Genomic DNA, 125,000 nt, shown 5'->3' with positions numbered 1-125,000 from the left:
ATCAAACCAGGACACTATGCTGGCCACAAGCTGGGTTGGCTTCTAGCAGGATTTTCCTTAAAGCAGGTGTTTGGACACCATTGGAGTATATTTTCCTGTCTTCATGCACTTGAGTGTTTGTGTTTTGTAGCCCTTAAGCCTTAAGTTCTTGCCTATATGTGAAGCTGAACTTTTTGAACAAAGACAAGAGGGAACACATTAAGGCAGTGCCTTGGGCCGGGATGGAAACCAGCTTAAACTGGGGTCTGCACCCCTTACCGCTTGGTTCGGTCCACAACATCATGGTGTTGGTTAGTTGCTACACAAGACCGAGGGAATAGGATAGATTATTTGAAGAAGCTGCTGGAGGTTCGATGTGTAGAGTTGTAAAGAGAGAAAAAACAAAAAAAATCGAAGAGGGCAAGATGTTGAAGCTGAACGACCCAAAAAGTCAGCACCCTACTTCCGTTAGTGCATCTGAGAAGGGTTAATTTCACGTGGTTGAGAGGCAAGTTGGATTCCCCACACCAATCAGTGAAGAGATGGCCTGATTGGTCAGAAATGCGCTAGGAACGTTCTTGAGTCTAAATAGTCTCATGAGAGGCAGGCTCAGTCAACTCGAAACAGATATTCTCGCAGAACATTTCACTCACTAAGAGCTGATGGAAGGCTTTGCCATTTCTAACAAATTGCACCCAAGTTTTAGCTCTTCAATCTTACAGCACCTTCAATGACTGTTTGGGCATGACTTGAATGTATATCAATTGAAATGGCAAGTTGACAAACTAACAGGAGGACTGAAAGCATGGCACGGGTTACAGTGGTTAAAGGTGCATTGGTTTCGATTTGATGGTATTGATCTTGTTTGATCAACAGAGGAAGCTGATCGATTGCAATGGACAACATTCTGTGAATAAACAACGCGAGAAGGAGGACATCTTGAAAAGATTAGGCCCAGATTTCTCCTGGACAACAGAACATCTCAGACCTTTTACTCTTTGGAAAGCAAAGCGGAATAATGCAGTTAGAGGACGTGTGTGTGTGTGTGTGTGTGTGTGTGGGTGTGGGTGTGGGTGTGGGTGTGTGCGTGTGCGTGTGCGTGTGTGTGTGTGTGTGTGTGTGTGTGTGTGTGTGTGTGTGTGTGTTTGTGTGTGTGTGTGTGCTGGCTTGTGGTTGTTTAAGTGTGAGTGTGTACTACGACATTGACTTCCGATCGAAACCATGGCTTCCTTCCTTCTCTAATCCCTGAATGTGTTTGTGTGTGTGTGTGTGTGTTTGTTCATGTGTGTGTTTGTTCACGAGTGTCAATGTGTGTATGTGTGTGTGCGTATGTGTGTGTTTCTGACTGTATGTGTTTGTTTCTACCTGTATGTGTGTGTTTCTGCCAAACATAGACGTGGCCGATACGTAATTTTTATTTATTTATTTATTTATTTTTTTCATGGGCCCCCCCTCTGCCTTGGGCCCCCCCACAACTGTCCCCGCAGTCCCCGCAGTCCGTCGGCCCTGCCGCCGACAGTACCCTTATGCGGTAGCCCTTGTTTATTATTATCCCCCTGTCGCACGGAAGTGCGATTCTGTTGACCTATCAACGGACGGCGTGTGTAGCTCGAACTAGCCGGCACCCTTTCAGGCGTCTCAGTACCCCAACGGAGGAGTACAGCGAGACGAGTACGGCTCAATACGGCTCAGTCTGGGTCACGCCCACTTTTGGCGGTGGAAACGCCATCCGTGTCGCACCTCAGCGAACTGAACCGACCCGCACCCTCCGGTGGAAACGCGCAATAAGACTCGGGACTCGAAATTTCGCCTTAAAAAAATACATAAAAAAAAAAAAAAAAAAGGTCAAAAAGAAAATGTTGAAATCTAAAATAATGCACATATATGTATCCAGCTGTTCTGCACATTCTTTGAAACATTTAATGAAAATGAAGATAAAAATCGATAAATCGAAAACTCGATTATATTTGTTTTGTTATCGTTTGACGCTAAGATCGAAATCACAATCAAAATTCGATTAATCGCCCAGCCCTACCGGGACTGACCCAGAGGAGGAGGCCAGAGAAGGCCTGATCCTCGGCCTCTCAGCCTCACACCAGCCTCCACCGGGCCCACAGCACACTACCAGTAGCTGCTGGCTTGTGTTATTATGCAGGGCTTCCCACAGCACTCTACAGCTTAGGTGGCCACCTAGGCAACACACGCCTACCGCCTTAACTAAGTCATCATTAAAATGTTTTTTTGAATATTTGAAAAGTTAAAATGGAACAAATTATTTAACTGTTCTTGTTTCAGTTGTAATTTTGACAATGTTGTTTTGCACTTTTCTTTTAAATATTTGTAAAGGTCAAATTGCACAAAGTCTTTGACTGTGACTTTGACTGCGACTGACTTGATTAAGTTGTTATTTTGACAATGTTGTTAAGCAGCTGTTATTATTCCTCTTATGGCGATGATGAAGATGTTGCTGGAGATAATGATGTTACTGATTAAAGCAAAGTTGCTTTTGAAGTTTCTGATGATGAAGATGAGGATGATGATGATGATGATGATGATGATGAAGTTGCTGATGCTAATTGTGTTGCTTTTGATATTTCTGATGATGATGGTTATGGTGATTAGCAGCAGCGCTGTTAAAGGCATATTGTACGGGATCCAGTAATATGCACTTTTTAATATGTTGTTGAAATTGTTTTTTACATCCTGACAGCAATAAATAACTTATGGGCAATGAAAAAGAAGCGAAACAAAAAACGAATTCTGTATCTGCTATAAACCTGTTAAAATGCTTACCAATCGGAGACACTGTACCCGAATCTAAAGAACCAATCACAAGCCTGCGCGTTCTCTCCCCTCTGTGTACGAGCCTGAGCCGGCCTGAGCGCGTTCAAGGAGGGCAAAGAAAGCGTTGTTGTCATAGTAGTTCATGACAGTGGACTAGTGAGCCTACAACGTTTACACAATGGAAGAGAAACAACTGAAGTTACCACTGCCACCGTTACTTGCCCCGGTTCATCCTTTTAAAAAGGCAAGAAAAAGAAAAACAGAAACTGAAAGGCAGCAACAAAAAAGAAGTTGGAGACTGCTCGAGGAAAAACGAGAATAAATATTGGATTAGCTTTTCAGCGATGGCGACAGCTGAGGGAGTTGAGTGGCATGAAAAGTGACGCAATGGTTGCCGTTGAAGTAACCCGTAAGCAGCAGCAGCGCTCGTGCACGGCTCTGTGTCGAGGGGTGGGGGCAGGGAGTCCTGAAGGGTGGGGGAGGAGTTAAATGGAACTCCGAAGAGAAGCTAATTTCAAATCATGCTAGCTCTCTCACATCGTACAGTATAGCTTTAATGTTTAGCGCTGTTTAACGAACACTAAGATATTTGTAAATATTAAATTCAAGCTTTTATGTTTATGTTGATGAAAAAGAACTGTAATTATGCAGGGGTCCAAGAAGTGTGCTTTTCGCCGGCACAACGCGCAAGAAATGTGCATTTCGTCGGCACAACGCGAAGCAAGTATTCAAAACGTTACCGTGAACAACATGTGGATATAAAGGTTTTGACTGTGGGAGCTTCGGTGTGGGAGTTATAGCCTAAAACGCGTTTTCAGAATATTCCATTGGCCAAATAGGAGATAGACAATGTCGTCGTTTTTTGGCGCCGCCCTGTTGGCGAAATTTTCCCAAGACAATTTTCCTTTGCCAAAAACTCCCGCCCACATTAATAATTCTTGGCCATATTTTCTATATAGAATCGGGTTTGCCCCTTGATGGTTTCCCTTGAGTTTGAAGAACATTCCTTTGGCCAATTAGAAGATATACAATTTCCTCGTTTATTGCGCCCCCTAATGGCGAAATATTCTGAATTCTTTATTGAACGCCATTAAGGGTAGCACCGACATGTGTCTAAAATTTGGACTTGATCCGATGTCTAATTTTGGTATTTTTTGAATTTTTGCGTATCGACGTAAAACGTCGCTAATAAAGCAATATTCAAAACGCTACCGTTTCGTAGTCGAAGGTCGGATCAAAAAAGTATATAGTTTTTCTTTCCGTGTGCGTCTGACGATGTCGTGTGCAAAGTTTGGTGTCGATTGGTCAAGAAATGTGGGCGGAGTAGGGAAAAAACAGTTTTGCGGTTTTCGCGATTTTGCGAAAAAAAATTCTAGACGCAAATGGGCGTGGCCTATGCCAAAAGATGCATCAGACTCCAGTGAATCTGTGTGTTCAAGGTTTTGAATGTGGGAGGTTCGGTGTGGGAGTTATAGCCCCAAACGCGATTTTCTTGTTATAGCGCCACCTAGTGGCCGGCAGGTCTGGATTTTGTCGTCTGCTTAGTCCGAACAGATCTGGACCTAGTCATGCAATTTGCGTGTCGGCACCATTTACGGTTTGGGGTGTGGGCCCACTTTTAGGGGGGTAAGAATAATAACTAGAACTGCAAGCAGTTATGCAGGGGTCCAAGAAGTGTGCATTTCGCCGGCACAACGCGACAAGAAATGTGCGTTTCGCCGGCACGATGCGAAGCATGTGTTCAAAACGCTACCCTGAACCTGTGGATACAAAGGATTTGACTGTGGTAGGAGTAGCGAGAAGTCAGTGTAGCGTTTTCGCGGCGAAATTTTGTAGAAGATATACAATTTCCTCGTTTATTGCGCCCCCTAATGGCGAAATATTCCGAAATTTTTATCGAACGTCAATAAGGTTAGCTCCAACATGTGTGTAGAATTTGGACTCGATCCGATGTCTAATTTTGGATTTTTTTGGATTTTTAATTTTCCACGTCTAATTTAGCTAATAAACCAATATTCAAAACGCTACCGTTTCGACGTCAAAGGTCGCATCAAAAAAGTGTTTCGTGCATTCCTTGCGTGTGCGTCTGAAGATGTCGTGTGCAAAATTTGGTGTTGATCGGGCGAGAAATGTGGAAGGAGTAGGGAAAAAACAGTTTTGCGGTTTTCGCGATTTTGCGAAAAAAAATTATAGACGGAAATGGGCGTGGCCTATGCCAAAAGATCCAGCAGACTCCAGTGAATATGTGCGTACAAGTTTTTGACTGTGGGAGGTTCGGTGTGGGAGTTATAGACCCAAACGCGTCTTTCCTTGGTATAGCGCCACCTAGTGGCCGGCGTGTCTGGATTTGGTTATCTGAGTAGCGGTGCCGGACCTGGTTCTAGTCATGTAATTGGCGCGTGTGCACCATTTACGGTTTGGGCTGTAGTCCCACAAGTACGGGGGGAAGTATAACTAGAACTGCAAGCAGTTATGCAGGGGTCCAAGAAGTGTGCATTTCGCCGGCACAACGCGACAAGAAATGTGCGTTTCGCCGGCACAACGCGAAGCATGTGTTCAAAACGCTACCCTGAACCTGTGGATACAAAAGGTTTGACTGTGGTACGAGTAGCGAGAAGTTAGTGTAGCGTTTTCGCGGTGAAATTTTGTAGACGATATACAATTTCCTCGTTTATTGCGCCCCCTAATGGTGAAATTTTCCGAAATTTTTATCGAACGACGTTAAGGTTAACACCAACATGTGTGTAAAATTTGGACTCGATCCGATGTCTAATTTTGGATTTCTTTGGATTTTTGATATTCCACGTCTAATTTAGCTAATAAACCAATATTCAAAACGCTACCGTTTCGTTGTCAAAGGTCGCATCAAAAAAGTGTTCAAGTTTTATTCTTTGTGTGCGTCTGACGATGTCGTGTGCAAAGTTTGGTGTTGATCGGGCGAGAAATGTGGGAGGAGTAGCGAAAAAACAGTTTTGCGGTTTTCGCGATTTTGCGAAAAAAAATTCTAGACGCAAATGGGCGTGGCCTATGCCAAAAGATGCAGCAGACTCCAGTGCATCTGTGTGTACAAGTTTTTGGACTGTGGGAGGTTCGGTGTGGGAGCTATAGCCCCAAACGCGTTTCCCCTTGGTATAGCGCCACCTAGGGACCGGCATGTCCTGATTTGGTTATCTGAGTAGCGGTGCCGGACCTGGATCTAGTCATGTAATTGGTGCGTGTGCACCATTTACGGTTTGGGCTGTGGACACACTTTCAAGGCGGGAAGAATAACTAGAACTGCAAGCAGTTATGCAGGGGTCCAAGAAGTGTGCATTTCGCCGGCACAACGCGACAAGAAATGTGCGTTTCGCCGGCAGAACGCGAAGCAAGTGTTCAAATCGCTACCCTGAACCTGTGGATATAAAGGTTTTGACTGTGGGAGCTTCGGTGTGGGAGTTATAGCCTAAAACTCGTTTTCAGAACATTCCATTGGCCAAATAGGAGATAGACAATGTCGTCGTTTTTTGGCGCCGCCCTGTGGCGACATTTTCCAAAGACAATTTTCCTTTGCCAAATAACTCCCGCCCACATTAATAATTCTTGGCCATATTTTCTATATAGACTCGGGTTTGCCCCTTGATGGTTCCCTTATAGTTTGAAGAACATTCCTCTGGCCAATTAGAAGATATACAATTTCCTCGTTTATTGCGCCCCCTAATGGCGAAATTTTCCGAAATTTTTATCGAACGACATTAAGGTTAGCACCGACATGTGTGTAAAATTTGGACTCGTTCCGATGTCTAATTTTGGATTTCTTTGGATTTTTGATTTTCCACGTCTAATTTAGCTCATAAACCAATATTCAAAATGCTACAGTTTCGTCGTCAAAGGTCGGATCAAAAAAGTGTTTCATGCATTCTTTGCGTGTGTGTCTGAAGATGTCGTGTGCAAAGTTTGGTGTCGACTGGTCAAGAAATGTGGGAGCAGTAGGGAAAAAACTGTTTTGCGGTTTTCGCGATTTTGCGCAAAAAAATTCTAGACGCAAATGGGCGTGGCCTATGCCAAAAGATGCAGCAGACTCCAGTGAATATGTGCGTACAAGTTTTTGACTGTGGGAGGTTCGGTCTGGGAGTTATAGCCCCAAACGCGTCTTTCCTTGGTATAGCGCCACCTAGTGGCCGGCGTGTCTGGATTTTGTCGTCTGAATAGTCTTCACGGACCTGGATCTAGTCATGCAATTGGCATGTCGGCAACATTTACGGTCTGGGCTGTGGTACCACTTTCTTGGTAGGAAGTATAAGAACTAGAACTGCAAGCAGTTATGCAGGGGTCCAAGAAGTGTGCATTTCGCCGGCACAACGCGACAAGAAATGTGCGTTTCGCCGGCACAACGCGAAGCATGTGTTCAAAACGCTACCCTGAACCTGTGGATACAAAGGATTTGACTGTGGTAGGAGTAGCGAGAAGTCAGTGTAGCGTATTCGCGGCGAAATTTTGTAGAAGATATACAATTTCCTCTTTTATTGCGCCCCCTAATGGCGAAATTTTCCGATTTTTTTATCGAACGACATAAATGTTAGCACCAACATGTGTGTAAAATTTGGACTCGATCCGATGTCTAATTTTGGATTTCTTTGGATTTTTGATATTCCACGTCTAATTTAGCTAATAAACCAATATTCAAAACGCTACCGTTTCGTCGTCAAAGGTCGCATCAAAAAAGTGTTTCGTGCATTCTTTGCGTGTGCGTCTGAAGATGTCGTGTGCAAAGTTTGGTGTCGATTGGTCAAGAAATGTGGGAGGAGTAGCGAAAAAACAGTTTTGCGGTTTTCGCGATTTAGCGAAAAATATTCCTAGACGCAAATGGGCGTGGCCTAGGCCAAAAGATGCAGCAGACTCCAGTGCATCTGTGTGTACAAGTTTTTGGACTCTGGGAGGTTCGGTGTGGGAGTTATAGCCGCAAACGCGTATTCCTTGGTATAGCGCCACCTAGTGGCCGGCGTGTCTGGATTTTGTTATCTGAGTAGCGGTGCCGATTCTGGATCTAGTCATGCAATTGGCGCGTGTGCACCATTTACGGTTTGGGCTGTGGTTCCACTTTCACCGCGGGAAGTATAATAAAAATCCTTACAAAAACAATAGGGATCCAACCTGTTGGCTTGGACCCCTAACTAGAACTGCAAGCAGTTATGCAGGGGTCCAAGAAGTGTGCATTTCGCCGGCACAACGCGACAAGAAATGTGCGTTTCGCCGGCACAACGCGAAGCATGTGTTCAAAACGCTACCCTGAACCTGTGGATACAAAGGATTTGACTTTGGTAGGAGTAGCGAGAAGTCAGTCTAGCGTTTTCGCGGCGAAATTTTGTAGAAGATATACAATTTCCTCGTTTATTGCGCCCCCTAATGGCGAAATTTTCCGAAATTTTTATCGAACGACATTAAGGTTAGCACCAACATGTTTGTAAAATGTGGACTCGATCCGATGTCTAATTTTGGATTTCTTTGGATTTTTGATATTCCACGTCTAATTTAGCTCATAAACCAATATTCAAAACGCTACCGTTTCGTTATCGAAGGACGGATCAAAAAAGTGTTTCATGCATTCTTTGCGTGTGCGTCTGAAGATGTCGTGTGCAAAGTTTGGTGTCGATTGGTCAAGAAATGTGGGAGGAGTAGGGAAAAAACAGTTTTGCGGTTTTCGCGATTTTGCGAAAAAAAATTCTAGACGCAAATGGGCGTGGCCTATGCCAAAAGATGCAGCAGACTCCAGTGAACATGTGTGTACAAGGTTTTGAATGTGGGAGGTTCGGTGTGGGAGTTATAGCCCCAAACGCGTCTTTCCTTGGTATAGCGCCACCTAGTGGCCGGCGTGTCTGGATTTAATTATCTGAGTAGCGGTGCCGGACCTGGATCTAGTCATGCAATTGGCGTGTCGGCACCATTTACGGTTTGGGCTGTGGGCCCACTTTTAGCGCGGGAAGTATAATAACTAGAACTGCAAGCAGTTATGCAGGGGTCCAAGAAGTGTGCATTTCGCCGGCACAACGCGACAAGAAATGTGCGTTTTGCCGGCACAACGTGAAGCATGTGTTCGAAACGCTACCCTGAACCTGTGGATACAAAGGATTTGACTGTGGTAGGAGTAGCAAGAAGTCAGGGTAGCGTTTTCGCGGCGAAATTTTGTAGAAGATATACAATTTCCTCGTTTATTGCGCCCCCTAATGGCGAATTTTTCCGAAATTTTTATCGAACGACATTAAGATTAACACCAACATGTGTGTAAAATTTGGACTCGATCCGATGTCTAATTTTGGATTTCTTTGGATTTTTGATATTCCACGTCTAATTCAGCTAATAAACCAATATTCAAAACGCTACCGTTTCGTCGTCGAAGGACGGATCAAAAAAGTGTTTCATGCATTCTTTGCGTGTGCGTCTGACGATGTTGTGTGCAAAGTTTGGTGTTGATCGGGCGAGAAATGTGGGAGGAGTAGGGAAAAAACAGTTTTACGGTTTTCGCGATTTTGCGAAAAAAAATTCTAGACGCAAATGGGCGTGGCCTAGGCCAAAAGATGCAGCAGACTCCAGTGCATCTGTGTGTACAAGTTTTTGAATGTGGGAGTTTCGGTGTGGGAGTTATAGCCCCAAACGCGTATTCCTTGGTATAGCGCCACCTAGTGGCCGGCGTGTCTGGTTTTTGTCGTCTGCCGTCACCTCACGGACCTGGATCTAGTCATGTAATTGGCGTGTGTGCACCATTTACGGTTTGGGCTGTAGTACCACTTTTAGCTGCTGGAATAATAAGAAAAATCCTTACAAAAACAATAGGGATCCAACCTGTTGGCTTGGACCCCTAACTAGAACTGCAAGCAGTTATGCAGGGGTCCAAGAAGTGTGCATTTCGCCGGCACAACGCGACAAGAAATGTGCGTTTTGCCGGCACGACGCGAAGCATGTGTTCAAAACGCTGCCCTGAACCTGTGGATACAAAGGATTTGACTGTGGTAGAAGTAGCAAGAAGTCAGTGTAGCGTTTTGGCGGCGTAATTTTGTAGACGATATACAATTTCCTCGTTTATTGCGCCCCCTAATAGCGAATTTTTCCGATTTTTTTATCGAACGACGTAAAGGTTAACACCAACATGTGTGTAAAATTTGGACTCGATCCGATGTGTAATTTTGGATTTCTTTGGATTTTTGATATTCCACGTCTAATTTAGCTAATAAACCAATATTCAAAACGCTACCGTTTCGTCGTCAAAGGTCGCATCAAAAAAGTGTCTCATGCATTCTTTGCGTGTGCCTCTGATGATGTCGTGTGCAAAGTTTGGTGTTGATTGGTCAAGAAATGTGGGAGGAGTAGGGAAAAAACTGTTTTGCGGTTTTCGCGATTTTGCGAAAAAAAATTATAGACGCAAATGGGCGTGGCCTATGCCAAAAGATGCAGCAGACTCCAGTGAATATGTGGGTACAAGTTTTTGACTGTGGGAGGTTCGGTGTGGGAGTTATAGCCCCAAACGCATCTTTCCTTGGTATAGCGCCACCTAGTGGCCGGCGTGTCTGGATTTGGTCGTCTGCTTAGAACTCAGGGCCCTGGATCTAGTCATGCAATTGGCGTGTCGGCACCATTTACAGTTTGGGCTGTGGGCACACTTTTAGGATTAGCATGTCGGAATAATAACTAGAACTGCAAGCAGTTATGCAGGGGTCCAAGAAGTGTGCATTTCGCCGGCACAACGCGACAAGAAATGTGCATTTCGCCGGCACAACGCGAAGCAAGTATTCAAAACGCTACCGTGAACAACATGTGGATACAAAGGTTTTGACTGTGGGAGCTTCGGTGTGGGAGTTATAGCCCAAAACGCGTTTTCAGAACATTCCATTGGCCAAATAGGAGATAGACAATGTCGTTGTTTTTTGGCGCCGCCCTGTGGCGAAATTTTTAATTTTCCAAAGACAATTTTCTTTTGCCAAATAACTCCCGCCCACATTAATAATTCTTGGCCATATTTTCTATATAGACTTGGGTTTGCCCCTTGATGGTTTCCCTTGAGTTCGAAGAACATTCCTTTGGCCAATTAGAAGATATACAATTTCCTCGTTTATTGCGCCCCCTAATGGCGAATTTTTCCGAATTTTTTATCGAACGACATTAAGGTTAGCACCAACATATTTGTAAAATGTGGACTCGATCCGATGTCTAATTTTGGATTTCTTTGGATTTTTGATATTCCACGTCTAATTTAGCTAATAAACCAATATTCAAAACGCTACCGTTTCGTCGTCAAAGGTCGCATCAAAAAAGTGTTTCGTGCATTCTTTGCGTGTGCGTCTGAAGATATCGTGTGCAAAGTTTGGTGTCGATTGGTCAAGAAATGTGGGAAGAGTAGGGAAAAAACTGTTTTGCGTTTTTTGCGATTTTGCGAAAAAAAATTATAGACGCAAATGGGCGTGGCCTATGCCAAAAGATGCAGCAGACTCCAGTGAATCTGTGTGTACAAGGTTTTGAATGTGGGAGGTTCGGTGTGGGAGTTATAGCCTCAAACGCGTATTCCCTGGTATAGCGCCACCTAGTGGCCGGCGTGTCTGGATTTTGTCGTCTGCGTAGTCCGAAGGGATCTGGATCTAGTCATGCAATTGGCGTGTCGGCACCATTTACGGTCTGGGCTGTGGTACCACTTCTAGTTGGGAATAATAATAATAACAAGAAGTGTGCATTTCGCCGGCACAACGCGACAAGAAATGTGCGTTTCGCCGGCACAACGCGAAGCATGTGTTCAAAACGCTACCCTGAACCTGTGGATACAAAGGATTTGACTGTGGTAGGAGTAGCAGGAGTCAGTGTCGCGTTTTCGCGGCGAAATTTTGTAGAAGATATACAATTTCCTCGTTTATTGCGCCCCCTAATGGCGAAATTTTCCGAAATTTTTATCGAACGACATTAACGTTAGCACCAACATGTGTGTAAAATGTGGACTCGATCCGATGTCTAATTTTGAATTTCTTTGGATTTTTGATATTCCACGTCTAATTTAGCTAATAAACCAATATTCAAAACGCTACCGTTTCGTTGTCGAAGGACGGATCAAAAAAGTGTTTCATGCATTCTTTGCGTGTGCGTCTGAAGATGTCGTTTGCAAAGTTTGGTGTCGATTGGTCAAGAAATGTGGGAGGAGTAGGGAAAAAAACAGTTTTGCGGTTTTCGCGATTTTGCGAAAAATATTCCTAGACGCAAATGGGCGTGGCCTAGGCCAAAAGATGCAGCAGACTCCAGTGAATATGTGTGTACAAGGTTTTGAATGTGGGAGGTTCGGTGTGGGAGTTATAGCCCCAAACGCGTCTTTCCTTGGTATAGCGCCACCTAGTGGCCGGCGTGTCTGGATTTTGTTATCTGAGTAGCGGTGCCGGACCTGGATCAAGTCATGCAATTGGCGTGTCGGCACCATTTACGGTTTGGGCTGTGGTACCACATTTAGCGCAGGAATAATAACTAGAACTGCAAGCAGTTATGCAGGGGTCCAAGAAGTGTGCATTTCGCCGGCACAACGCGACAAGAAATGTGCATTTCGCCGGCACAACGAGAAGCAAGTATTCAAAACGCTACCGTGAACAACATGTGGATATAAAGGTTTTGACTATGGGAGCTTCGGTGTGGGAGTTATAGCCTAAAACGCGTTTTCAGAACATTGGCCAAATAGGAGATAGACAATGTCGTCGTTCTTTTTGGCGCCGCCCTGTGGCGAAATTTTCCAAAGACAATTTTCCTTTGCCAAATAACTCCCGCCCACATTAATAATTCTTGGCCATATTTTCTACATAGACTCGGGTTTGCCCCTTGATGGTTTCCCTTGAGTTTGAAGAACATTCCTTTGGCCAATTAGAAGATATACAATTTCCTCGTTTATTGCGCCCCCTAATGGCGAAATTTTCCGAAATTTTTATCGAACGACAGTAAGGTTAGCACCAACATGTGTGTAAAATGTGGACTCGATCCGATGTCTAATTTTGGATTTCTTTGGATTTTTGATATTCCACGTCTAATTTAGCTCATAAACCAATATTCAAAACGCTACCGTTTCGTTATCGAAGGACGGATCAAAAAAGTGTTTCCTGCATTCTTTGCGCGTGCGTCTGAAGATGTCGTGTGCAAAGTTTGGTGTCCATTGGTCAAGAAATGTGGGAGGAGTAGGGAAAAAGCATTTTTGCGGTTTTCGCGATTTTGCTAAAAAAAATTCCAGACGCAAATGGGCGTGGCCTATGCCAAAAGATGCAGCAGACTCCAGTGAATATGTGTGTACAAGGTTTTGAATGTTGGAGGTTCAGTGTGGGAGTTATAGCCCCAAACGCGTCTTTCCTTGGTATAGCGCCACCTAGTGGCCGGCGTGTCTGGATTTTGTTATCTGAGTAGCGGTGCCGGACCTGGATCTAGTCATGCAATTGGCGTGTCGGCACCATTTACGGTTTGGGCTGTGGGCCCACTTTTAGCGCGGGAAGTATAATAATAATAAAAATCCTTACAAAAACAATAGGGATCCAACCTGTTGGCTTGGACCCCTAATAAGAAAAATCCTTACAAAAACAATAGGGATCCAACCTGTTGGCTTGGACCCCTAATAATCCTTACAAAAACAATAGGGATCCAACCTGTTGGCTTGGACCCCTAATAAAAATCCTTACAAAAACAATAGGGATCCAACCTGTTGGCTTGGACCCCTAACTAGAACTGCAAGCAGTTATGCAGGGGTCCAAGAAGTGTGCATTTCGCCGGCACAACGCGACAAGAAATGTGCGTTTCGCCGGCACAACGCGAAGCATGTGTTCAAAACGCTACCCTGAACCTGTGGATACAAAGGATTTGACTGTGGTAGGAGTAGCGAGAAGTCAGTGTAGCGTTTTCGCGGCGAAATTTTGTAGAAGATATACAATTTCCTCGTTTATTGCGCCCCCTAATGGCGAAATTTTCCGAAATTTTTATCGTACGACATTAAGGTTAGCACCAACATGTGTGCACAATTTGGACTCGTTCCGATGTCTAATTTTGGATTTCTTTGGATTTTTGATTTTCCACGTCTAATTTAGCTCATAAACCAATATTCAAAACGCTACAGTTTCGTCGTCAAAGGTCGCATCAAAAAAGTGTTTCATGCATTCTTTGCGTGTGCGTCTGAAGATGTCGTGTGCAAAGTTTGGCGTCGATTGGTTAAGAAATGTGGGAGGAGTAGGGAAAAAACAGTTTTGCGGTTTTCGCGATTTTGCGAAAAAAAATTCTAGACGCAAAGGGGCGTGGCCTATGCCAAAAGATGCAGCAGACTCCAGTGAATATGTGTGTACAAGGTTTTGAATGTGGGAGGTTCGGTGTGGGAGTTATAGCCCCAAACGCGTCTTTCCTTGGTATAGCGCCACCTAGTGGCCGGCGTGTCTGGATTTTGTTATCTGAGTAGCGGTGCCGGACCTGGATCTAGTCATGCAATTGGCGTGTCGGCACCATTTACGGTTTGGGCTGTGGGCCAACTTTTAGCGCGGGAAGTATAATAACTAGAACTGCAAGCAGTTATGCAGGGGTCCAAGAAGTGTGCATTTCGCCGGCACAACGCGACAAGAAATGTGCGTTTCGCCGGCACAACGCGAAGCATGTGTTCAAAACGCTACCCTGAACCTGTGGATACAAAGGATTTGACTGTGGTAGGAGTAGCGAGAAGTCAGTGTAGCGTTTTCGCGGCGAAATTTTGCAGACGATATACAATTTTCTCGTTTATTGCGCCCCCTAATGGCGAATTTTTCCGAATTTTTTATCGAACGACGTTAAGGTTAACACCAACATGTGTGTAAAATTTGGACTCGACCCGATGTCTAATTTTGGATTTCTTTGGATTTTTGATATTCCACGTCTAATTTAGCTAATAAACCAATATTCAAAACGCTACCGTTTCGTCGTCAAAGGTCGCATCAAAAAAGTGTTTCGTGCATTCTTTGCGTGTGCGTCTGAAGATGCCGTGTGCAAAGTTTGGTGTTGATTGGTCGAGAAATGTGGAAGGAGTAGCGAAAAAACAGTTTTGCGGTTTTCGCGATTTTGCGAAAAATATTTCTAGACGCAAATGGGCGTGGCCTAGGCCAAAAGATGCAGCAGACTCCAGTGAATATGTGTGTACAAGGTTTTGAATGTGGGAGGTTCGGTGTGGGAGTTATAGCCCCTAACGCGTCTGTCCTTGGTATAGCGCCACCTAGTGGCCGGCGTGTCTGGATTTTGTTATCTGAGTAGCGGTGCCGGACCTGGATCAAGTCATGCAATTGGCGTGTCGGCACCATTTACGGTTTGGGCTGTGGTACCACATTTAGCGCAGGAATAATAATAAGAAAAATCCTTACAAAAACAATAGGGATCCAACCTGTTGGCTTGGACCCCTAAAAATAATAAAAATCCTTACAAAAACAATAGGGATCCAACCTGTTGGCTTGGACCCCTAACTAGAACTGCAAGCAGTTATGCAGGGGTCCAAGAAGTGTGCATTTCGCCGGCACAACGCGACAAGAAATGTGCGTTTCGCCGGCACAACGCGAAGCAAGTATTCAAAACGCTACCGTGAACAACATGTGGATATAAAGGTTTTGACTGTGGGAGCTTCGGTGTGGGAGTTATAGCCTAAAACGCGTTTTCAGAATATTGGCCAAATAGGAGATAGACAATGTCGTAGTTTTCTGGCGCCGCCCTGTGGCGAAATCTTCCAAAGACAATTTTCCTTTGCCAAATAACTCCCGCCCACATTAATAATTCTTGGCCATATTTTCTATATAGACTCGGGTTTGCCCCTTGATGGTTTCCCTTGAGTTTGAAGAACATTCCTTCAGCCAATTAGAAGATATACAATTTCCTCGTTTATTGCGCCCCCTAATGGCGAAATTTTCCGAAATTTTTATCGAACGACATTAAGGTTAGCACCAACATGTGTGTAAAATTTGGACTCGATCCGATGTCTAATTTTGGATTTCTTTGGATTTTTGATATTCCACGTCTAATTTAGCTAATATACCAATATTCAAAACGCTACCGTTTCGTCGTCAAAGGTCGCATCAAAAGAGTGTTTCGTGCATTCTTTGCGTGTGCGTCTGAAGATGTCGTGTGCAAAGTTTGGTGTTGATTGGTCGAGAAATGTGGGAGGAGTAGCGAAAAAACAGTTTTGCGGTTTTCGCGATTTTGCGAAAAAAAATTCTAGACGCAAATGGGCGTGGCCTATGCCAAAAGATGCAGCAGACTCCAGTGAATATGTGTGTACAAGGTTTTGAATGTGGGAGGTTCGGTGTGGGAGTTATAGCCCCAAACGCGTCTTTCCTTGGTATAGCGCCACCTAGTGGCCGGCGTGTCTGGATTTTGTTATCTGAGTAGCGGTGCCGGACCTGGATCTAGTCATGCAATTGGCGTGTCGGCACCATTTACGGTTTGGGCTGTGGGCCCACTTTTAGCGCGGGAAGTATAATAATAATAAAAATCCTTACAAAAACAATAGGGATCCAACCTGTTGGCTTGGACCCCTAACAACCTGTTGGCTTGGACCCCTAACAAGAAGTGTGCATTTCGCCGGCACAACGCGACAAGAAATGTGCGTTTCGCCGGCACAAAGCGAAGCATGTGTTCAAAACGCTACCCTGAACCTGTGGATACAAAGGATTTGACTGTGGTAGGAGTAGCGAGAAGTTAGTGTAGCGTTTTCGCGGCGAAATTTTGTAGAAGATATACAATTTCCTCGTTTATTGCGCCCCCTAATGGCGAAATTTTCCGAAATTTTTATCGAACGACATAAAGGTTAGCACCAACATGTGTGTAAAACTTGGAGTCGATCCGATGTGTAATTTTGAATTTTTCGGGATTTTGGATATTCCACGTCTAATTTAGCTAATAAACCAATATTCAAAACGCTACCGTTTCGTCGTCAAAGGTCGCATCAAAAAAGTGTTTCCTGCATTCTTTGCGCGTGCGTCTGAAAATGTCGTGTGCAAAGTTTGGTGTCGATTGGTCAAGAAATGTGGGAGGAGTAGGCAAAAAGCATTTTTGCGGTTTTCGCGATTTTGCGAAAAAAAATTATAGACGCAAATGGGCGTGGCCTATGCCAAAAGATGCAGCAGACTCCAGTGAATCTGTGCGTACAAGTTTTTGAATGTGGGAGATTCGGTGTGGGAGTTATAGCCCCAAACGCGTCTGTCCTTGGTATAGCGCCACCTAGTGGCCGGCGCGTCTGGATTTGGTTATCTGAGTAGCGGTGCCGGACCTGGATCTAGTCATGCAATTGGCGCGTGTGCACCATTTACGGTTTGGGCTGTAGTCCCACAAGTACGGGGGGAAGAATAATAACTAGAACTGCAAGCAGTTATGCAGGGGTCCAAGAAGTGTGCATTTCGCCGGCACAACGCGACAAGAAATGTGCATTTCGCCGGCACAACGCGAAGCAAGTATTCAAAACGCTACCGTGAACAACATGTGGATACAAAGGTTTTGACTGTGGGAGCTTCGGTGTGGGAGTTATAGCCCAAAACGCGTTTTCAGAACATTCCATTGGCCAAATAGGAGATAGACAATGTCGTTGTTTTTTGGCGCCGCCCTGTGGCGAAATTTTTAATTTTCCAAAGACAATTTTCTTTTGCCAAATAACTCCCGCCCACATTAATAATTCTTGGCCATATTTTCTATATAGACTTGGGTTTGCCCCTTGATGGTTTCCCTTGAGTTCGAAGAACATTCCTTTGGCCAATTAGAAGATATACAATTTCCTCGTTTATTGCGCCCCCTAATGGCGAATTTTTCCGAATTTTTTATCGAACGACATTAAGGTTAGCACCAACATATTTGTAAAATGTGGACTCGATCCGATGTCTAATTTTGGATTTCTTTGGATTTTTGATATTCCACGTCTAATTTAGCTAATAAACCAATATTCAAAACGCTACCGTTTCGTCGTCAAAGGTCGCATCAAAAAAGTGTTTCGTGCATTCTTTGCGTGTGCGTCTGAAGATATCGTGTGCAAAGTTTGGTGTCGATTGGTCAAGAAATGTGGGAAGAGTAGGGAAAAAACTGTTTTGCGTTTTTTGCGATTTTGCGAAAAAAAATTATAGACGCAAATGGGCGTGGCCTATGCCAAAAGATGCAGCAGACTCCAGTGAATCTGTGTGTACAAGGTTTTGAATGTGGGAGGTTCGGTGTGGGAGTTATAGCCTCAAACGCGTATTCCCTGGTATAGCGCCACCTAGTGGCCGGCGTGTCTGGATTTTGTCGTCTGCGTAGTCCGAAGGGATCTGGATCTAGTCATGCAATTGGCGTGTCGGCACCATTTACGGTCTGGGCTGTGGTACCACTTCTAGTTGGGAATAATAATAATAACAAGAAGTGTGCATTTCGCCGGCACAACGCGACAAGAAATGTGCGTTTCGCCGGCACAACGCGAAGCATGTGTTCAAAACGCTACCCTGAACCTGTGGATACAAAGGATTTGACTGTGGTAGGAGTAGCAGGAGTCAGTGTCGCGTTTTCGCGGCGAAATTTTGTAGAAGATATACAATTTCCTCGTTTATTGCGCCCCCTAATGGCGAAATTTTCCGAAATTTTTATCGAACGACATTAACGTTAGCACCAACATGTGTGTAAAATGTGGACTCGATCCGATGTCTAATTTTGAATTTCTTTGGATTTTTGATATTCCACGTCTAATTTAGCTAATAAACCAATATTCAAAACGCTACCGTTTCGTTGTCGAAGGACGGATCAAAAAAGTGTTTCATGCATTCTTTGCGTGTGCGTCTGAAGATGTCGTTTGCAAAGTTTGGTGTCGATTGGTCAAGAAATGTGGGAGGAGTAGGGAAAAAACAGTTTTGCGGTTTTCGCGATTTTGCGAAAAATATTCCTAGACGCAAATGGGCGTGGCCTAGGCCAAAAGATGCAGCAGACTCCAGTGAATATGTGTGTACAAGGTTTTGAATGTGGGAGGTTCGGTGTGGGAGTTATAGCCCCAAACGCGTCTTTCCTTGGTATAGCGCCACCTAGTGGCCGGCGTGTCTGGATTTTGTTATCTGAGTAGCGGTGCCGGACCTGGATCAAGTCATGCAATTGGCGTGTCGGCACCATTTACGGTTTGGGCTGTGGTACCACATTTAGCGCAGGAATAATAATAAGAAAAATCCTTACAAAAACAATAGGGATCCAACCTGTTGGCTTGGACCCCTAATAATAGGAACTAGAACTGCAAGCAGTTATGCAGGGGTCCAAGAAGTGTGCATTTCGCCGGCACAACGCGACAAGAAATGTGCGTTTCGCCGGCACAACGCGAAGCATGTGTTCAAAACGCTACCCTGAACCTGTGGATACAAAGGATTTGACCGTGGTAGGAGTAGCGAGAAGTCAGTGTAACGTTTTCGCGGCGAAATTTTGTAGAAGATACACAATTTCCTCGTTTATTGCGCCCCCTAATGGCGAAATGTTCCGAATTTTTTATCGAACGACATTAAGGTTGGCAGCGACATGTGTGTAAAATTTGGACTTGATCCGATGTCTAATTTTGTAATTTTTCTGGATTTTGATTTTCGACGTAAAACGTAGCTAATAAACAAATATTCAAAATGCTACCGTTTCGTAATCGAAGGTCGGATCAAAAAAGTGTTTGAGTTTTTCTTTTCGTGTGCGTCTGAAGATGTCGTGTGCAAAGTTTGGTGTTGATTGGTCAAGGAATGTGGGAGGAGTAGCGAAAAAACAGTTTAGCGGTTTTCGCGATTTTGCGAAAAAAAATTCCAGACGCAAATGGGCGTGGCCTATGCCAAAAGATGCAGCAGACTCCAGTGAATATGTGGGTACAAGTTTTTGACTGTGGGAGGTTCGGTGTGGGAGCTATAGCCCCAAACGTGTTTCTCCTTGGTATAGCGCCACCTAGTGGCCGGCATGTCTGGATTTAGTCGTCTGCCGTCACCTCACGGACCTGGATCTAGTCATGTAATTGGCGTGTCGGCACCATTTACGGTTTGGGCTGTGGTACCACTTCTAGCTGGGAATAATAATAATAGGAAGAAAAATCCTTACAAAAACAATAGGGATCCAACCTGTTGGCTTGGACCCCTAAAAATCCTTACAAAAACAATAGGGATCCAACCTGTTGGCTTGGACCCCTAATAATAGGAATAATCCTTACAAAAACAATAGGGATCCAACCTGTTGGCTTGGACCCCTAATAACATCAAAAGCAGGGAGAAGGGTCCAGCTGCAGGCTTGGGCGTTTCCGTCATGACACAAGAACGCCCTTTAGGCGTTCCTGGTAGCGTTTCATCGACCAATCACGAGGTGTTTCGAAAGGCATACTGGGTTTCGCAAGGCATACTGCGAAGCACAGTCGCAAGGCATACTATGCTTTCCTTCCTTAATGGCAATTTTACCTCTCTCATTAGATTTAGCAATCATGGTGCCCCCACTTGGCTAACGTTAGTTCTATGCTACCCGTACTTGAAACTGCTGTTTGAGAAAATCTAACCAGCGTATGTTTCGGATGTTGACAGCCGGGCGAAGAAGAAGGGGTTCGGTGTTGACGGTGAAAGTTTGGCCGGTTATAGCAGAGTTCCAGTTTTCGGTTATTACCGGTCAATGACCGGTACCCTATAGGTTTCATTTGATAAAAAACAACAGTGTTACCCCTTATATTTTATTTGACAAGGACGCATTTATTTATTTTTTCAAATATGTTTTTTTTCATGACGACCAATAAAATACAACAGTGTTACCCCTTATGTTTTATTTGACAAAGACAACAGTGTTACCCCTTGTGTTTTTTTCATGACGACCAATAACAAACAACAGTGATGCATGCCCTTATGTTTTTTTTCATGACGACCAATAAAAAACAACAGTGTCACCCATGTTTCATTTGATAAAAACGACAGTGTTACCCCCTATGTTTTATTCGATACGTTTCGACAGGGTTACCCCTTATGGGTTTTTCATGACGACAAATAAAGAACGACAGTGTTACCCTTTACGTATCTTTTGATAAAAATGACAGTGTTACCCCTTATGTTATTTTCCGATGATGACTGATGAAAAACAACAGTGTTACCCCTTATATTTTTTTCATGACGACCAATAAAAAACGACAGTGTTACCCCTTATGTTTTTTTCATGACAACCAATAAAAAACAGCAGTGTTACCCCTTGTGTTTTTTTTCATGACGACCAATAAAAAACAAGTGTTACCCCTTATGTTTTTTTTCTTGACGACCAATAAAAAACTACAGTGTTACCCCTTATGGTTTTTTTCATGACGACCAATAAAAAACGACAGTGTTACCCCTCATGTTTTTTTTCATGACGACCTAAGAAAGACGACAGTGTCGCCCCTAATGTTTCATTTGGTAAAAACGACAGTGTTACCCCCTATGCTTTATTCGATACATTTCGACAGTGTTACCCCTTCTGGATTTTCATGACGACAGATAAAGAACGACAGTGTTACCCTTTACGTATCTTTTGATAAAAACAACAGTGTTACCCCTTATATATTTTTTGACCAGGACAATTTTTTTTTTTTTCAAATATGTTTTTTTTCAAGATGACCAATAAAATACGACAGTGTTTCCCCTTATATTTTATTTGACAAAGACAACAGTCTTACCCCTTATGTTTTTTTTCATGACGACCAATAAAAAACAACAGTGTTACCCCTTATGTTTTCTTTCATGACGACCAATAAAAAACAACAGTTTACCCCTTATGTTTTTATTCATGACGACCAATAAAAAAACAACAGTGTTACCCCTTATGTTTCCTTTCATGACGACCAATAAAAAACAACAGTGTTACCCCTTATGTTTTTATTTATGACGACCAATAATAAAACCACAGTGTTACCCCTTATGTTTTCTTTCATGACGACCAAAAAAACCCCAGTGTCACCCCTCATGTTTCATTTCATAAAAACGACAGTGTTACCCCCTATGTACTAATTGATAAATATCGACAGTGTTACCCCTTATGTTTTTTTTCATGACGACCAATAAAAAATGACAGTGTTACCCCTTATGGTTTTTTTCATGACGACCAATAAAAAACGACAGTGTTACCCCTTATGTTTTTTTTCATGACGACCTAAGAAAGACGACAGTGTCGCCCCTCATGTTTCATTTGGTAAAAACGACAGTGTTACCCCTTATGTTTTTTTCATGACGACCAATAAAAAACAACAGTGTTACCCCTTGTGTTTTTTTTCATGACGACCAATAAAAAACAACAGTGTTACCCCTTATGTTTTTTTTCATTTAGACCAATAAAAACCAACAGTGTCACCCCTCATGTTTCATTTGATAAAAACAACAGTGTTACCCCCTGTTTTATTCTATACATTTAGACAGTGTTACCCCTTATGGGTTTTTCATGACGACCAAAGAAAAACGACAGTGTCACCCCTCATGTTTCATTTGATAAAAACGACAATGTTACCCCCTATGTTTTAATGGATAATTATCGACAGTGTTACCCCTTATGTTTTTTTCATGACGACCGATAAAAAAGGACAGTGTTACCCCCTATTTTTTATTTGATAAATATCGACAGTGTAACCCCTTATGTTCATTTCATGACGGCCAATAAAAACGACGGTGGTACCCCTGTCGACATTTTTGCGGGGATCCGAAGTAATAAGGGACTTCCACCAGGGGACATTAACCGGACTTGAACCCCAGTCTCCAGGGGGTTAGCTCACAGCTCTCTCCACTTCCCAATGGGATTGTTAATTTTAATGTGTCTGAGATTATATATGGCAGTGCAATAGACATGATAGCATTACGTTTAAAATTAAAGATATTGTGTTTTCCTCAGAAATTGAGCCACGGTCTCCAGTGGGTTAGGCAGAGTGCACACCACTGCACCACTGAGGCGATGTAAGTAAACAATAATCAATCATCAATAAAGAGGATAAACATGACTTTAAAATGTATGTGTGTATTTCTATTATTTCCCTTTTTTTTTTTTTCATGACGACCAAAGAAAAACGACACTGTCCCCCCTCATGTTTCATTTGGTAAAAACGACAGTGTTACACCCTATGTTTTATTCGATACATTTCGACAGTGTTACCCCTTCTGGGTTTTTCATGACGACAGATAAAAAACAACAGTGTTACCCTTTACGTTTCATTTGATAAAAACAACAGTGATACCCCTTATGTTATTTTCCCATGATGACTGATGAAAAACAACAGTGTTACCCCTTATATTTTATTTGACAAGGACAAGTCTTTTTTCAAGACGACCAATAAAAAAACAACAGTGGTACCCCTGTCGACGTTTTTGCGGGGATCCGAACCTGAGCTGTTTAGAGTGTTAACCTCCGAACTTATCAATGCACCAACAAGCCACCGAATAAAATCATCACAATGGTTATACTTGACTGTAGAATTTGCATGAAATAGAAATAAGAGTCTTCCAACAGAAGACATCAACTGGACTTGAACCCCGGTCTCCAGGGGGTTAGCTCACAGCTCTCTCCACATCCCACTGAGATTTGTATTTTGATAAGGTTTGAGGTTATATATGACATGTGCAATAGACATGATAGCATTACGTTTAAAATAAAGATATTGTGTTTTCCACAGAAATTGTCTCCAGTGGGTTAGGCAGAGTGCACTCCACTGCACCACTGAGGCGATGACATAATACAATAATCAATCATCAATAAAGAGGATATACATGACATTAAAATGTATTTGTGTATTTCTATTATTTCCCTTATGTTTTTTTCATGAGGACCAATAAAAAACGACAGTGTTACCCCTTATGTTTTTTTAATGACGACTGATAAAAAACGACAGTGTTACCCCTTATATTTTATTTGACAAAGACAACAGTGTTACCCCTTATGTTTTTCTTCATGACGACCAATAAAAAACAACAGTGTTGCCCCTTATGGTTTTTTTCATGACAACCAAAGAAAAATGACAGTGTCACCCCTCATGTTTCATTTGATAAAAACGACAGTGTTACCCCTTATGTTTTTTTCATGACGACCAAAGAAAAACGACAGTGTTACCCCTTATGTTTCATTTGATTAAAACGACAGTGTTACCCCTTGTGTTTTTTTTCATGACGACCAAAGAAAAACAACAGTGTTACCCCCTATCTTTTATTTGATAAATATCAACAGTGTTACCCCTTTTGTTTTTTTCATGACGACCAATAAAAAAAAACAGTGTCATAGATCGCTAACTAGCAGAGAGTTGTAAGCACTTTCCACCCTTTTCAGTGGAGGAATTGGACTCCCCAAGCAATGTTATACTTAAAAGGAGCAAGTAAGTTACATATTAATTTAGTCTTTCGGCCTGTAGCATCTGAACAAAATGAAGCAACTGTCCCATATTTCTAACTGCATTTGAAGTAGACATTGAGACTCACAAAAACTGGACGCTATAGGACAGTGATCATGATTTGTCTCAATATCAGAATAACAACAATGGGTCAAATAGCAATAGCTGGTGGAATGGCCATGAAGTAGGTCTGTATATGCAGTGTAAGCTTGTCCAGGCCCTGCAAGTCAGGATGTAGGCTATGAATCTGAATGAAAAGCAGGTAAATAGGTAGTGGCCATCCCCAAAATGCACCAGAATACAGGAAATCAAATGTATTAAATTCCAGAACCTCAGACCCCCTGTCTATTACTGTGCCCCACCAACATGTTTGATCGCCAGCCGCCACTGAGAATGACCAATGGAAATAATTCTCTGCACAATTTGAATTGTGTTTAAATATGCTACAGTGGTCATTTGTTTAGCCAATTCATGTTGAACAATGAGGGTTTTGATTGTCGGGTCGGGCCTTTGATCGAGCGTTTTTGTTTTTTTAGTTTTTGTTATCATTGCCTTATTGGCCTAATTTGAGGAGAAATCTATGCCATAAACAGACATTATATAGGCCTTTATTACACGGGTCTTCTCAATGCCGTGGAGCACTCCGTTCACTTGCATGGGTAGTCCGGTAACTTGTTAACCCCAGCGTCTTTGGTTGCTAAGCGACGACAACGTCTTATTGCAGACTATTTCACTGCTGATCAACGCTACGAATGCTGGTAACGAATAAATTGTAAAAAGACGCACCATGTGAAGTTATTTTCCAAATAAGATTTGAAAAGCTTTGGAAGTTTATTTAAGACACTATTGAGATGGTTTCGGAGTAGTACACTTTGACATTTTAATACAGTTCAGCGAGAAAGGCGACGAATAATAAGAAGGGGGCGTTCCAGTCTGCGTAAACGGGAACCCCCACCACACGAGAACGCCCATTTGCGTCTGCAGTGGGATGATATTGAAAGCAGGGGGAAATTGAAATTTGAAACATGTTCAGTGATATTGATATTCAGTAAACTACATTGAACCACATGCTATAGTCATCTCTTGTACTGATGTATTTAGAGTGCATTTTCAAACACCAACATTATAATAAAGCATCCTCATAAACCATGAATAGCATGTGCGTGTGTTTTGTTTTCTAATATGAAAATGTCTTTTGGGTGTGGTTTCCGTATAAGTAAGTAATGTGTGCGCTACATTTTGAAAGCAGACACACTTCTGCCCCTATCTCAGTTATTAAGCTGAGAATGACATTAGGGACCGAGGACATTTTCAAGGTTCCATAACAGTGATGGACTTAATGCCTGCTAATCTGGTGCTCACAGTCAGATGCCCAGGGGTGGCAGTAGGGTTGGGTTCACTTGGCTCAGTCCAAGAGACCCTGGGACACAGCGATGCAGATGAGCTAAGAGTTAAATCTCCTGGATTCTGCATTCCTTGGTGGACCACCCAAAAGCCCCCTCTACGCCCCCGCCCCGCCTTGTCCATGATCTCTCCTACACACACACACGACCACGCACACGCAAACGAACACACAAGTAGACAACCACACACAGACGCGCACACATGCACACACACGCGCACACACAAATAGACAAACACACACACACACAACTAGACAACCACACACACAAACACACACACACACGCACACACACACACACACACACACACACACACACACACACACACACACACACACACACACACACACACACACACACACACACACACACACACACACATACATACAACTAGACACACACATACACATACATACACACACACTAAAAAACCCCACACACCCACACTTAAAATACACACAGACACACTCGAGAACAAATATATACAAACATGCACACACTCACACACATTAAAAATAACACACACACACACACTCTCAAAAGGAAGCACACACACAAACACTGGCCTCAAAAAGAAAATGCGTCCCTAAATACGAAGGAGGGGGTGAACTTCAAACGAGGGGGTCTAATCTGAGGTAGCCTGAGGATCTAATGTGTGCATCTGTTCTACAGCCTCGGACCTCCAGTCAGCCCCCTCCTGGACATCTGGTGCCGGTCCACCGCTCTAGCCTGAGTACCGAGAACGTGTCACCGTGCTTCCATTTTGAGTCGGACTCTCTCCTTCTCCATTGTGGAGAGGACACTCCAAAGAATCACATGGTAAGACGAACATGTGATGTAGAGGGGGATGCTCTGGTGGATCTCCTTATCCCCCCCCCCCAGGTGCCATTAAAGTATTATTTGATATCGTGGGAAATATTGAGATGTTTTCTATTGAAACTGGACAAAGTTAAGGCTTCTATTATTTTGTTTCATTATCATCTGTATTTGGTTCCTTCTTCAAATTCCACAGAATGGTTTTCCTGAAAGGGATCTTGGTTTACATTCTTCTACAAACTTTGTGATAAGCCACAGAGACAATGTTTAATGGCTACATTGGCAAACCCAGACACACTCCCGCGCACTCACGCACACATGCATCCACGCACACTCTGACTTTCACCAAGCGACGAAGGGAGATGTCTTTGATGTCTTTAACATTTCTATTGACTTTTTTATTGAAGCAACCACTTTAATAGAAATCTTTCCATAAACCAAATCTTAGCCCACTCCACGCCTGACACCTTATGTAAACATTAAAACCAGTTTTAAACCAAAACAGTATTTATATTATGGGAAGCATTGCTCGTTTTTTGCAAAATAAAATGTCCTTTGTGTTGATGTGAGACTGGATAAGATAGTTGGAGAGGAGAGTTGCAACATCTAACCTTTTTTGGGATTGTGCATGAAAAGGGCCGTTATATGATACCAGAACTTCATTAGTTAATATTTAGTTGGTAAAAACAAATTCTTAATTTTTTTCACAAACAGCCAAACGGTCACATATTGTTGACCGTTGAATTCTGAACCATCGGTTCAGAATTCGATTTTAAATAACCAAGAAAATATTTCAATTTCCAGAACTATAAACCTACTATTACATTTTAAAACCCCTGCAATACACATCACCCATGCATGTGAGTGGACCTGGTGCTATTGGAGGGAAGATCCACCACTCTTTCTCCACACAAAAACAAGCCCACACCACCAGCTTCTCCATCCACTTGTGACCCTCAACCTTTGTTTGAAAGCACAACCCATACTTACCACTCTCTGAGTTATTGAAGGCATCCCCCCACCCCCTTACCCAATTGATACCCTCCTCTTGTCTGAGGGTCACAAAACCAGGCGCTTTCCCTCCCAGACAGGTTGCAGCCATGACAGCCACGACCCCACTACCCCCAACACCTCTCTCTATTAGCCTCCACGTGTCTGACACGGAGTCCCCTTCTCTCCCAGGTCATGATCAGCTCTTTCCACCGGCTTTGAGGTCGTCAACAGCCCTTAACCTGTGTCATTTGACACCCGTCAGGTCCCTGTCTTCATTATCCTGTGCTGCAGGATAATGAGTGAGTTTGCTTTATATGGTATATATAATGTAGGGTATATTTTAAGAAGGTATCCTATTCCTTGAAATCAGTACTCTGTTCTCAATGTGTGATAAAATAACTGTGTGTGTATTGTTGTCTAGTTCTGGTGTTTGTGTGTGTGTGTGTGTGTGTGTGTTTGTGTGTATGTATGTGTTCTTGAGTGTGTGCGTGTGTGTGTGTGTGTTTTTTTAAGTGTGTGTGAGTGTGTCTATGCGTATGTATGAATGTGCCTAGTTGTGTGTTTGTCTGTGTGTGTGTGTTACTACCACTATAACTTAACTGTAACATCACAATGCTATACTATTAGAATATCATAAATTGGTGAATCAATAGCAATTTATTTGTAATAACCCGATAAAGTAATTTTGGATTAATAAAGTCATATCAGAGGTTTTGAATCCCCCTAATTTTGCAGGATGGACTAACTATTCAACAATATAATACAATATTATATAATAATATTCCAAGTGGCCATCTCATAGATCTCCGTTTCGTTGTCTTTGGCGACATCTTTGGCAGTATGTGGTAATTGTTCCCATAGGACAATTGTAAATCTTTCCGATTGCCACTTGAAGGTTCACAGATGTTTTTTCACACATTTTCAATATGTCAGTGAATAATGACGTTTAATAGGAGGAAGACCAAGCTTATTATTAAGTTATGAGCTAAAAGGCGCCCAAAGTATAAACTATATAAACTTTATTCAAGACAAGATAAGTCAATAAGTCAATAAGTCTCATTAAAAAACTTTCTAAGCCGAGGTTAGAAATAAATACTGGGGTATATATTTTGTCAACTTTCTATGAGAGCTTTGAGTCCAAGATAAACAAAGCGAAAAGCTTGATTCCAGCCTTGTAAATAAAAAGTATTTGATTATAAAAACACACACACGCACACACACACACACACACACACACACACACACACACACACACACACACACACACACACACACACACACACACACACACACACACACACACACACACACACACACACACATACACACACACACACACAGACACACACACATATATCTGTGTGTACGTGCATGTGTTTGCTGCCCCATTGTACTGGCAGTGTATAACACACAGGATGTAGACATCGCCATAGCGATGGTCAAGACAGCATAACCCCCCCCCCTCCCCCCCTCTGACCCGACGCTCTGCATTCCGCGGTGGGGGGGGGGGCAGCAGGGAGGAGAGCAGGGGGGGGGGCTCAGGTTTCAGTCGCTGCAGCACCTTGCCGGGCGGATGGTCATCCAGCAACATGTGGCCTGCCCTTGAAGGCTACCCAAAACCACATGTGTGGAACCCCCCCCCCCCCGCCCCCCTTCTCAATATCTCTCTCTCAACCGCCCACACAGACACACACAGGCCCATGGACCGAGCACACACATACACACACACACACACATGCAGAACACATCTATGTACACGCAACCACAGAAACCCACACACAGTTTGATGGAGCGAGCGCGTACGCACACATATGCACACACATGCGGCACACATCTTTATACACGCCCACACACACAGTCTGGGTGGACCAAGCGTACACACACACATATACACACACACACACACACACGCACACACGCACGCACGCACGCACGCACACACACACACACACGCACACAAACACACGCACACACGCACACACACACACACACACACACACACACACACACACACACACACACACACACACACACACACACAAACACACACACACACACACACACACACACACACACACACACACACACACACACACACACACACACACACACACACAGGATAAATCAAGCCCTCTGTTAATGACTGAGGTAGACCGCCTCAGAACACAAGGCTTGCTATCAAGTGTGTGTTTACATAAAGTCCCCCAAGTTAAGGCTCTTTGCACAGCAAATATGTCAATGTTAAACTTGTGTATGTGTGTGTGTGTGTGTGTGTGTGTGTGTGTGTGTGTGTGTGTGTGTACGAGCATGTGGGATAAATGAGACTCCTAGTGTGTCTGGACCTACCAGGCCAACACCAGTGTTTCATGTTGAGGCCAAATGCAGTAGTGCCTCGAGTTGTAGTACCGCTAGTGGTCATTAGTAGGCCATTGCTGAGACCATAGACGGCATAAAATAAGTGAAACATGAAGATTTTTCTCATATCATAACATCTTATAGCAAGCAATATATAGGCTCTTTTTTTTATGCTTGTACTTTATATTTTTAAAACTGGGTATTAAAGCTAATCCAATATCAGAATTGGCCTACAAACAGAAGTTAGGCCCACATTTATTTTTATAGTTGAAATGTTGAACGTTCTTCCTGAGCAATGGAGAGCCCTTTATCATTTAACTGTAGCTACTCTAGCTACTTTCGGCTACTTAATGTGTTTCCTTCTGTTGGAATCAAACATTGCTGTTTTGGATTCTATGGGTGTTCCCTTTAAAGGCTTCTAGAAGTTGAGCCTATACTTCAGATGTGTTTGCTCTGATTGACACTCCAGGAAACACACCTGTGGGTGATTTTACCTCTTTATGTATGAGGGTGTGACTTTGTTTACGCATGCGTCAAGGCATGCAAACACAACTCTTTGTGTATGTGGGAAACGGGTGTGCAAAAAAGGGCACCTGCGTCACAATTAGCCAGTAGGCAAGCAGGTGTGTGTGTGTGTGTGTGTGTGTGCGTGTGTGTGTCTGTGGTGGAGAATGTGCTCAAGGTTTACCTAGGGTGTCTTTAAACCGAGGTTTGCTAGCTTTTCCCTTCACCCCATTCACTTATCAAGCAGGTGAATGATTCACTCATGAAGCGACTCATCACTCATTCTCCTTTCAACTCACCTCGCCATCACCAACGCGTAGTTCCCATCGGCGGACCGTCCCGTCTAAGGACTCGCTAAGCCGAGGTTAGAGGTAAATACTGTGGTGTTTATATTGTTAATGTTTTCTGTAGCTTTGGGACCAATAAACAAAATGGAAAGTTTTATTATCTCCTTGGAATACAACTTTTTGGATTGCACGCACGTACTAACACACACTCTCAAAAGTGTATACACACACCTACACAGCCAGTGTCCTTTGAGGGAAAGGCCCAGGCTTAATGAGTGTGTGTGTATAGATATCAGGGTCAGCTCCGCATCCTGTTTACACTGGCTCCCCTCCCATGAGCTGGGAGTTGTTTGGGGCTCCGCTACAAGCATTACAGTCCCGCTAACGGCCCCACCTCCTGCTGCTGCTGACATACGCCATCACACCGGGGGGGCCCAAAGACGGAGAGATGGATGGATGGATGGATGGATGGATGGATGGATGGATGGATGGATGGATGGATGGATGGATGGAGAGAGGGATGGATACATAGAGGACTATAGATGTATCCATCCGAATAGACAGAAAGACAGACTGCCAGAGATACAGACGATAGATAGATAGATAGACAGACGGACGGACAGACAGACAGATATATAGATCGATTGATATACAGATCGACAGATTGATAGACAGACAGACAGAAAGACAGACGGATAGATGTATTGTTATAAAGATAGATAGATATATTGATAGATATATTTTTATATAGATAGTTAGATAGACGGATAGATAGATATCGATATTGATGGATCGAGACGGATTAAATCAAACTCCCCCCCCCGCCACGTCTTACTGGTATCTTCCTCATATTTCCAGTGAGAACACCTGTTCTCCCAGTACCCCCTAACCCCCTTCTCCATTTTGTGGTGAACCAGCAACTGTTAGATGAGAGGGGGGACCCCCACGCGGCCGGGAGGTGTTTATGAGCGCAGGTCGTGGCAGGAGCCCCTCAGCTATGTGACCCCGGCACCACCCCCGATCTGGAAACTGAAAAACAAGTCTCCACACACACTCACACAGCACTCAGCAAAACTAAATAAAAAGTACATTCAAAGTACCTCTTTGAATTTGACGCTTGGGAAATTGATTTTTAGAGGATAAATTAATGAAAAACAGTCTCAAAATGGCATAAGATCTGAGAGAGGCCAACAGCGAGCTCTACTAACCCATCAAGGGAGACATTTTACTGCATTAAAACTAAATTAACAAGACTGTTGTGAAAACTTTAGGAACGGAAAGTATAGATATTTGTGGTGAAATGTAGGGAGTAAAAGTAAAAACGATCGGAATGGCAGCGTTTTTTGAGCGATCGGATTGGCTGGGGGTTTCAAGCGATCCGATCGAATTGCACGAAAAGAAGAAGGAAAACAACGAGAAGAACAAGGACGAGAAACACAAGAAGACGAAGAAGACACATGGAAAGCTGCCAGAGGGGACCCGACCAGGGAACCACAACATTCATGGTGATGTGAACACCTGCTGAGGGAGAGACAAAAATAGGATGACTCTGTGCTCAGCTCCCAAGCCAAAACGGTTTTCCCAATTTACAGTCGGCAGCTCAACCCCTAGGCCCGTACCGGTACGCACAGCTCCATGTCAGCCGCCGGATCCACAACCGTTGGAGGATGAATTGAATCATTTAGAACCCCGTTCCTATCCCCCACGCCACCCGTCATTACGTTTAGAGGCCTGGTTCACCGCCGCCCACTCTCCACACATACCTCTCCGCGATAAGATGAGGTTGTCTGGGTGATAGGGCTTGATGGGCCCCTGGGAGCCCCCTACATTTCAATCCCAACCCGAGGGGAAGGGGTTTCCACATAGAGAGGCCCCCTTTGAGCTCATAACATTAATAATGATCATAATATTAAAGTGGCTTATAACTGCCTGCAGCAGGGAGAGAGCTCAGACATGAAGCTGCACTTCTAATCTCTGCGTCAGGATTGATGGAAGGAGAGAGGGCATGATTTGATTTGATGTGTGTGTGTGTGTGTGTGTGTGTGTGTGTGTGTGTGTTTGTGTGTCTGAGTGGGTGTGTGCGAGTGTGTGGATGTGCGTGCTTGTGTGCATGCATCAGTACGTGTGTGCGGCATGCGTGTATGTGTGTGTGTGTGTGTGTGTGCATGTAACCCAGGGATTCGTATGGAAATGATTACTGAGACGATTTTGAAAGGAGAAGGAGAAATGCCTCTGACAGTTCCTGGAAGCCGCCTAGCCAAATGCAATTGGATTCACTTTGTGTGTCATGCTAGTAAATCATGATTGTCTTGACAAAAGGACAAACCTTCACAATACTCCTCACAGCATGGGGTGACCAGGGGGTGATGGAATCCTATTATAGGTCACGACAGTAGTGTTTCCCTGGGTAGAGTAGCATTTGAAACAGACGAGCCATTACTGGCAGATTGGGGAGTTTCAAAGAGGATCCACACATCTTAACTTTCTAAACCCTCTGCCTTGATAATAATTTAAGCATGTTCAATTACAATTACAATTTCCAAATGGATTTAAGGAGGTGAAAAAATATTTCTTCGAGCAATCTGATTGGCTCCATTTTTGTTATATATATTTTTTCGAGTGATCGGATTTACTTATTTTCATATTCTTATTGTTCTGGGATCTGGGGAATTTTCTTTCAATTGTTTGGATTGGCTGTGGTTATCGAGCGTTCTGAATGGCTATTTGATTAATTTTTTGGGATTGATCTGATTGGCTTTTTTTTCCGAGGGATCTGATGGCTGCGGTTTTCAAGGGATATGATTGGCTCACTTTTAAAAATAAGTTCAAGGGATCTGATTGGCGGGAGAGACTCTTTGTGTCTGGCCCTCTAAGATATACACTTACATACCTGACCATTTGTCTCTCCTGGGCATTCTGAGTACTGGGGAAGGAATTGATCTCATGCTCTTTCTAGACATTGGTTTCTTGGTTATCTCTTCATACAGTGCTGAAATCTCTTCCAGCTTTGACCCATACAGGTGAAAGCGTGTTGCTCCACTGTTCAATCACAAACGCAGACTCTTGAATCAGTTTTTGATGAGCAAGCTCCCTCATGATTTGCTCAAAGTTATCTGCTGTTGGAAGCCTCTGACAGTTGTGAATATCCATGCTTTCCAAAAATTCTTCTTGATCAACATCTTTAAAACCTAACGATAAGATTCAAAGATCACTTGCTCAGACTCTGAAACATGTGCTTGAAAAAGCTGTCCACAAGCTCACCCTCCATATAGCCCAAAGCAGCCTGCTCCAGAAGTACAGGTGCAAGTTTTACAGGAAGGTACTTCTCTTTTCCGCCAGCCAAACGTCATTATTCTGCCTACACTTTCCCATTCTTTTTTGCCAAAGTCATGATGGCACTTTGAGCCATTTCCCATAGGGCACCGCTCAAGTCCTTCCAAAATTCTGACAATACTGCCCTCAAAACACCTTCATCATCCACAGCTTTTTCAAGCTTTCCATCTGGAAGAAGATCTGGTCTGTCATGTGTATTTCCACCTTCTTGTGCAGTTGCATCACTATTCTCCGGATTTATGTCATTGGCAATGTCTCACTGCTGGGTTGTACATAGAAACCTTTTCTTGCATACAGCTCCCCGACGTATGCTATCCTCTACTGAATGCAGCTGAAAGTTAGTTGAAACAAGGTCAAAAATCAGTGACTAGAATGCATCTATATCCCATATTGAGTCTTCTCTTATTCTTCGGAGGGGGTTGATGACTCTTTCTCAGACACATGATCACCGTTACTTCTTGAGACCTTTCCGATGGCTGGGTTGTTTTTCTTTCTGTCTGCAGTTTCTAAAAACAGCCAGTCGATCCCCACACAATGGTCGACCCTCTCAGCTGCTCTTCTGTCACGTGGTGTATGACACTGGAATCAATCTAAAATGAAGAAATAGATTTTTTGTCGGGTCAAGTGCATTATACCTGCTGCATATACCGCGCCAGATATTATTGACAAAGCACTTCCAAGCGTTTGTGTTTTTTAATGTTTATGTGTGATTGGTCAAACTTTAGCATTTCCTATATTAACTACCCTCTCCTGTTCGATTCATGGCAAATGCCTTGAAAGAATAACTATTCGTAGGGGCTTGTTCCGGGCCTACTGGGAATAATCGGTATTGCATTGGCATGTTCCCCAGAATAGCTAGCTTAACAGGAAAGTGACAAAGGATAACTCCACATCATAGCGTCGATCTTGTCGCTGCCTTTGAGTAACATAAAGTAACTCACCGAGGCAGTGGCCCCCTGACACTGTCTTCATTCACCCTCTAGTGGCGCGACCACCACAGTCAAGCTATGGCTCATTGAACAATGTTGTAACTTGTTTAGCGGACTGATTCAAATACCTTACAATTATATCTAACATCTACAAAGGTCACCTGTGATCGTTACCTTATTCAAGATTGCATATCGGTTGCATCTTTAGGCCAGCCAGCGAGGTGATGAACGGACTTCTGAATACTTTTTATCGTTTTATCTCATAGTCTCATAATTCTGGATATTTTTATTATCAAGACTACGTTTTCATCTTCTTTTTATTTTTACTGGCGGAAATGGGCTTGCGTATGTATATGAGGTGATAAGGATGAGAACATAATTCAATGTACATTTATAGCATTCGACCCAGTACAGTTGAGGTTGGGACAGACGTTTTTTGATAGCAGCAACACAAAGCAGAGCAAAGGATAGGTAGAGGATAGTGGTAGAGAGAGGTAGAGAGTGAGAGAGAGGATGGGGTGGTGGTGGTGGTGGTGGTGGTGGGGGGGTGGGAAGCTAGGAAGGGGAGCAGGATCACAGTCTGTGCTTTGTTTGTTAAAGGACACACACCCACACCCACATACACACACCCCAACCCCCCCAACTACACACACACACACACACACACACACACACACACACACCCCAACCCCCCCATACACACACACACACTCACACACACAAAGAGACACACACACACACACATGCACATGCAGACACACACACACACACACACACACACACACACACACACACACACACACTGGTTATCTCTGGCTGGTGGGAGATGAGAGGCGACGGGAGGATAAGATGAGGGGAGAGTTCTGAACCTACTCATATTTACTCTGCACACCGTCGAAACATGTCGCTGGTTTTCTAATCGCAAGGTCCATTGCGATTAACCCTCTCCCTTCTGCTTTAAAATATCTAACATGCCTAGAGTCGCAGGTGGGTGCGTATAAATAAATATAAAACCTCCTGGAATGAGGTGTGATTGCCAATGACATTTCAATGAATAATTAGTATAATAAAGATATATGAATTTGACTTATTTCATACATTTGGCTAAATCAATACATGAGGGTGCTCTGGGAAAACCAGAACATAAAGCACCGTTTGTGGATTTAAAAACTCATGAATCAGATACACATAATCATTATAGGCTGTCTACATCGCACAAATCTGGAATTCGGTCTATATCTATTACAAGTAATCAAACCAAAGTCCCAGGATGACCCAATCACTGCAAACCCACCTGCTTGACACGGACCAGTCGGTTTCTATGACCACGACACACAAACACACTGTTCCCTTGTCTTTTAATCATTTTCTCCACTATCTGCCAGCTGCATCCTGAGAGATTTCATCTGAATGCTTCTGTTCATATGTAAGCCCACCGATGGGGTTGACCCAGCCTGCACCTTGGCCTCCACTGCGGGGGAAACATCCCCACTCCATCCATGGCACCTTACCACCGCTGGAACCAACCTGCCTCCGTTTAACCCCAGGAGATGAGCACAAGATGAGCTGCAGAAAAACAGCAGAGGGATGCCCAGGTGGCTCCCCGGGTAGAACGCGCACCAAATAGGCCCAGTCCTGAACACAGCGACCCGGGTTCGAATCCTGTCCGTGGTCCTTTGCTGCATGTCCTCCCCTCTGTCTCCCATAACTTTCCTCTCTGTCTCATTCTATAATAAAACATAAAAATGCAAAAATAAATCGTAAAAAAAAAAGAAGACATAGAGCAGAGCCTGAAGGTTCCCCTTTGACCTCTCCAGCATCCCACAGAGAGGTCGTCATGTGAGCCGACCACACACGACAACATGGATCTTATCTGACTGTCCACCCACCCTCATCCACATTCCCAGTGCACGTGGTTCCCTGCTTGTGGCCCCGTGGTGACTTTCCGCAGCTGTGGTGAAGGTGCACATCATGTCATACTCGTAATAACCCAGAAAGGAATGGAGCGACGGGCAAGACTCCAGGTCTCAGAGTGGAGGTAAGAAGAGGAGCCCTGGCACGATGTGGATCTCTGGGGCTGCCACATCTGGCCAGGTGGTGAACAATGAACTCTAACAGACACAGACACGGCGGAGGGGCTGCCTTGCCCTGATTGGTCGCCGAGGCTGGGCTCCGTGCGGCGCTGATGGGGGCCCTGATAACCTCCGGGGCCGGCCGAGGCAGCAGGGAAGTCTTTTAACCCGAGGTGGCCCCGTCAAGGTGAGGCCGCCCGCGGCAACAACAAGGCCTGCCTTTGTCAGGGCGGCGCGGACGCGCAGGGTCAACGTTAATAAACGCGGCCCCCCCGTAGGAGGTTCGATGTGAAACAGGGAGGGGGGGGGGAGTGGGGTGGGGGTGTACACACAGCAGTCCCTCTGTCAGAGGTGATGATTGACCCCTGACTAGACCCCCCCCCCCCACCCCCTCCATGACCCAACCCCAAACAGAAATACCAGGGCTCACCCTCAACTTGGAACATGGTGCACATGAACCCCATGAAATGCAGATGAACTGTTAACGAACCGCTTTGGTTAACATGACCACATAGCCGCCCCCCCCCCCCCCCCCCCCCCCACACACACACACACACAGACACACACACACACACTCCCTGCTTTGAGGCCCATGCCCTCCGACCTCAAAGAATCTAATCGACTCCCAGCTCCGGGGCGAGCCGTTTAAACATTACCTGGAGACAGACAGCTGTGATGGATTGTATTTATCACAGAGAGAGCGAGAGAGAGAGCGAGAGATGAGAGAGAGAGAGAGAGAGAGAGAGAGAGAGAGAGAGAGAGAGAGAGAGAGAGAGAGAGAGAGAGAGAGGAGAGAGAGAGAGAGAGAGAGAGAGACAGAGACAGAGAGAGACAGAGAGAGAGAGAGAGAGAGAGAGCGAGAGAGAGAGAGAGAGAGAGAGAGAGAGAGAGAGAGAGAGAGGGAGAGAGAGAGAGAGAGAGAGAGAGAGAGAGAGAGAGAGAGAGAGAGAGAGAGAGAGAGAGAGAGAGAGAGAGAGAGAGAGAATCAGCAGCATAAAATGTTGAGCGTGAAGGAGGGCGGGGAATAGCAGGCGACTGTCAGCCAGAAGTGCTTATAGGGCTGAAGTGTACTATTCCAGATGGGGCTCGTACCGGACCCTAAAGCAGCTTATGAATTTCAGCAACGCTGATTAAAAGGCAGTGAGGAGAACCTCGAAGAACCTCCCAAATCTCCTCCCAGGCTTGTGTAGGACACGGAATCGCTTGTATACAGACGTTTTGTTCTACCAGTCTGTGTGTGTGTGTATGTGTGCGTGATTCTCAATGTGTGTGCACGTAGGGGGATTTTGCATGCTTATGTACACATAAAACGACAGGCATGTGTATGCATGCGCATGTACACATGTGTTTGTGCGATTTTGTTTGTTTGTGCGCGTGCGTGAGAGTGTGCTTGTTCATGCGCGCGTGTGTTTGTGCATGTGTGCCAGTTTACGTGTGTGTGTGTGTGTGTGTGTGTGTGTGTGTGTGTGTGTGTGAGCCGAGAGGAGATGAATGTAATTAAAGTGTTTTAATTAGATGCTGCTCTTTTCTGGGAAGCCTGTGGCAACGCTGGGTGGAGCCAGAGGGAGACAGGAGAACTGTGGTCTCAACGGGGGAACAACCGACCACCAGAGTAATGGAAACCGGCTGTTTAGCGCACACACGCATGGGCGCACGAATGCAGACACACATGGCGCAATCACACGTACGCACGCACACACACGCGTGCATGTATGCGTGCACGCATACACACACACAAATACGATACTTTTCAGAAACACATCAATACACACAAACGCATACACACTCACACAGACATATGCTAGAGACGAAGGACTCACAAGCAGGCATGCACAAGCACGGACAAACACACACACACACACACACTGTCTTCAAAATCACACTGGCTATAGACGCATACAGACTGCTGACACAAAAGGACCCAGAGCACTGGATCTATATTCATGCACAGACACACATGCAACGGGCACACCAATGTGTTTGTATACACATGCAAATGCATGTGACACGGTCACACACACACGCACGCACGCACGCACGCACGCACACGCACACGCACACGCACACACACACACACACACACACACACACACACACACACACACACACACACACAGGCTTAGATTACATTTTGTACCATACTTAGTTGATTTTCTTTACACCTTTTGCATATTGTAGCAGAATTAATTGTATGCAGCTTTGAGATATGCCATTTGGTGCTATTTGTTTTAGGGTTTGCCGATTCCCACCAATATTTTCATTCATTCACACACAAAAGGATGTGTGCTCACTATAAGGGAAGATCTCTAAAAGTTTAAAACATATCGAATGTATCCGCATACAGGTAGATACATTTTTAACATTTTGGAAAAATGGGTTCGAATGAATGGAACTCATTCACTGAGATCATAAATTAATTTGTTGTATCAGAAACACAACAAAATAATAATGTGTTCATGACAAATTACCTTTTGAAGGAACCTCTTTGCAGTTTGAAAAGGTACAATGCTACAAATAAAGGCCAGGACTTGCTAGGGCTTTTCTAAAACAAACAAAGCACGAAACCCACAGTTCAGGTGCTACGATCCATCTGCTTGAGGGTCACAAACACACACTTATTTGTGAAGTTGATTACATCAAACATACATTCAATGGAGAGTTGGGCCAGTGAAACAAACTGAACAGGCACACTGACAGACACAAATATAGGAAACTCTCTTTCACACACACAAGCACACAAAATTCTGAAAAGGTAAGATACAAATATAGAGCCATGCAGTATAAAAACAGACACCCCCTACAGTACATATAGGCTCCAAACCATTTATGGTAAAAAGAAAAGAACACTCTGTTGCTACCTGCGGTATAGAGAATTATCTGTCCCACTTGCACATAAATTCTCTTAAATAGTGATGATGTGCACATTTGCTTGCATGCACATGCATGCAAGCTCATGCATACATATACACAAATAAGCACTGATGCAAATGAAGGCAGGCTGGAGATCACTTGCACAATCGCGCACAGCCCCCCCCATCACTGATGCACAGTCCACACGCACAGGCACGGATGAGTACACGCATATAGATGGATGCCTGAATGCACAAGCTCCCTCGCCCACACACACAGACTCAGACCTCATTATGGATGCATATAGCACAAACATATAAGCACTCACACACACACACACACACGCACTCATGAATGCACACACACAAACACACACACACTGACACATGAATGCACACACACACACACACACACGCACACAATTACACACATTGACACATGAATGCACACACACACACACAAACACACACAGACACATGAATGCACACACACACACACACACACACACACACACACACACACACACACACACACACACACACACATAAATGCACACGCACTCATGCACACACTTGCATGCACCACCACACTCTCTCCTCCCCTGAATTCATTACACATGCATGCACATGCACACATGCGTGCACACACATAACATAAAAGTGCTTAGGGACTCAGTTGAGCACGCACACACACACAACACACACACACACACACACACACACACACACACACACACACACACACACACACACACACACACACACACACACACACACACACACACACACACACAGACATGCACTAAGCCCTCATACATACATTTCACAAATCACTTATTTTGCACACACACACACACACACACACACACACACACACACACACACACACACACACACACACACACACACAAACACACAAATATAATTCATGCAAGCACTCTTAGCCCAACACCCCTCCTCTGCAAACAACACGCACACAGCCAGTCACGACATGCATGCAGGCACACAATAGAATCAACCCAGTGCAGACAGGGAAATGGGCCATACAGTTTCATGCAAACCCAGCACAAAGCCTGCACACTTTACTGAGTCAATGCATGTACACACACACACACACACACACACACACACACACACACACACACACACACACACACACACACACACACACACACACACACACACACACACACACACACACACACACACACACACACACACACACACACACACACACACACACCCAGGAAATGCAGAAAGCAGACACTGACACCAGCGAGGGCCAGGGGCCGTCTCGCTTTCCAATAGACGTCGACGTAATTTTCCTTACAGCAATTTTCCCCCCTGAAAATTACAGGCAATCAAACCCTTCCTCGGTTACCATTTATGAACAGATCAGTCCTTACTGTCGCACACAGCGCACCGGCCACAGAATGAGCCATTGTGAGGACGAAACTGTCAAAAACAAATACATACGCGAAGAAATACCCAGCCGGCGTCAGCGAAATAAACAGTTTGTATGTGGAGGGGGAGGCGGGGTTGACGTCGGCAGTGGGCTAGCGGTGTCAGATGTATGTAAATATATGTAAACCAGCGAGGTGTGATGGCGCATACACTCAGCACTGCACAGGCAGAATGTGGTCCAAGCTTGAAGTAAGCTACTATTCAATGTAATCTTGTGGTATCTATAATGCATTCGCACGATCATTGTTAAAAGTTTTTTTTTGGGGGGTTGTGTGAGCATCCGAGATGCCCAGCCCGGGTTCACGTTGACCAGCAACAGGTCAGAAACTTTGAACAGGGCACCATCTAGTGTTGAGAATCAAGAAGATTCCGTTCTCCCCCACTCCCAACACTCAAAAACGAGGCGACCTACTTTCTATTAAACAGCTATGGTAAAAACAACTTTGTTAATTTAGGATGAACATTTAAACCACAGCTAACGAACAGAAATCGGAACGGAGCGAATACTATGGGGCAAACCTGCAGAAGGAGTTTGGACGTGGAGAGAAGGAAGGAGGGAGGGGGGGCTGGGTGGGTATGGGTTGCCAGATGTGTTTGTTTGCGTAAGCGCGATGTGATGAACAAACCCCCATGCAACTCTTAACCCCTCACTGTAAAAGGGAACAGTCTGAGCCGCTATACACGCAGTGCATCAAATATTTATAAGTTGTACGAGTCCTTGACTTGCCACGCGGTTGTGATGCTGTCGGATGTGTTTTATCATGTCACGTGAGCAACAGGTTTAAACAGATTCACCACCGCGTTCTCAGAGATCTCTCATCGAGCTGCCTGCCTCGTGACGTGAGCATCACTTGACCTGATTTTGGATTTTTAAGTTAACAAAAATATGAACACGTCATCCTACATCTCTGGGAGGCAAAGAAAATCCAGTTTTAACTCGAAGTAAAAGATAAATCCCAGTGTTTTTTTCAAACTCGAAAACAATGCATCTTGGACATAAGAAATTGTTTTTGCGCACATGACGTCAACTCTATGGTTTATTACGCCTCACCCAGTTGAGAAAATCCCCCCCCCACACCCACCACCCCTAGTCGCTCATGGGTAAAACATCTTGCAGATGACAAAGCCTGTACACATATTCACAATGGGATAATTTGCAAATGTACATTACTCCACTAGCTTGCCATCTCAAATGGTTCAATTATATTAACTCCAGGACAATCAACGAGGCTTCCAAACCACATTCTCAGTGCAAGTCAAGAGGCCAGGAATTGGATCGCTATCCGAAACGCCCCCTCAAACACCAAATGTAGAACCAGTTAAATCCATCAAACAACACATAAACGTGACCCAAAACTAATCAGCATAAGCTAGCTCTTAAACAACAAAAAAAGTATTGGGTCGGAAAAAAACTAAACAAAACCAAACAATACAACGCAGCAAATGGTGTTTATTGTCAAAGTGTAGATAGGAGGGGGGGGGGGGGGGGTAGAACAATGTTAATATGTGCATATTCCATTACGGTGTACTCTTATAGTTGTGCAACAAACTAAGCTACAGTATATACAGACACCTATCATTAGACGGTTGATCGCAGGATGACAGTGGTTGTACTGTATAACAGTAAATCTAGTGGGCCGGGCGATGCTTGGGACTGGACAGCCTTGTGAGGTCCTCCTCTGCAAGGAGGGGGGGATAGGGGGGATAGGGGGGGGGCCCAAGACTTTGGTATCGTCTGTTTGTTTGTTTCTTTTTTTCTTTCCGAAAAATGCAAAAAAAGTCAACGCTTTACTCTTACAGTGTCAATATCAATCAACCAACACAACTAAACACATCCATTAAAACATCCACGGGAATATACGCAACGCAACAAATGTTATGCAGAAAGAAAATCCTCTTTTATTTTTTTGTCGCCCGTCTCATCTGACTGCCTCTATAGCCTTTGTCGATAATCCAGTAAAAGGTTAAACGAAACACTTAAAAATGTTATACATATCCCATAAAAAGCAAAAAAAATAAAATAAACAAAAAATAAAAAGAATAATGTTATGAGAACTCCCCAGTCTCTAGAATAGCAACAATGCTTTGTGAAAAATATACGTATAAGTAGAGTGAACTAAACATTTACATGATTTTACAGGCGGAAAAGAACATCTTTTTTTTTTTGTCGTTGACATATTTCTTTAGGATAATACAGCCCCCACAGCCTCGTGGACCGGCCTTAGCGCCGTTCCTCCCATCGTAGTCCGTGGTACACGTGGCTCCTCGGCCAATCACAGGGCTGCATGTGTATTTGCATTGTGTACACATGTATACAAATACTCAAGTTTACATTTGAGCACCTGGCGTATATGGCGTACGTGTCTACGTCTGTCTCTACATGTGTGTGTGCGCGCGTTTGTGTGTGTGTGTATGTGTGGGTGTACATCAGTGTCTAAATTTTGTGTGTGTTTGTGTTTCCCGATTGGGGGCCCCCGAAAAAGGAAAAATCGCTCATGTCCCTGGCCGTGGCTGGGGCTTTAAATTTTCTCTCTCTCTCTCTCGCTCGCTCGCTCTCAACAGTCCCCCGAGTTATGCGAGTGGGGCCCCGTCTCCATTTTCCAGTCTCTCTGGTCGCCGGTGGCGTCGGGCTGGCCCGCCTGCTGGGAGGTGGCGGGGGACAGGGACATCTGCCGGCGGGGGTTCCCGCTGTGCATGGTGTTCCAGTGGCGCTTCAGATCCGACGCCTTGATGAAGGCCTTGTCGCACGAGCCGCAGTTGAAGGGCCGCTCGCCGCGATGCTGCCGCTCGTGGTCCTTCAGGTGCGACTTGTGCTTGAAGGCCTTCTCGCAGATCTGGCAGCCGAAGGGCCTCTCGTTGCTGTGGACGCGCTCGTGCCGCTTCAGGTCGGGCCCCCGGATGAAGGCCTTGCCGCACACCACGCAGCGGTGCGGCTTGAAGCCCGAGTGGATCTTCAGGTGCTCCTTGAGGTGCGCCGCCGTGGTGAAGGCCTTGGGGCAGTGCTCGCAGCCGTACGGCCGGTTGGCGGTGAGCAGGCGCTCCTTCTTGGCGTTGTGGTCCAGCGGCTTGGCCCCCGTCGCCTGGCAGGAGCCGTGGTCGCGGTGGCCGTACAGGAGGTACTCCAGCTTCATGTCGCTGGAGGAGGACGAGCCCCAGCCGTGGCCGTGCTGGTCCTTGCCCATGCTGGTGCTGTAGTTGTGGGGCTGGGAGACGTGGGAGCCCCCGGCGCCCATGCCGTCCATTCCCTGGTCGTAGAAGCTGTTCTTGCGCACTTCCTCCATGGCTAGCTCCTTCAGGATGGCGTCCTGGGCGCGCATGCCGTGGTCGCCCGGCGCCTGGTTCTCCCGTGTCTTCATGTTGGTCAGCTCGCGCTTCTGGGTGCACAGGTTGTCCAGGAAGTTGATGCCCAGGATCTGCCCGGACGACATCATCATGTTGATGTCCTTCTTGCGCACGGCCAACCGCGCCGTGTACATGTAGTTGAGCACCTCCTCGAAGATGTCCGAGCGGATGAAGTCCAGCTCCACGATGGAGTTATCCTCGTCGCTCTGCTTCTTGAAGAGTTTCTTGAAATAATTGCTGCAGGCCGCCAGAACGCAGCGGTGGGCCCTGAACTCAATGTTCTCCACCACCACCACTACATCACAATGCTCACCTTCCATCCTCTGTTGGTTGAGCATCTTCAAGAAGGTGGCTTTATGGTCATAGTCGATATATCTTAATAAGTCAGACATGTTGCAGCTGTAATAGGGCGAACCTGTAAAATATGTATAAAAAAATGCAACATATAAACAACGTGTGCTTTCATTTCAGATTAATGAGAGGACATAGAGCACAGATATGAATCCTGCAAAAGTACGGGGTGGAGCATTAGCAAAATTTGCATGCCAATTATGATAATTTATACAGCCGAAGTACGCAACTGTCATTTAGTTTCAGCAAAAATGCAAACAAATATTAATAACGTCATGTTTAAGACGGTCCGCACAACTAAGGGCGGAGAACAGATAAAGTAAACAAAGGTAGGCAAGTCAATCATGCAGAAATCCTTCGGCTAAAAGGCCCGACAGCGTTAAAAAAGCGCGACTGTTTTTCCGGCAATAAAAAAAAACAGCAATATTGAGAAATTATTGAAACAGCCGAAATGCAAGCGAATAACTTTATCGCACTATTTTCACGCCGGCGTTGTTGCGTGCGAATAGGATAACCTTAGCAAGAATATTTCACATTTCACTGCGCCCAGCCATTTTGGTCAGCAAGCCTCCATTGGCATGTATCGGTGTCTTCTAACACTTTACAAATACCCCGGAACAACGGTACACCGGCGATCACAAACGCGCACCAAACAATCTCGCTTCCCGGAACCCATTCGGCACAATTAACGGTGAATTAAAATGTAATACCCGAAGCCTGAACGCGATCCTTATGTTGTCACGCAAGGCAGTCGACGACGATCCAAAGCTGTCGTTTTTCCTCTTCCTCCTCTTGTTGTGACTATCAGGCTCCGGAGGAAATGCTGCATTTTATTGCTGCCACCTACAGCCCCGGAGCACGCACGGCTCCATGGGTGGGGCGTCGGAGGAGGATGACTCCTAAACCTTGGGGAAAAACCTCGAACCGTAATTATTACCGCACCCATAAATGTGCACTTTGCATAGCTCAAGGGTGCGCTTATTATGAAATAAATGATGTTATTCTAGGTGGTGATTGACTTCTGGAACAAGGCGCTTTTAATCGCCTCCCTCGTAGTGAAATGGCTAGCAATAGGATGTGTACTTTAAATGTAGACTTATGCCAATGAGGAGCCAGCGGTAGTTTATGGTAATATTTCCACCAAATGCAAAAGCGTTTAAAAACTAATAAAATAAACTAGGTTTAAATAACTTTTCGCATTTTATTAAGAGAAGGAACGTTGAAATACGTCAAGTATGCTACCAGAGAAACAAATGAAAATAGTATAATATATTTTTTCCATCATAGATACCGAAATCGACTTGCGTAGGAGACATTGATTGAAATATAGTTCAGAATTTCAAAATGTTCATGACATTTTAAACAAAGCTCCACCGACCACAAAATTCAATAATGTAGTAAATATTTTATTTCAAAAGAAAATGACAAATTATAATGAACACACCTTTATTTCACCATTGAGAAGGCATGGCTGTACATGAACGACACGTGTTATTTTAAATAGATGGAATAGTTGAGAGGCATATAGCTTACACATTCAGGGGGGGGTAGACAGAATACGCTTGCTTCAGCATCAAATGTCGGCGGCGATCAAAGACGTGAACATGTTCAGCCATATAAAAAATAAAGAAGAAAAATCAAATCCTAAAAAACATTCAAGGCTTGTACTGGCACAAAAATCAAAAACAATCCAGCGCAGACGGGGGATTTCTTTGGAGTTTGACGAAGAAATTAGCCTCTGCTTAAGCTCCATGAGAGATGTTTGTGTGAAATAAATCAAAAATACTGAGATGATCAACAATAAAAACAGAATTCAAGTGCACATGACAAACATCATTGGCGGAAGATATATGCTTTGTTGTTTGGTGTGTGTTTTTTTAATAAGAAAGCTTCTTGAGGCCTATGTACAGTATAAGTACAGGGTGGTCATACAGGACTGCAGTGGTATACCTTGGTGTGGAGTTGAGTGGTGAGATGCTTGCTGAAGATGAGGTTGGCACGTCTACCTACCGCTAGGCTACATAGGGGTGTCCTCTACATACACAGCCCATACAAAGCACTGGGAAGCTTTCCGGAGTGGATTTTGGCTTCATTTCATAAATAAAACTGCTGCAATTATTATTCTTCATCTTAATCATAAAAAATGCATCAATTTCATAAAGGCAGTAAAGAGAGAGGGGGGGGGGAGGGGTCACCTTTTGGCTTCCCTGCACAAGAATAAGTATTCTGCGAGTCAACAAGAGATTTGTTATATAGTGTCGTTGTATCGTCTTGCTGTTTATTTTTGATACTGCAACGTTGCACCCTTCTCATGCACAAATGCACCATTTTGAGATGGACAGAAATGGAGGCAAGCCGCAGTCGCTGGAGAGCAGGAGCCATCAGTTCCTTTAGTGTTCCCTCCTTACATATACGGAACCCATGGTGGCTGATGGGGGATGGAGTCCTCGTGGGAAAACATCCTTATTCCTACGAGAGGGAACACACACACACACACACACACACACACACACACACACACACACACACACACACACACACACACACACACACACACACACACACACACACACACACACACACACACACACACACACACACACACACACACGATATTAGGCGCTATGTTGCAAGAGTTGCCGTTATCATGGTCACACTTTGCGTCATTGAGCAAAAAGTAATTCCTGTGTCCGAGGGCGATCATGAATGAGTGAGAAGAATGCTGCACTTATGCTCTGCCAATGTGATTTCATAGCAATGGTTTGGACCAAGAATAATCCACCACTGTAGATTATTCTTATTTAATTTTTTAAGCATGAGCGGTGATACACTGAAATTCTTTTAGCTCAATAGAAGAAGTGTACAACCGCCATACTTGCGACTGTAATTTCTAGAGTGTCTTGAAAACACGACAGCAAGCGACAAGACGGACACTAAGGGGAGAGAGTTTCCCTCCCATGGAGACATCATAGGGCTAGGAGGCAAGGAGATAACGAAAAGAGAAGGGAAGCTACACAAGGGCAGTTTGACAGACGAGCTGGCAGCATCTGGTAGCATCTTTGTTCCTGATCTCAGCCTGCATTCCTGCTCATTCAAAGCCTTTCTCCTCCGCTGACAGCTGTGACAACCAAATATTTAATTGGCCGCCTAGCCAGCATCACGACGAGGCATGTTTAAAATAGTCGTTAATGAGTACTCTACATTTGCAATTGGCAGGAATATGGCAATGGCATTTTTTTTCAGTTAATTCATTCGTGCCTTCGTCGTTGTACATTTTTTGAAATGTACAGACTGTTTTTATTACTGATTTATTTAGCTTTTTATTTTATATTTAAGTTCAGACAGGATGCTGCGGCCCCTCTAACCCCTCCTGAAGGGAAAGAAGACACACACACACACACACACACACACACACACACACACACACACACACACACAGAGGAGTGCGAGTAAGGTGCATATATTAGATGGCACGCACGTCAGAGGGAGCAGGAGAGGTGGGAGGGGCGGGCCGGGTGTGTGTGTGTGTGTTAGTCCGTGGAAACAAAGCCGACCATTCCCATCTGGTGAGTCACGCGAGTGCGCACAGGCACGTAAACACACATGCAGGCACGTACACTCATGCACACGCATTATGCACACACGCTCACACCGCCACCTGTTCCTTCACTACAACCCTGAACCATGGGCCTACTTCCCATCAGACGTGAAATCACAGGAGTCACAGGGGTACGAGTTAACGCAGATTGCGATCGAGGGGAGACACAAACGCACGCAAGCGCCCCGTGTCGGAATTCCGCAGAGAAGAAAGTTGAAAATGAGAAGGAAAAAAGAAGGATTAGAAGGTTAGAATGTAAACAAAAGGAGGGAGCGGGAGATTGCATTGCGCGGCTCTGTGCCAGACCTGAATCCGACAATACAGACAAACAGGCAAGTTGAAACACAAGCCCCGACGTGCACAAAGCTGCCGCAAATGCTGGAAGAAAACAACAATCCGATCTGTTTTATGGACCTAAGGTGGTTTGTTCACCAAACGGAGGGTTGAAATGTATCTGCACATAACAGCCTTTAAAAAATAGTTAGATATACACATCTTTTTGTAGCATTGTTCCCAGCCAAGCTTTTAGTTAAAGCGAAGCAATAAAGGATGGGATGTTTTCCAGCAGCGGTGCAGAGGTGTGTGCACGGCGCTGAGGTGCGTGTGCACGACGCAGATGCGAGCGTGCACGGAGCTGATGCATGAGGGGGCGAGGAGGTTTTTGTGGGACCACGAGAACTGTACGAGGTGCATTCCACTGGAAATGGTCTGAGCCAATGGTATTTTGATATGATATAACAAGAAATGTCATGTGAGCACACTATAGCCTCAAGCCATATTATAATGCCATTAATATTGGCGCAAGCAGTCTGCAATTTCTAGCCTTTCCATCGTCTAGGTCAGAGGTATTCAACGTTTTCCAGGCCAAGGACCCCCAAACTGATGGAGAGATGGAGCGGGGACCCCCTACTTATATATTGTACCAAATTGTGTTTTAGATTAAACTGGGCCTATAGTGCCATGTATCTTAGTACCTTGTTATTTTGCATTCAATACTAAGATATTCAAATAATTCACAGGTTCATATATTCATGTTTTCATTTTAAACATGTGCAAGGTACAGTGAGTAGGGTGGCCATGCCACTGCCATTCATAAACATAACATAACAAACTGATACCTTCCAAGATCAACAATGTCTGTCAATTGCATGTAATCATGCATAAAAGCAATTCAAATGGACATTTCTAGTTTCTTTCTTACCACTGCGAGAGTAGTCCGGTAACTTATCACCCCCAGCGTGTCCGGTTGCTAAGCGACGTCAACGTCTTTGGCGGACTATTTCTGCTGATCGCTTATTTTCCCGATAAATGACATTTCAATTTGTGGAAAAAATTGCTGGGGGAATATATAAAAAAAAAATGTCTAATCAACCAAAACTTTTGCGACCCCCCCCCCCCCCCTGCAGTACCTCTGCGGACCCCCTAGGGGTATCGAACTCCCTGTTCAAGACCTCTGATCTAGGTTCAATAATACTGTTGCTTCTGTTCCACCGCATCAAATATGCAGGCTACCATCTATGATTAAGTCTCTTTTTTTTTTCTCTTTATGCTACCTACCTTTAGTCTAACATTTTATGGGCTAATGCCGCCTACAGTATAATTATGGGCTTTTAATCTTCAATAGCAGAACACTCAGGGTATTTCACTCAGGGTATTTTCCACAATATTTCTACAATGAAAATAATGACAATTTAACCCTTGAGGGGAATGGAGAATTATATGTAATAAAAAAATAATGCATTTAGGGTGCCAAACATAATTCTGAATAAATAATAAATGGTCTAATAAATGACTGCAGTGGCGCTGGTATTCCAGTGGTGGCGCTGCACCACTGCTGGATGCATGGAGGAGGAACACTGGTTATATGTTGAATCACCTTGCCGATAGCTTCTCTAAAGACACGTGTTTGCACTCAGGGCAGAGCCTTGACTGACGGCAAACCCCTCCACCATATGCCTCCAATGATTAATGCCTTTATGGTAAAGTCTGGAGTTGAAAACACACTTTTACACAGTCTGAGGCATATTTCGGTCTTGTCAACGCAGTTATCGGATCAGATTACACGAGATACAGATGACAGTGCAGATCGTCAGCCTGGAGGTGCATTAAGGAGCAGAGCAGGTTGGGTCTCTCTCTCTCGGCCTCCCTCCCTCCCTCCCTCCCTTTCTTTCCCTCCCCCCCCCTCCCATCATGGATGGCTGGCGACGTGTTTAAAGGGGTTAGGCTCGGCAGTGTTGACAGAAGCTCGCATTGTCATTTGTTTGCTAAACACCACCAATGAAATGGGAGCTGCAGCTAAACGGGTTGGTGTTAACTTGATCTTTGGGTTGACGAAACATGGGAGGTGAGTGAATCCCCTCCAGACACTAAAGCAGCGTTTGAGTCAAACTACACTGAACACAAGGACCTCCAATCTACAATGTAATCTATATACCCTGCATTCTGCCATCAAAAACATCAAACGAGGCGGCATTGCATTCCCATTGGAATTAAGTCAAGAGACCTCCGTCACTTGGCTTTGGCCTAGTTTGACTCTCCTCAATAACGTCATTTAGACAGTTTGGGTTCTGGTCACGCAGGAGCGTCAGCAGGGCAGGTCTGGCTCTCCGGGTCAGGGGCGTCACTCTCAGAGACGAAGCACACTGTGCCGGGTTCCCAGCAGAGGGGGGTGTTGCCCCCTGGTTACTGGGGTTTGCATTAGAGTGCCAGCAGCAGCAGTAGCAGCATTAGCACGACCAGAATAGCCCAGTTTAACGCTTGGTCCTGGGGGGGGGCCAGCCTGTAATTGACAGTGCGTTAGGAACGTTGGCCTTTGGCCCGGCACTGTACTGCGCCAGGGGAGCTCGGAAAGAGGAGTGAGGCATCGGGTGTTAGTGCTGCACAAGAAACATTGGTGTCTGTACTGGTTAGGAGCTAGGTCTTTCAGAGCAACGTGCAGGTTGGCATTCCTGGGTCGATTGCAAATCGGTTAAAAAAGGTTAAGTCATATTTAATTGCATTACGACTGGAATCATTTTTGTAATGCAATGTGCACGCACAGACCACAGAACTCGAACATGATGCAACCAAAGGTAAGAGAAATGCTAGAGTGCAAATGCTAATGTCAACCTGCACATTGCTCTTAACCGTACCAGTAAAGTGCTAGGACTTTAACCGTACCAGTAAAGTGCTAGGTCTTTAACCGTTCCAGTAAAGTGCTAGGTCTTTAACCGTACCAGTAAAGTGCCAAACCTTTAACTGTACCAGTAAAGCACCGGTTCTTTCACTGTACCAGAAAAGTGCCGTGCCTTTAAACGTACGAGTAAAGTGACGGGCCTTTAACCGTACCAGTAAAGTGCCGGGCCTTTAACCGTACCAGTAAAGTGCCAGACCTTCAACCGTACCTTTGAAGATCTATACCTTTAACTGTACCGGCAAAGAATTACGCTATAAGCTGTATCAGGAAAGAGCCGGTTCTTTCAATGTACCATTAAAGATCTTTTTCTTTAACTGTAGAAGTAAAGACCCATGTCTTTAACCGTACCAGTAAAGAGTCACGTCTTTGACTGTACCAGTAAAGAGTCATGTCTTTAAATGTACCAGTAAAGAGTCATGTCTTTAAATGTACCAGTAAAGAGTCATGTCTTTAAATGTACCAGTAAAGAGTAATTTCTTTAACCGTACCAGTAAAGAGTCATGCCTTTAATCGTACCGGTAAAGGAGGAAAAATAGGAATTATTGGAAGACGGTGTCGGTTGGGGGGGGGGGGGAAGCGGCATGCTGAGAATGGAGGCCACACTTTGCAAGCTCAGTGCAAGCAGAACCAGAACCAGATGAGACCGGGACCTCGTCCTCTTACCTGGGTCAGTCCTCGCCCTCGTCTGGGGTGATCTCGGTCTCTTTATGGACCACTACTTTGGTCACTGACATGTCGGGGTGCTGCTCTTTAGCCTCCTTAATGGCCTGAGCCAGAGCCTACGCACGACGCGGAGCGGGGAAGTGCAGGGCGAGTAGATGGCCACCGGGGGGAGACAGAGAACAGGAACAGGGCGGGGGAGGGGGAGGTGTTGGTATTTTTAGGTCAATCATGGTTGCCAATGTTAGGTCACACACATGTAGGAGAAAAATGACACCAGCGACGGCTGCAATACGTCGTTATCTGCCCCCCGAAATTAAGGAGATGTTAATGTTATTAAGTCAATGTGTGAAACGGGGAGAAAGGCCGCGTAGCGGAGCTCACCACGGGTCAACAGAGAACAGTTAAGGTCTGGGGGGGACAAGGTCTCTATGGAGTTAGATTTTTTTCTTCACGGTCAACTGTACAAATCCAATCAATGACAGTACAGAGCGATGACAAATCAAGGAGGGAAAAATATAAATCAATCGATAAAAAAAGCAAGCGAGTGTGAGAGAGAGACACGACCGGGCGAATGAGTAAGGCTAAGAGGAGACCTCGTCGTGGTCGATGTCCGTGTCCCCCGTGATGACGATCCGCTTCTCGATCCTCGTCTCCGAGATGCCGCCCTTCACCATCTGGGGAGCGTGGGGGGGGGGGGGGCGACAGGGAAAGACCCCCGGGAAAACCTTAGCATGCCACTCAATGCTACCCAGGGCCCCGTGACTTAAAGGTTGCATCAGCGATGTTGGGTGACGTCACTTCTGTTGGTAGTTAAAGCGTGATCCCAGACAAACGGAGCCAGCTCGCCCCTCCCTTCCGTGTTTCGTGCATTCTGTTAAAACGATCACGAACGCAGCGCAAAAGCCCACAACAACCACCCCCTTGTCGTTGATTGGTTGGAATACTATTTTATTTTGGTTTTGATTGGTTGATTTGTTTTTGTGTGCGATCTCGGCACATAGGCTGCCTACAGAGACGCGTTTTTTTGACGGCCTGCTTATGGGGCGGCCAGCTGAAAGATCAGATGTGTCGGCCTACAAACGCTGGAACAACCTTTACACCTACAGTGGATTGACTGAAATAAACGACGGCTGAAAAGGTATAAAGTCTTCACCATTCAAAGCGTGAAAATACATTCATATGGGAAAATATGAGCATTAATAGTAAATTCAATGCAGTATGGCAGTTCAATTCATTTAATTTGCCATTATATTTTACCATGATAAAATTATCGTTAACAACTCAGGTCGGTATTTTTAGCCCCACACATAGTGACTCGGACCCCCTGGGGTTCTGATGATTAATGCTCACACACAGCTGTGCTTTTTATAGGACACATGGAAAGGAAACACATCCCCCCCCCCCCCCCCCCCCCACAGTGTCTCCCCCGACAACCTTAGTGATGTGTGTGGTTGTGGTGGTGCTGCTGGTCTCTGAGGTGATGGTCTGGGCGCTCAGCAACACTCCAGGGTCCACGTCACCGTTGGTGTCTCCCTATTAATTAACACACAGTAGGAGAGAGGCGGGGGGGGACGGGGGGGGGGGACACACACACACTGAAATTACTGGCAACACTTATGACAAACAATTACCAACAGATTTCCTAATGGGATAAACACGATCAATACTCGCTGCTCAACACACAGGTGGTCAGGTGGAGTCAAGCTAATTGTATTTGTATAGCCCTGAACCGCAGTTACAGTCTCCAAGGGCTTTACAGGCCATATATTTATGACCGACCCTGACCTTAGTGCAAGAAGACACTCCCTCGTTCCCGTGATGGTTAGAAGTGTTTAACAGGCTGGGTTTCAATACCAATCGGTTATCAGTGTTGGCTCAGTGTGTATCTTCACCATGTGTCAAACTTTGACAGGATGTGGTGTAGGGAAGCCACAGGGAGGGGTGACAAGACATTAAAAAGGTGACATACAATACCACCAGGTGTGAGTGTGATTGGCCCTTACGAGCCGTTTTGAAAACCTGCCTCTTTTGACATCACAAGGGGGCGTGTCCACCTAGATGTGTGCTGGGTAGATCAGTCTACCAGTCTACCCAGTGGACTGTTGAAAACGTTGCAAATTCCGTCACACATCTAGGTAGACACACCCACTTGTGATGTCAGAAGAGGCAGATTTTCAACACGGCTTGTGACGGCTAATCACACTCACACCTGGTGGTATAATACGTCACCTTTGAGTGTAGTGATGTACAGCCATGTAGGTGACAAGTACCTCGGCGGACTCGTAGGTGGTGGTCTTGGTTTCCGTGTGGACCACCGGGGAGTCCTTGGGGGCCGGCTCCTCCTGTAGCGTGGCCGACTCCGAACTCTGCTCAGGCAACGGCCACAGAGAGCGAGAACCACAGAACGAGGTCAGACAAACCAGGCGAGTTGAACAGGCTTTTGAAACATGTTTGCACAGTGCAACTCCTTGCACTTGGTATATATTTTCAAAAACCCCAACGAAGAACCACTGACTAGACTGCCCCACCGCACTGCCACCTGGCACCCAACTTTAGCCATATATCGCTCCGCTTCTCCCCTATTACAAAAAAAACAACATTCGTTCCATCGATCTAATAAAGCCGACGTGCTGCCCTAGCCAACCACATCTGGAGAGACCTGGACCAGGCTTACGGTCGCGGGCGTCGACCCAGCTATCCTCATCCTGCTCTCCACGGTGGTGGGGACCGGTGTTGGCAAAAACAACCGGGAGAGAAAAAAAAACGAAATTTGTTCGCCGCTGCCCCCGTGCCCTCGAGTCCTGACTGCCGGCGAGAAAGGATGAATAATAGCGGTCTGAGTGGCTTGCCCCACATTGCGTCAGGGCGGCCCCGATACGCCTACTCATGTGGCCTGGGGGGGAGGGATCACAGAGGGGCGGGGTTTACACGTTTCCGAAGGACGGATTGAGGCTGTGGGTGTGCTGGTTTTCCCTGCCACACTCTACCGCCCCCTAGTGCGCGGACAGACAGACGCATGGGCCTTCTTTCTACGGCGGCCTGGCATGTGGACCGCCCATTGTTTGGTCGAACAACGCCGGAGTCAGCTGCTCTGCCAACCGAAAACAAGCGTCTCTTTGAGCCGCCGGGGACACTTGGGATAGGCCCGGCCCTGGCCCGGCTCCGCGGAGCCCGACGTCATCCCCGCTCTCGCTCCGTCTGAGACCGCCGAGATATTTACCGTCGAATCAGCCGGCGTGGCGTCCGTCGCCGTGGCGGCGTCACCGTTCTCCTCCGGCTTGGGCTCTTCGGACACCTGGGTGCGACAAAAAGCAAGGCCCCCTATGGTAAGAGACGCCGTTACCACGGAAACGGTGTGATCAGCATGAACGCGGCGAGAGGTACTGCCCGGTACACCTGTTATACAACATAACACCCCCCCCCCCCCCTCCCCGCGTCCAGCTGGCATGGCAGCTCAGAGGAGGAACCCTGACTGGGTTCAGACCCCCTGTACGGTTGGGAGGGCCTGAGTAAGGAAAATAGGAGGTCACCTTGAGGAGGACGGGGCTCGGGGAGGAGGAAGTCCATCCCAGGGTGGACTGGATGGAAAGGAGGGATAGGTCGAAAGACGGGAAGGAAGAAAGAGGACAGTCAAATACACAAACACAGTCAACACATCGACAGCTACAACACAGGAGGAAAGAGGAAGGATGACAGGGGAATGGTGAACGAGGAACGCTGGAATCGAAAGAGCAGAAATGCGTTTGTATGGGTTGTGGATTGCGTGCAGCACCCTATCAAGGTTCATACCTTTATACCGGGTAAAAAAATTATTGTAAATATAAAGATCTAAATTTGTTTCTCCGTCACAGCTACGGGCGTTTCTAGTCATCTGTATTCAGAAATCCCTCGCTTTGAAAAAAAAAAAGAAGCTGATCTTTGTGGAACTAAATCAGCTTACAACACAACCCATACAATATTTCTGGTTAGCCGTCGTGCTGGGGGGGGGGGGGGGGGGGGAGGGAGTGAGGGGGAGGTAGGGTGAGGAGGGAGATACGGCAGCGTTGGCGTTGGGCCAGAGCTATGAAGTCACCGCTTCATAAAGGACTAGAGCTGAGAGGAAGAATGCGTCTGCTGTGGAAAACACTACGAAAACACAACAACAACTAACCCTCGGCCACAAACACACAGCTAGGAGCTGGGCCATAACTCAGCCGTCTGCTGTTGGGCAGACCGCATACGAACCGCCCGTTGACCAGATTCATAAACAAGTCAAGACGGTCAGTCGAGTTTCAATCGAGAACTTACGGCCAAATTGATTGCAATACGAGCGTCTGTAACGACCCGACTCTGAACCGTGTAAAGTTCTACATCGCCATGGAAACTCTCCGAGACTGCTCTCTCCGGGTTCATCAAGTGCGGCGATGTTTATGAATAATCCACAGCCTTCAAAACAAAAAGAAACCAGTGCCACATTCTCTGTTCTCCCCACATAATCGACCCGCTCAACGCAGCCGTTCATGTAAAGTAAGCAGTTATAGAATTCAACAACACCAACCGCTCTGAAAAAAATGATGAATAAAAGCGTAACAAGGCAGAGGAGGAGCAACTGAAAGATGTTGGTTTCTGCTTTGGGAGGATGAGCGAATGGCGCTTGGATTAGGGGATTGTTAGCCATGCAGAGCGGTCGGGTTAAGGTTCTCGTCGTCCTGGTTTGTTGTTTTTTCCGTTGTTAGAACCAGAGTCGGCTTGTAGGGTGGGGGGGGGGGGGGGGGGAGGATGTGCTGGAAAATGACCATTTAAGTCATTTTCTGGTTCTCTCTGGGAAAGCATACGGTACCACGTCTAGGCCGGTGGCCGACAGCTCGGTGGTGACCGTGGTCAGCTCGGTGACTTCGGATCGCTTGGTGACCTCGGCCATCTCGGTGACCTTTGACAGCTCCATGACCTTTGACAGCTCAGTGACCTCGGTCATCTCGGTGACCTTTGACAGCTCGGTGACTGCGGTCATCTCGGTGACCTTTGACAGCTCGGTGACTGGGGTCATCTCGGTGACCTTTGACAGCTCGGGGGCCTTTGACGGCTCTGTGACGGTGGAGAGAGCGGCGGTGACAGCGGACAGCTCGTTGACTGCGGACAGTGCGGTGGCGAAGCCGCCTCCGGGCTTGACCTCCTGGGCGCTCTGGAACACGAAGACGTCCTTTGGTGCGCCAGCCTTGAACTCCGCCCACTGCTCGCCTTCCTTCGCCGACATGCTGGTGAACTCTGACCTCTCCACCGTCTTCACCACCTCGGACACCCAGGAGGCCTTGGCCCGGGTGGGCGAGGGCACCCCCTTGAGCTGCGTCACCTCGATGCGCCGGCTCTCAATCTTCAGGGTTGGGGCGTCGCCCGGGCCCAGGATCACGCCCCGGCCGGCGTACGCCTCCTCCTTCTCCGTGGCGGGAACGCCGCCGTCTTCCTCGTCGGAGGCCGAGGGGACCTCGTTTTCGGCGACGTCTTCCGTTTCCCCGGCCGGAGGCTCGGCCGCCTTGGTGATGTCGCCGGCGGCCATCTTCTCGGCGGCGGCCATCTTCTCAGCGGCGGCCATCTTGTCGTCCTCGGCCTCCCTGAGGATGATGAGGGTGCCCTTCTTGTCGATGATGGCCTGGGACACCTCCTGCCTCACGGTGCCGGGGCTGACCTTCACCACCGACCGCTCCGACGCCTCGCCCTGGGAGTCGGGCGTGGTCTTGTGTGCGCCCTCCTCCTCCTCCTCCTCCTCCTCCTCCTCCTCCCGCAGGGTGGTGGCGTCGGTGAACACGTCGTCGTCCATGGTGGTGGACAGGCTCATGCCGTGGGGCCCCGAGGACGTGGCCCCGTCCGTGCCGTAGCCGTCCGCCACCAGTTTGACCAAGTAGCGCACCGCCTATGGAGACACGGGGGGCTTATGGGACGCCGCGCCATGTTAGTGGCTAGAGAAGAGCGCGCGGTGCGCGCGGCCGTCCAAACGCGCGGCTGAAGCGCGGCAACCTTCAGGACTCAAAGACACTCCATACATTAAGACACTCCATACGTTAAGCACACTCCATACGTTAAAGAGGACTCAAAGACACTCCATACATTAAGACACTCCATACGTTAAACAGGACTCAAAGACACTCCATACATTAAATATGACTCAAAGACACTCCATACGTTCAAGACACACCCAAGAGGGGGCGCAGAGGGGATTTAGTATCGGGACACGTTCTCTGCCTTCACCTGGATAGATAGCCTCGTGCTAATGCTGCCACAGACACGGTGCAAGAATAAGAAATATCTTTACCACGCACACGCATCTAGTCGACAGAGATCCCTGCATCGATGATTTTCAAAAGGCATGAAAACAACATTACTAAAGTTTGCGATTTACCTCATCTTTGGCCTCTGGCTCCATCTTGGTCTGGTCTGCAGCCGGCTCCTCTCCATTGGTCTGGGGGGGAGAGGAGAAAGGGTGTCACGACGGCAGGACCTTGACGCAGAGGTGTTCAGCGTAGGTCTGGACAGCAAGGATGCCCAGAGAAGGGCTTCTACCACAGTTGAAATAAGTCTGTGAAGAGGCAAATTGCCGCCTCTTCAAAGGTTTTCCATAAGTAGGACTCAATCAAGGCACACCCGGTCGCACAACAAAGCAGACACGACTCATCTGCACCTTCGGAAAAAAAAAAATAGGAAAATAATACAAAGGCAACGAATCATACGGCGGCTGATCTGGGATATTGACTAAACGCGTGCACCATCCAGTAATTGGATTTACTAAAAATGCTTAAAGCGCTTTCACATCATAGACCCACAAATAGCCCTGTGAAATAAGAAAAACCCAATATTATTCATCCTTCGGTTGAATACATTTGCGTTGGTTAACCTTTCACTGCAGGGTACCTATACCCTCATGCAATATTCAGAGCACTACTCATCACACGATGAGACTAAAACATACAGCCCACAGCTACTTCTTAAAGTTAGATTTTTACTATTGCTCCGTCCCGGTGACCGCAGCCAGAGGACACGATAATGATGTCATGCCTTGACGATTGACATCGGGGCACCATCTCCACTAATCAGACAGGGCAGCACCCGCGTCACCTTGCGTTACAGGTGCACACCCACGGTGATGAGACATGGGGGCACAGGGGTTCAACTCTAACCCACCCTCCCTGAGGTCACTGAGGTCCAATGACCAATTACCACTCCATCCCCCCGTCAAGACTTAAGAGCAGGGCAGATCTGGCTCTTTTAGTCGTTGGCCCCAGACTGTGTAACGAACTCCATCTTCATGTTAGGCTAGCCCCTTCGGTGCCCAGTTTCAAATCCCTCCTAAAAACTCTTCTCATGCATTTAACTCCATATAAGTTGTATTATTGACTGTGTCCTTATTCGTGCTTTAAATAGTTTTGTTATTTGTGTGTTTATAACTAGATAGTGGATTTGTACAGCACTTTGGTCAACTGTTGTATTAAAAGTAAACTTGACTAGACTTCAAAGCCCCATGACTGCTTGCAACCCTTCGTTAGCCAATCACACACGAGCCTCGACGTGTGGTGGTGGTGGTGGGGGGGGGGGGGGGGGGGGGTCGGCTTACGTCCTGGGGGAGGAGGAGGGGCTCGATCATGGGCGGCTCGTCCGCCCGGAGCGAGCGGGCGGGGGACGAGGAGAGCCGCTTCTCCCACTCGGTGGCTCCGCCGCCCGCCATACCGGCGTCGCCCGTCTCCAGGAAGGAGCGCTTCAGCTCGCTGATGTTGGTCTGATGCTTGCCGAGGTCGGCCGACGCGTCTGTGTCCTGGACCGCCGAATCACCACACAGGGGGGGGGGGGGGCAACGGCGGTGAGAATCACAAGGACAGGCCATGCATCCAGTCCGGGGTACTTGGGGGGGGGGGGGGGGGGGGGTCGTGGGAGGCAGTTGACGCCGGTATTTGTTGAGGAACTGCTACCGGGTCAACTGCTCCTATGACCCGTCACCTCCCCGTCACACTCTGGAAGAGAGGCCGTCTGCACCAATCGCTCGCCGTTTGGGGCAACATGAGAGGCGAATGCAATGCATGATGCGTGCCAACGACGCTGCGGAAGCGTCCGGAGACTCGCTTGGTCCAATGAAAAACCAACGTAAATGGGAAGGCTTCATGCATGGCTTTATGAGTCCGGGTCAAGTGCAACACTCCCAATCCTCGTTAGTTTCACCACTCTGCAAACCCTGCGTTAGTCTATTCCGTTAACATTCACTCAGTCAAATGTCTGCATCCGCAAGGATGTCACTGTTAGGGATATCGTAACGTTCTGCAGCCCAAAACGCCTGACGTGCTGGTCAGTTACACGGCTAGAGTCTTTACGTTTTTACAATGGAGGGGTTAGGGTTCTTCAAACGTTGCGTGCGGTCGTCATGCGCCGCTGCCTTACCCACCTCTAGCATCAGATTACTGTGTTTGATAAAAACGTTTTCCCCCTTCACGCGCCTTATGAAGCTATACTGTGAAGACACAAGGAGGGAGGAAGCAACGTCAGGTGAGGGGTGGGGCTTTAAATACACTGCTTCCTTCACAGAGAGAGAGATGGGGAGTTTTGACGTCAAATCGATACGCCCGTTACATACAGTATCCACACCGGTTACTGCTCTGTACAGGGAACTCAAGGGAAAACTTGAAATGATACCTTCCGGGCCATGCCCGAAAATAACAAAAAAACTAAAAAGAGGTCAAACCAAAATGTGCTGCAGTGATCCAAAAAAGAAGATGAATTTCTCCAAGATGTACAAACAAAAGCACAAAAGAAATTAGATGGAAAAATGAATCCATTTTGCCAAGAAAAATCCTGGGCAAAAGGTCGTATTTAATTATGGGGATAATCTGTATGGTTATTGTGTCTTCATAGTGTTGATGGTGGCTGTAGGCGGCAACATGTCACAAAGAAAAGGGATGCTTTATGTTTCGGTAGTGGTGGTGGTTTCGATGGTGGTGATGGACGGTTGAGCGGAGAAGCTCAGTGCATCCGATTGGCTGAGCGATGCAGAGAGCTGGGCCACGAGGCCAACTCAGCAGCGTACCTGGGTCCGCATCTCATAGTCATCCTCTGCCTCCGACTGGCAGCCGGTAGAGAGACAGAGACAGAGACAGAGACAGAGACAGAGACAGACAGGGAAAGAGAGAGAGAGCGAGAGACAGAGAGAGAGAGAGCGAGAGACAGAGACAGAGACAGAGACAGAGAGAGAGACAGTGGAAGACAGCAAGAGAAAGAGTGAGACAGGCGAAAAGAGGTGAGACAGGCATTGTAAGAGTCACATGACGAGGAGAGAGAATACACCCACACAAGAGGGAGAGAGCAGTTAGAGCAGTGAAATAAAGGAAAGGAAAGTCAATCAAGGGATTAACGTGGCCTCTGAATTCCTTTCTACAGGAGTACCCTAAACGTCATGCACTGGTACACATGCATTACTGAGAGGGCGCCACTCCTTCTGTATCCCCCTTGTCCGGTTTTCCGAGAACAGTTCTCTCATGCATTAAAGACTACAAACAAAGAACCCCCCCCCCTTGACAACGGCACCATCTCTCCTCAAACATTTACTGTGTGGATTGGCTAGGATGTGTCGTGGTCAGGTCTCTCGTTTTAAAAGATATTGTGACAGACCTCGCCAGGGGATCATGGTGTTGTCATGGTTTTGACCATACTGTTTGATTACTCTATGTATAACCATTTGTTCGTTTGTGTACAAACCTCCGTGGCAGTCGTCTCCCCGTCAAACGCAAAGTCGGTTTGCTCGCTGTCGGTCTGTTTTGTGTCAAACAAACCGAACCAATTCCCATCGAGAGCAGGAAACAAAAACGAGAGAACCCAACTTTTGAGTTTTTTGAATACATTTTAGACATTGTCAATGAAAGGCACAAATGAAAACAATGAGAGGTCTCACTTTTTGTCCCATTGTTGTAAATGCCACATTGCAAAATTAAAAAAACAACACTACAAAAAAAAAAAAAAAAGGGTTTTGTCAAAATAAAAAGCAAAGTAAAAATTAGCAAGCAACACAGGGCACAGACAGACTCAGAGGAAGTAGAAACCTTATGTCAGTCACTTTGACACCTAATGTATCATCTTAACCCTGGTGCACAGGTGGAATTTGCCGAAGAAAAGGTTCCGGTTGTAAGAAAAATCGACGGGATTTCCGAAACCGACGGGATGAGTTAATTAAGCGCTCTCCTTATGTCAAAAAACAACCCATAAAAAACAATTGAGCCGAACCAGTAATCTGACTTTCAGGTCCCCTCCTCTACAGACGTGTAGGGTGACGGTGGGGGGGGTTGCGATGGAATGGGATGGGCGTACAGGCGCTGCTGCCGGCCGTGAGGAACGATGAGTCAGTGGGTCTGAGGAGAGCATGACTAATGGGTCTTGCCCTCGTTGCCCAGAGTCGGCAGCTCCCACAGAGCAGTGTGCTTAATGCATTACTTGGCCCGTTGCTGCAGGCCCATTCTGAATGCAGGAGAACCCACTGACCCGCATCACACTTGAGCTAGTGGTGGACAAGTGTTTCCATGCAGCGCGGATCGAGCGGCATGTCAGGGTGGTGACTAGAAAGATCTAGACTAGGAAAGTATGCAGAGAGGGTGGAGGGGAAAAGACTTGAGATGGGTTAGCCACAGAGGCGTGCAGGAGCGTTCTCTGGGAAGGATCCGGATGAGTTGGGTTTGGTGTGAGGTCGGCGAGTATGGGCGTGTGCATCACATGCTATTTTTGTCGGTAGCGATAGTGACGGGGCTCGCATGCAGAGGAGGTATGGAGAAGATGTCTTTAAGGGATTGCACTGCCCAAAAATGTGGACGCATGAACCACTAGCCCCTCAATGCCTTACTTTACAATGTTAGTGATGTTAGTTACATTATTGTGACTATGACAGTCATGGCATGCTTTTTATGTTGAAAAGTGTGGTGATAAATTGATTATAACACGTCCCTTGTGTATACAAGAGACCTCAAGCCCTGCATCAATGAGTCACACCGACTGTGTTGGCGTGGTTTCAAGATCCTAGCTTCCTTGAGCTAAAAACCCCCCTAGCCTCCCACCGCTGTCTACTGTCTAACCCCCTGCTGGAGACGGAAAGGGAGCGGGCAGAGAGCCATCCAGCGATGAGACGGCCCGACGTGCAGGGTTACCACGACAACGAAGATGGAGGAGGGATGAGGTCATGTATGGGCGGGGGCGTTGAGGGGGGGGGGGGGGGGACGCGACGATGAGCGAGGCGGGAGATCGGGTTCTGAAAGTACGGGTAACTTCACACCGAGGGGGTGGTGGTGGGGGGGGGGCACATAAAAAAAGCCCCCCCCCTTCCCGACCTCAAGGAACAAGAACCCGGGGGGGGGGGGGGGGGGGGGGGGGGACATGGTAGATGTTGCCCTCGCAATAAAAAAGAAGGAAGCGCTCCGATACCGAACCGCACACTGACACACAGACGCACACACCCACACACACACGGGGCGTACGTGCACACACCTCATCCTCCTCCTCTTCCTCTGAGCTGTCATTGAATCCCTGCGCTATGGAGGCCGTCAGCGAGGCCGCCTTGGGCTCCAGGTAGCAGAGGCACAGGGCCAGCGGGAAGGAGAGCGTGAGGGCGTACGGCACCGAGAAGGACGTGGACAGCAGGAAGAAGAAGATGAAGAGGAAGCAGGGGATGAGCGAGGGCGACTTGATGGGCAGGAAGTGGTGCGCGCACTCGGGCAGGAAGCGCAGCTCCGCCAGGTCGGGGAAGCTGATGTAGCCGTCCTCGTCCAGGAAGGACATGACGTCGGGCAGGTGCAGCGAGAAGGAGAAGAGCGTGCCGCCGCCGCCGCGCCGCCCCGCCCCCTTGCCCAGCTCGCCCAGGCGCTGCTTGCGGGCCGACAGCAGCAGCACCTGCTCCTCCAGCAGGGCCGCCGCCCGGTCGGCGCGGGCCTGCCGCCGCCGCCGCCCGGCGCCGCCCGCCGGGCTGACGGACGAGGCGCGCTGCCGGGTCAGCGTCTCCCGCCGCCGCCGCCGCCGCACTTTGGCGGAGGACACGGGCGAGGAGGGCAGCGAGAGCTCCGAGCGCAGGGGGTCGGAGGAGTACGCACAGCGCTGGGGGGTGGGCGGGCGATGGGGGGAGGGGAGGGTGTGATGATTGGGGTGTAAGGTTAAAAATGGAGAGGCGCGCAGTAGGGGTGGGGGGGGGTGGGTGGAGCCGATGGGGGTGAATACGCATGAGCACACGCGCACACACACACAAACACGCACACACGAGTATAGAGTGGGGTCAGAGAAAGGACAAGAAGAAGAAGAAGAAGCTAATTAGTAAAGCGTACAGAGAGGGAAAAGACAGAAAGCCCTGAGGTCTACACACTAGGGGGCGAGCTCAGAGCACCTGGGCTCCGACTCTTCACAGCCAAAAGACACAAAGGAAAGGGAAAAGGAGAAAAAAAAAAAGGAATAAAGAAAATAATCTTAAAAAGCTTGCAAAGACAAAAATCACACAACCGATACTTGGAAGGAGAGCGCCGTGTCCCCTGCAGTGTCCCCTGTGTCCGCAGACAACAAGGGGCCTTGTCCGTCACTATAAAAGGCGTCGTTTGTAAAGGAGGGTTACGGCGTTCCGGGGCGTGGAGCAGCGCATCGGTTTACCTTTGTGTCGTGTCTCAGCGGAGTGGTGGGCGTGGCCTCCGCCGTCGCCGTGGCGTCGGCCTGGCCGTCCTCTCGCTCTTCCCGCTCCTCCTCTGCCTTCTTCTCCGGCGTTACCGTGGTGATGATGTCTGCCTTGGCCACGCGGTCGGCGGTGTGGTCCTTCATCAGGGTCTCGTGGTTCTCCATGATGGGAGCTGAGCGGGGGGGGGGGGGGGGGGAGATGTCAAACGCGCCCCCCTCACAGCTCACAGTAGGACATCATGGCGTCATGGTTTCCAATGCCCGATCAATAATAATGTCAACATGTTTTATTGACCCGAACAACGAGCTCCATTTTCTTTTTCTAGCAGCAATACTGTGGTGCCCTTATAGCAAAGGACAGGGAAGAGAGAGCCAGGGGAAGTGGGTCGGGGAAGAAAGGGAATGACATAGCATAGGACCACAGGTGGGAATCGAACAGGGGTCGCTACAGGGCGTGCTGAACTCATGTTCGGCGCACTAAGGGGTTGAGCCACCCGGAGCGCTGCTGTCAAACGGCTGCTCTCTGTGCCAGAGCTAGATGGAACGTTGGCTTTGGTTGAGAGGATATTCAGAGGATCGATAGCCTTTTGAATTCCGACAGCATTGTCGGTTCATTTATCAGTTCTCTCAATGCCACCGCCATTAATTCTAATTAGTTTTCCTTAAGAAGGAGAAATGAATTAGTACAATGAGTACTTTCCATAGCTGCGTCTGTGGCAGTCTGATCGCCTGCTTACTTTTCCTCAGACATAATAGTTCAATTAGATTACTATAATGCAGACTTGAAGACTTACTCACTTAATAATAGGAAACAATTGAGCAAGGCGTATCGTAAAAAATATAAGGTAGAAAATGTTAATGTTGCACCTTATGTATGCAAGGTATGCATTGCAATGTATGCAACACTTAAAACTTGTATTCCTAACATTCAACTACCCAATATGCAATGTCATAAATATATGGTTTTTTTTGGAGGTACAATGAATGAATGAATGTCATCCAAATCACATTCAGGCATTCATTCTCCATGTAAAGAAAATTATATATATCTTCAAAAGTGTCCCCTTCCAGGGAGGGGGGGGGGGGGCTGAGGACTGAGGCTCTCACCTCCATCCAGGCTGCGGGACATGTTGTAGCGCTTGCTGGCCGAGCGCTCAAACAAGGGCGCGGGCCGGATGATCTGGGAGCTGGCCCGTCGGGTTTGGGCCTGGGTGCGCCCGCTGTACCGGAACTTGGAGCCCAGGCCCAGGAACTTCTTGGGGGGGGCTTCGGGGGACACCAGCCTGCCAGCAGGGGGGGAGGGAGACAAGTGGGCTCCGTTAAAAATCAAATAGTCATTAACCGACGGCGGTTGTTAAAGACAGACGGTCATTAGCCGATTGGGCGGTCGAAGGGCAGATACACACTCTGCACTTTTCACAATGGGCTGCAGTCGAAGTAAGACCATCATGTCCCGGCCAAGTGTATGATTAATTATAATGGTTGGTTTTAATCCCTTTGATGGGGCGACTAAAATGTGTAAAACAAAAACATATCATCCGTTTTCAACCTTTAGATGGCAGCAAACTCCCAAAAGTGACCTAGTGAGAATTAATTCTTTAAGGGAAGAATGAACTCCTTGAACTCATCCTTGTGAGTTCCACACTTTGCTCTTGTCGGATACTTTGTCAAAGTATATACACATTGTTCAAACGATGGCGTACAACAAGACAAGCGTGTGTTTCTTCCCGAGTGTCTGGGTGTCTGAGGAGAGAGCAGCAGCGACCCACCTGAAGAACGTGTGATGCTCCACGCACACCTTCCACAGCCTCTTGGCTGCGCGGTGGTTGGGCAGCTTGAAGCCGATTGTGCTCTCAAACTGCTCGAACTGCAGAACAAAACCCATGGCCAGTGGTGGGAGGTTAGGGGTGTTTTTAGCTCAAGGGAGCTAGGATTGTGAAACCACGCCAACACAGTCGGTGTGACTCAAGTGATGCAGGGTTTAAGGTCTCTTGTCTACACGAGGGACGCGTGTTCATGGGTTCCACCTTGTGGAACCCATGAACCCAACCGTTAGCGTGTCGAATCTTAACGAGAAGTCAAATTCTAAACAATGAGGAGCGTCGGAAAAACCACAGGGTTATAGAATTTACCTATCCAATTAGTTTGAATGAGTGCAAAAATAACTCGGAGTGATTCCATTTCGTGTGATTTGAGTTATCCTCGCGGCGAGCTGGTTTTTACCTCTCCCGGGCGTATTTTGATGTAGAAGTTGTTCCTCTTATAGGAGATCTTGAGGACCTTGGGCCAGGCAAAGCGGTTGATCCGGAGGCGGTCGCGGTAGATGAGAAGGCCGCTGGCGCACACACCCAGCATGATCTCCACACCCTCCGAGTCCTGGCAGGGGAGCAAAGAAACCAATGATGAACGAACACACACACAGACAGACACAGACACAGACACACACACACACACAGGAGCATCGGTCTTTTTAAGAGCGAAAACGCTCTTATTCATTAAACCTGCACAATGTAACTTCACAAAAAAAAGAGCACAACCTATGGCCACAAGTGGTACTACACATTGCCATTTTTGGATTGGATCGAAATAGTGGGATAATCCAACGGCAGAAACCTATTCGAATCCAAGAATGGTGCCGTGTTTTTCTTCCACTGTGTTCTGCAGAGCTCGCTTCCTGATATACTCCTGTTCCACCGCCACATGTCACTGCATCCCAAAGCAGTGGAACCTCAGACATTGTTGTTTTCCGGGGACAGCCACATGTCCCCCCCACTCACTCCCCAAAAAGTTACACAGTGTAGGTTTAACCACGCAGATCGTACGGCCCGTAGAAGGGGTGCACCTATGGGGACACACAAGAGGAGGAGAGCCAGGAGGACGGCAGTACCAAGGGAGAGAGAGCGACCAGGCGGGATGAGGGAGTGGAGCCAGGCATTCGTTATACCCTTATCTACCCAGCACAGGCTGGTAGAGAGATGGCCATGAGGAATGACTTGGCGCAGAGAGAGCGCGAGAGAGAGAGAGAGAGAGAGAGAGAGAGAGAGAGGAAGAGAGAGAGAGGTTTGTGAAGGCATTGCGTGGCGACTGCAGCAATGCGAGTGGGGAGGCGTACGGGTTGAGCAACATGATGAGACTGCAGAGATCACAGGCCTCTTGATCATTTGGTTGCACGGTGGGTGGGTGGGTGGGTGGGAGGGAGAGTGGCGTGTCATGCTTCAGGGCACGTCGGGGGTGTGTGGGGGGGGGGGGGATTCGAACCGCAGCTCTGAACCGTCCTGCTAGACCATGCACGTGGTAGATGGAAGACGCACGCACACGCATACACATTGAGAAAGCGCATGTAAAGCAGCCTCTTACCTCTGCCTTGGCTTCAGCCAAGCACTCAGAGAGACTCCCTACCAACTAGGGCGTTTAACAAGAGAGAGGAAAGACAAGAAGAGCATGCCGGGTCCAATCAGTTTCCCCCTGGGCTGGTGGGTCCACATACTAGCATCAGACAGCGCTGACAGCCATCTACAAAAAGACGGGCCCGGATCAGCGACTTATCTCCTGCTGAGATCCACCGTCAACAACAACAAAACATTCCTTTCATCCCGGTCTCCGTTCCAGCAGGCAGGATTCTCCTTACAAAACCAAGACAATGCACTCCCTCCCCGCTCCCGCTTTCAAGGCGCTTTGGGTAACCGCTTTCAGCTACAGATCCAAACAGATACTCGTCTAAAAAGACATAATCCAAACTGATATGCCATCTAGAGATACCCATCATAGCAGCTTTGTCTCCCGAGACACGACCGTAATGAGCTGACAAGAGTCGGCCAATCAACTGGAGATTCCTCTCGTCCCCTCCTACCCCTTCCTCCCCCCCTCTCAACCCCCCCCCCCCCTCTCTCTCTCCCTCCCCAGCATTCCCTAATGAGGCCTCTGATCTCCCCAGGCAGGCAGATGGGAACCAACAGGACAATTATTGAAGTTGAGCGAGCCTACCTTCCCTGGCAGACAGAGCGCCAGTGATGATACAGATGCTGGGTCGCTGGGGGGGGGGGGGGGGGGGGGGGGGGGGGGGGGGGGGGGGGGTGTGAGAGGGGCGGTGAAGCCGTGGACATTATGTAAGCATGTGGATATTATTTTTAGCATGGGTGGCAGGAGTTAAGATGCTCTCCTGTGTGCAAAGTGCGAATGAGCAGCAGATGTGATGCTTCACATGCGTGGATGTAGACCAACCTTCCCCCCCCCCCCCCCCCCCCCCCCCCCCCCCCCCCCCCCCCCCCCACCCAGACCCCAAGAGAGGCCTTAGTCACTACACGGCTTACGTCATCAGGCCCTCGGTGTTAACAGGCCGTTAAAAGCACAAGAGCAAATCAAGAACCGAAAAACAGAAATAGCCAGCCGCTATTGTTAGCCGTCAGCGATTTCCGTTATTACATTCAGCTATATCCAGCTAGCTAGCTAGAGCCATTAGTGCAAGCAAGCGGCCTCAAAAAGAAAAAGGCCAAATATACCCGATACAATTCCCAGAATGCAGCTAAAAGAGAGAAGTGGCAATAACCCGCCATTGACAGATTCTCAGGTGAAAATAACTCAGTAATAATAAAATATTTTGCGCTTAACAATTAATCTTGCCCAATCGGCAACTAATTTACAGACTGCTGAAGGCTGTGTGCTATGCTGCTGTATCACAGTATGATAGCCCGACTCTACACAGCCCATACAGGGCTGCGTGTCCGGAACCTGTTATATAGCATATAACCCAATGCACGACGGGTCTGATGTTACTTTACCTTGGCATGGTGGAGGTCCACGCCATACATCGACAGCTTCTTGGCGTTTTCCAGGAAGCGGATTTCAGCCTCTGCAGGTGTCATACCTCTGTGGGGTGGAAGCAGGACAGAGCATATCATGTTTACCGAGAGGACTCCAGTGTTATTCCCCTGTGTGTGTGTGTGTGTGTGTGTGTGTGTGTGTGTGTGTGTGTGTGTGTGTGCGTGTGTGTGTCTGTGTGTGTGTGTGTGTGTGTGTGTTCATCTTGAAGACGTTTTTTTTTTTTTGGCAGCTGAATTAACCTGACCCAGCTTCAGTCAACCTAATAAGAGACTCAGGGAAAGTGGAGTGCTGCAGGACTGATAGGGAAGCGTTAGGAATTAAGGTCACATTTTTACACTGGTGTAAAAAGTGGCCTAGATTACGTTTGCTGACACAGATCAACAAGGAGCTTGTTATATTGCAGGCATTGATTGGATTCTACCGCATGCGGCACAGAAGATCAGCTACGTCGAATTTCATAGTAACTCTTTTCCGTAAATTGATATTGCATCACGTATGATGAAATATCAAACATATTCTGTCTTCTGGCGGCAAACATTGATGTTGTAAGGACACCAAAGTGACCTCACACACGAGTGTCACTCTGGCAAGACGGCACACAGTGGCTGCAGCCCATCTTAACTACATGTTCAACATGCCAGAGGCATCTCAGAGGTAGTAGGCTGAACTTCTAGCATTCAACATTAAAAAGAAAACTCTATCCCTAATTATCAGTGCCACGGACACAAAGCCAGGAAGAGAGGGGACCGATTTGTGTAAAAGTTAAATAATGTGAAGAAAATGAAAAACGGCGGCAACAACGACAAAGGTCACTAAACACACGACCCAGCCCCGGGGGAGGATCCCTCTGGCCAACACTAACTTGTAGCTCTTGTGCATCTCCATGACCTTCTCCTCCAGCTCCTTGGTCTGGTTGGGGGCGAAGCGCAGCTCGCTGATGTAGTCGCTGCCCTGCTCCTCGGGGTCGTAGTCGCCGAGCTCCGACTGCACCGTGAAGGAGCCCAGCATGGTGTGGGTGGCGAAGGAGCATGGCAGCCGGCCGGACACCACGTCGTCCCTCAGCTGCAGACACAGGAAGTAGCTGGAGATGGGGAGAGAGAGGGAGACAGACACACACACACACACACACACACACACACACACACACACACACACACACACACACACACACACACACACACACACACACACACACACACACACACACACACACACACACACACACACACACACACGGCGCTTAGAGGGCAGACCAGACTAAACGATGACGGATCATTGAGTTTAGGTGCTTTTGGGATTCCTGAAATGTCAATAGAATCATTTTCTATCCATCGGCCTACTATTCTTATTAAATCAGTGACTCAGTCAATACAATAACAATCTGCCCTTGTATTCATCGTTATAAAGGGCAACAAGCACAATGGGATGGAGCTGCCAGACTGCATCTCTCATAGCGGTGTCGTTGGTAATTAGTTAAGCAATTTTGAAGGTGAACAACAACAAAAACCACAACAAACCAAGGGGCTCACCGTGTGATGTCCTCAGACAGTAGGGCGGGGTCGGGGGGATAGAACTTCACGTTGAAAGCAAAGTTCCAGGGTCCAGCTGGGAAAAAAAAAAAGAACATAATGAGAACCTTACATTTACAAGATTAATGTTTTTTTTTTGGTGTCATGAATGACTTACTTCTGATCTGTTTCTTCATCTCCTTGGTGGGGTCTATCCAGTTCTGGAACAGAAACACAGCGAACGACAACCAATGAGGGGCCACGGATTTACTAGGGCGCCATAAACAGCAAAGAGGACCAGTGATGTCATCTTCAGCAATAACCGAACATTAATCATGCTCTGGCTCAGGACGCGTACACATTGAGAAGCTTCCAGATAATTGCCTGCTTACAGAAGACAGACTGCATTTTTGATTTCATTCCCAAATTAATTCATTATCCTGGGCTAGTACTTTTATTGGGCCTCTCTACGACACGGTCCAGATCTATACACAAAACACATTCAGAGTGTAAAGATTTTAATTAAATTAAATTACATTGGGTATAAATGATCTTTACCTTCTGGTTCTCGACATCTCTGTACGTGATGCCGAAGTAGTCCTTCTCCAGTAGGTTGAGGTGGTCGCATATTTTATCTAACAGGATGTGTCCCTTGGCTCGTTTCTAAAATGAGGAAAGGAAATAAAAAAAGGGCAAGATTGATGTGGAGTCCGTAGGGTTCCACCATTTTAAACACAGATTTGCTTTTTTGACAATGCTTGAATTAGGTTTGTAAAAATGCTAATGAGCAAAGGTGAAACAGGGAAACGGCAAAAGGCAGGTTTAATTGAGGTCAACAACCTTACTCAATTGACGTGATGACAATGCAAGCATTAAAGCTAGGGTCGGCAAACTGGAGAAACCAGCCAGAGTAAGCTCAATTTTGTAGTATCAAACCAAAATAAAATCCCACTCCTCCATTCAGGCCTCCCTCCAAAGCAAATCCCTTGAAACTCGTGATTAGCTCGCTAGCTTTAGCAACAAGTCTGCTAGCCTTGTGGAAGACTCTGGTCATGCGCAATGAGTGCACAGGCGATGACACACAGATAGCCGAGTAGGTAGGGTAGACAGACAGACAGGCAGACCAACAAATCATTTCATTCGGGTTGAATGAAATGATTCGTCAGGCTTATTACAGGCCCGTGACAGCCAAAGATAGCGTATTTGTCCTTTTTTGTCAGCGTTAGCTTAATTGATTGTCGTTCAATCAATAAGGAAGCAAAAAAAGCTTCTAAAAAAAAATTGCATGCCCTAGCTTTAAAAAGATGACACTCTTCAGAGGGTGGCTACTGCTCATTTCAGCAGTGACCCTTGTTGAGCTCGTGCCCTTGGCAGGAGGCTGCAGCCTTATCGATCCAAGCACCAATGCATGTGAAAACATAAATGCGAAGCATTTGCCCATGATGTCTCATGGGAATATTACCCTTTGACTTAAGCACTATTTCTGCCGGCCTCCTCCATTGACTTATACATACCCATTCCTCTACCACCACAAATACCTTTTAACTACCGGAAGAGCAGTTTGTCATTGACAAGCACAAAAAAAACATCAATCAACCAGGGACAAATAAGCACCAAGATGTCTTAAGGGGTCATAGTTACGCTGTCATTTCATTGGTTGGTGCTCAGCGATGGCTGTATGAAGATTTAGGAGCAGGGTGTGCTGAGGGTTCAACAGTTTGTTTCCCTGGTTCGCTGGGGTTATTTTTAGGGCGGTGTTACCACTGCCCGTGGCTGAAAACTAACCCCGACAGCCATGACGCCAAAGTTGCATCATAAAAACGAGAAATAAACACACGACATGACAAGCAGACAACACGTATTAAACAGGGGCTGTAAACAATATTTCAGTGCAACGAAACATGTGTCTGAACAGCAGCCGCCCCCTTGTTCGTTTTAAAAATGCCATAGTAGATTAGATAAATGATTGTGATTGGTCGGGCCAATCACATCATTCATCTAATTTGGGGCGGGTCTAATTTGGGGTGGGTCTGCTGGAAATCTGTCTTTACGAGGAGGCGGATCAGACACATATGCCAGGGCGGTTCCGACTTGGTCTCTCAGTTCCTCCGCTCTGCAGTAAACAGAAATGTTCCCCGTTTACTGTTCCCGTTTTATTCAATCATGAGAGAAACTTCCAATTTCAGTGTTGGCTGACAACGGCGGAAGAGCCAACGCTACCGATTCCGATACTCCCAGGAATGCCTCAGAACAACATGCCAAGGAAAATAAGAATAATCAGCAGACGAGAAGAAAGAAAAGAAGGCTGCCAGGAAAAAAAGAGAGCATCATGGAGACATGCAAGACCAACATTCACCAACATTTTATCAACGTGACCTTCGATAGGTGGCCTTCGCTACATGGGTAGCAGGGGGGGGGGGGGGGGAGGGAGGAAGGGCACTGCTGACTGCAAAACCCGGACAGGAAGTTTGCCAAAACACAGACATGGCTTAAAGGGCCTTTAAGAGCTTGCATTCCTGTGTGTGTCCTGAGCAGACCAGTAGAAGCTGGCACATGCAGATAGACGATCTTGACGGAACACTTTCAGAGGACGCCGCCGCCTTGCCTTGACGGGGCTTCCCTTTGACGCTCGACCCCCAAGGTGCCTTCCAGAGAGGCATGCCAACCATCTGCAACGCTCTTGAGCTGCAGGCCGGGTTTAGCACCCGGGCTAATGCTAAACACAGGAGGCGGGCGATTGGAGGACAAGTGCAGCGGATGAAAGCCAGGCCCCTTCCGAGAAATACTGCTCCGTCATCAAAAACCAGAAAACCAACTCCCGGGGTTTAGACAAACGTGCAGTCGAGGGATGCAAGCGTGAAGGCTGGGCTTCACAGGCTAGTTTTGAAACGGCTCGTGGAGGATGGGGTAATTTGGCACCGAGCTGGAGACATCCCATATTCTCCGTTGGAGGAATGTTAAAACTTTTACCTTGACTGCTTACAGGCATTCAAACAATCTGTAGCGACCAAGAGTCAAATTTCCCGACAGCAGTGGGGCCCCGGTGGTTGCTATGCTAACCTAGTCTCTCTGCTCACTTGTTATTTTTGCATCTGGTTGAACATTTCTCTACGGTTCTGGATCTTATGGTAAATCGTTTGGTCATAGTCCCCCCGCCCCCCCACCGCCACAGAAAGTTCCATCATCCCTTTATTTAAAGCCCTCTGATCTAAAATGACTAGTGCTGGGAGTACCACTTCCCCCCACACACACACTGTGACCAACAGGACCCATATTTGAAAGTCATCTGGTACGGTGACATTTGACCTGCACAATGATGAAGTATCAAACCCTGGTTGAACCCCCTTGGTTTAGCCATATAAAATCAACTTTGACAAAGAGGGGTGGAAATGTGTGAGGATAGTGGGGGAACTCAGGTTTCATGGGGCATTTTTGGGGGGTAAAGGGGCGGAGACTCCTGCTAGGGATCCCTCCTGAATATCCCTGTTGGGATATCTGTTGCCGAGTGACACGCATAGAGGAATTGGAGGTCAGTAAAGAAGTGGGTCACGGCTATTCCTGTTAAACATCGTACACTCTCACACAGGTGGCTAACACCCGCACTAATGAGAGTGTGAGCGTGAGTGTGTACACCATTCACACGTACAAACTTGGCCGTTTATATAATAACATCACTGTGGTGCAGGGGTGGGCATTATGGGCATAAATATTTGCTTTCGTCTTTCTCCTCTTTTCTTTTCCGTCCTGTGAACAGGATTAGTTTTATTGTCCTTGCTGTTTTGTGTGATGTTATGTGGCTGTGTTTAGGAGTATGTGTGTGATATGTTCTAAATTGTGAAAAAATAAATAATAATCAATCTTTCGACATGCAATTTCACGTGGATCAGCAAACTTAAAGAAAATATACTAGTCTTTTTATTATTTTGTAAATAAACATCTTATGCCCACAAACGTGAACAAAATGTATAATTTAAACAAATATAGGTATAGGAATAAATAATATTGCTGAATCCCGTCACAGATGTTGGAGGTCATAAAGAAAGACGTTTGTGGAAAACAAATACTGACAATTGTGTGGGGTCAATTTCCTTTAACATCATTCTATCACACCCTCGGGGACAATGACGACCATCATAGCCTACTTCATGCGCGCTACTGTATGTGGGTCAACTGTGTGTGGAGATACATAAATAGGTGGTAAACTCTGTCATGTCCTTCAACATATACAGTAACCATGGTGACTATGACAAAGATACCTGATTGTGATTGGTTAAGCAGATTTATTCTTAGTCGTAGAGCTGCCAAAAAGAAAAATCAACCTTGGTGCAATAACACTTAAAAGTCGCGTTTTGGCAAAACATTGTGAATCACGTTGTACGTCTACAGTCCCAATTAGCTCTATGATTTAATTATATTGATTCGACATTCACATTCACTGTAAAAGGACCTTCTTCCCTGTGTTTTAGAACCATATCGAAAAGATACATGATAACGCGAGGGGATGTTTCGTGGCCACGTTCAATACCATCGATAGGATGTTGTCTTGCACACCCCTTCCGTGATCACCCATTGGAGTTATTAAAGGTAGCATTAGAGTAGAGACCTTCTTTGTACTATTTGGCAGTTATCTTCAAGCTAAAAATACAAGATTGTTCAAGATATCGTAATCAATCGTGTCCTTTTGTTGTTTGTTGTCACATATTGAAACTTTTTACAACGAAAATATATTAGCAAAAATATTTATGAATGACATATATATAGTAGTACTAAAATAGTACTGAAATGGGTCACTCAGCTTCAGACACATCGAAAGCGTAGATAAATCAAAGACCGTCTTTGCACTGAACAGCCTAATGTTGGTAAATGACACAGCATAGGAATGATGCGGTTCAGAAAATGAGGCCATCTTGAAGCTAAGGTTATCTTTCCGCCTGCTCATTAACGGAATACTTTGCTCAGCCATGACGTCCGCCATTACCGCCTGGTGTTGCTAATACCGACAGGGACGTGATAGCATCTGCTTTTCATTAAAGCAGCTGACTGTGGAGTCTCTGTGGAGACCCGCCGCTGTCGTTTGTTGCACTAGCACCACGCCGGGACAAATTAATACAAATAAATACTCACAGAAGCACTGATGGGAAAGGCTGTCCTTAACCGGGAGCAAAGCCTGCTCATGATTGCATTACAACCAAGGAACACCGGCTGAGGAACTACTTTTCTTATCTAAAGTGGTGAGCCGGACGGGAGGCAGATCCCACTGCAGTTTGGTTCTGCTGCTGAGCGTGTTCAAACGCACTACATCAAGGCCAGCCAGTACAGTACAGCAGTACAAACGACAGCACTCATTTTCAAGGCTACTTGGGGACTTGGGGAACACAGAGTGGGAGAATAAACTGGCAAGAAACGGTACTGTGTACCGGCAATCTGTTTCAACAAGCGAAACACGCATTTTCCCACCTCTATCTTTTCAACATCCCATAATCCCACATCCCGGAGCGATCTCCCAGATGGACTTTCTACACTCGCCAAGCAGGTAAATATTATGGGACTGGGACTGGGACACACACACACACCACCGTTTTCACATTCTTCTACTGCAGACATTGTTGGCGCATCGAGGATCGACTCCCACTTCGAATCCCCTAACCCACAGCCTCAGGCTGAGGGGCTGCTCAAATGTTACTCACTAATCAATGTCATTCAGAATGGCAGTGCCTCGTTCAAGGAGACGCGATGAGGAGCAAAGTGGCAGGTTGAAGTCGAATACCACCCCCAAAAAAGGAAACTACATAATCAACATAACGTCACACTTTAGTTATGGCATTGGTAGAGTGACTGAGTGATCGCGTGATCGACTGAGTGATCGAGTGATCGACTGAGTGATCGAGTGATCGAGTGATCGACTGAGTTAGTGAGTGATCGAGTGAGTGAGGTTGTGATAGAGTGAGTGAGCGCTCACCTCCACAGTGATGTTGTAGTCGGTGCCATCCAACAGGGTGACCTTGCACTGCATGTTCTTCAGCTTCTTGGCCCCCCGAAGAGGAGACCTGGACAGGTGGCTGGTGGAAGACCTGTTGGACGCCTGGTCCTCTTCGTGTGAATCCTGAGAGAGAAGGCCGGGAGCAGAACATTCAGGTTCAACTTTGATCACACAGACCTCTGTCAAGTAGCCGTACGGTCTGTTGCCCGCGGCCTAACTACCGGCCTAACTACCAGCCCTCACTACTATTTGCAGTCAGTGTGTCTGCACCCCGCATTTGAGATGTTAACTGTGAGAAGTGAAACAATTAACTGTAATATTCCAAGCATTTACTCTGCTCCGCCCCAGGTCAATGACCAGGACACCGAAAACCCTCCACCAAAACAGGCCCTCCAACGTCCTCACACGGCTCAAAAATAGTCCCAACTCAACAGTCGTCTTCGGTAAGAAGCCCGTCAGAAACCAAAGCCAGAGTCCCACAACCAGCTGCTATAAAGAGCTAGCTGGTGCCACCACTTTGTCTTCAGGGAGAACATTTAATTGTCCACCAAGCTGAAAAAGGCCTTTCTTACTGCCACATTGGTTAAAAGGTCACCATCTCCCAGGGGAGCCACCGATAAAGGCCTTCCCAGAATCTTGGACCTCATTTCCACCCACCCTGGAAAAAACACATTTATAGGTCTGCACATCACTTTATCTAGAAGGAACAGGGGAGCGAGGGCAATAAAAGGTAGACAGAGGGCTGGAGATGTAATGTGGCACTAAAAAACATATTAGACATTCAGCTGGTATCCCAGTCGGTCGGCCTTCTAAAATACCAAACAACAAAACATTGGCCAACCAACAAAAAACGTAACCTATATCTGTAATCATCCGGCACAGCGCGAATCTCCCTTGAATGTCGGTCCTCAATTCTACTTTCCATTCTGACTCATCCTCTTCTTATGGTCCATTTGCCATTCGAGATTCCCGTTCCCCTCGTTTACAAATCATTCTCGCTCAGACTCTCCAGTCCGCTTGCACTCCATTATTCTTCCGCCAAGATCAGCTCTCATTATCAAACCACAAATTATAGAGAGATTGGCAATGTCTAAAATTAGAGACCTAGATACGTCAAAATGTTCCACTTGTTACACCAACAGACTGGAGGGAATTCCTTTAAAAAAAATAACCTTCTCTTTGAAAGAGAAGGCACACACACGTTTCTCCTCCACATCAACAGGCAACAACAATGGCAGCACAAGGCCTGGCAGGCACTGCTCTGTTTCACTACGGCAGCCACGTGATAGAAGAGGCCACTTATCTGTGGACTTGTGTCCGACCCACAAAAGGGACCCAACGTGAGCTGTTGGCTATAGAAAGGCCCACCCGCCTCTACATCCTCCAACATTGAATGCATCCGCCTGTTGCGTAGCCGTACCCCTGTTGTTGGTGTTAGAAAAGCCGCCCAGCGCTTTAAATCAGATTGGGGGCGACCAAGGCACAAGCAGATACCCCAGATCAAGCAGCCGGCTGCAGACATTGACTAACCATTCCTGCGTGGAGAGGATCACAATCGAACAAATGATACGGAATTGAACCAATGATTAGACTGGGATGGGAGGACGCCTTGGCCTTTAACCTGTTGCCACCCCCACCCCCCCCTGTTTTGGAGCGAAGGGCTTGGGCTGTAGTTTGGTCGTTTGGTGGCTGGCTGACCTGTTCCTTCCTGGCGGGGGTGCTGTGTCCTGCGGCCACGGGGAGCTGGACCCTGGGGGAGCCTGGTTCCTCTGCACTGGCTGCTGCTGCTGCTGAGCGCTGTGGCGTGGCCTTAGCCGTCTTCTCCTTCTCCTTGTCCGCCTCCTTGCTCTTCTCCTGCTGCGTCTTGGGCTCCGAGTCGGCGCCTGATTCGGTCGTCATGGCCAATCACACTGAGGGGGGGGGGGGAGAGAGGAGGAGGGAGCAGGACAAGAGGCATGGCGTTAGATGAGTCAGCGGTCTGGTTTCTCAAAAGCTTTTTTATTATTTCTTTCTCTTTTTTTAATGCCCCTGCATTCAAGCCTTCCGGTGCGCTGCCAAACAACAGTGATGTGGCGACGCGGGGTCGTATTTCTGTTCGACCGTCGAGATAAGGAAGCAGAAATGAAAGAAGACGATCGAGGCCGACACTTGGGTCACAAATAACGCCCGGTTTCACAGCTCATCCTCTCAAGAACAAGAAAAACATCCATGTCACTGATCTTTTCCTCATTGCAAAACACGCAACAACAACATCAGCAATAGTAGTTGTGGGCCGTGGCCGTGTCATAGTTTGGCCGTAATCCGAGCTGAGGAGCAGTGCAATGTGTTGCAATGTGCTTGATTAACCAGCGGGGGAAGAAGGCAACACACGCGATCCGATTGCATGCGTGCTTGAAAACAATATTCGTCGACCATGTGACACGCTCCATTCCAAGCATGTGTCGCTGTGATCCCAGACATCCGAGTCATGCCGCTGCCCTTCTTCGGAAACACAACCTTCTCCGGGAGCACATAGCAACACGTACCCCCCCCCCCCCCCCCCCCCACCAAATGGGGCTGAGACGAGAATGGGCCGACGAAATGTCTAATAGCCAATTTTGCACCCCCTTAACGGAATGGAAGTGAGGACAGGTTGGCATCGGTGGGGGAGGCGGCCCGCCTTGTTGTTCCGACAACAAGGCGGGCCACGCAGAGTCTCTTTGCTAAGGGCGTGCCACTGCGGTCCACTGGGCCTCAGCAGCTGGGAGACTGGGGTTTGTAGTATGGATGCCTGGCATTCTGCTCCGGGCTCCTCCCCCTACTGCTGGAGCTCTATTTATAGGTGAGTGTTTACTCTGAGCTCAGGGACGGTGTAAAGGATCTAGTGCAGACTGGCCCGACCATGGCCAGGGAAAACTGTTTAGAGAGGATCTGTCCCCCCTGGGGCTGCTGCTCTGGTGTCGACCACAGGGGGGGGGGATGAGGATGACGGGACTCATTTTGTCACGGGCAACAATCGATGTCATTGCAGGGTAAATACAGGTGGGGCTCATCGCGTTGATGTTTTTGCTGCAATCTTTTTTTTAAGCACCGACTAGGCAAGAGTCACTAGTGTATTAGACTCACGCTGCACAAAATATACTTCCCCTGTAAGCACACACACGTAACATATTCCCCCTTAGCTATCCATCCTTACCACGGTCATCCATCAACTCAATAGATATGATATATCTTGTTTATGAAACATTCAAAATAAGTTGGAGGGTGCAACTCCGAGAGCTCCATCGTTAACGGTATTTCACTATTACTGCATATCTTAGCAGTCTTATATGAATACAACAGCCTACCCCTCCCCTTGCCCTCACACATAACATAACATAACATAACATGAAAGAGGGCCCATGTGCGTCTTAAACACAAACATATGCCTGGCCTTAGCCTGCTGAAGAGGATACAATCTCATTACAACTCCTCAAGCATGGTTAAACAGATCAGAAGAAAGGCCCATAGCCCATTACATTCACCCAGGCTGGTAGAGTACTAGACTGAGTCCCTGGGCATTAGCCGGGGTGACTGTGTTATAGGAAGGACTGGCAGACATACTGGGACTCTCTCTCCAACCAGCAGCGCTCTGCGCGTCTCTTACACAGCGTGCTCGTTACTACCACGCAGGTGGTGCGTTAATTAGCCCGCACTTCACTCGCCTGAGTGTCGGCGCGTTTGTTTGCGGCGGTCTCACGCCAAGACAATTACATAGGCTTATGATGATATCTGAAGACCTCATTAAAGTGATGAATCTCTACACGCCGGGGAAAACGTGATTATTTGTATAATGGTTACATATAAATAGACCCTCTCTGCTAGCGAGGATGTGTGATGTTTTGTATACAACTTATTGGAAAAAGGATCACGGCAGAATAACCAACTGTATCTTCGCCAAGAAGAACTGGAAACTCTAGTTTCCTTGCTCGTTTCAAGAAATGATACTGAGGAGCTGGAAAATAACTGGATTTTGTTACATCCAACATGGCGGCCAAAGTGACCCTGGGCTTGTGGTGCCACATGGCAACAGGAAACTCGGCTGGCCACTGAGTGGGCGCATGCCGATCAAACTCGCCTCTGATGTTTGAGCTGTACTGTGTCGTCAGCCACTATAAAAAGGGCTGTATAGATTACAAACACTTATATTATAGGGCGAGTGCTCCGCCAGCACTAAACGGACAAGGCTGTGAAGTCACAATCTGACCCCGGCCCCCACCGTTAACGAAACCCATTTTTCCCCAGCAGACATAACCGAAGCAATTTTGCGAGCGGTCCGGGTGAAATCGACTCAAAACTGAATAGCCTCGATATGCCCGGGGCCAGTTAAACAGGTTTAGCATGACTTCTTCTGGACAAGAGATTACCCAGAGCCTTGCCAAGCCAACCAGAGAGTTGGGCTTTTCGACTCGCGGTGCGCTCACAGCTGCTCTTTCAGCGGGAGAGATTTTCCAACGAGATTACGGGTATATGGCCCCTCAGCATCCCTACATAAATCTGCACCGTCATCCCTTCGCACTCCGCCCTTTGTCTTACGGGGTGGACACAGGAGGGCAGCAGAACGATAGCCTGGCCCCGTTATCCTTCACCTTCTATGGGGGGGGGGGGGGGGGAAGCTGTGGTGGAGCAAGGCCAGTGGATGGACGGCAGGAACATCTTAGCACCATAGAAATGAAGGAAAGAATGCGCTCAGTCAGTGGTGACAGGCTCTTCTCACAGGGCCAACACAACGGACCACACAGCCGCCTTGTATTTAGGCTGCTGGGGGGGGGCGGGTGAGGGGGCTGCAGTACTATGCATGAGCCTGACACATACATTATGCATTCAGAATTCTGTACACAGAAAATTCAGAAAGGCCAAAGGGAAGAAAATAAATAAAATCCAATTGTGGATCCGGATTCAACCGGTTCTGGGCCAACCAGCCCAGTCTGTACATGAGGTACATGACATTTTTGCATTTTAATTCAATTTGCCTTCCCTAGGAGCACTTTGCTCTAACGTGATCATTCAATTATTTCAAGGGTGCAGCCACCACCCCCAGCCCCACCTTCCCCCTTCCCAGTTTTAGCCGCTTGTTTTTCCGTCTCAGAAAAGGGACTCGGACAAATTAAATGTGCCCAAGCTCCCCACAGACGCGCTCTGAGGTTAAGCCTAATAACGAGAGTGCTCCCCCCTTTGACTTGGGAGGAGTCAAGCTATCTGCACCCCGTTTATTCCTCCAGTAGATGACCACTACACCCCTGTCCGCCCCCGAAGCCCGGCCTAAACTGAAAATAAATCGAAGATTGACGAACATGGCCAATTCAAAGACGACAAAATGACCAACGCTGTGGCGCTGATCCCACCTAGAGTGGCGCACCTGAAGGTAGCAATAAAGCATAATTAAGGTTTAATGCAAGAAATAAAACGTACACGACTTTGGCAGTGTCCTCCGCCATGTTCATTCGTAGGGGCCATTTGTGATTGTAATGCACACCGTTGGGGCTGGGCATTGTGCAAATGGCTGCTGGAACAGACACACACACACACACACACACACACACACACACACACACACACACACACACACACACACACACACACACACACACACACACACACACACACACACACACACACACACACACACACACACACACACACACACACACACTACCGCCCCACTGATGACCAGGCCGCCATCTGTGCCCAGCGCCATTAGCTTGAATGAACCACAGCTGGCCTGGTCCTATGTGCCCCCAACCAACCCCGAACCCCGACCCCATCCACCCCATCCACCCCCAACTGCGTTGACCCCTGAGGGCTCCCAGAGGTTACATGAAGGGTACTGCCGGATGATTCTAGACAAGCCTAGGAGCCGGTCGCACCAGCGTTGCGTTCGCTCGGACCTAGTTCCTACGGAGCGCTTAGTAGTAACTACATATTTACACCTGCCCCCTAGAAGGAGTAATTGGTGGCAGAATGTGACAAGAAGTAATCAGCGAAATAAAAAATAGATATAATTACGGGGAGGGTGGGTAGGACTGCTGCGATCAGCGTGCACTGTGTAGAGCCCAGCAGCGACAGCCTGAATACTCCAGACATCAGCACAACCAAACATACAGTCAATTCAGACCGTTTCATGTGGTTGAAGTCCGCTCTGGTCCTCTCAAGCACTTCCTTGTTTAAAGCGTAGCTTGTTGTTGATTAGTTACAACTTGGTTGTCTTCACGTTGAAAGGACAACGACCTGCTTAAGTTCAACTTGAGCATTATCAAAATACTAACTATAGTAACCAACTAGTAATATCTATGGGCTTAGTAAGGACTTAATGCACAGACTAAGTAACGAACCAACGCATAGCTGGTGCAGCCTATTCCAAGGTTGTACTGAGTAGGACACACACACACACACACACACACACACACACACACACACACACACACACACACACACACACACACACACACACACACACACACACACACACACACACACACACACACACACACACACACACACACACACACGTAATGAGATACCGTTGGCCACTCAGAGACATCTGTTGATGGACAAAGAGACAGTAGGAGCGAGAGATAGAATACTCAAGTCAAAGAATAGAACTTAACTACATGATCGGATTATGATGGTCCAACTGTTGGAACAAAACAAAACCCACAGTTCAGAAAGTTTTGACTTAAGAGGGAAGAAGACTCCTGGTGAGATTCTCCTGAGCAAACATCGTGGTCATGGTAACTTAAAAGTCCAGCCATCGAAAGCTTAAAGCACATGGCCCTTGCGGGCAGAGCAATTTTCAGTTCCCAAATCCACTTTGGGAAGCAAATACTATACAAAGGGAGCAAAGAAAATACAGCCCTGCTATTCACGGCCTGTGTGCACGCTTAAGATTGTCGTTTTTCAATTTAACTATTATGATGGTGCACATTTCAGAAGAAAACTGTGGCTTTCAAAACACAGTAGCTTCAGGAGGTTTGAGCTAGCATCAGCCTAAACAAACGCAACAAAAACTGCCTGGTCACTTAAGAGATGATCAAATAGCTTTCCTCCCTGCTCAGGCAGCCATGAGAAAAACCTCACCGTTAATCAAGCTGGGAGACACATCATGGTGGCCAAGAGGCTGATGGTGCCAGACTGTGCAGAGGCAGACGCCTACACATTAAGAAGCTACGGATTGAATTAGCCATTTATGGCCCTACAAGGATAATGGCAAATCACTACATCACAAGACTAATCTTAGATTGAGATACAGTTCCACTTACAGAAGGTTATTGAAACGCAAACTCAGTTTCAAACTCAAACTGTGAACCAAATACACTGCTTAGGAGGAAAGAAAATTGAAAGATGAGTTGAACAATATATCTTGTAGACGTGTGCATGCATTTCAATACTGGTGAAAAGCGCTGCTGGCAACGCATCCCAACTAAATGGTCCGACACATAGCATTCCGTAGCTAAGGACGTGAGGATGCTAAAGGAGGATACAGATCACGGCAGCGAGAAAATACACAGTATCGCTGTTCCCTAGCCACGCCCACCGCACTGCAGTTCAAAAACACCGGAATACGTCGTATGAAAATCATATGGCAAGAATTACGAAAGCTCGTTAATGAAGAGACAGATGTTGCGTGTGGGCGCGATATGACGCTCTATGTTATTCATCGATATGACCCGGTACGAATTACATGGGACACCATTTCGATCCTTCTTTTAGAAAAAATGTATAGTAAACATCCTGATAGAAGTCTGTTTTGCTTGCCCGATTCATTGACCAAGTTTGACTGGTAAAATCTGGAATGCAGGCTGCATATTCAGCAGAAATACATCGTTACGTTCCGCTGCAGAGGTTACATTGCAGACTTGTAGCAGCGAAGGTGACCAATATGTCAGTACATTTGAATCACGTCCGTGATTGAATAAATCACACATGGGTTTTAATGCCCAAGTATCCGTCGTTGGGTGTCAGGCGAGCCAACGATGACATGCAATAAATACACCTTTCGGTTTTTTCTCACCGGGCAACCACCCAGCAGTTTTTTTCCCGTTAAATAACTACAATACTGTGTAAAGGCTGATGAAAGAGCGGTTTTATTACCAGTTCTATTGACCTCGTTCCTTTAGATCAAAACGAAGAGTTGCAAATTGAGGCGAGCTCCTCTTCCTGACGACCGTGCTACTGGACTGGGCTGCAGCCCCTCTCTCTCTCTCTCCCTCTCTCTCTCTCCACAGCCAGCCTATCAAACTCCACGACACACGGGAGAGCAGGATTGTGGGATCGTGTGGGACAGCCACGGCATTATTTCAGCAGTCGTCCACCAGCGCACTTGAAGGCATGTTTATTTTGCTCGACGCGGCCATTGTGGAGCACAAAACGCCTCCATTCAAAAAGGAAAGTGGTCTCCAAAACATTGTTGAACCACACTGCTATTGACAACACTACCTCTATTATTAATGAAAGATAAACAGGGCTCTTTTCATTGACTATTTACCCGTTTCCTCTGTGGTCTAGCAGTCGGGGCAGGGACTTCTGACTGCATATACTTCTATAGTAGTAGTAGTAGTAGTAGTAGTAGTAGTAGTAGTAGCTTGATTTCCCTGCAACGGTAGGCAAACCAAAATTTCTCCCCCACATCCACAGGCACCAACCAGTGCACATATTAAATTAGTGTCTGGGCATTTCACTCCAGGGATTTGTGGTTTTTCTGCAGTCTCCCGAGGGGAATTTGACCCTACAGTTCTCGGCACAGCTCTGTCACCCATTTTTACTTTTATCCCATCTTGTATTTGCTATATAATTGCTTCCATGCAAAAACATAGAAGACACATGAATACAAATTCGATGGTCTCCCGATTTGGGAAGACCGTGATCACTCTCGCAGCTAAAGTCGCATCACTTTTTTTCCATCCAATTTCAATACAATTAATACCCTAGGACGGTCATTTCCATCACCTGAATTGATCAACCACTTTATATTAAATCGAATTTTTTATTTTTTATTTATTCAATCTCAATTATTAATCCAACCAATGATTCACATGATTTAGAATTCCAATTAGGATTCATGTGTTTCGGGAGACACTTCAAAAAGGGGTCACTTTCTCGAACTACACTTTAGGTTTGACCTTTTCCACCTTATGCCCATTTTTACACCATGAATATGCAGAGGATGAATGTAAATTAGAGGCAGACTGCTCGACTGTAATTCACTAAATCAGCATTGTTAATGGAGACTGCACAGCTCACCAAGAGGATACACAAAGGAAATGTAACCAGGATGTTTATCTTCCGTGCAACCAAATTGCAGGAAGCAATAGGTGTCCACTGAAACCCCTCTATAACATCAAAAGCAGTTAAAGGAATAACTTCTTTAAGTCCTAAAGCCATTAATGACTATGAGTAATGGCGCAATGAAAGAAACAGCCAAAGAGTGCCAACAGGTCCTGTTTTGAACAGTTAACACAGAAGCTCTGCAACTTTAGCACCAACGTTTTGGGACAGTTTGAGCATATAGCATGAAGCCACAGGGAATGTCCTGACTCTTCACAGCAACTCTTTTGGTCAGCACTATGACTAACCACCAACCAGACAGACAACATGTGATCTACTGTAGACTGCTTGGCTCGTCACTTTGTCCCCTTCTGCTGCGCTCACTGCTCTGTTCCGGATCAGGGGTCAGGCCAAGCTCAGTGCAGGACTCAGCAGAGAACTTCACCCCCACACCACTCTGAAAACGATCATTCCTACCTCAGCAACATTAACACGGAAAACCTCTTGGAATAGCGCTCCTCTAACATGTGTTCAATGTTAAACCCCCCCTGCTAAAAGGGTCAACTGAAGAAAAGTTGACTTGACACACAGAACGTGAAAACGTTAATTGTTTTAGGTAGCCTTAGAAATCAAAAGGTGAGAAGAAAAAAGCCTCCGGTAATCAATAATCTCATTACAGCCACTCAGCTCCCGGTTTCAGTTAAGAGCCGAGAAAATCCCACACTTAATGTATAATCAAGGCTTCACACGGAGGCATGTCCTTTACGAAACCGGGCAAACCATGCGTGTGATCCAATTAAAGAATTAATTAAAAATAAGTAACTTGTCTTGCGCGGCATTCCTCGGGGCCAACCACTGGTCAACCACTGGACCAGGGGACACCAGCATGACCAAAAAGGACATTCCAGGACGTCTGCCATCTCAAACCAAGTCAAATTGTGAAAGAAAAGTAAGAAAATCATAGAAATTGTTAGAGAAAGGCAGTTTTTTTTTTTTAGAAACGCCTATAAAAGCGGTTTGAAATCATGGCCCTTTTGTGATGTAAATGTAAGTTGATTTGATCTAAAGTAGACTACTTTCAAAGGAAACATGGACCATGTAGAGACCGTGGCAGCCTGCTGGCTGATTGGGCGGTGGAGATGTCACTCCCCTGCGCTGCCACAGCTCAGAGAGCAAATGGGCCGATTTGTTCAGAGGCCCGAACCAATGGACCAATCGGGGTCATCAACCCCATACCTACACAGCACAACTCAACCCAGGGCCCCGTCAGACTGGAGTCCAGGGCAAAGTCTCCCCGGGCTTTGTCTTAAGTTAAAGTGCCACATTATTCTCTCGAAGCGTGGGTTCCCTATCAGCTCTCATTAAAAGAGATTAATCGGAGATACAAGCGAGGGAGTTGCCGTGAACTCTATAGCTTCTGCTCGGCGTTCGGGATGCGTATCTTATCGCGAGGCATCGTAAAAGCCGGATGGTGTTCAACCTTTGGAAAGTGGCGGACTAGAGATTGGACCCTCTGAGTGAATGCTGAGGAGACGATTCTGTTGAGATGAGCAGAGGGAAAAAGGGCGCCGCTATTTCGACATGCAGCCCTTTGACTTGCGGAACAGAAACTGTAATGGTGCTGGGGATGTCACTTCCTATCGACTGGTTTGGATGATACAGCATAGGCGTGCATATATCAATGCCTACCCAGGGTAATTTTGGGTTCAGAAGAAATGCTATTCATAGTTCCGATAATTTTTGTTTTAGAAAATAAAGCATATTTCACAAGTACTACCAATAGCCAAACATATAAAAAATATCCGGTATGATCAACAGATACAAAGAAAGACATTTGGAAAGTAACCAAGTATTAAAAAGGTATTGGTCGAACAGGATTTACCCAAACCTCAAAAGAACATCTGCTCTGCCCCATACAGGGATCTGACGTGACGCAGGGCTTCAAACCAAACACAGAAGACGCCAGAGACAGACTTCTTCTATTCACCATAAATACCCCGCGACAGTCTCTTCCCCTGTTCCCTTGCCAGTATACTGTCGCTTTAAATGCCAACAGTGATGGTAGCTTAAGCCTTGTAAGGCTCTCAAGTGACTGGGCGCCAGTGGCAGATAGCGGGGCTCCAAACAGGGCCATCAGTCTGTCTGACAAGGCTCAAGTAGGAGTTCTCTACTCTGAACCTCGGGAATGTGGGTAGGGGGGGGAGAGAAGGGTGCTGTGGTACTCTGACAAAAGACGTGCGCCTCTTTCAAAAGGAAGAGGCAACAGGAATTACATATATAGCCGAAAGGATCTGTGGTGATTATGTGAAACAAACTTAAAGTCGCAGAGTGGTTGAGGTTTGGCTTGCTTCCTTGTCGACTTATGAGAATATGCACCAAGTATACTCAAAGTAATTACAGTGATCAAATTCACCCACTCTGCCTCCATACAGGTGAACACGTGAAACAGGTGCTTAATAGTTATTGAGTGTCACCGCCCATATCCATGTGACCCAGCTCTCAATCCCCCCGAAAATCGAACAGAAATAACATTACAAATCCTAACGACTAATAACATCACAAATACAAACCATGACGTACCTTATAATATTACAATTAAATCATTCCTGGCTCCTACAGGATCCTTTATTTTAGTCGTCTAATATAACTTACTGCTAAATGTAGGGAGTAATGCTCGAGACGACTGCTTGCCATGCAGACATCGATCCAGACGGCTAACACATAGTGGCAGGTACACACTTCAACATAATTGTCATGTTTCAGTTCACAGTTTGAGGCCAGTGGTTACAAAACACTGCCGTTAATGACACATCATCGAGTCAGTGGGATTCCCACGAGTCACCTAGCATGCCTCAACGCATCAAGAAGGAAACAAATTAAAAGCGTCCCTTCACTGATACCAGACATGTTATGACAAGTGCGTAGGACATGGATATTTTGTATCCAAATTTAAAGAACAGGGGAATTACACCAAGAGAGTCCATTTTAACACATCAGTTGCTGAATTACCTCACTACTGCAGTCACGTTTCAGACTATTACCAAGATCATGTCACCGACTGTTCTTGGCACGACCTTTGCAGGTCTCTTATCGCTCAGTAGAGATAACGGCCAGCAGATTTCCTGATCATCCAGGTGTACCTTTGATCCTTATGACCACCACATGTCAGCTTCTGGGACACAGCCCACGCAACACTGTGCCGTATCAGGCCATCCTCATGGATTGCCATTGAAGGCTAAGGATTAGTCTTTGGTATTGATCCAGGAACATTAGATGGGTCGTCTCGTCTCAGACCGGTCCCTCTGCTCTGCTGCTGATCATATCACGATATATCTGCCCCACGTGTTTTTGTGTGGGGCATTTGGACATTTGAGGACCTCCACTCATTGTTTCCTATGGTACGATCAAAGGATGATATCAGCATAAACATGATGGAGGGATTCCTTCAATTTCTTATGGGTGCTTCTGCAAGGATTCGAAGCAGGCAGGCACCCATGTCTCTCTAGTTAAAGAACCCTAAACAATAATCTTTACTAGACCGTCTTAGTGTTAATGATTGTTTTAGAGATAAAGTGAAAATTTAGGAAGGAATTCTGGACAGGAAAACCTTAAACCTTCTGATTAGGGAACACTGTTTACAACCTCAAGGCTACATACAACGGGCGGTATGAAACACATGTATGCTTTGCAGACACCTGATGTTACTTGGGGCTACATCTGGTCCCGTGGCCCTGTTACAGGAAGTCTAGCCCCCACTCGCAGGATCAATATTTTTAACACCCAGTCCTTACAATGGGTAATATATTTCCTGGCTCTAATTCACCCTCACTGCATAACAGCCTCTACCATTTATAGCCTATAGCGGGCCAGAGATCTCGTATTATTTAAAAAGAATAAATCGTAAAAATATGGTGCCAAGGAACAATACAGTGATGTTAATCATTACGTCATTTTTCGTTTAAATAAACTTTAGATTGAGATTTGCTGACGAACGATTTGGCAATCTGCATCTGTACTTTGGCCATCCTTATCTTGCTTCTCGCATGTCCACTGTATTAGGCCTAAAGAAAAAAAACTAAATGAGGTCTTCAGGTGTAACACAAACACAGACGCAGCACATTTGAAAATGTCAAAGATTGTCTTATTTTCTTTTCCTTATGCATGCAACGGTACAAAGAGTCCTCAGTTCATTGATCCCTTGGCCTTGACGCGTTGTCCTATACAAAAAAATAATCGAGGAGAGAGGAAGCACGTGCTGCTGCGAGAGAACTTCCCCTTCCCAATCCAGCCGTCCGTCTCGAGGCAAGGCAGTCAGACCACGAGCGAGGGTGTGTGCGTGTGTTTGTGTGTGTGTATGCTACAGAAATCATCAATATTTGGGGGGAGTTTCTTCAGAAAGTGTCAACACACAAGACATATAAGCACCGTCAGCGCTGCGAATTTAAATTGATTTAACGTGACTGCATTCAACGGGTCGTTTATATGGTAATATTTACGATAACGTTTCTAAAGGGGGAGATGGATTTGGGAGAGTGCTTGAGGAACAAACGGGGGCGTACTCACTCAGTTGATGTCCGACATGTCAGCATGAGATCATCGTGGAGTTGGTGGTTCGAGCCCCCGGTGGAACCAAAACAGAAAATAATCACACGGAATTAAACGAACGATACGATGAATCAACCTCGAAGCCGTTTGGTCATAACTTTACTCGAGTACAAAAACACATCGTTAGGCTTCCTTCAACATCTAAGGTTAGGTTCAATACAATGTGAATTCATTGAGGCTGCTTATTCCCCGCATTTACTGTACGATGTGAAGGAGCCGCAAGAACGCTGTGTTAAACAAACGAGGCATTTCACCAAACGGTATACTTTACCTAGCTTCCTTCTGGCGGACTTAAGCCTCAAGACAGATCCAAGCAACACAACGCTACAAGTCGCTGTGACGGACGGAATCCCGACGTAGGGGTTGCCCGATTAGAAAGGACTTAACACCTGTGAGCGTCCACTTTGGCAGACCGGAGAGGGCATACACTTCAGAGAAGGAGCACATTCACCCCGCCCCAATTCGGTTTAAACTGCCCCCATGCGAACGCAATAACACGCCCACAAATAGGTCACGCTCGGAATAATCACACTGCCACCTTGTGGCCGTCTACGGGACATTGACTATGTGGCCTAACCACCAGAGGGCCTTATGAGCCTAGGGTTAGGAGTATTGCATATTGATGCTGCATAAATGATGCTACACGAAGTGTGCCTATCAAAAAAAACGGTGTACATAAAACTCAAACCATACAATGTATACAGAATTATCTAACACAGGGACTATAAAACTAGCATGCACATGTATTTTATTAGGCAGGTCTGTCATTTAGTACGTTTTAAATGCTAGCCATTTATATCTTCATAGCAATGCATTCATCATTTAATGCATTATGTTATGTCACTATAACGTTTATGTATTATAAACCTTCCAATAATCAAATACTTATTTAATAAAACATTTAAACTTTTTAATGATCAACATTTTTGATCATTAAAAAGAGAAACAGTTATGGCAATTATCATATTTTGATACCGCTGCAAGGAAACACAAATGCATGTCAGATACTTTTCACATTTAATGGGGTGACACATTAATGTCCCTTTATTATATAATAGATGGAGACCATAATATCTTCAGACCCTGGTGAAAAGCGGCACCTGTTGCATTCAAGTGAAAGGGAAACTATTTTCCCCAAAGTGTTCCGTCACACTCCTGAATCAATCAAACACAAAGTTATTTCAATAAACTTGTTTCTTTTTAATATTTCATAATGCAAGTAAAATTGCTTGGATGAAGCAAGTCATTTTACACTGTGCTACTAAAATATCCCACAATGACACTTAGGATTGACAGAGGTGATACAGACAAATGCTAACCCATGTGCACATTGGCAAGACCTTTTTTTACCCCTAGGTCCCAAACCTAAGCCTTTTGTCTACCTGAGATTCATTTCATTAAACCTATGCACAAGGTAATTCACATTACAGTGTATAGAAACAAACCTACGCTAGTATCTTCATACCCAGGGCATAATTCTATGCTACAGTACACCTTTCTTTTTTCTTTTTTGAAGTAGCACATTCTCAGAGACTGCCTAAAGCAATTCTACAGCTACAGTTTATTTTGTTGAACTACCATAATTATTTTTATAAAATAAATGTAGGAATGAAAGTAGCTCTACTCTAAAGACTTTTGTTTTACAAATGAGTATTTACTCATCATAAACCTAATATATCATAATTTTTCTCAGTATTGCTCTTGCTACATTGAAAAAATATAAAAAAGTCTTGATATTTGAGCTTGCAGTGTGGTATTTATAAAGAGCCTTGCTCAAGAGTGTCCATGGCTATGTGTCAATAGTCCTTTTGCCCCGTTGTACTCCCTCCTGGCCGTTCTCTCAATAGCAGCGGATACGAGCCGGAGCGATCAGCATCCAGTATCCAGAAGAGTCAAGACAAGACGTCAGCGGCCGTTCCAGTGGCCTGACTGCCCCTTCTCCATCCCTCTAGGACTCCACGGAGGAACCGGCCTCGGCCGGCTCCTCCTCTACCTGAGTGCCGCCCACGTCCTCCGCGGTTGTCCCTGCTGCCGCCGCCCCCTCCCGGTCAAAGGTCGACAAGGAGGTGTCGGTGTCGGAGGCCTCGAAGGACTCCCCCCCCAGGTCGCTCAGCTTGATGTAGCCCTTGCTGTTGGAGCTCTCCAGCCGGGGGCAGCTGAAGCGCCTGCCTCCCCGGTCGCCTTGACGACAGGCCGAGGCGGAGAAGCTGCAGCGCCGCACCGGCCGTGGCTGATCGGGCAGCGAGTTGAGTGACAGTCGCGACCCCGTCGCCCTGGCAACCGGCGACGGAGGGGACAGCTGCGTCTGAGTCCACGGCTGCTCGGCGGCGGCGGCCGCTTTCGGCGTTCCCTGCGGATCGGCGTTCCCGGCGGGCGAGCGTCCTCCGTGCTCTGGGAGCGCCGGCGAGTCGGTGCCCGTCGGATCCTTTTCTTTGGTGTCTGCCCCGCCCCCGGCTCCGCCTCCCCCGCCCGCAACCGCGTCCTCCGAACGCCGTTCCCCCCCCGCCGCCGCCGCCTCGCTCGCCGCCCCCTCCACCTCGCGGTTGTTGAGCTTGATGACGGGCAGCGTGTGGGCGGTGATCGAGGCGGCCCCGATGGAGGCGGTCTCCCACTGAGGCGGCGCCGGCGCCGTCTGCTCGCCGCTGCCGCCGCTGTGGTCCCGGTAGATGCTGTACACCGTCTCCGTGAAGGTCTGCACGTCCCGGGACCAGCTGCGCGTCCGGCCCGCCAGCGAGGGCCGTCGGAGCGTCTCGTCGCTGCCCAGCTCCGACGGGACGCCCGGCCCTTCGGATGGCCAGGAGCCGCGGGAGTGGCCCCCTGCTCCTCCCCCTCCTCCTCCTCCAGCCCCTCCTCCTCCTCTACCCCCCCCACCTCCTCCCCCACTGCCGGGGCTGGCGCTGTAGAGCCCCGATGGGCCCGCGGCCGTCCCGGGGTCGGCGCTGCGGGACTGCGTGTAGTTGACCAGGCCGTTGAGCGGCGAGTACTCCTTGGAGCGCACGCTGTGCAGGTCGATGACCGTGGAGTAGATGTCCCGCAGGTTGATGATCTTGGTCTTCTTGTCGCGGTTCTCGTGGAGCACCGCGTTGGCGCAGATGAACAGGAAGATGCCGATGCCCATCACCAGAGGGCCGAACACCTTCAGGTTGTCCGAGTACAGGTAGCGGTCCAGGAAGTCGCACAGGAAGCCGCAGGAGTGCGACGGCTCCGGGGCGCTGACGTTCCCCTGGCTCTGGTTGAGCGACACCGCCTGGCCGTAGAGCTGCGGCGGACTGGTGGCGGTGGCGGCGGCGGCGGCGGCGGCGTTGGGGGTCGAGGTGGTGGTGGTGGTCGCCACCTCGGAGGACGTGGGCAGCGTTTTGGAGTAGCCCATGCGGTGGCCGCGGTGCATGCCGGTTCTCCGGCGCTCCTGGTACTCCTGGTGGTTGGGGCTGGGCCAGTAGCCCAGGATGGCCATGGAGATGCCCACCATGAGCACCATCACGCCCACCGCCGCCACAAGCCCCGCCGGGGAGCACAGGTTGAGCTTCCCCTTCACCACCACCACGTCGTTCTTCTTCTTCCTCTTCTTGGCTTTCTGCTTGCGCTTGTTCTCCGCGCGGTTCTTGGAGCGCAGGGAGTCCTGGCGCCGGTTCATGCGCAGCAGGCCGCCGGTGGCTATCATGGTTCCGATTGGACAGCGGGCGCGTCACTCAACCTGGAAGGGCAAACGGGGCGACAACACAACACACGTTCAGAGTGAGTTCTGTGTGTGCGAAACCTCGAGTTCAGGCGAGAAGACAAACATGAAATCTATCAAGGACATGAAGATAGGGTAAACCAGGCCGGGAAATAGGGTGGAATCTCTGCACTTGGAAAAATCAACAATCATTTTTATTTATTGATAATAATTGATTGTATCTGATGATAAAAGAAGCTTTTCAGGCAATCAGGGAAGCACCAGTTATGAATCAACAGTTAACATCCTAACCGCTCTTCTGTGTAGTAGTAGGAAAACTACTGCCTTTAAATAAATAGACGATAGTTGACAGTCAGGAACAAGGAGTGCTGTTTATATATCCAGCCTGTGCCAGCGCGATATCTGCCCATGAAAATATAATGTGTCCAGACAGCTGGCCAGCAGGCATGTTCCCTTCCACCTCTCTCTCTCTCCCTCTCGCTCTCTCTCATTCTCTCTCCATCACTCTCACTCGCTCTCCCTCTCTCTCTCTTTCTCTCTTTCTATCACTCTCACTCTCTCTCTAACACATCTTTTCTGCTGCTGTTCTTCCTCTCTCTCCGCCTCTCTCTCACTCACTTACTCACTCTCTCACACATATTTCCTTCTGCTATTCCTCCTCTCTCTCTCTCTCTCTCTCTCTCTCTCTCTCTCTCTCTCTCTCTCTCTCTCTCTCTCTCTCTCTCTCTCTCTCTCTCTCTCTCTCTCTCTCTCTCTCTCTCTCTCTCTCTCTCTCTCTCTCTCTCTCTCTCTCTCTCCTCCTCCTTCCTCTCTTTCTACCTTTATCTCTCATTCTACACAACTTCCAGCTTCCGTCTCTTGCCCTGACTCCATCTTCGCCGCCCTCTGAACAAACCCTGGCTAACCTTTGGCCACAGCGTCTCAGGGCTCGGGCGGGCGACGCGGGGAACGTGATCTGGAGCAAACAGCAGCCCTGGGAGTTAGATTGTTTACACACAGACGTACTCACTCCATCTCTCTCTGCAACCTCCTGCTAGATGGGGGTTGTGGGGTTGGGGGGGGCGGGGGGTGTGGGGTCTTTGTGACCGATGCCGCCATAACGCTGATTACGATGATCTTGAACGGCTTACACCCAGCGGTGATTACACGCGTCCAGCTGATGAGTTTTATCCACATGGGGTGAATATTAATTTGCGAATAAATCGGCTTAATTAGGCTTTCCCCCCCACCCCCTCTAACACACATGCAGACGCACGCAGTCATGCGCACACGCACACGCACACGCACACACACACACACACACACACACACACACACACACACACACACATAAACACACGCACTCCTACATTGAATCAGCTGTTAGGAAGGTATTTAATTTGAGTAATCACGCCTAATTATGTATGACTTAGGGCTTGGATTCATGAATAACTTATTCCACAGATATATTTCCCAGGCAGCGATTAGGTGAGGACATTTCTCAAGGAAATGTTTTGCACACCTGGGTCCACAAGGCTGGCAGTCCTGAGAAACCACCAAGGTGCTCCACTGCTCGTGTACCTTTCGATATATGGATTCTTGATATCGATTCAGGTTCCCACGACACATCTCAAGCACGGTGGCATGATCACATGACCTTTCAGAAGGTACCAGGCAGGCCTATATCAGGTCTACTTACATCAGGTCCTGGCTCTACAATAGACCGCGTAGCTCTGCGTATCCCCATACCGATGCTACTTCAGTGGGGCTTCGTGGGCAACCTGCACTAAAAGTGATAATGCGTGGGAAGCCCAACTATGTTTAGGACAAGAGGCTGAAGAGCTGGAGACCTGAAAGGTAGGTGTGGGCAACCACGGCTTGGCCCCTCTCCGTGGTGCTGAACGCAGGGTGCCAATACCTGGGTTTGGTGTTTGCTGATAAAGGCCCTATGTCAGCAAAGAGGGAAATAAAGAGGCCTCTTGTTCTGTATTACACGGTAGGACATAATACCGGTCAATGTTGCGTGAGTAATGGCTTGTTGATATTGCCACGCATCTGCTTCCTCGCCTGTTGGAGATGTGTTGTGTGGGAGAGGGGAAACACACACACACGCACACACACACACACACACACACACATGCGCAAACATATGTTGTTGAAGAGGAAAGGTTCCCTGAAGATGTCCAGACCCACTGCAAGACATGTGTCTCCAGTACAAACCAAAACACTGTGTATTTGCTCTTACTTGGTAGAGGCACATGACAAACACCCAGACGGCTTACTTGGCCTGACGAAGCCCATGCTTCCATGGCTGATAGGCCTTCATCAATTACCTCAGCGCTCGTCTCTTGTGACTACATTGAGACAGTCAGCATCATTTATTTGATATTTACCGCCATAACCGACTGAATGAATTTCGTGGCAGCGACCGAACCATTAAAAAAAAAGTTTTACTAACGTTAGTCTTTAAAACGAACGGTTGGTTTGGTGTGGAAGCCGTAAAACCTGTAACGACAACTCCTTGCGTTTGGCATGGAGTTGATGCCAGTCCAAAGCCTGAAGACTATTTAAACAATTCTCATAGATCCATTTTAAATCAAAAAAAATGTTATCCAGAAATCCAGAAACGAATTCGCACAGCAGACGTCGTGCAGTGTTATAACCCCTATCCAACGCCCTATCCCCATCAATTTGTATTTTATAAAACAATAAACACCTTCCCACGCCGGATGTGTTATGTTGTTATGTTTGTTATCCTAAAGCTGCAAAAAAAGCAACACCGACATTCACAATATCTATGCCTGTCTATGGAAGATCGTATAGCCTCATACGAGATACACAGGCTAATAATCTATTCAACAAAAGATACCCGTTTGATCGGCATCACGGAATTGTACATTGCAACTCTTGGCGGCGACTGCGGTCGTAACGGATGTGTTCGTGATGTGATAAAAAAGGACAGATAAACATAAGCGTTCTCACCAGAAAGGGTTCCGTGATTATTCCGCATCTTGAAAACGCGCACGCTGGCTGTTGTGCTGCAACTGGTTCGGCTGTGCACCGCGCGGTGCGCCACTTTGGTGCCCAAACTGAACTGGAAGAGTGCGGCTTGCAGTGAACCGTGTGCTGGCTGTGGAGCCGGGGGGCGGGGTCGTGGAGGGGGTGGGGGGAGGAGGTGGCATCGGGCGTGAGGAGGATAATCGTCGGACACCGTGCAAATGTAATCTGTAATCTAGTTTAAGTGATATGCTGCGTAATTTATTTAGAGATTAGATGTGATGAACATGTTGACGATGCTTTAATTTTGTGTCGTCTTAAAGGCATTGCTGTATGAGACGTTTTAGGGGGGAAAGGTATGGCTAAAATGGAGATTTCTGTTTTCACTGCTGACTAGCGCTAGGGACCAAACAGGCTTAGTATAAAAGTGACTATCTTAAATCGGTGTGTAGCCTGTAGGGAACTTTGTAATTAAAAATATGTGAGATAAAGAAAAAAACATAGGGATTGTATCAGGGAATGAACCAACAGCATCTGCAACAGAGAAAACTGGCCTTTTACTAATTACTTTAAAGTATATATTTTTATAAATATTGATTGTGTGTATATTCCATATATACACACACACACACACACACACACACACACACACACACACACACACACACACACACACACACACACACACACACACACACACACACACACACACACACACACACACACACACACACACAGACCAGTAGAGACACCACTACATATAGCAATCGAGGCACCAATACATGTACCAGTAGAGACACCAATAGAGACACCAGTAGAGACACCAATAGAGACACCAGATGAAACACCCCTAGGGATACCAGTTCCCTAGCGTGTCTCTTTACAATTAGAGACACCAATACATATACCAGTAAAGTCACTGATTCCAGTCGACACGATAGAGACACCAGTCGAGACACTAGTAGACACACCAGTAGAGATACCAGTCGCAACACCAGTTGAGACACCAGTAGAGGCACCAGCAGACATACAAGTAGATACTAGTAGAGACACCATTGACACAAGCTTCTGAAGCAAGGATAAAGGAAATCGGGGGAGAAATACAAAGTCTCAGGCTCTGCAGGCTCCAGAGAGTTGACTGTGAATTGATGACCCAGAAATGGTGGTTTGTTTATGGCATAAATTACTTGGCTGGAACAAGGAAGACTCCAGCAAGTGTGAGAGTGTGTGTGCGTGTGCGTGTGCGTGTGTGTGTGTGTGCATGTTTTAGGCGGATGGACCAGACAGACACACGCACACACACACACACACAGACACAGACACAGACACACACACGCACGCATGCAGACACAGACACAGACACACACATACACAGCGACACACACAGCTACACACACACAAACCCCCACACACACACACACACACACACACACACACACACACACACACACACACACACACACTTAGCTGATGCTTAGCTGGGCTGTCTTTAATCTGTGGTGGTGTTAGCGCAGAGCGACCACTACAGGGTCGTGCCTATAGAGCAATGACTATATCAGATGCTGGGTGAGGCCACAGCAGAGTGCACTGTGAAGCAGCCTTACTGCAGGCTGTACATGCCTCTTGGCGCAGTGGTTAGCCAGCACTTTACATTGGGTGTGTATCTTCGGATGCAAACACCATTTGAGGAAGGGGAAAAAGAGAGCATTTCGACCACATCCTAGATCCTCTGAGAAAGTCGATACCACCACAACACAGACCTAATCTCAACACATATGTTGAGTGTTCTCTATCTCTGTTATGCAACCAGCAAGACATGGTGTGTGCGTGTGTGTGTGTTTATGTGTGTGTGTGTGTGTGTGTCTGAATGTGTTTGAGTGTGATTGTGTGTTTGTGTCTCTGTGTTTGTGTGCGTATGTGTGTGTTTGAGTGTGTTTGTGTGTGTGTGTGTGTGTGTGTGTGTGTGTGTTTGAGTGTGTGTGTGTGTGTGTCTGTGTGTGTGTCTGGTCCTATGAATGTAAATAGATGTTAGCCCGGTTGGCGTGAGTGTGCACACAATGCACTTGGCGTGTTGCATGGTGTGTTTCTGTGTGTATTGTGTCTTTGGGTCCAGGGTTCTGTTGACTTAGCATCCTCAGGTTTTATACGATTACTTTATGCTGGCTAGGCTCTGCGTTCGTACATATCCCGGGCAGTAACGCAGAGCATACTGTGCCATGGTATGCACTGTTTAACCGAGCGGTTCCTGACATTCCATCTTACTGGAAGACTCAGACACAGCCCTTCTGATGATGATGAGTAATGGAGAGGCTGACATCAGCCCCTCCCCTTGACAAGGAAGTCACTCTGGAAGAACGCAGTTCGGTTTTTCGAAATCCTCATCCTCATCCTCATCATCCTCATCATCATCGTAGTCATTGCCCTCATCATCATCCTCCTCATCATCGTTATCATTATCAGCATCATCATCGTCATCCTCATTATCATGAGTATCATCATCATCAGCATCATCATGCACTTTGTCATGCATTCTATCCAAGAATCCAGTGGTTTCTGATGTATTCAGCATCAACAACCACGACCACAACATCAACCACCACAATGGGGTCCACTCCTCCATTGACTTGAATGATGAAACCCTCTGTCTATCTAAGCACATGCGCTCTCTTAGCGATTAGCTCCTGCATCGCTCTGCTCTGTAATTCACACCCAGCTCCAGCCCCTCTGCTGCCTTCCAAATGAGGCCCGGGACCCCCCCCGCACGCCCGCACGTCGTCTTTTCAGGGAAATTGGCAAACGTGTTTCTGCAGCAAAGGCTTGCCAGCACCCGCTTCCCGCCTTAATGAAGTCAATGTATTGACCAGGACGGAAAGTGTGAAATGAATCTGTGATTCCAAATGAGAGATTCTACAGGGTCCTCATGTGCAGAGGCTGTTGGTGTCTGGGGGGACGCTGCACTGATGTGTGACGGAGGGATCGTGGAGTGTGTGTGTATTTGTGTCGGTGTGTGTGCGTGTGCGTGCGTGCGTGCGTGCGTGCGTGTGTGTGTGTGTGAAGTGCTAGGGGAGAAAAAGGTTGTAAAGTGAGTGCTGTGAATGACTTACATATAAGAACATTAAGTGTGCATGTGCTAATGTGTCCGCGACTGTGGTTTGCGTGTATATTTTTATGTGTGTGTGCATGTGTGTGCTTGCTTGTGTGTGTGTGTGTCTGCGTGTGAATGTGTGTGGTTGTGTGCGTTTTGTGTGTGTGTGTATATGTGTGAATCTGAGTAACCCACATTCACAAGAGCTCAAGGCACGAGGGCTGCAAAAGTGTTACAAAAAGCAGACTTCCCCCCCCCCCCCCACCCACCCCGCATTCCCCCCACCACATACCCCTCTTCCCCCACCGCCGCTTCCTCCTTTCTCCTTAGAAATGCCCCCCTTAACCCTTCTACATAGTTAATCATTCATTATCAAGACGTACGCAGGTAATTACGCTCAGCATAGGGCTCATAGTGATGAATTAGCCATCGGCCCACCGTTCAGACTGTAATGTTACACTCTTAAAGGAAACACAGGTTTACACACACACACACACACACACACACACACACACACACACACACACACACACACACACACACACACAGGTGCAAAAGCACACACACACACAGACACACACTCAAATGCGCAAAATCACACACAGACAGACACACACACATGTACAAAGGCACACATGAAAACACACACACACACACACACACATAAACACACATATACACACACACACACATGTAAAAGCACACACAGACAGACAGACAGACACGCAAAAGCAGACACATTCACACACCAAAGGAACCACACACATAACCACGTGCACATTTATACACATGGAGAAAATAGGAGAGAGGAGACCAAAGGGGAAAGAGAGAGAGAGAGACAGAGAGAGAGAGAGAGAGAGAGAGAGAGAGAGGAGAAAAGGGGTAAGGAAGGACGATATGAGCAACAGAGGATTGATGGAGATATTAAACCATGGAGAGAAATGCGAGAGAGAATACGAGAGAGTGTAGGAGGAGGAAACGTAGTGAGAATGGGGGAATGCGGGGAGAGGAGAGAGAGGAGAGAGAGGAGCGAGAGGAGAGAGCGCATGAGCGAGAGAGCCAAGGATAGAACATGAGGGGAAGGCTTCACTCTTAGCCTCGTAGCCCCCCATAATCCTCTGGCTTTCATCTTGTGTGGAATGAAACGACAGCAGCATCAATTCAATTCCATTCAATTCAATTCAATTCATTTAATTTTCTTTTCACAATGCCAATCTTTCATTCGCTCTCTATCGCGAACCACCTGACCTGCACACATGACTGATGGAGATTCTGCTCTGCAGTTATTTTGGAGCTAGAACAGATATAGTTCTTCTGGCCCGGTTATCAACACACAATTTGAAGCTCCGCTGAAGCTTTGCTCATCTGTTACATGCACACACACACATATATATATATATATATATATATATATATATATATATAAGGCGCCCGTTAAGGCCGGCCAAGAATACTCTATCTTCAAAAGTACACGAAAACAAACCCAAAACAAACATATTTTTCTAGTTGATGTAACAAGCCCACAGCTGCCTTCCGCACCGTAACCCTGATAAAATGGGGCTGCAAACAAATTTAAAATGCCTTTGGTGTAGTCGGCAACAGCAATGTCTCACCCGCTCTCACAGGAATCCACACCGATGTCTCCCACATCTTTTTGTCTGGGTTGGATAATACAGAGACCTTGTTGTTAACAGCTTATTAACGAGGAATTAACTGCTGTTCTCCTTCCAAACGTTAACCCTGCCAGGAGCTGTTCCGGGAGACAGAACCATGTTGTGTGTCTGCTGAAATTGGTTATAATTGCATTTGATTTGACTTTGATGTGGATGTTGTATTGCATTGGGTTGCATTGCAGCTCTGCTCTAGAGAGTTCAGTGGTGGTGACTCACACCCAAACTATCCATCAGCATGGATGGCTGGATGGATGGATGGACGTACGTACGGACGGACGACTGCAGGGCCAAGGGGTTACTGGCCGAATCCTCAGAGCAGCCAGTGGCGGTACAGCAGTGCATGTCCGTGTCATTGCAGCATGCTCTCCAAGCCCCTCGCCGCTTGTCAGACGTTCAGTAACGCTGGTTTAAACGCCGCCGAGCGACAGAGCCAGCCTGCCTTCCAATGCCTCAATGTCCTTTTTTCTCTCCCCTCCTCCTGCATGCGGCTGTAAGGCTGCAGCGGGCTTAACCGGAGATGTGGGATTTCCCTCGGTTCGGCACATTGGGTTTAAGGATCAACCTGATCCCTCTTCTCCTTCAGCTGACCCGGAGAGCCGAACTCTGTGTTGCTGCGGTAATTGCTGTGGATGCCCCTTGAGGCTCCGCATGTGTAGTGGAGATTAAAGCTGCACGGTGAAACGTTCACGCCACCGGAGCCAATACATTTGTCTCAAGGTGATTTGAAGTGCGGTGAGTGTCTGAAGAGTTTAGGACGCATCCACCCAAGGGTCAATCGATATGGAGATTTTTCTCGGCCCGGTTCAGTTTTGGGTTGTTGGAGAACGTTTGGTGGTGATAAAAATGGGGAATTTGCAAGTCTTGTCACAGAGTATGTTTTCGTTAGGGGTGGAGAGGAAATTGATTTGAGTAGACTGTCCGGGTTAAAGAAAGCTTTTAAATGACGTTGCTCATCATGGTTTGTAACAAATGGCATGTTAACTGAGTCGAAGTTACTTAGTGAAGATAGAAAAAATAAAAATAAACTAAGAACATTGACTTTGATGCGACATTAATATCAAATGCAGAACAGCTGAGGGCATTTAAGGTCTAAGAAGGGAATGATGTCTCAATGAAACATTTAGAAACAGACGCTAACGTCTCCATTATTGAAGTTGTACATTTCTTCTGCCTTCTGCCTAACTACAACACTGAGAGGCACGAGGTATAGACATCTGTCTATTCCACCTGCTCTGTCTATTCCACCTGCTATGTTTCTTTTTTATAACTCAGATTCATTGCTATCACGCCTCGGATGCCCGATAAATTGAGGTTTCTTCAGTGCACAGACCAAAGCCCCAGGAGTATTGATGTCTTGCAGGCACTCCAGGAACGTATGGATCTACCAAAGGATCTGCATGTGCATCACTTCCTGGAAATGATGTCAGGGTTATAGCCATGGAATTTCAATCATTGATTTTCAGTAAAAGATTATAATGTGTTATTATAAGGTAAAGCTTGACCTTTCCTACATGGAATCGGAAGTCTTCAGGATATTCTCATCTTAAAACAATGGCTATCAAAAAAAGGCAAAAGAAGAAGAAAAAAGAAGCCCTCTCATTTATAACAAAGTCCTCTATGGTTTGACAGGCTGACTGCTGCCCGGCCCGGCTGGGCATAGACAGTTAGCTATAGCAGACACCATCTTACAGCTGATGAATGGTCTCCGGCCCGCTCCGATCGCTGCTCCTGGTTCCTGCGGCTAATGAGTCGAGGATCCGCAGCTGTCCGGCGAACACATGAAGGTCGGGGAGACGTACTACGGCTGACGTATTCCTGGAGCCCGCGTGTGACCTCCAGGTATGGAAAGACCCACTGTGTCTCTGACACCGCTGTCCACCGGGAAACAGAGCGAAGCTCCACAGATATGGTCTCGGAACTATGGAGCCGGGTTGCCATAACGATAGCAGGGGGAGGGGGGGGGGGGGGGGGGGGTGAAGAGCAGCAGGTGAACACTTGTTCACAGCGGGAAGTATGTTCCCACAGGTGACCTTGTTTATTTCTCCTTGTTTTCTTTTCTGGGATCCACGCGGCCTGATGGATCGGAAGGCGACACGGCGTTCCAGACATAAATAGAGGCTCACTTTTCATCTGCTGGTGGTTTGGGCGCTAATGGGAAATCACAAGGGGGTGAAATAAGTAGGCTACACTCTGATGCAATGGTTCTCAACCGGCAGGTCGTGACCCACAAGAGGGTCCACAAGGATATTTTTTATAGTTGGTCACAGAGCAAATGCCAAACCTCAAGAAGCCCATGAATTACCTCATTTAATGTTAATTCATGTTTCAATGGGATACTGTTAAATTGAGCTCAGTCCCAAATGCTGCCGCTTTCTGTTCGTTCTACATGTTTAACAGCACATGAAGACAATGTTGGCAGTAGCGAACTCACTACTGCAATATTGGTAAATACATGTAGGGATTATCTTTAGGTTGTGACTCGATGACTAATGACAGACGTAGCTCCGGAGGCTCGAGCAGATGAAAGCCAAAGCTCTGACAGACGCCAGCATCACTGATGCTGCAGGAGCCAACCAAGTAGACTGGTGTAAACACATGTGATTTACGTAGATAGCATTTGTAGCCTCCTTCCTCCCATCTCATCTGAGACCCACTTCCAATGCATTTGGGGCATTGACATCCCCATCGTTTAACATCAGGCAGCGCTGGAGCTCGGCTAAGCCATGAAACGATGACTGCGGTGAACTCAGCGTAGTGTACAGTAGAGAGAGAGAGGCCGCCTTCCTCTTCTCCCCATCAAAATCTCCTCATGTATAATTAGTAGGGCGTGACGTCCAAAGGGGATGAAACCCTTTTTGATATCCTTACGATTCTTTTTCTGACTAAGCAGTGAAGGCCATGGGTTTGCTTCTTCTTGTAGGTTTTGCAGACGCCCGCACCGCAGAACCCTGGGATCGGAGTGAGGAGGCCAGCTTTGATCTCCCATCCAAGATAATATAGGTCATCACTTCAGGGAGAATAGAACAAAGAGCCAATGAGGCAGAAAACACCGTTCAACCCACCCCTGAGGAGGGCACACCAGGAGCAAACAGTCCCTCTCAGACCCCCCCGCACTGGCTGCTGATCTCTGGGCGTTGGGCCTCCCCCCGGTGTTGTTTAGCAGTGGGGGAAAGCGGGGATGGTTTCAATGTTTTGGTTCCTATTTTTTCTTTCAGTTTTATTTTCTGAATTGCGCAATATTGAACCTGTCCTTCCCTATTCTGCAGCCTCTCTGTGGAGCAGGCTGCATTCTTACTGGGTATCCATGGCAACTGATTCATAATGGTTAGGCGAAAACACCTTGGAAGAGGCTTCCTTTGTATCCGGGCCGCGGGGTCGGGACAGAGGCGGAGCATACGAGGGCGATGTGCGTCGACTTATGTAAACCGTATGGATCCGTATAGGAACCTTTAATCGACAGCCCCTGCTGACGCATCTCCCAGCCTCAGCGGGGAGAGTTACCTGAATGTCATCTGAATGTCAAGTCATTCACGGGACATGGATGCTAGTCTACCAGGGCCTGAGACACAGCACACGACCGCAACGCTGGCAGTAAACTGCGATACTGTTCAATCGGGATTTTTAAGATTCCATGTTGGCGAATTGCTGCTTTCACCATGAAGAGACACAAAGCAATAAAGAAGAATGATTCTATTGTCATAGCACTTACGATAATATACCCAGTGCTGTGCTAACATCTCCTATAGAGGCTCCTATTGTCTGCCTTATGTGTGTGTGTGTGTGTGTGTGTGAGTGTGAGCATGCGTGTATATGTGTACGTGTGTACACGTGAGCATGCATTCACATGTGTGCTGCTCTGTGTGTGTATGTGCGCACGTTCTTAAGTGTGTGTATATATGTGTGCGTGTGTACACGTGAGCGTGCATTCCCCTGTGTGTTTCTCCCTGTGTGTATGTGCGAGCGTTCTTTCGTGTGTGTATATATGTGTGTGCGTGTCCATTTTGAATGTGTGTGTAGCCGTGCGTGCGTGCGTGCGTGCGTGCGTGTATGAGTGTGTGTGTGTGTGTGAGTATGTACCAGTGGACGTTCCCCATTCAGGCCGGCCTGCAGCCAGGGGGGCCAAGCCCAGCCCCCACACCGCTGTCAGACAGGAGGACCCATCAGAGAGGAGGAGCCTCCGTGCACGCTCTCCAAGCTATCAGCCAATCAGGAGCACTGGGGGTCAAGGACACCTATGGGGTGGGGGGAGGAGGGGGTTCATCGCCATGGATACAGCAGCAGCAGTCACAAGGCATCATACCTGAGCGGTTGACCCGATGCTAAGGGGGTGCTAAGATACTGTGAACTTCAGCTAGTGAGGGGGGGATAGATTAGGTCTTACAATGACGTTTTCCCAAAAATAGGAGATTTGTGGTTTGTAGCTCAGTGTGAGAAACAGCATTGAAACACATGTTGGCTTGCACAGCACTAAGCACAAAACACACGTTCACCAAAGGTGGTGTGAAGTAAAAGGCGAGGAAACATGAAAGCAGGCGCGGGGTACGATCCCATACGGTGCTTATCTCACCGGCTCTATTTCAACACCCTGCTATCTGCGGCTGCTAGGCTAATATCAATAGACTCTTCACAGTTCCTATCCCAACTCTATTTTCAGTCGTATCAGGCTCATAGGTGTTATCGAGTTCTAGTGTTCAACGGGGGGAGAAATGGTTATTTGCAGTGTGAGGGAAGAATTAGGTTTGACATTATAAAAGGGGAAGGATTTCATATATTTTGGGGTGGATTTTATATATTTTTCTGAAAAAAGACCACAACGGTATGGAATTGTTATCCGAGCGTTTGAAAAACACTGGCGTGTTTCCCTTAGATGAAAAAGCACGCCAGCAGTTCCCATAATTAAGGCCAACGTTTCCATCCCTACATTAGAGAGAACTATGTCATGCGTGTAGCAGGGGGGTTTGATGTGGGTGATGGACCTCACACAACCTCCACTTTTGACTGTGTTTGATCTGGAACATCTTTGAGGTCATTCCTCCTTTCATATGCTAATGTATTAATCAACATTTTTTACAATGAGCCAAGCCTCTTCCCGGCTCCATCTCATTTGTGTCCTCGCGTAAATTAACCTTTACTGCAAAGATAAAAAAGAAAACGACAAAGCCCGGAAAATCCAACCGCTTGACTACAATTAGTTTCTAAGTGCAGCCAAGTTTCTGTGTTGAGGTGATGAAACAATGCAAGCCAGCAGCTTCATTGGATGAGAATGCATGTCGTAAAGAAGACACAGCCGTAAATGACAGCGGCGCGGTGGCCTTTATGTTCCCAGACAAACACATTAGCCGTACCGCCTCTATACGAGTCTTGAATAATTCAACAGCGCACCAAAAAAGGATGACTTAGGCGTATTTTATTGAAACGTATCATGCTCTATTTTGTTTTACATACTATTGATTATGTGCTTCCCCATACCAGTGATGTCTAGTGGTGGTGGTGGGGGGGGGTGGGGGGGGGGGAGAGAAAACAGAGACTAAAACCATCCATCTTAAACCATCTTAAGCCCCAAAGTTTTTCCCCAGCTAAATGTTGATAGGGCACATTGTTTGCAAGAAGCGTATCGTCAGCATGTTAACGGGGAGCCTGGCAGAGACAACAGGCGGCTCACCCCCGCCGTCGCAACGCAATATCTCTGTTTCGGCAAACAACATAAAATGAGGCTTCTTAAGGTTATTATGTGTTGCATAAAACCCCCGCATGACACGCTACTGCGGTGCGCCATCATCCGTTTTCTGCTGTTATGGCAGGAGCAAGCAGGGCAAGGAGACAAGGGAGACGGGGGGGGGGGTGACGAGAGGAAGAGAGGTGGGGGGAGGGGGGGTGTGGGGGAAGAGAAGAGGAGTCAGCAAAAGCAGGAAGGAGGAGAGGTGAGGGGAGGGGGAGGGAGGCAAGGGGAGGGCAGAATGCTGGCGAGAGATGGAGATGAAGAGTGACAGAAACAGAGAGGACTAGTGGAGCGGAATGGGAGAGAACGTGTGTGAGGCAGTGTTAAGGGAGGGAGCAAGAGAAAGCCATTTTAGACGGTCGAGGTGGATGCTGGCTGGATGAATTATACACACGGATTGCGATAGATAAGGCTTATAGATATGTACACTAATGAAAAGGTAATGTATAGTAATATGCACGTGTTGAGGTCCACCCTTTGCTTGAGGAGGGGGGGCTCTTGCAGCTGTCTTGCCGCCTCTCTGAAGCACTCTGGAGAGCACTGGAGCTCATCAAGACGATGACAGATCTACTCCGGTGTTTAAACTGGATTATGGACACTGTGCCGTGGAGGGGAGGTCTGGTGCGGGGTCCACTATTATGGTTTAGGCTTACAACGAACCCCCCCTCCACTAGCCTATCAAGCTCATGTTGACTATGGCTCTCAGTGTTTTGCCCTACAGAGGCTACAGTGAAACTTGAGTACAAATCCGGTATCTGTGGTTGTCGCAGGCCTTTAATAAATACCGTCCAATCTTTAAATTTGTCCTGAATGAAATTGTAATATTGTAATGACATCAAACATGTCTGTCTACCTACCTACATGGCTACCTTCACAAGGCTAGGCAGATCTATCGCTAAAGCTAGCGCGCTAGTCATGTGTTTTGTGGGAGTGGCTTTGGAGGGAGGTTCGGAATGGAGGGTGGAACTTTTTCATTCTGATACTTATTCAAAATCGAGCTTACTCTGGCTGGTTTTTGGAAACTGCATGCCCTAGCTTTAATAAACACAGATTCAATGAGGAATTTGATCCTTAAAAAAAAGTCACACCCAATATTTTCTAACCCACGAATCCAAAAAGGCAGATACCGCACTCTGCCTTTGTATTGCTATTTATAGCTGTAGGCCAGGGCTATTCAACCTCCTTAACAAATGGGCCGAAAAGGAAAACCACTGGGGGTTCATGGGCCACACCGAGTAAAACTACGTGAATGAATCGCTACAAATAAATCGTACTTAAAGTAGTGTTAACTTAATATATATAGTGCTACTACATGGAATAAACTTGTCAGATGCATTCCTTCCTTCTTCACTTTTAATCGTATCATTATAAAAGATTTTGTTCTCACATATTTTGGACACGTATTTAGAATTCAACAATGTTGTTTGAAACATCACAAAACAGAACTACTGTACATATGAGACATTTTGAGCCAGTGAGTCAGTGAGAAAGATTGGAATGCCTTGTTTGCCTTGGCTCATCCTGAGACACTCATGCAGCTTCTCATAGGTCATGGAGCAACGTGCCCTTGGCACCAGATTACCATAGAGATGGCATTCATATGAGAAAAGCTAGACTCACACATATCAGTTGAGCCAAACTTTGTCAGAATAAGTGATGCCAGTTCCTGATTGTGGGGTACTGATAGTATCACCGGCTACACACAGAAACCTGATTTGCATGCAACTATGTTTCTCCTTTATTTTATTTATTTTTTGCATGCAACCTCTTGCGGGCCAGAAAAAAATTAAGAGGGGCCGCATTTGGCCCACGGGCCGCTAGTTGAATAGGCCTGCTGTAGGCAATACAAAGCAGTACAACAGCAAAGTGAAGTAACTATTATTCAAATACAGATATCTTACTACCTTCTATTTGTTCTATTGATTTTATTTTGCTGTCTTTAAGTTTAAAAGGTTAAGGTTACAAGATTTAATAAGAAAACAGAAAACACCTCAGAACTATTAGGTTAGGTCGAGCAGCATGGACGCTTGAATTGTGTGCTCCCTAACGCCAACACAATAAACTCCATAAGAACTCGAAAATATAACAAAGGAAGATGCATAGTCGTCGATAATGAGCGGAGGATCAAAGACAGGAAAGAAGAAAAAAAATCCAGAAAGGTCAAGGCAAAGAAATAAGTCGTTCTGACAAGGAATTAGACGAGCTAACTGAACCTACAGCTATGGCCACAGCGCAAGCTAGCTTAGATAGCATTAGCAAGCAAATCTTAGCCATGCAAAAAGAGCTAAAAATTGACCTGAAAACTGTCAAAGACGACATCACCACTCAGTTTAAGGAGGACATTAACCAGAAACTTGTAAAAATACACGCAGACGTAGAAGAGCAAAAGATTTGCTCTTCTGCGTCTGCGTTTATTTTGGCTTATTGCGGCTTATCATTTAATGATAGCACTGAAGAAGTCGAGCGGTGGAGTACTGATGCAAAACGTGCATTGAAGGACATACTAAAGGAACAGAAAATAATGATGGATAAGCTAGATGACTTAGAATCGAGATCCAGGCGGAACAACCTGCGAATATACGGTTTTCCAGAAGATGCGGAGCTGAGAAGCGATTCGGTCGTGGCGTTTATTGACGCATGGTTAAAAGACGAGCTTTCAATTGAAACAGACCTCCAGATTCAACGAGCCCACCGAGCCCTGGCGCCGAAGCCGAAGAGAGGACAACCACCAAGGTCGATTGTCTTCAACTTTCAGCAGTTTAATGTGAAGGAGATGGTTTTGAAAGAGGCGTGGGGAAAGAAAACGGCAAAGCTCGGAGAAAGTAGGATTTATTTTGATCATGACTACTCTGTGAGGATGTTGCAACAACGCAAAGCGTACGCGAACGTGAAGAAAATTCAAAAGGGGGAAGGCATCCGCTTTCAGACACCCCTCAACAAGATGCGTATCCACTGGGCTAGTGGAATGATGACGTACAGCAGCGCGGAGGAAGCAGTTGGTGACATGAGGAGAAAAGGATTTGAAGTGGATGACGTCACCCATACCAGAGGCGCTACAGCCCGTGACAGGCTCCAGTCGAGGGGGCCGGTGCCTTGGACACGCGTCGGGAGAGAACGAGACCGTACCTCGCAGGCAGGCACACGAGCGAAAGGACGGCTGCAAGAATTCCAACACGAGGACAACAACGCGAGATGAATACCTGACCCTAAGTCTAGATGTGAATTACATATTCTTAAAGTTAAATACGGGTCAAAAAAAGAAAAGGGTTAGTGTTTAATTCGATGTGACCTAAAGGGATTTTGATATCAGACTTGTTGGCTCAGATTCACTTTCTGCAATAAACCCACCTTTCCCAAACAGAACATGAAAAGTTGAAAAGATTGTGATTTAAAAACACTTTCCATAGCTCCCATTCTAACACCCGCAAAAGAGGTGTTGCAATACTAATTCCTAATGCCACCAAATTTGAATATCAAAAAGAAATAAAAGATAAAGAGGGACGTTATATTATTGTAAAATGAACAAATGACCAAGCTATGGTAACATTGGTGAATATATATGCCCCACCTGAATGTGATAAACACTTCTTTAAATCCCTATTTGATCTGATTAGTGTGGATATGGAAGGTGTATGTATATGTGGAGGAGATCTCAATGTGATAATGAACTATGACCTAGACACAACTAGTCGCAAGAGAAATGGGAAACCTAACACAAAGGTAGTGAAAAATACATGGGAAGAAATGGGCTTTTTTGAAGTATGGAGGGAACTACATCCACTACAGTGAGACTTCAGTCATTATTCAGCAGCACGCTCCGTATACTCAAGAATTTACTCTTTTTTATGCAGAAGGAAGACAGGGATAGAATACAGCAATGTCAAATCTATTTAAAAATATATTTGAACTCCAGACAAAAAGACACAATATGGAGATTAAACATGGGAGTATTAAACAACAAACAGGTGGTCGACCAAATCAAAGCTGAAATACAGAAGTATTTAGAGGAGAATGATCATGACAAGACAGACCCAGCAATACTATAGGATGCTCTAAAAGCTGTCATACTAGGAAAATGAATTGCAATTACAAGTAAACTTAAAAAAGCAAAAGAAACTCAGTACAAATCTTTTTTAGCTGACCAGAAACAATTGGAACATAAGCATAAAGAGAAAACAGACAAAAAAATAGAACAACAAATGAAAGAGGTGAGAAACCAAATTAATAGAATACGACAACAGGAAATAGAGATAAAGGCTATGTATTTAAAACAAAATTACTATGAATTAGGACCTAAAGCTGCCAAATTATTGGTGAGAAGATTACGTAAGCAGCAGGCAGGGATTACAGTCAATAAACTATGTGATCCTAATACCAACCAAATTAAATATGAACCAAAATAAATTGAAAATATGTTCAGGGATTATTACAAAGATCTTTACACCCAAACACAACAAATCATAAGTATACAAAAAAATGTCTAGACTCCCTGGATCTGCCCTCTATAGGTAAAGTGCAAAATGAACGCATAACAGCAAAGATATCTACAGATGAAATCCAAAAGGCAATAAGAAAATTGAAATCAGACAAGTTAGTGACGGATTTCCATCTGAGTGGTACAAAAAACTTGAAAAAAAAGTCGCCAGTATTACTTAGAGCCTTTAATTGGACCATTACCAAAGATAACACTCCTCCCTAATGGAAGGAAGCAATAATTACAGTCATTCCCAAACCTCTAAAGTATAAAGAATGCTTCCAAAATTATAGACCAATATCAATTCATAATATAGATTACAAACTTTATACCACTATAATCTCAAACAGGTTCCAAACAATAGTATCAGATTTGATAGATGAGGACCAGACTGGCTTTGTTTTAGGTCGCCAAACTCAGGAAAATATCAGGAGAATACTTCACGTTATACATAAAATACAAAATAATAAAATACCAGCAGCATTGATCAGCCTATGCCGAAAAGGCATTTGATAGGGTCAACTGGGATTTTCTATAATTAACCTTAGAAAGATTTGGATTTAATGAGAAAACAATTCAATGCATCAAATCACTCTAGAGCAAACCGACAGCTAGAATTAAAGTAAACGGCTTGCTATGGGACAGATTTACTCATGTAGAACCTTTAGCGCAAATGATTAGACAAGAGGATGTAATATCAGGAATAGATATCAATGACCAAATAACAACTTTGACCTTAAATACATGGTATTCCGTTATCAAACAACTTAAAGTGGGAAGGGAATTTGGTCTATTAAAATGGTTAGCTTTTGATAAAGAATTCACACCGGGAACTTCTGATAGCAGATTCAAACAGTGAGCCGAGATGGGTGTGCCCGCGATGTGCAAGGTTATCCAAAAGGGTGAAATGAGAAACTTTCAAGATTTAAAAAATACTTATGGCCTAAAAAATCTGGATTTATTCAGGTTCTTACAAATGAGGGATTACTATATTAAAATAATTAAAAAATACGCTGATGAGATACATCCTATGGTAAAAGTGGTTGTTCAATCTTACAATGGTGTCACTCCCAGAGCTGTGTCAACTCTGTATTCTGGTTTGATGAAAGCCAAGAAAGATTCAACATTATATGTCAAAGCTAAATGGGAAAAAGAACTGAGTGAAGAGATCCCGGACACCATGTGGTATGATATGTGGAAAATACACAAGACAACTACACAGTCACATGGATGAAGAGAATTCACTTGGAACAACCAAATTTGTTTCTTTATTACGCCCAAGATTACCAGCAAACAATTGAATTCTCAACAACCCTGCTGGAGACTGTGCAACTATATGGATCCTAACCATACACGTGTCATACATGTGTTTTGGAGCTTAAGTAAAATTCAACCTTTCTGGGAACATATCCATGTCGTGCTGTGCGAGGTTCTAGGATACAAAATCCCGCGAACTTGTCTTGTCCTATACCTGGGACAATTAGAAGGAACTGGGCATAAAGGAGACCAATATTTGATTAAGATTGCTGCAGCGAAAAAGGCCATCACTAAGAACTGGCTCCAGTCGGTTGCACCTGACTGCAGACAATGGCTCAACATTATCGGTGACATTCAAACATGGAGAGACTCACATATAGATTAAAAACTAAGGAAGACTCATTATCTAAAGGCTGGGATAAATGGTTACTGTACAAATCAAAAAATGAAGACGGGTAAAATAATGTTTGTATGTAATGTGGATTGTCCCCAAACAGGCACTGTTCCCCTTTAACTTCCCCACTTTATATCTTTCTCTGTAACTTTCTTTCTCTTGACTATAAAAAATAAGCATTATGTTGTTGGAATATCATCTTCAATTAAATTATACAAAGCTTACGTATTAACCTCTGCATTATTAGAATCATGTAAAAAACAGTTGAATCTCTTAATTGGTGACGTACACAGAATACCAAGTCATTTTCTACATGGGGAAATTGCAGATACTGCAGTAGTCTGGCTTGGTTTTTAATCAGATTTTGTCGTGACTGCAATGTCTACACCCCTATCTCTCTGAAAAAGTGCAAGTTTGAAACAGGATACTTTGTCAAAAAACTGAAAAATGTATCCCGTTCATTTTTGTGTCATAACCAGAAATAGTTCCTTCGGTTTGCAGTATTTGTCGCGCAGTTTATCCAGGTGCACTGCAGTAGAGAACTAGTCTGTAGCCTGGTAGACGCCCCTGCTGACTCCATGCTCCTGACTAATGCCATATACCACGGATCTTTCATTAAGCCTCTCCCTCAAGACTCCATTAACATACACCAAGATGTTTCCCTGGCCTCCTGGGGCCCCGCCATACAGTTTCCTCTTAATAAGAGAAGAGGCTTTTATTTGTTCTGTGTAGATGTGCCCTCATTAACCATCCCAGCATCTCGACGACACAGGGATAGGGTCCAGGGAAAGGGCACGAGCAGCACTTCAGAATGGACATTGTAGCATGAACGCATCCCCCCTGATGCTGATTGAGCGGCTACAAGCCACCACCGGGGCAATCCGGCCGGGTTATACCTTGGGACCTGTCCGCCACATCCTGTCCGCCCTCTGGACGCCAGTAGCGGCGGCGGCGGCAGCAGCAGCAGCAGCAGCGTTCCCTCGCCCTGTCTGCCGTGCGATCTGGACAAGGATACGTATCGACATGGCCCCACACCCAGCCCTCTCGTCTGCCCTTTTGTCTGCTGACCATGTCGGGGGAGACGACGAGCTCAATACAGTGCGATGGTGAGATAGAGGATAAAGGAACCTGACTCCCCGGCGAGCCAAAATCCATCCCCAACGCTGTTACGCTGCCATGGCAACAGATGAAGACGTGCAGCCCCCCCCCCCCCCCCCCACCACCACCACCACCACCCAACCCTGCCCCTCTGGGGGGGGGGAGTTGGGGGCACCGCTGGTTTCGCTCGTCTCCGGGAGAGGCGAGGGAGACTGGCAGGAAAGCTCCGCTGGGCTGCTATGGCAACAGACTGATCATATGCAGAGAGAGGGGCTGTTGGCTGCCACGGCAACCTGGACTAGCACACGCCGTTCGTTGTGTACGTATACCGCTCGCAGAAAAAAAAGAAGAGATTGACTTTGATGGGCGTGCTTGACCTCTAGCACTCGAGTCCTCGAGTGATTTTGGACAAATCCTGATGTGAGGCTCAACACGGCATGGTGTGTGTGTGTGTGTGTGTGTGTGAGGATGTATGACGTATTTGTGTGTGTGTGCAAGTGAGTGTGTTATTTATTAAGAAGCCACTAGAAAAAAACCTACCTTTTCTTTTCATACACAATAGAAATTGAGAGAGAGGGCTGAAAAAAAAAAAGCGGCATCCTGAAGTAGATTTGTGTGAGGGCTAGTGCTTGTGTGTGAGGCCTGGTGTTACAACAATTAAATATGTAGTTCGCATCTTATCAAATATGCATGACACAATTCTGTATCCAAACAGGATGTGTCTCTGCACCCTTAACTTCCACCCAGTAGGTAGCACATCCACCACCAAAACACAAAGCTGACATAAAGTTTTAGTTGACATCAATCAAACTGTTCCTGCGGGAATATTAAATAAGATATGACTTCCTGCGTGGCCGTTGTGCACGTGTCCACAGACGGGGGAATATACTGCGTCAGCCTTGAACGTGAGAGCCTGTATGTCGGGCGGCTCGGTGCATTGATCTCTGGCTCCCCCCGGTGCAAACGGCTCGATTGTAGAGCCGCGGCCAGCAGCAAATTAGCAGAATTAAATTCAGGCTGAAACGAATCGTTGACACACAGCCGTATGCTACCCAGGGCTACCAAGCTCCACTGACGTTCACAGTATTTACAAGGTTGGTAAACCGTGTGTCAAACAAACATAATGCTTCTGCCATTATTCCTTCCCTCAGAGCATTTTTCATGTGTCAACCGCAAATTCGCAGCTGTTGAATCGATCACAGCCGTAAGGCAACACACGGCCATTGTGCGGTTCCATTGGCGTAACGCATGGATTTCCATCCTGTTTTGGTGAAAACGTGAATCAATTTCTAGCCCTGGAAATGACCTCAACCTTTACCACACTGTCAGGTCTCCAGGTAATATCTGCTGGTCATATCAATGTCTGTAGCTGCGTGGCTATGAGAGAAAAGTTTGTATACACACACAGGATGTCCATGAGACTTATTAAAAAAATGCTTGCTAAAATGTATCATCAAATATTTACAGCTTGTGTCAGCAGTATCCTGCGACCCCGGGGCCGCACCAGGGGTCACCTGGTGCGGCCCCGGGTGGATGGTAACCACTGGCGCAGTGGGAAGCCATAAACAGTCAGCGTTCATTGGAAAACGCTATAATCAATCCTAAAGTAGAATTGTGCCAATGGTTTCCCACCTCTGCATTCCTCTTTGTTAACGCACAGTGAACGCGTCTGTCTATGGAGGGGGAGGGGGGGTCGAGAGATGTATCGATGGCCGATGAGTTGATCTCACGATCCTCACGGCGATTAAGGTTGTGCTCCAGCAGGTTTGGCTCTAACGTATAACCTTAGACCTTTGGAAAGCTTTGTGGTATTCTGTTGAAGGGTTGGGATATCGATGGCTAGAACCGAAAATGGAAAAATGGAAACTAGGGCGCTCTTTTATTTTGCATGTTATGTTATGTTGTCTAATATTTATTTCGACATAACTACTGGTATTAAGAAATATAAACATTGAATTTAAAGTTAGATGAATGCAATATAAAAAAATATATACTGTATCCATACTGCATACTGTATCCTATCCATACTGCATCCATTCGCCCCCGGCGGATGGATGCGCCCGTAGCATTCGCCTATACTGCCTATGCCCAGAGCCGGGCCTGGCTAGAACTAGTCCCCAGCTCCAGGGTCTCGTTTGCAGGAGAAAGAAAATGTTTTTTTTGTTTGTTTTCTTAACACGACTATTGTTTTTTACACGATATTGATCTGAAATCTTTCCTGATGAATATGACGGCTCTCTTTGAAAGAGGTTACACACAAAATCTTTTTTTTCTGTTACCACATTTTCGGGTTGATAATGCTGGGTAATAACTGTGTGGTTTGGGGGTATACTGTAAACACACTGTTGGGGTGCTTGTATTGGGTCAAAGGGGTTGGTTGGGGTTTATTCGCAGCTGAACAGCTTACTTTGAACCAGCTGCTTGTGCATTCTTTTTCACACCTTCCACATCAGACGGTGGGCAGGATTTGGTGGTAGGTTCAGAGCTGCGAACTCTCACTTCCCAGGATGAGCTGAGTGACGGAGCTTCTTTTATAGGCGCTGATTTCACATAGTCGACAAAGAGTGTGTTGCAGTAGGACCACTACCATTCCGTTCTTCAAGTCGATCAAGTTGCATGGGGTAGAGTTGCCAAAATGAACGACATTAATGGGTTTTTGGAAATAAGGATGTAATTGAGGAGGGAATTGTATCTTTCGTCACAGCAGCTGGTCTTTTAATGTCTTTCTAATCAACATTTTAATGTGTTATATTTTCCATAAAAATCCCCCCATAAACTCTGGCAGACTTGCTTGAGAGAGAACCATAGTTCTGGATTAGAAACATATCTTTGTCAGATTTTCCTATACTGTATGGAACAAAACAGTTACAGCGCTTTACATTAAATACATCATATATTTATCTAGAACATTAAATTATAACATGTGACAGCCCTTACAAAAGCTTAAAATATGACCCCACATTTCTAATTGGCTAGTTATTTAAAGAATAATGTCATAGGGAGCTAGAGAATGTAATTATACGGGTTGGGTGAGTTTGTGTGAATTGATGTACCATATTCCTTTTTTTTGTTTTTACATTCCTATAAACTGTTCTCCTTACATCGGTGGATAGGTAGTAATTCTTATGTTCTTCTCCATTGTTTCTTGACACGACACAGACTCTTTGCTGGAGACTGTAGTATCTCCAGCCTCCAGCACAGTCGGTTTCGATGGCCTTGGAACAAACATCTACACTGATGTTTGTTCCGAGGCTTTCTTTGTGTTTGACATCCATTACACCAAACAGTTCCTCCCCCACCTGGGAGTTCCTCCAGCATGAGATAATCATATAGGAATGGACACAAGTTCTCATCTGGGAAGTCTTTGAGGACAGCAGATGTTTTGGCCGGCACGTTGTGGGCCACGTGTATTTTTTTAGGGGGAACATTCTGTTTGTAGAAGGATTGCTTGTTATTTTTTCGTGTAATGATGTTGTGCTATAATTTGGGATTTCGGGGCTTAAGAAGCAGTTATATAAACTGGGGTTGTTATCAACAGCCCCACTAATTAGAACAAGGATGTTTATACGTATTCATGAAAAGGAGCTTAGAAAATGTATTTCCTCAGGCGTGTGTATGGGGTGGTACATTTGTATTGTACTTGTAATGATTTCACAAACATGCATAAGTCTATTTTTGAGCTGTAAAACACTGTTCTGTAGTTGTCAAAAATGTAATTTACCGCACGGTAACATTGGGCCTTTTTGTGTAGTGTATGTTTGTATGAAACTATTATAAATTATATATAAATCATTTATAGATGGTATAGCCTACTTATATTTAATTGTTATCATTCTACATAAAATCAGCAAGGCAATTTGACAATAAATAACCCAGTGTATGAGGAATATTCAAACAGTTAATTGAAATCACTAGGTTGGGTCAAATGAACAACCCACTATTCTGAGTTAAATCGTAAAACCCAGCACTTGGGGCAAAACGAACCCAGAGCGTGTTCTGTCCCATAGTTACCCGGCTGTGGGGTCAAAGTTGAATTATTTTCTAACCCAGCAGTTTTTTGAGTTTAATTACACCAGGAATTGCAGCTTGAGGTGGGTGCGTATCTGCAGAGTAATACAATCAAGGTGAAATGAGGCGCCGTTCCTCGTGGGCGATCACCACTCAGTTCATTATGTATCGACAGCGATTTTTCAGGTTCTGTCTACTCGTGTGTTACGCTTTGAAACAATAAAGGCCAAAACCGGGTGAACAGTGCCCTCGAGTGGCCGTGGACGGTATTGCACTTCTAATTTAACTGAAGCGTTACTATCAGTGCCCTGACATAGCTGCCCATATATGGCATGCAGCTATTTGGCTTTGACAGGGTGCTACAGAATATATCCTAAGCAGTGTTGAATAAATATTGTGGACTAGACGGCTATTTCTAATAGCATCCCAGGCACTTATGTATGCCAAGTCTTAAACATATTCTTAAATAAGATGGTTTCTGAAGATATAATCCAATTTGGAAATGGAAAGATTATATTAAAAATATCTCAGATTTATTTAGCCATGACATTTGTAAATAATTACAAATTGAATTCCTTTAAAAGATTGCATGAAATTTGAAAACCTTGTTTGTATAGCGTCTTATCTCGACTGCTGCTCTTTGAGACATTAATATGGTGCCTCAGACACAGACTGCTGTGGTCCTTAATACATTGAAATGGAGAAAGTTAATGGTGTGCCTACAAACACACCCACACACGCACGCACGCACGCACACACACACACACACACACACACACACACACACACACACACACACACACACACACACACACACACACACACACACACACACACACACACACACACACACACACACAGATAGAGGGGGCGCACAGAAACAGACTCTCCAGTAGTTTTACGATGGCTGGTAGATTATCTTCCTAAATTGGATATAATAAGTGTGAATGTGTGTGTGTGTGTGTGTGTGTGTGTGTGTGTGTGTGTGTGTGTGTGTGTGTGTGTGAACATCTGGTGCTCTGGTGTGGTCCTTCCCAGCGGCCCCCCCGACGCTCTCTCTCTCACACACACACACACACACACACACACACACACACACACACACACACACACACACACACACACACACACACACACACACACACACACACACACACACACACACACACCCCCTCTCCATCGGCGTGTGGGTGGGGGACGTATTACTCAGTGCCAGAGCAGTAATGAAATATGAAGCGCTCCTCCGGTCTCTGTGCAGCCCGTGGCTCTGACCAGCTGGAGACGGCGAGAGACGGAGGCGCGATGGCAACCTGCAGCTCCTCTAATGATGACGGGCCGCGTCACCAGAGACTTCCTGCCGCCCGTATACGGCACGCGCTCTTCTTACAACACAGCACGATGGCAGCATGAAAATAAATCGACAACGTCTGTCTGGCAGCAGGTCGTGAAACTATAACCGCCAGTGATACAGAAAAACGGAGGAATCGCTGAAGTGTGGTTTTACATTTTTTGCGAGGACCCTCTTCACTTTTTAATTTCTATATAATCAACGAATGTGTGTCAATTACACCCAGATTACAGATTTAAGACTGTGGATTTACAACGGGGAGGACACAAGTAGAGCTACCAAGAGCTGCCTACTGTATACATAGTACACTGAATTATAGAGGCCCTTCTCTACTGACATCTTCCCTAACAGTGTTATCCTGTCTTAGGCAATGCGAGGCAGCGTAATTGGAAGAGATGAGCCAACATTAACTCACAGGGTGTCATAACAGTCCTTAAATGAGAAATCAGAGCTTGAGTTGAGATTAATGGTGGGAGTTTGTTGATCAGTAGCGCTAACTTTTTCTGGCTTGCTATTGAAATGCAACTATTTTGATAACCAAAAGACCAATGTAGAAATAACTCTCTCAGCCTCCAACCGTTGCCGATGTTCCCTTGTGCAAGACAGTTCTCCTCTACACTGCCGAACAGGCTGCCTGTGGGCCTGTTTGATCATCGAACAGTGTGTGCCAGATCGATTCTAACTTGCAATATCAAATTGAATATCACGAACCGGGACTTCCATATTAAATTCCCTTTGCATAGTAATTCGAAACTCCTTCTTTTAGGAATGTACTGCACGTCTTTTGTAACAAGCGTCGGAGTTACTTGCACTACTGCTGCAGTGTTGCCGTCCAACACTCCAACCGTGGCCTCGTCTGAAGCGATGCTCGAGTTGAATTCACTTCAGACACTACGCCTATGTCGGTGAATGGCTAATGGGTCCATGATACAAAATACATTTTTCAACAGCCGATCAATCTGCACCAGACTCACTGCTGGGAAATAACGATTTGGTTTCATTTGTTTTGTCCCCTAATGGGATGGCAGTCTTGTTGAATTTATAGCCAACACAACGAAAAGCTTGAGTACTTTCCTATTTGTTTTGGGATAATACAATTAGGGTCTCCTCCTCTCTGTGCAGTTCGCTGCCAAGGAAACAATGACACCGGGAAGCCTTTAGTTTGAATGATGAGGAATACGATGGGATGGGTACAAATTAGATTTGCAGCAGCATACATCTGCACTCAGCTGTAGGGCCGTCCACAGCCAGAAGTAGAATGTTTTCCTACACACTCAACGTTCATTAGTAATGGGCAATGATATCGAAATGATGAAAATGTATCACGATCCATTATTATGACCTATGTTTCATATTATTTTCATGTTAACAGTTAATTCCCTGTTCTTCTTTTTTTTTTTTTTTTTTTTTTTTTTTTAATGGGATTGGGTCTGCCTCTGCAAGTTAAGAGAATAAATTACAAAGCCAAACAAAGAGGACCCTGTTTGATGGTGGCTGGGCCGAGAGATCCCGCAGGAACGAGAACATTCCACTCAGCGTCTTTTATCTCTCCCACTTAAATGATCCCGTTATTAACACTGGCCTGCTCTTATCTGCAACAGTTGGTCCGGCGTCCAGCTGTGAGGGGCTGTGTCTCTTGCCATCCGCAGGCCTGCTCTCCTGCCTTCTCAAGTCTGAGGATCCTCACTTTGACCACTCGCAGCCTCCATAGTCCACAGCTGTCGTTGGCCCAAGCAATGCAGGGCGGAAAAACACAACTCTTTCTTAGTGTTTATTCGGAAAAACAAAGCAAATATTTATTGCTAATAAAAATACAATAGGCTACAACAGAACCCTTCCTTTTTTATTACGCTTCTGCAGCAGTAGATTTGCTCCTTCATTGGTTGGATGCTTTGATTATTTTCAGTGTAACGGCTTGGACAAACGCGGGTGTTCAATTAATAAATGTAAATGTGCTTGTTTGGCTGTGAAAACCGCCGCCACCGTGATCGACAGGATTCTCCTCGGTAAATATTGACGTGAAGAAGGAGGGGTGGCTGGAAAACTTTGAGATGAAAACGGAAAAGAGGCAACAAAACAAATGGATCGAAATGGCCAAACCCACTTGTCTAAACGGTATGAATAACACATTATGCATGTGAACCAAACCGGCCTCTATTGAACCTGACTTATTGAGCTTGATTTAAGCAGGGAAGCGGGGCGCCTTGTGAGCACAAACGATCCCGCCGGCTTCCTCTGTGTACATTGACGCTATTTGCTCTGTCCTTTGCAAACCCTTTTAGCTGCCATATCCTGTGTTGTGTGACGTCAAAGCCAATAGGCCTACACGTCTGCCGTTGCAAACACACACACACACACACACACACACACACACACACACACACACACACACACACACACACACACACACACACACACACACACACACACACACACACACACTACATGTCCTTTTCATAAGGAGTCATGTTCCAAATGCCCTTTGTGAGCGAACGACAGGAAAGTCCGGTTGACCTCTGTTACCTTTGTCAGACCTGCGACCTTGTCCCTGCTCACCTGTGTTTCGACACCGCTTCGCTCTCCGCCACTAGAGGTCCTCGTTGTGTCGGCGTTCTCCAACCCCAGCGCAGACAAGGCAACCATGCAATAACTCAATATGCATTTATATATATTTATATATATATATCTTTTTACAATGGAAACCATTTTTTCGTCGCATGTGGACGACTTGGAAAAAAAACAAACAATAAACAGAAATGCGCACACGATCACGATCCATTAAAAACAACAAACCCATTTAAAACATGATTGTCACTTACTGCGAGTCACAACAGCGTACGAACCACAAATAAATAACCGAGAGAGTTATGTACAATATGCACAATAATCAAAAATGGGAGTGCAAATAAAGCTTTGGGAGATCTGTACAGGAAATCAGGTAAGAAGCGGATGGGGGACTCTGGGGTGAGGCTCCTCCCCCTGACCTCACTGGCTGGGGTGTGTGATAGGTACCGATGAGGTCATCGTTTCACAGGACACGTAGCAACACGGACGGTAGCAGGTGTGGATGTCGTCCCCGATTTTGTCTTTTGTACAAGTTCCTTCATGGTCGTTTTGTTATTCAATGCAAAAAAACGAGAGTAAAAACTAATAAAAAAAGAGCGAGAGAGACGAAAGATCGGGAACGATGTTTGCAGAGGGGAGTAAAATTAACACATTTACGTTACGTACGGTGCATGGCATTCCACTGGAGACGGGAGAGTTTTGTAATACTTAGCGATATCCAATGAGGATCAAGGCAACAACCATGGAACCACAGGCGAGTAGAAAAAAACACAACTAACGACAGAGGAAGAGAGAGACTCAAGAGAAAGACTAGACAGAGGGAGAGGGAGAGAGAGAGAGAGAGAGAGGGGGAGAGAGGGGGAGAGAGAGAGGGGGAGGGAGGGAGGGAGAGAGAGAGAGAGAGAGAGAGATAATAGACGGCTCGGCCCACAAATCTTGTGGCCTTGAGTGTGGCTCCCATTCACTTTGTATTGAAGGCGTGCTGGACCCCTTGGGCAAGGGATTGTGGGTAGGCTCATGTGTGGGCGAGGGATCGCGGCGTGGTTGAAGGGGTGGGGCAAAAGTTGAACTTCATTTAACTTTATGCAAAGACCAATGGCCACGCCATTGGACAATCAACATTCGGTGGGTACTGGAAGGAACACAAGGACTTGTGGTTTTAAGCCATCGACAAAGTGGTAGACTCCCACATAAGCCAATAGAGAGAGGGTGGGCGTTTGCCATGCCTCATCAAAAAGGTGAGCATGGTTTTGGTGGGGCCGAGCCATTAGAAAGAGCGAGAGAGAGCGAGAAGGCAAGAGAGAGCGAGAGAGAGAGAGAGAGAGAGAGAGAGAGCAAGAGAGAGCGAGAGAGCGAGAGAGCAAGAGAGAGAGAGAGAGAGAGAGAGAGAGAGAGAGAGAGAGAGAGAGAGAGAGAGCAAAAGAGAAAGAGAGAGAGCAAGAGAGAGTGAGAGAGCGTGAGAGAGAGAGCCACTGCAACGTATCTTTGTGCTCTTGCTTCATAGGGTCCTTCAGCAGCTCCGGGGACGCGCTGTGTCACTTATTATGTACAACTCGTCACTGTCACCATCCAGCCCACGAATCCGACCGCAGCCGGACAAGAACACAAACCGAAACAGAAGGGCTGCTCCAAAGTCTGGCCAGGTCTGGCACCTGCTCTGGTGTGCGCCCACACACACACAGACACACACACCTCCC

At 46.4% G+C, this 125,000-nt stretch overlaps 4 protein-coding genes across 12 annotated transcripts in view; all 4 read right to left on the bottom strand.

Moving 5' to 3' along the window:
* Nucleotides 1-42,493: 42,493 nt before the first annotated feature.
* LOC115548509 (zinc finger and BTB domain-containing protein 14) lies at nucleotides 42,494-45,593 on the bottom strand. Its single transcript, XM_030363214.1, has 2 exons — nucleotides 45,467-45,593; nucleotides 42,494-44,820 (listed from the first exon to the last, which is right to left on the bottom strand). The coding sequence occupies exon 2, from the start codon at nucleotides 44,795-44,797 to the stop codon at nucleotides 43,619-43,621; it is 1,179 nt and encodes a 392-aa protein (XP_030219074.1). The 5' UTR covers nucleotides 44,798-44,820; nucleotides 45,467-45,593; the 3' UTR covers nucleotides 42,494-43,618.
* A 548-nt stretch (nucleotides 45,594-46,141) lies between these two features.
* On the bottom strand, nucleotides 46,142-85,404 carry epb41l3b (erythrocyte membrane protein band 4.1-like 3b). The gene is made up of 26 exons (XM_030363215.1): nucleotides 85,253-85,404; nucleotides 78,842-79,053; nucleotides 77,123-77,266; nucleotides 71,722-71,826; nucleotides 71,342-71,384; nucleotides 71,185-71,260; nucleotides 70,518-70,736; nucleotides 69,613-69,700; nucleotides 67,058-67,210; nucleotides 66,604-66,701; nucleotides 65,942-66,117; nucleotides 64,814-65,007; nucleotides 63,671-64,273; nucleotides 61,901-61,954; nucleotides 61,233-61,268; nucleotides 60,594-60,659; nucleotides 59,775-59,972; nucleotides 58,566-58,625; nucleotides 57,012-58,079; nucleotides 55,723-55,770; nucleotides 55,413-55,487; nucleotides 54,463-54,558; nucleotides 53,627-53,725; nucleotides 52,786-52,866; nucleotides 52,193-52,308; nucleotides 46,142-47,225 (listed from the first exon to the last, which is right to left on the bottom strand). Exons 2-25 carry the CDS (start codon nucleotides 79,040-79,042, stop codon nucleotides 52,198-52,200), a joined length of 4,092 nt encoding a protein of 1,363 aa, XP_030219075.1. The 5' UTR covers nucleotides 79,043-79,053; nucleotides 85,253-85,404; the 3' UTR covers nucleotides 46,142-47,225; nucleotides 52,193-52,197.
* A 6,805-nt stretch (nucleotides 85,405-92,209) lies between these two features.
* LOC115548252 (transmembrane protein 200C-like) lies at nucleotides 92,210-97,805 on the bottom strand. Its single transcript, XM_030362724.1, has 3 exons — nucleotides 97,668-97,805; nucleotides 93,923-94,724; nucleotides 92,210-93,850 (listed from the first exon to the last, which is right to left on the bottom strand). The coding sequence occupies exons 2-3, from the start codon at nucleotides 94,689-94,691 to the stop codon at nucleotides 92,979-92,981; spliced, it is 1,641 nt and encodes a 546-aa protein (XP_030218584.1). The 5' UTR covers nucleotides 94,692-94,724; nucleotides 97,668-97,805; the 3' UTR covers nucleotides 92,210-92,978.
* A 25,584-nt stretch (nucleotides 97,806-123,389) lies between these two features.
* Nucleotides 123,390-125,000, bottom strand: part of LOC115549080 (receptor-type tyrosine-protein phosphatase mu) — a 164,997-nt gene continuing 163,386 nt past the window's right edge. For all 9 annotated transcript variants that reach the window (XM_030364081.1, XM_030364084.1, XM_030364082.1 and 6 more), the window contains one exon: nucleotides 123,390-125,000. This exon is cut by the window's right edge and continues 200 nt beyond it. The gene's annotated coding sequence lies outside the window, so the exon portion shown is untranslated.

This window comes from Gadus morhua, chromosome 8 (genome assembly GCF_902167405.1).
Source record: "Gadus morhua chromosome 8, gadMor3.0, whole genome shotgun sequence".
Taxonomy (NCBI): domain Eukaryota; kingdom Metazoa; phylum Chordata; class Actinopteri; order Gadiformes; family Gadidae; genus Gadus; species Gadus morhua.
The sequence above is the reverse complement of the archived record's forward strand: the minus strand, read 5'-3'. Positions and strand labels throughout refer to the sequence as shown.

Excerpts from the sequence above, each read along its gene's own strand:
- LOC115548509 (XM_030363214.1), bottom strand. The coding sequence starts at position 44,797 with ATGTCTGACTTATTAAGATATATCGACTATGACCATAAAGCCACCTTC.
- epb41l3b (XM_030363215.1), bottom strand. The coding sequence starts at position 79,042 with ATGACGACCGAATCAGGCGCCGACTCGGAGCCCAAGACGCAGCAGGAG. Across the intron at positions 77,267-78,841 it reads CCCCCGCCAGGAAGGAACAG|GATTCACACGAAGAGGACCA; the intron begins GTCAGCCAGCCA and ends CTTCTCTCTCAG. Across the intron at positions 55,488-55,722 it reads CGAGCCCCGTCCTCCTCAAG|GTGTCCGAAGAGCCCAAGCC; the intron begins GTGACCTCCTAT and ends TGTCGCACCCAG.
- LOC115548252 (XM_030362724.1), bottom strand. The coding sequence starts at position 94,691 with ATGATAGCCACCGGCGGCCTGCTGCGCATGAACCGGCGCCAGGACTCC. Across the intron at positions 93,851-93,922 it reads ATCGGGGCTCTACAGCGCCA|CAGGGGGCCACTCCCGCGGC; the intron begins GCCCCGGCAGTG and ends GAGGGGGAGGAG.